Source organism: Vombatus ursinus, unplaced genomic scaffold (genome assembly GCF_900497805.2).
Source record: "Vombatus ursinus unplaced genomic scaffold, bare-nosed wombat genome assembly UNPS02014798.1, whole genome shotgun sequence".
In the NCBI taxonomy this organism is placed as follows: Eukaryota; Metazoa; Chordata; class Mammalia; order Diprotodontia; family Vombatidae; genus Vombatus; species Vombatus ursinus.
The window spans coordinates 58553471-58697649 of NW_020954576.1; the positions used below are offsets into that span (position 1 = coordinate 58553471).

Here is a 144179-nt window from a genome sequence, read left to right on the forward strand (position 1 = left end):
AAGGCAGTTTCAACTATAAGGTTGCCTTATCACCTGTCCCCTCAAGATAACATAATACTGGTGCTCTAGTGTGTATGTATCTATAAAATATATTTATGCTAAATTATATTAGTTCAAGTTAATCAATTAACTAATTAAATGAGAAAGGTTTTTTTTCTATTTTAAGTAAATTATGAAATAGTATGAGGGCTAAGTTGGTTAGGACTAAATTGTCCTATATTGCCTTTTGAACCCCAAAATATATATAAAGAATTAATAAGGTTATGAGTCAGTAGCCAGACAGAAGGCACTGATTTTTGTCCCCAGTGGCCCTAAGGAGATATTTCTCATACCTTCATTTCATACCTACATTCGGATCTATAGGATCTCTACACACATAAATATATGCATACATACAAACCCACACATTTACATATAACTTTTTTCCTTGTCATAATTACATTCTACCCAGGCCATACTTCATAGTTTTTGTCCAGAGCATACCATATGTATGTGTGTGCATAAATATGTATATGTATGTATACATGTATGTGTACATTCCATGTGAGAGTTCTCCTCCCACTAAGACCAAGCCCAGCCATTTATGACTCAAGTTGGTTGGGTTCTTCAGATGTTAATAAACACATGCACACACACAAACACACGCACATATTAAATATATACATGAGACCTTAACCAGAGAAATATGCTGCAAGGGTTTTTCTCCTAGTTAACTATTTGGGTTTTGTATATAATTTTTTAAATTTTTATATAATTTTTATATAAACTTTTAAATTTTATATAATTTTATCTTTTGTAGGTTTTTTTATCTTTTTTTTTTGGTCATGTAATGTTCCCCTATCCATATATCTGAAAAGCAATTTCTTCTCTGCTTCTCTAATTTGCTTATCATCACCTTTTTTTGTCTAGGATAACTATTTGTTTGGAGTTTGTCTTGGTATATTTTGTGAGATATTGGTCTACATCCAGTTTTCACTAAATTACATTTCCAAGTAGTTTTTGGAGTAAATTCTTACCTTAGAAGCTAGGGTCTTTGGGTTTATCAAACAGGCTACTATGCTAATCTGCTATGTGTGTTGTGTGCTTCATCTGTTCCACTGATTCACAACTCTATTTCTTAATCACTGCCAAATTGTTTTGATGATTACTACTTTGTAGTATACTTTGTGATCTGTTTAAAACTATGCTTCCTTACTTCTCACTTATTTTTTATTATTTCCCTTGGGATTTTTTTTGTTCCTTCAGATAAATTTCATTATTATTTTTTCTAGCTCTATAAAATAATACTTTTATTTGGTATGGCACTGAATAAGTAAATTAGTTTAGTTAGTTTTCTCATTTTTATTTTATTGGCTCAGCCTATCCATGAGCAATTAATATTTCTGCAGTTATTTATGTCTATTATGTCTATTTTAACTTCTGTAAAGAGTATTTTATATCTGCAGTTCCATAGTTCCTGTATATCTTGGCATATAGACTCCCAAGTATTTTATATGTTCTATAGTTTTTTTTTAATGGCATATCTCTGTCTCTTCCTGCTGCATATACAGAAATGCCAATGATTTATATGGATTTATTTGATATCCTGCAACTTTGCAGAAGTTACTAATTATTTCAATTAAATTTTAGTTGACTCAAGTTCGCTAAGTAAATCAGATGCAGATCACATTGTCTGCAAAATTGTTTCTTTGCCTAGGTTTATTTCCTTGATTTTTTCCCCTTATCTTCTTGCAATTGCTAGCATTTCCAACCCTTTCTCAAATAGTAATGGTGATGATAGGCATCCTTGCTTTGTCCTTGGTATTTTCTGTGATTTACCATTGGCAGAACTCTGCAGGAAGGGTAATGTGAAGGGCTGGTTAACTCAAGTGGTCTGAGCCATGTTAGCACTAGGATTGTGGGAGAGAATGACAGGACGCTTTGGAAGAGCAGTCCCCTTCTGGTATCATTGGCAGCTTGTGATGGAAACAAATACAAGCCAGATGAATTTTGTAGAGGGATCTAAACTCAATGATTTCTAAAGTCCCTTTCAGTTCTAGGATTCCTTTTTAACCTCTAATGAATTACCTATAATTTGTAATCCCAGTTTCTGTTCTTCTTGTGAGCCCTGTTTCAACTATAAAACATAAATCACCCATGTGGTGCATCTGCTATCACAAGTTGCCTTTTTTAGAAATCTTTATCTTTAGTTTTTATTCCAAATGACTGAACCTCCATGCATTAATAAACCTATAAATTAACTAGTGAGAAAATTACTTAATTTGTAGTAAATATCATGGAAATATATGAACTAAATTAACTAAAGGTATGCCAAATCTATCACTCCAAAATTTAATATTCAGTGTTTGAACAGGCAAGAAAAGTGCTCCTCTGTCATATTAAATAGAGTGTGGGCTTAATTTTGCTCAATGTCTACTTTGGAAGAGACTATCCAAAACTTAGCCTTACCATTTGAAGTAGAGTACGTCATTTTCAAACTATTCCCAAATGTTCTTAGAGAAATCTTCAGAGAAGAGGTCCAATCACAACATGTGGAATGATATATTTTTCAATGGCAAGACCATGTGCATTCTTGTTTTTCTTTGGATTTGTAATTGTAGTTCTTCTGTCATCGTTGTATTCCATGATTTGCTACCAGATAACATCTTTGGGAGAATAATTGTGCTTAAAGAGATGGGCTTTTGCAGTGGTCTGCAGTTTGGGATTGTTGAAAGCACTGCATAATTTCCCAAATGCAATCCAGCCCGCTCTCTCCCTCCTACTCTCCATTCTGGGTTCATTATCCATCTGCAGCACTTGTCTAAGATGTGCACGTTATTGGACAAAGATGTGTGGTGGTTGTAAACAAGTTATCAAGGATAACTTGCATGTGAGAAGTGGAATGAAAGACACCACTGAAAATATATATAACTAACAAAGGAAAGGGGTCCATCGTGTGGCAAGAAAAAAAGATAACAAATGGCCTACCAAAGAGTACACGGTGACTTTGAGATACAAGAACAAGAAGAGGAAGGCCTGCTTGTCTAGCGCAGTGGATAGATTTTTTTTTAATGGGGGCATTTATGGTAAAACATGGAAAAGAGTATAAATAGGATAAATAGCTCCCTCACCCAATGAATTAACAAACATTTATTAACCACTTACTTTACTACACTTATACTGTGCTAAGCACTAAGGATACAAAGAAAAAGCATAAACAGTCCCTGCCTTCAAGGAACTTAGATTCGTTTTTTTTGGAGGAGAGGCAATAGGGGTTAAGTGACTTGCTCAGGGTCACACAGCTAAGAAGTGTCAAGTGTCTGAGGCCAGATTTGAACTCAGATCCTCCTGACTCCAGGGCCAGTACTCTATCCACTACACTACCTAGCCGCCCCTGGAACTTACATTCTTTTTTTTTTTAAATTAATTAATTAATTAATTTTTAAAAATTCATTTATTTTGAATTATCAATAATCACTTCCATAAACTTTGAGTTTAAAATTTTTCTCCACCTCCCTCCCCAAGACGTTGCACAATCTGATGTAGGCTATACATATACATTCCTATTAAACATATTTTCACTTTAGTGATGTTGTAAGTAAGAATTAGAATAGGAGGAACCACCAGAAAGAGGAAACAAAACACAACAGAAGAAAAAAATAGCAAATAGTATGCTTCGATCTGCATTCAAAATCCATGGTTCTTTCTTTGGATGTGGATAGCATTTTCCATCATGAGACCTTTGGAGATGTCTTAGATCTTTGTATTGCTGAGAAGGGTTAAGTCTATCAATATTAGTCATTGCACAATGTGGCTGTTACTGTGCACAATGTTCTCCTGGTTCTACTCACTTCACTCAGCATCAGACCATACAAGTCTTTCAGGTTTATCTGAAGTCAGCCTCTTCATCATTTCTTATAGCACATTGTGCTCCATCACATCTATATATCACAACTTGTTCAGCCATTCCCCAATTGATGGGTATCCTCTCAATTTCCAATTCTTTGCCACCACAAAAAGCTACTATAAATATTTTTGTATATGTGAGTCCTTTTCCCAGTTGTATGATCTCTTTGGGATACAGCCCTAGAAGTGCTATTGCTGGGTCAAAGGATATGTACATTTTTATAGCCCTTTGGGCACAGTGGAACTTACATTCCAATGGAAGACAGATATGTATATATATATATAAATGGATATATACAAGAAATATACAGAGTAGATGGAAGGTAATATTAAAGGGGAAAGTACAAGCAGCTAGAGAGATCAGGAAAGGCTTCATGTAGAAGGTGATGTTTTGAGCTGTCTTGAGGGTACAAATTCTACAGGTGAAGGAAAGGAGAAAAAGTATTACAGAGTTGAGGGAAAGGCCAGTGTGAAAGCAGAGAGACAGAAAATGGAACATTGTGTTTGAGGAACAGCAAACAGGCCAGTATATCTAGACCGAAGAGTGCGTGGAAGTAAGTGATGTGTAAAAACACTGGAAAGAAATTAAGGGCCAGGTGGTGAAGAGCTCTCAATGTCAAACAGAGGAGTTTGTATTTGATTCTAGAGATAATGGGGAGCCACTGGAGTTTATTTAGATGGGGGAGGGTGGGGATGATATGGTCAGGTCTGTGCTTTATCACTTTTGTAGCGGTGTAGAGCATAGATTAGACTTGAAGCAGAGAACCCAATTAGCATGCTATTGTAAAAACCCAGGTGAGAGAAAATGAGAGCCTGCACTAGGGTTGTGGCTATGTGAACAGGGAGAAGAGGACCTTATAGAAGAAATTTAGAGGGAAAGAAATGGCAAGATTTGGCAACAGATTGGATATGTGGGATGAGTGAGAGAGTCAAGGATGGGTTACTGGAAGGATGTAGTGGTACCCTTGACAATAATAGGGTAGTTTAGAAGAGAGATGATTTGGGGGCTTAAAGATACTGAGCTCTGTTTTTGGACATGTTGAGTTTGAGATGCCTAAGGGACATAAGACTAGCAAAGTAAAGATAGAGTAGTACTGCTGGTAGTGCCATTATAAAGTGGAGGTCTCTGTAATTTAAAAACAGCCAAGAATACAACATTTATAACACTGGAATAGGAATTAGAGAGCTCTGAATGCCCACTTTTATGCATGTATAATGTTAGATATCAGCAGAGATAAACACTTTGTAAATAGACAGACAGTGGATACTATTAGGTTTACCAGTTTATCCCTAACAAATCTCCTGTTTTCTTTTCTTTCTACTTTTTCTTGTACTTTTCTTTACATAAACACAATCCATTCAACATCACTATATTTTGGGATTTATACAGATCAACAGGAAGTTGGGTGATTAGTCTCACCAATTCTTGTACTGTATTTTACTTGGAAATTTTAAGGTATACAAAATTCCTGTAACAAAGATTGACTGCATGAACGTGAGTATATGTGTATGTATTTTACACTTAAATGCTCCCTTGTTTATCTCTAGACAATATCTAAAAATATTCTTTATCATTTATTTAAGAAAATAAGGTCTCTACAACTAGAAAATCATATATTTCTATTTTTTTATGCAGGTATCCAAAGCATTTCTTTTTAAAAGTAACCTAGTAAATTTGATTTTTATTGTTTTCCACTTGTAATTTTTCATGGTTCCAGAATGTAAAGAACATTTTTTTAGGAATAATAATGATAGCTAGCATTTATATAGTGCTGTGACGTTTACAAATCACTTTACAAATGTTATCTTATTTAATCTTCACAACAACCTCATGAGGTAGGTGCTATGATTGTCCCCATTTAACAGATGAGGAAACTAAGGCCTAGAGAGATTAAGAAACTTACCCAAAGTCAGTATACCTAGTAAGCATCTGAAATAGGATTTGTACTCAGGTCTTTTTTTAATATATAAATAGTATTTATTTTTTTCCAATTACATGTAGTTTTCAACATTCATTTTTTATAAGATTTTGAATTCTAAATTTTTTCTCCCTCCCCTCTCCCACTCCTCCCAAGATAGAAAGCAGTCTTATAGAGGTAATACATGTGCAATCATATAAACATATTTCCACATTAGTCATGATATGAGAGAAGAAACAGAACAAAAGGGAAAAGCCACAAAAAACCAACAAACAACAAAAAAAGTGAAAATAGTATGCTCCTATCTGCATTCACAATCTATAGTTCTTTTCTCTGGATGTGCATAGCATTTTCTATCAGGAATCTTTTGGAATTGTCTTGGATCATTGTTTTGCTGAGAAGAGCTGAGTCAATCATAGTTGATCATCCCACAGTGCTGTGGTTACTGTGTACAATGTTCTGGTTCTGCTCACTTCACTAAGCTTTGGTTCATATAAGTCTCTCCAGATTTTTCTGAAATCTATCTGCTCACCATTTCTTATAGCACAATACTATTCCATTACATTCATATACCACAATTTGTTCAGCCATTCCCCAATTGACAAGCATTCCCTCAATTTCCAATTCTTTGCCACCACAAAAAGCTGTTATAAATATTTTTTTGTACATATAGATCCCTTTTTTATGATCTCTTTGGGATACAGACCTAGTAGTGGTATTGCTGGATCAAAGGATATGCACAGTTTGATTGCCCTTTGGGCATAGTTCCAAATTGTTCTCCAGAATGGTTGGATCAGTTCATAACTCCACCAACAATGCATTAATGTCCCAATTTTCCTGTATCTTCTCCAACATTTCTCATTTTCCTTTTCTGTATATTAGCTAGTCTGATAGGTGTGAGGTGGTACTTCTGAATTATTTTAATTTGCATTTCTCAAAACAATAGTAATTTAGAACATTTTTATATGACTATAGATAGCTTTAATTTCATCTGACCCCAGCTTCTGGGATAAGAACCCACTCTTTGAAAAAAACTGCTGGGAAAACTGGAAAAGAGTATAGCAGAAACTAGGCAGAGACCAAAATCTCACACCATATACCAAAATAAAGTAAAAATGGGTTCATGATTTAGATATAAAGGCTAATACTATAAGCAAACTGGGAGAGCAAGGAATAGTTTACCTGACAGATCTATGGAGAACAGAAGAATTCATGACAAACAGGAGATAGAGAACATTACAAAAAGCAAAATGGATCATTTTGATTACATTAAATTGAAAAGTTTTTGCACAAACAAAGCCAATGCAACTAAGATTAGAAGGAAGGTAGAAAATTGGGAAAGAATTTTTACAACCAGTCTCTCTGATAAGGGCCTCATTTCTAAAATATATAGAGAATTAAGTCAAATTTGTAAGAATACAAGTCATTCCCCAATTGATAAATGATCAAAGGATATGAACAGACAGTTCTCAGATGAAGAAATTAAAGGCATCTATAGTCATATGAAAAAATGCTCTAAATCACTATTGATTAGAGAAATGCAAATCAAGACAACTCTGAGGCCCCACATCACACCTATCAGATTGGCCAACATGACAAAACAGGAAAACGATAAATGTTGGAGAAGATGTGGGAAAATTGGAACACTAATGCATTGTTGGTGGAGTTGTGAACTGATCCAACTATTTTGGAGAGCAATTTGAAACTATGCCCAAAGGGCTATAAAAATGTGCATATCCTTTGACCCAGCAATAGCACTTCTAGGGCTGTATCCCAAAGAGATCATACAAATGAGAAAAGGACCCACCTGTACAAAAATATTCATAGCAGCTCTTTTTGTGGTGGTGAAGAATTGGAAACGGAGAGGATGCCCATCAATTGGGGAATGACTGAGCAAGTTGTGGTACATGAATGTGATGGAATACTATTGTGCTATAAGAAATGATGAACAGGCTGACTTCAGAAAAACCTGGAAAGACTTGTATGGTCTGATGCTGAGTGAAGTGAGCAGAACCAAGAGTACGTTGTACATAATAACAGCCACATTGTATGATGACTAATATTGATAAACCTAACCCTTCCCAGCAATACAAGGATCTAAGACATCTCCAGTGGCCTTGTGATGGAAAATGCTATCCATATCCAAGGAAAGAAATATGGAAGTTGAATTGCTATATTTTTTCTCTTCTGTTGAGTTTTGTTTCCTCTTTCTGATGGTTCCTCCTATTGGTTTTAATTTTTACTTACAACATCACTAATGAGAAAATATGTTTAATATGAATGTAAATGTATAGCCTATATTAGATTGTGTGCCATCTTGGGGAGGGTGGTGGGGAGGAAGGGGGAGAAAAATTTTAAACTCAAAAGCATATGGAAGTGATTATTGATAAATCAAAATAAATTTATAAAAAAAGAGAAGAAAAAAAAGAAAAAAATTTCTTCATCTGAGAACCACCTGTTCATATCCTTTGACCATTTATCAATTGGGAAATGTCTTGTAGCCTTATAAATTTGACTCAGTTCTCTATATATTTTAGAAATGAGGCCTTTACCAGAAACATTTGCTGTAAAAATTGTTTCCCATCTTTCTGCTTTCCTTCTAATCTTGGCTGCATTGGTTTTATTTGTGTAAAACTTTTTTAATTTAATGTAATCAAAATTATCCATTTTGCATTTCGTAATGTTCCATATCTCTTGTTTGGTCATAAACTCTTCCCTTCTCCATAGATCTGACAATTAAACTATTCCTTGCTCTCTTAATTTCCTCATGGTATTACCCTTTATGTCTAAATCATGTGCCCATTTTGACCTTATCTTAGTATACAGTGTGAGATGTTGGTCTATGCTTAGTTTCTGCCATAATAGTTTTCCCAGCAGTTTTTGTCAAATAGTGAGTCCTTATCCCAGAAGTTGGAGTCTTTGGATTTATCAAATAGTAGATTACTATAGCCATTTTCTACTGTCTTGTGTACCTATTCTATTCCACTGATCCACCACTCTGTATGTTAGCCAGTGCCAAATAATCTTGATGATTGATGCTTTATAATATAGTTTTAGGGGGCAGCTAGGTGGCATAGTGGATAGAGCACTGGCCCTGGATTCAGGAGGACCTGAGTTCAAATCTGGTCTCAGACACATAACATTTACTAGCTGTGTGACCCTGGGCAAGTCACTTAACCCTGTTGCCTAGCTGGGGAAAAAAATATATAGTTTTAGATCTGACATGGCTAAGCCACCTTCCTTTATATTTTTTTTCATTAATTCCCTTGCTATTCTTGACCTTGTGTTCTTCCAGATGAATTTTGCTATTAATTTTTCTAGCTCTATAAAATAATTTTGGTAGTTTGATTAGTATGGCACTGAATAAGTAAATTAATTTAAGTAGAATTGTCATTTTTATGATGTTAGCTCAGCAATTGGTATTTTTCCAATTGTTTAGATCTGACTTTATTTGTTTGAAAAGTGTTTTGTAATTGTGCTCATATAGTTCCTGGGTTCGTCTTGGCAAGTAGACTCCCAAATATTTTATATTGTCTACAGTTATTTTAAATTGAATTTCTCTTTTTATCTCTTGCTGTTGGACTTTGTTAGTAATATATAGAAATGCTGATAATTTATGTGGGTTTATTTTGTATCCTGCAACTTTGCTAAAGTTGTTGATTATTTCAAGTAGTTTTTTAGTTGATTATCTATATTCTCTAAGTATACCATCATATCATCTGCAAAGAGTGATAGTTTTGTTTCCTCTTTGTCTATTCTAATTCCTTCAATTTATTTTTCTTCTCTTGCTAAAAGCTAACATTTCTATTACAATATTGAATAATAGTGGTGATAATGAACATCCTTGTTTCACCCTGACCTTATCAAGAAGGCCTCTAGCTCATCCCCATTACAGATAATGCTTGCTGATGGCTTTAGATAGATACTACTTATCATTTTAAGGAAAGCTCCATTTATCCCTGTGCTCACTAGTGTTTTAATAGGAATGGGTGTTGTATTTTGTCAAAAGCTTTTTCTGCATCTATTGAGTTAATCATATGATTTTTGTTTACTTTGTTATTGATATGGTCAATTATGTTAACAGTTTTCCTAATATTGAACCAGCCCTGCATTCCTGGTATAAATCCCACCTGGTCATAGTATATTATCCTGGTGATAAATTGCTGTAATCTCTTTGCTAATATTTTATTTAAAATTTTTGCGTCAGTATTCATTAGAGAAATTGGTCTATAATTTTCTTTCTCTGTTTTGGCTCTTTCTGGTTTAGGTATCAGCACCATATTTGTTTCATAAAAGGAATTTTGGTAGGACTCCTCCTATTTTTCCAAATAGTTTATATAATATTTTAATTAATTGTTCTTTAAATGTTTATTTTTTCTTAAGCAGTTCATTGATGGCATGTTCAATTTCTTTTTTTTGTTTGTTTGTTTTTTTGGTTAGGCAATCTGGGTTAAGTGATTTGCCCAAGATCACACAACACAACTAGTTAAGTGTCAAATGTCTGAGGCTGGATTTGAACTCAGGTCCTCCTGACTCCAATGTCAGAGCTCTATCCACTGTGCCACCTAGCTGCCCCCAATTTCTTTTTCTAAAATGGGGTTAAGTATTTTATTTCCTGGGAAATAAATCTGGGAAATTTATATTTTTAAAAATATTTATCACTTCACTTAGATTATTAAATTTATTGGCATACAGTTGGGCAAAAGAGCTCCCAATTATTGCTTTAATTTCCTCTTCATTGGTGGTGAATTTACCCTTTTCATTTTTGATACTGGTAATTTGGTTTTTTTCCTTTCTTTTTTTTTTAAATCAAATTAACCAAAGGTTTATCTATTTTATTGTGGGTTTTTTTTTTCATGAAACCAGCTTAGTTTTATTTATTGTTCAATATTTTTCTTACTTTCAATTTTATTAATCTCTCTTTTGATTTTCAAAATTTTTAATTTGGTGTTTAACTGGGGATTTCTAATTTGTTCTTTTTCTAGCTTTTTTAATTGCAAGCCCAATTTATTGATCTGCCCTTTTTCTATTTTATTCATGTAAGCATTTAGAGATATAAGATTTCCCCTAAGTATGGCTTTGGCTGAATCCCATAAATTTGGTATGTTGTCTCATTATTGTTATTCTCTTTTTTGAAATTATTGATTGTTTCTATGATTTGTTGTTTGACCCACTCATTCTTTAGGATTAGATTATTTAGTTTTCAGTTAATTTTTAATCTCTTTCCATGGCCTTTTATCTCATCTAATTTTTATTGCATCATGATCTGAAAAAGATGCATTTAATATTTCTGCTTTTCTGCATTTGATTGTAAGGTTTTTATGCCCTATTACATGGTCAATTTTTGTGTATGTGTTATGTACCACTGAGATAAAGGTATATTCCTTTCTATCCCCATTCAATTTTCTCCAGAAGTCTATCATATCTAACTTTTCTAAAATTCTATTCACCTCTTTAACTTCTTTCTTGTTTATTTTGTGGTTAGATTTATCTAGTTCTGAGAGGGGGGGTTTAAGTTCCCCACTAGTATAGTTTTGTTGTCTTTCTTCCTATGACTCACTTAACTTCTCTTCTAAGAATTTGGATGCTATACCACTTTGTGCATATATGTTTAGTACTGATATTACTTTATTGTCTATGGTACCCTTTAGCAAGATGCAGTTTCCTTCCTTGTCTCTTTTAATTAGATCTATTTTTGCTTTTCCTTTGCCTGAGATCAGAATTGCTACCCTTGTTTTTTTTTTACTTCAGCTGAAGCATACTATATTCTGCTCCAGCCTTTTACTTTTATTCTGTGTTTGTCTCTCTGCTTCAAATGTGTTTCTTGTAAACAACATATTGTAGGATTATGGTTTTTAATCCAATCTGTTATCTGCTTCCATTTTATGTGAGAGTTCATCCCATTCACATTCACAATTATGATTACTGCATATTTCCCTCTGTCCTATTTTCCCCGTTTATACTTTTTTCTCTCTCTCACCCTGTCCCTCCTTACAAGTGTTTTGCTTCTGACTACCACCTCCCCCAATCTGCCTTCCCTTCTGTCAGCCCCCCACCCTTTCCTTTTACCCTTCCCCTCCTACTTCCCTATAGGGTAAGATAGATTTGTTAACCAGCTGAGTGTGTATGTTATTCCCTCTTTGAGCCAAATCTGTTGAGAATAAGGTTCAAACAATATTCACCCTCTCCCTTTTCTCCTTCTACTGTAATAGGTCTTTCATGCCTCTTCATGTAATATAATTTACCTCATTCTGCCTCTCCCTTTCCTCTTCTCCTAGTATAATCCATTTTTTTCACCCCTTAATTAATTTTTATCATCACATCAAAGTCAACTTACACCTAAACACTCTAAGTATACTCCTTCTAATTACCCTAATAGAGATACAGTTCTTAAAGAGTTACAAGTATCATCTTCCCAGGTAAGGATGTAAACAGTTTAACCTTTTTGAATATCATGTTTTCTTTTGTTTCTCCTGTTTATCTTTTTGTGTTTCTCTTGAGTCTTGTATGTGAAGATCAAATTTTCTGTTCAGCTCTATAAATTTTGAAAGTCTCCTGTTTCATTGAATGTCCATCTTTTCCTGTGAAAGACTGTACTCAGTTTTGCTGAATAGCTGATTCTTGGTTGTAATCCAAGTTCTTTTGCCTTTCATAATATCATATTCCAAGCCCTCCAACCTTTTAATGTAAAAAACTGCTAAATATTGTGTAATACTCACTATAATCCTTGATTATCTGAATTGTTCCTTTCTGGCTGCTTGCAATATTTTCCCTTTGATCTGATAGTTCTGAAATTTGGCTACAATATTGCTTGGAGTTTTCATATTGGAATCTCTTTCCTGAGGTGGATTCTTTCAATGACAAATTTACCCTCTGATTCTAGGGCAGTTTTCCTTGAAAATTTCTTGAAAGATATTGTCTGGGCTTTTTTTTTTTTTATCATGGCTTTCAGGTAATCCAATTTTTTTTTTTTTTAGGCAATTGGGGATAAGTGACTTGCCCAGGGTCACACAGTTAGAAAGTGTCAAGTGTTTGGTCTGAGGTCAGATTTGAACTCAGGTCTTCTGACTTCAGAGCAGGTGCTTTATCCACTGCACCACCTAACTGCCCCTAGTCCAATTATTCTTAAATTATCTCTCCTGGATCTATTTTCTAGGTCAGTTGTTTTTCTTTTTCTTTTTTCTTTTGGGGGAGTGGTGAGGTAATTGGGGTTAAGTGACTTGCCCAGAGTCACACAGCTAGTAAGTGTCAAGTGTCTGAGGTCGGATTTAAACTCAAGTTCTCCTGACTGCAAGGCTGGAGCTTTATCCACTCAGTTGTTTTTCCAATGAGGTATTTCACATTTTCTTCTATTTTTTCATTCTTTTGATTTTGTTTGACTGATTCTTGATCTCTCATAGAGTCATTAGCTTCTACTTGCCCAATTCTAATTTTTAAGGAATTATTTTCTTCAGTTAGCTTTTGTATCTCCTTTTCCATTTGGCCAATTTTGCTTTTAAGGGAGTTACTTTCTTCAATTTTTGTGCTTCTTTTCCCAAGCAGTTGACTTTTTTTTTTCATAACTCTCATTTCTTTTCCCGATTTCTCTTCTACCTCTCTTACTTGATTTTCAAAATCCTTTTTGAGTTCTTCCAAGAACACTTTTTGGGCTGGAGACCAATTCATCTTCCCTGTTGAGGTTTTGCATGTATGCATTTTGACATTGTTGTCCTTTTCTAAGTTTGTACTTTGATCTTCCCTGTTACTGTAACAGCTTTCTATGATCAGTGCTCTTATTTGTTTTTTTTGCTCATTTTTTAAAGATGAGTTCTGCTCTAGGGGTACAAGGGACACTATCCCAAGCTTCTTGCAACTGGGGATCAGGGACTGCATTGGGGCTTCTGGGGCTGGCCCTGCCTAGTCATGCCTGTTGTGTCCTGGATTCTGGGGCTGACAGTTTGCTTGCTGCGCTGGGGCTGGAGGGCTCACAGTTGGTCTGCTGTGCCACTGGCCTGCTGAGTCAGGACTTGGGGTCTCAGTTGCTGATCTGTGCTATGGCTAAGAGCCTTCTGTTGGCTTGCCTGGACACCACCTGCACTGGGCTTTGCTTCCCTTTTACCCAAGTGAAACAAACCTTTCCTGAAGTCCTTCTAAGTTATGTTGGGCTAGAAAAATTGTTTCACTCCATCTTTTTGTGGATTCTGTCACTCCAGAACTCTTTTAAAGGCTTGATTTAATGTTGTTTCCAAGGTAAACTGGGGAGAACTCAGGCAACTTCCTGGCTTCTCTCTACCATCTTGTGAACTCAGGTCTTCTTAGTTCCAAATCCAGTATGCCACCTAACTGAATAATACTTAAATAATACTTAAAATATGAAAGGTATAGCCAATAGAGCAATGACCTTAAAGTTAGGGAGACTTGGATTTAGATGATGCTTCCGACAAATGACTATGTAATCCTCGGCAAGCTACTTCACTGTTCAGTGTCCCCAATCAACTCTCTACAACTATAAGCTGCAAAACAGTTATAGATCTGCATAGTTAGAAGGAGTTTTCTCATTGGGAGCTCCCTATAGCAAGGAAATCACAGATCTGGTTCTGCCCTGCCCCTCCTTAAAAAAATACACATACTTTCAAAATACAGATTTTTTTTTTTGATGCCTGACCTACATGAAGCTCCCATCCTGGGATACAAAAATAAAAACAGTGATGTTTCATGTGTCCATATAAACAGGAATAAACTTGAATGAGGCTAATAAAAAGTGTTGTGTACATGCAGTCATTTTGTGCTTAGAAGCAAACGACATGCTGCTATCCAGGGTAATAGTACTCAGAATCATGAAATACAAGTTTGTGAAAAGACTTTCTTCCTTGCTTCCTTCCTTCCTTCATCTCTTCCTACCTTCCTTCTTTCCCTCTTTCTTTCTTTCTCACAAAGAAAAGAAAAAATCCACAGATAAGGAATTGTAGTGAGTTTTGGAGGAAAGCAATGAAAAGAAAAAAGTTTCAGAAGGAAGTATAATGTATGAAGAAATGATGGGACTGGACAACAATGTTGAAATGTAAAGAGGCAGGTGAGATATTAGCTAAAGATACAATAAGATAGACTTATGATGCAACAGAGCAATAAAAAAAGAATTCAGATCTTTAAGTCAGAAATAAAATAGAAAACTAATCAACCTACTGCCACAAGATGTGGAAGCCACAATTGTTTGTATATAATTCTTTGTTTACAAAATGCAAGCAAAAATAATAAAATCTTAAAAGAAGTAATATTGTTATTTGTAACTAATAAAAGAATCAAATCAATTCTATCACTGAGATCCTGAGAGAGATGATAAGGTCCCAATTGGGGAAAAGTCATAAAATACAGTAATAAGTGAAAAGCCATAAAAACTTAAATTTTGTGAAAGGTGGAAGCCCAAACATGATGACCTGTTAAAAATCATACCTTAGATACTGAATCAAAACTTAGATACTGTGACCTATGAAAGACATAACAAGAATATCATGACCCATATGTGCTGGGTACATGATCAATAGATAAACTTATGTATGGATATATCATCTGCTTAATGTCCAACCTCATTAATAAGCAGAAAACTAAAAATATCCACCAATCAATAGTTATGCACTCTCTAGCCCCTTGTCTGTTTTCTATAATTACCATAAGGATTTTTGGGGTTCTTTTGTGGGGATCCACTGAACTGTCTGGCAGCCACCCCAGATTGCTCCTGTTTTGTAAGTAATTATAATGACTGATTAAACTACTCTTATAATCAATCTGGAACTCCTGGCCTCTTTCTTTGGTATCAAAACTCACCCCATGGTTATGGGGGAGGTACAGGGTTCCCCAGCCAGGGGCATTCTGGATCTTACAGACAGCTTAGCCGAACTCATAAGAAGTGGAGCACTTGTCCTTCCCCTGTCCTCTACTCAGCCAGTGGAGTTTGTGGGCCAGGTTCATTCCTAGGGAAGCCTGAACTCTGATTAGGGAGATTAAGTTCTCCATCCTCAAACTCACAGTCATTAACAAACCCCATCCTAATGTGCTAAAGATGATTTTAACTATAGAAAAAGTTATTGCTCACGTATAGGCCTCCCAAAGGCAGAGGTCAATAAAAGAGGTACTCAATGTGCATTGACAATCAGGTATGAAATAGGTAATTTATTCTTATTTATAGAAAAGAAGGCTAAGCATAAAAGAATCACAGCACATAGTAATAGAACGATTAGAACAGAATTCAGTAATAATTTATAATTATTGTTACAATACTATTAATTAAGACTTTTATGTTTCACTTTGGCTGAGCACTGCCCAGTCAAATAGCCAAGCTTATTTGTGAACAAGACCAACCCTCTACCTCTAGCTCTGTCTGATCTGATGCTTCTTTATGGGTCCTAGCAGCTTCCTTGGCCTACCCTAGCACCGTAAGTGTGGCAGGACCACTGCTCACCTCACACCTCAATGGAGCCCTGCCCCAGGATCTGCTCCATTGCTAAGCTTCCCTGAGAACAAGACCTCTTCCATCTCCTGGTCCCCTGGGCTTTCTTCAAGACAAGCAAGACACATGGCTTCCCCACTTTGCTCAGGCTCCCAGTTCTCTACCTGCTCATGCCTGCTATGAAGTGGGCTTCCTTGGATCTTGTAGGACTCATTATGAGTTGAACTCATTATCTTTCCCCCAAAACCCTCCCCTTTTCCTAACTTCTTTAGTACTGTTAAAGGTACCAACATCCTCCTAATCGCTGAAGCTCATAATGAAGGTATAATTCTCAATTCCCCACTCTCTTACCCTACATGTCTAATTTGTTACCAAGTCCTATCAATTCTACCTCTGAATATCTCATATATACATACACATATATGTACGTATGTATGTATGTATTATAAATCCCCTTCTCTCCTCTGACACTGTCATCACAGTAGTACAGGCCCTCATCGCCCAACACCTGGACCATTGTACTAGCCTTCTGGTTGGCCTTCCTGCCTTAAGTCTCTCTCCACTCCAGTTTATCCTCCTTTCAGCTCTCAAAGTGATCTTCCTAAAGTTCAGGTCTGACCATGTTACTACTCTTTTCAATAAAATCTGGTGGCTACCAATTGCCTCTGGGATCAAATATAAAATCCTCTATTTGGTTTTTAAAGCCTTTCATAACTAGGTCTCTTCCGATCCAATTTTATATCTTATCCACTTTCATGTGCTTTATGATCCAATGACTCTGGCCCCTTTGTTGTTCTTTGCATAAGACACTTCATCCCCCAAATCTGTGCATTTTCACTGGCTGTCTTCCATGTCTAGGATTCTCTCCCTCATGACTTCCTATAATTCCTTCAAGTCTTAGCTAAAATTCCACCTTCTGCACTAAGCCTCACCCAGCTCTCCTTAATGTTAGTGTCTTCCCTCTGAGATTACCTCACAGTTACCCTATAAATGTCTTGTTTGTACATAGTTGTTTGCATTTTGTCACCCTCCCCATTAGATTGTGAGCTCCTTGATAGCAGGGACTGTTTTGTTTTTGTTTTTGTTTTTTTACTTTCTTTGTGACCCCAGCACTTAGCAGTGTCTGGCACATAGTAGGTGTTTAATGTTTGTTGGCTTGACTCAGTTTGAACCTTGAACTATCTAATCCCATGTTCCCATCAATAGACTTCTTTCCCAACTATTGACCCTCTACCTGGACTCAATTATTCATAGTTAATATATTCCTATCCCTTTATACTAATTTTATCCTAGCAATCCTGAACCCCTAGCAGCCAATGTACAAATTCCATTTCCCATCCTTGGCTTGCCTGTGCCTCAGATCTATCTAGCTCAAACCTACCTTTCCAATGTCCCACTCCAGATCTCCTTCTCCACTGCACAGTGCCCTCTGGAATGCCTGCTCTGAGATTAATAAACTTCCTTTCATTTTAATCCTCCTTCTTGATCACCCTTTCTGGCTTCTAGCCCTTGCTGAATCACTGCTCTTTCCTGATGACACTATTTCCCTCACTTCTCTTTCTAGCACTATCTATATTTTCTCTTACACCTTCTGACTCACTGGTCATAGTAAAGGAGTCAAAATATCACTTGTTCCCCATTGTTACTTCAAAACTTTTCCCTTTAAGGCTTGTGGTACCTAAATTTATCGCTCAAAACAGACTCTGATGGCCGTTATGTGTGGCATCACAGAGTATTCTCCTTCTTTCCTCCATAAGTTCAGTTCCTGGCTCATCGTGTTTCTTCTTTCTCCATCCTCTGCCTTCATACTTGTAGGCATCAACATACACGTTGATACAACTGCAAACTCCCCAGTTCTCTGTCTACTCAATTCCTTGGACCTGCTTTTCCAATCTACTTCAGCTACACACAGAAGTTGTCGCATCCTTGACCTTGCAATCACCCACAAGTGTTGTTCTTCCAAGTTCATAAACTCTGAAATTTCTTTATTTGATTTTAATATTTAATGATAATCTTCCATCATTCCATGTTTCTGTCTTACAGCCTTTATCCCTGTTTATCATCTCTGTGACCTCCATTTTCTCTACCCCTCAATTCTTTTCTAGGTCATCACTCACCATCATGCCTACACAGGATATACTTTCCTACCTTCCCTATCTTGACTTCTTGGTGAACCAACTCATCTCTATACCATCTTGCATCATCAATTCACTTTGCCCCTTTTTCTATCATTGATCATACCTTGCCACGCTCCGATTCTGGATTATAACCATCCACTTCCTCTACTCTTATTCACATGCTGCTGAATGAAGTTAGAGAAATTCCCAAAACTATGCTGACTGGGCCCATTACAAATGTACATTGTATAATCTCAACTGGGCCCTCACTGCATCAAGGCAAATATTCTATTACTCCCTAACTGATATGCTATTCAAGACTACTCCACACTTTCTCATCATACTTTCTCTCCTGAAGACCTCACCTTATACTTCATTTAAAAAAAATTGAGATCATTTGCCAAAACTCCCTCTTCTCCTTTCTTCCTCATCTCACATCATTCAAACATCTTCCTCTACTATCTCCTCATTCATACAAGTCTCAGATAAAGAGATGGTCTTTCTCCTTGTCAAGGCAAATTCATGTAGATGTGCCCTCTATCCCATTCCCCTCCCCCCAGCTTCTCCACTATATTGCCCACTATCACCTCCAGTATATCTCATTCTCTGTATATTAACTGTTTCTCTACTGTCTACAAATATGACCATGTCTCCCCCATTCTTTAGAACAAAACAAAACAAAACTCTCACTTGATTCAATCATCCTTGCTAGCTACTGTCCTATATCTGCCTAAGTCCTTGGGATATCCATGTAAAATCTGTCCCTCCACTTCCTCTCCTCTCACTTTCTTTCAACCCTTTGAAATTTGGTTTCTGATTTTATAATTTAACTGAAACTGTCCTCTCCAAAGTTGACAATGATCTCTTAATTGCCAAATCTAATGACTTTTTCTCAGTCATCATGACCTCTCAGCAGCATTTGACATGATTGATCAGCTTCTTCTTTATATTCTTTCTACTGTGCTATGCTACCTCCCCACTTCTTCATTATAACTCTTAGTCAATCATGTGACTGTTAAGATGTGATTTTCCATAAAAAAAGACTATGAAAGCCTAGTCATTCACTTTTAATATTTTCATCAAGAATACCCTAAATATGTGCATAGAACATTCTCAAGAAGATTTTATGGTGATGGGAAAATAGATATACAGGCCTCTAGTTGCTGAAGTTGTTTAACATACCACTTGTCTTTTTTTGGGGGGTTAGGAGAAGGTGTTAATAATACCTCTAGTACTCTTTTCTTCTTTTATAATCTTTTATTCTCTGAGATATCTTAAAAATCAATTCCCGAGTGATTTTAAAATTACCCTGCCACAAGCGCTGACATCTGTATTTTTTACCACTGTTTCTGATTTCATTTTCTTACATGCCATTTTCACTTCACAGAACCAGCTTTGGAAGGAAACCTAGAAGCCATAGAATCTAACTGGTAACTGAGAAAGGATTCTCTTCTACAACATACCTGACAAATAACACATTTAAACACCTCAAGTGAGAAGGAACACACCACCTCCTGAAACAGTGCATTTCACTTTTATATAGTGCTAATTGTTAGGAAATTTTTCCTAATTAAGCCCAAATTTGCCTTCTTATAATTTCCACCCATTCAGACCTCTAACTAATTAGCCCTTTCACCTAATTTCACCTTCTTTGGTCAAACAGAGAAAGTCTAATTCTTTTTCCACATGACAACCTTTCACATACTTGAAGACAGCAATCATGTCTTCCCTAAGTCTTTTCTGTAGGCAAAGAAACCCCAGTTCCTACAATAAATCCTCACTATAATTGAATGTGAGACAAGATCACTATAAAAATACTGGTAAATCCATTTTATTTCATGTCCATTTGTTGCCATTCATAGAGTTTCATCTACAAATCCTCTCAGGATGAGAAAATTAATGGTCATTATGACTGTAAGATCAATGATCAATAGCAATGATACTGACAACAAAAAAACAAAAACCTGGCTGCCTATTATTAGAGAAGGAGCACATGCCAAGGAGTGAGGAGACATAGGTTATAGTTCCAGCTTGGCTACTGAATAGTTGTATGATCTTGGGTAAGTCATATCAATTTCTTAGGGCCTTAGTTCCATATTTATAAAATGAATAATCAACTAGATGATTTTTTACATTTCTTTTACCTTTAAAATTCTGCTATATTTTATTTTCATATTCATGAGCTTAATACAGGCAATTAAAGCAGTTGGGAATAAATGTGTAAGAACATTTCACCGGGATAAAATACAGACCACAGGTCAAATTACCTGACCCATTTTTGTTTCTGTAAAATCTTGTGAGAAAATTATATGAATATTTAGAAATGTAGGTTTTGATGCATAATGTATAAAATGAGGTCAGTTTGACCAAATTATACCAGAATGACACCATATGCTACATGTATGATTATATAGCAGGGTGACTAAAAATAAGAATCTGAGTAAAAGTAGAAACATTCCTTATAATCACTTTTTAGGGTAAAAATTACTCAGAAATTAGCTATTGAATTGATGACCACTAGTGGAGTATACTGTAGAAAAACATTCTTTTTGAGGCACAGGGTTGAATAGATAACCTTTGCGGTCTTGGGAAGGAATTCTGAGATTCTGTGAAACAAGCATTATAAAAATCCCAAAAGAATTTCTCCCCAAAGAGAAGAGGATCTTAATAGCATGATTTTGGTTTCCTATCCCCATCTCCTAACCAACGACAATTCTCTTTTCAATACAGTTCAGTGGAAATGAAATAGGAAAATATGACAAAAACTTCTCATCTGAAAACAAATGAAACAAAAAGCATTATGGGCAATTCTGCTCAATAGCTAGGTGGTCTTTCCATATGGGTGCAGAAATTGTAGCTCTAGTTTCTCTCTGTAGTTTGGATGGCAGACAATGCTAGCATTTGCCCATGAAATTTTTTTTCATGGGAAGTAGACTAGAACCAAATCTCATAGCTCAAAGAAAGAAAACTGTTATGGATAAGTCCTGAACTAATCCTCAAACACCTGTAACACCTGCAGAGAAATACATATAACATCATAGGGACATCACAGCAGCTATAGAGGTTATTTTGGTTCCAGCAATCCAAATAGGAAAACCAAGATTTCTATGGTTTTGGTGGCAAAGATTTTCTGCACACTAGTTCACATCAAATGGCTGAAATATAACAAACAGGATAAGAATGAACAAACGCAGGCATGTTTTCAAATTCTGAGTGTTAAGGACATGGTTGAACCTCTATTTTTTTTTAAGTGAAAAGAATGATCATTGATGCTTTGTAGAATAATCCTTTGCAATTTAATAAGGATTGTCCAAAGTCCTTAATAGGACTGTAGGAAGCACAGACGGGTTAGCAACAGAAACTTCTACACCCTGGAAAGCCCAAAATAGCAATAGTTACTTATACAACTCAAATCACCATCCTGTAGCTATTGAAGACATCCATCCTATGCAATCAAGCCATCTGATATTGGTGCACCTGCTTCCACCTCAGAGGATGGAATACCACACAGGGTAACAGCAAACTTCTCCAGTGTGGAGCTTCAGACCTACCACGTCACAAATGGGCAAACACCGTATGACCTTTACAGACCTTGAAAGAATTTGCTTAAACACATATCTTCTCAGCCTTCAGTAGAAGGAGGGAAATAATCCAATCTCTGGGATATGTGTCTCCAGTTGGAATGACATTCAAGGAAATCATTAGAAACCTACAGCCACAGCTTAAAGAGCTGCCCAGCTAAGACATCTTCCTTTACCACTCATGTTATCATTTTGACAACTTGCCAATTGAAAACTGAATGTGGCATGCAGTGAATGCCCAAGAGAACTCAGAGCCAGTAAAGACGGCAGCCACTGCCACACAGTGACTGCTTTACTCAGAAATACAGCGGGCAGACTTGGCGCTTAACTCTCTAACAACATTCTGTCTCTGCGACATTTCCCCCTATCCCCATAAAAACTGTTCCAAATGTGGGTACTGTTTCCTTACATTTCTAGCAACAGAAGCTTATGCCAGCCAAAGGACGTGTTGACATATGTCATGTAAGAATGTCAAATCCAGCTGACTGCCTCCAGCTGGGGGCTCCAATCTGAATGCCAACCAAAAATAGAATACTAGTGCAGCCCTGAAAATGGGCACCCACAAACCTCAGGGACTCTAGGATTTGGGGCTGGTTTTCTACTATTTTTACTAGCAGCTATGACAATATATCTAATGAGGGTGGTGATTTAAAAATTAAAATATACAATACTTGGGCTATGAAGAATAGTGTCAAATTTTACATTTGAAAATTTACCCTGTGAGTTTGAAGTACAATGATGATGAATTTCAATGCCAAGAGTCAGTACAACTTGCCTTTCTTGACAGATTCAGGATATTCTCTTCCATAGGACGAGTGGGAAATTTTATTCACTACTTTTCTTCATCTGTATGTTGGGGGTTAATCATAGGAGTTTTCCAATGAGCTTCACGAATTTATGTGGGGACTTTCACTGCACATGGTATAACCTATAGAGGTTGTAGCCATGCCCAATGACAACTTCTTTAAGAAGACTAAGGGACATGTACTGGGACATGCCCATTATTACTTTAAAGATTACGATAACTCCTTAAGTCTCATGGGTTGGAGATGAATTGGTTGACTCTAACTGTCGTAGGTCAGAGACAACCTTTGTATTAGGCCTATAAAAAAAAAGGAGTGAGTTGCAGAATTGGTTATTTTAGCGTCCCGTTTAAGACGTTTTCCCTATATAGCAGATCCTGAGGCTGCTGAGCACAGAACAGAGTACAGCAGAGCTAAGAGAGGATCTGAATCCTGGAAAGAACAAAGCTGAGTACATATGCACTCAGGGTAACAATGTATGTCAGGTATAGGACAGCCTTTATTTCACCTCACAGATAGAATGCAGCAAACACAAAGGATTTACAGTTGCCCATAAACAATTGGTACAATTCTTCTCCCTCTTTGAGTAGTCCTACTTCATTCCCACTCCAGGGCTCACAGTGCCACCTGTGGTTTGGAGGCCTCTTAAAAGGGAAATAAACTTGGAATTGCTGGACAGGCAACCCCATCACCTCTGATATTTTGATGAGTCCCTTCTTACATCTAGAGACTCATATAGACCTCTAGCCTTAGAATAGTACCCAAACAACTGGCCACCCATTAAGAAAAGTAACCTGTAACCCTTTTTTTCCATTGGATTTATACCATCCAAATAACTCATAGTAGTAGGTAAAAGGCAAATTCCAGGTCTTTAGCTCCCCCAAATCATGGCTCAGTTCCTTGTTACCCCTTCAGCTCCTAGGTCATGTGCTAGAACCTCAGTCCAAAGACTCTTCCTAAATGATGACTTTTGTGTATAAATCACGTTTATTTCTCACCCTCTTACCCAAACTGAACCCTCCATTTTGATAAAAAAAAAAGATAAGTAAAAACATCAATTATATAGCTTATATGTGACAACATGTACAATGTCTATATTAGCAGCACCCTATCTCTCTGCTGTAGAGACAAGAGATGGTTCATGATTTCTTCTCCAGGTTCTTCACTGGTTTTTTCATGACTCAAAGTTCAACAGAAATCTGTTAGAGATTTGTTAGGAATCTATGTTATTGTGGTCATTATATTTTTTGTTCTCTTCATTCTGATTATTTTATTCTGTATCAGCTCATCAAAAGTCTTCCAACTTTTCTCTGAACTCCTCATATCAATCACTTCATACTATACAATAATATTCTTTACATTCATATACCATAGTTGGGGTTTTCCCCCCCTCAGTCATTCACTAATCAATGGGCACCTATTTTGTTCCTTGTTATTTGCTATTACAAAGAGTAACTCTATTAACATCTTAGTATACACTGGACCTTTGTTTCTGACTTTGACTTCCTAGGATTATATGCCTAGTAAGATTATTAGTTCAAAGGGCATAGACTGTTTAGTTACTTGTGTTGCATAATTCTCAATTAAAATACAGAATTAATGGAATGTATCATGGTTCCACCAATAATACATCAATATGCCTATCTTTTCACAGCATCTCTACCATTGACCATTCCCAGTTTCTAAAAATCTTTGCCAATTTACATAGTGCAATATAAAACCTCAGGATTGTTTTAATCTGTGTTTCTCTTAGTGATTTGGAACAGGTTTTCATGTGTCAGTTCAGGAACTCTTGATACTCCTCCAGGAGGGTAGGTTTTCAGGAACTCTCAATATCCCTCCAGAAAGTTGAAGTTCAGCAATTTCTACCACTTGGTCATGTGGTTCCCCTTGCTGTAGCTACATTGTCTTGGTCTGATGCATTATGTGACTGCTTCTCCACAGATGGATTCAGGAATTCAGTATTTAGGAACTCTCTTCTCAGGCTTTGTAGGTCAGAACACATTCAACTGCTATGGGGTTTTGACCAGTTGTCAGGGTAGAGGATGCACATATGCATTAGTTTTTCCTCAACAGGACCCAAGTTTACTACTAGCTCTACGACCCTCTGCTCTGTATTCAGCTCTCTCATGATCTCTCTGGAAAGGACCACCTGCAGCTACAGGACACCCCCACAGCTCCCCTCCTCTTTATAGACACAACACAAAGGACACGGCTCTAATCCACAACAATCCAAGCCAACTGATCTCCAATCCATGAGACTTGAGATATCTTTTGTCTCAGTGAAGTGTGAATAGGTATGCCCCAGTAAATATCTCTTAGTACCTGCCATGAGGCTATAAATGGCAAGTATAGCTTATCTATAGGGACATAAAAACAAAATCCCAAAGGCTTAACACCCTTTAAGCTCATTAAGCTCTATGTTGTCTTCCTATCCTAGTTAAATATTTATAGTCCCTACCAAAAAATAATCAGGGTGCCTTCAGGTATAATTGTCTATATCCTCAACTCTGGCAAATTCTAATTGGACTGCTCACTTAACACAGCAGTTAACTTCTTTCCTAAATGCCCTACATTACTCCCAAGGAGTCAGTCGATGAGCATTTATTAAGCACTATAGATGTGCCAGACATTGTGCTAAGCAAGTAATGGGGATGTGAAAAAAAAGCAAAAGACAGTCCCAGCCCTCAAGCAGCTCACAATCTAACAGGATAAACAACAAGCACACAAATGTTTACAAAGAAGCTATATACAGGATAAATAGGAAATAATTAAGAAATGGAAGGCCCTAGAATTAAGAAGAATTTGGACAGGTTTCCTATAGAAAGTGGAATGTAGGTGGGACTTGAAGTAAGCCAGGAGGCACATGAGAGGAGTGAGAGCATTCCAGTCCTAGAGAACAGTCAAGCGAAATGCTCAGTCAGGAGATGTGGTGTCTGGACTGAGGAACAACAAGGAAGCTATTGTTACTGGATTGAAGAGTAAGCAGGGGAGTGTAAAGTATAAGAAAACTGGAAAGGTAAGGTGGACAGGGAGGTTAATGAAAGGCTTTGAATGCCAAACAGAGTTTATGGTTATCTCTATGATGTACCCATAATTAACATGGAAGCAGGAAAATGAGGGATGTATTTGATGAACAGCAAGTAGCCAGGCTAGTAATATGTAAGGGAGTAGTGAGAAAGAAAAGGAAAGGCGGGTAGAGATCACATCATGAAATGCCAAGCAAAGAAGTCTAGAATCTCTCAGTAAGAAACATGTTGCCATTGGTGGTTTTTATCCAGGCAGTGGAGTCAAAGGGAGTGGGGGGGTGGGTGTTAAATTTAAGGTCTCTCTTAATCTGGATTAAATACCACACTGTCTTGTTTACTGGATTTCGGGGGGGGGGGATTAAAAACAGGAAGAATTATCTCTGCAAAAAGAGAAAAGGAAATTATAAAAGGAGGGAAAAGAAGAAAGGAGTTTTTAGAAATGTAGACTGAGGAAGAAGAAAGGAAAGAAGAAACAGAATATTATGCATCATCACAGTGGTTCTAACACCCATCACCAAATAATTGACTTTATAAAATTAAGTGTCACTGTGGAATATGAAAAATCTACTCTCTGCCCTCCCCTTCCCAAATTAGAAAGAAGGGCAAAGTCAAAACTCTCACAGACCACTCCTATCTCTACCTATTGGGCCATCTTGGAGGTGAGACTTTCTCCTCTAATTCCTTCCCTTCATCTCTTTCTCCAGGGACTGGTGGGAGGGGAAGCTCCTTAGCCTTAGGGACCCAGTACAATGCTCTCCTACTGAGCTGAGCCCATGAAATTTTAGATTCCTGGGAAGTAAACATCTCAAATCAACATGTAATCTTTTTCCTATTCCTGTGGGTTTAAAAAGATTATAAAATTAATCCATTATGACCCCAGGTAGTCTCAATGATCACCAAGGAAGGATATAGGATCTAAGTTTAAATATTTTGTAAAATACAAAACTTCTGTCCTCTCCTAATCTGCACACTCTGATCACAATCAAAGATACATCTGCACAACAGAGGTGAATAACCCTTTAATTAAATGAATCAGGCATACAACATACCATTTATTACATTGAGGAAGTAGCTTAACAGGGAAATAGGACACTGTCCAGCCTGAAAATTCCATTTCAGGAATGGGAGGGGGCAGAAAAGGGGGAGAGAAGATGGATTAGGAGCACAGTTTATATGACAACTGGGAATCACTCAGAAATGCATGGGGCTTATCTTCTGGTATGGTCACTGCTGATATTGCTGCCTCTGGTCGGTTATGAAGCGTCCAGACATGCTGTGTGCTGGCCATCCTCATTTGACTCCTCCCTTGTAGCTCCCTCTCAGCCTCTTCTCCCCAAGCACTCCCTCAATCAAATTGCTTTTCCCAGCCCAAGACCCATCTTTCAGCAAACACCATGGACTGTAGGATATCCTATTAACCAGTCTCCAAATTCCTCATGATTCTTTCATGGTGGCATCAAACTATATTTCAAAGATCTTCGTGGGGAAAGTAGAATCTGACCTTTCTCTTGACAGGACTCCTAGATAAGACTCACAAGAATCATTAGGACGTCAACTAAACAGTGCAAAAGTCTGATACACCAACAGCATCAAATTAATTTATATGGATAATTTCCTTTTTTAATACTTCAAATAATCTATGGTCCCATCAATGTGAATATTCCCTTCAATGATGCAACCCATCTATGTCTGCCCATCCTGTATAACTCTTGTCCATGTGCTTCTGTAAATCCTTCATGGGTGATCCACTCTAAGTGCCTTCCTCTGCTCTCTTAACATTTCATAAATACCAGTAAACCACATGGGCTGTCTATCAGTTATCCCTTCCTCTTGCTATAGGACAGCCTCATCTTTTTTGGGTGGGGGGAGGACTGTAAAATGTGGGCTCAGGGAAATTTTTAAAATTTTCTTTTTTATATGCATGAATACATACATATTTTCCTTATTTTTCGGAATTCCATATAAACTCATATCATTTATTAACATGAAAGATCATTCTACAGAATGGACAATGGGAGAGTAAGTGAAGAGAAAAAAAGATGGAATGATGTGCAGGGATGGAATAATATCCAAAGTCGTGAAATAGGCTGTTGTAAAAAAATCTGTTTCCTGGAATTTCTCCTTCCCTGACCCATCTCCCCTCTACTACAGCAATACATTGAGCCTTACCCTTCCCAGCAGTACCTTTAAATATTCAGTCTTACTCTCTTCTCTATAACTGTAAGAACTTAGGCATTTATTCTATGTTCCATTGTTTCAGGGCCAAGTCCACTGCTAGGACTAATCTAATAAACTAATTCAGTTAAGTTATTAATGCATATTAATGAATTAATCTTTTCCCATCTCTTAGATAATATTTTACTAAGGATTTCAATGCTTTAACCCAAACTAAGCATATATAGATTTCACATACTATGTAAGACTAATGAGAGAGTTGGTTCTGATAGTGTTGAGGGAAGGTCCTTCAAATTACATACCCAAATCATACTACTCTGCCTGCATGTAATGCTAGTCCTCTCAAACCGTTTTCTTGTCCCCAGATATTCATGCCAATCAGGGTAACTAAAAAGAACATTAAAAATACTGTCCCTTCCCGCTCCCCTCCCCCCCAATGTTTTATTTTAAACTTTGGAGGCAGCACTGTGTAATGGAAGGAGTGCAGGTCCAAGAATCAAAATACCTCAAGCCTAATCCCAGGCTCTCATTTATTGTCTGTGTGACCTTAAAGAAATCACTACTTCTGGCCCTCTGTTTCCCCACCTGTAAAATGAAGAGTTTTGATTAAATTATATTTAAAATCTTTTCCAGCTTTCCAGCTTACTGGATTCCAGTATGAATCAGCAAGCTAGAGTTAAAGAGTTTTGGAATTAATATTAAGATAGCCTACAAATGAAAATGGAAATGGTTATGAGAAATTTAGATTAGATTTCTATTACTAGGGATATGCTACAGACCATATGTATGACCAATCAAGTGAGTGCCCCTCTTTGTTTTCCCTTACATCCAAGGCAGGGACTATTAACATCACCTTTTCCTGATCTTATGCTTTTTGAGAGTGACAGAGCTTTAGACATGACCTTGCACTGCCACCATCAGGACAATTCAGGAGCTGCTACATTTTACAGCAAGATTTCCACACCAGTTAAAACACTAGCATAGTATTAGCCATTTGCCCTTTCTAACTTAAAAGAGCAAGAAAAATAAAACGAATAAAACAACTTATACGGTTAGGGTGAGTGGCTGGCCTGAATACCTGACTGGATCAGTTGGCAAGAACCTTCATTTTAATTGAAGCTGTCTAGATCCTATGACCTTGGGGAAGGTCACCTGATCTCTTCAGCTCCATTTCCCAACTGTAAAAGAAAAATACCACCATCAACTAATCTTATGCATGCTATATGACTTAAGTACAGAATAATAGCTTCCATTTATATAATTCAGTGTTACAAAGTTTTATAAAAATCACAGCATTGCATTTTATAAAACTTTTAACACATAGTTAATATTAAACAGCAGAAAATACAACTTCCATGTTAAATAGGGATATTAGAACAACTGCCATTTCCAGATACTAAGGCAAGGAAAACCACTGATCACATTCCACCTGATGCAGTTTGGAGTTGCTGGGAACCCCTAAACGTCAGGGTACCAGGCAACGATCGCCTAGAATGAACTCACAAACTCAAACCTTCTTCCAGTCAAATAACAAGGTTTATTGTAATGCCAATAGAAGCAGGCAGGGTTCCTAGAGAACCTGCAACTTAATAGGGGTGAGACTGATGCTTATATACAAAAAGGAAGGTAAAAGGATCTGGATAGGATTAAGGAGCAGTAAATAGTTTGGAGTGGGCCAGATGTAATATAGTGAAAGGAGTATTAAGTAGTCCGGGGTGGGCCAGGTGCAATAATGAAAGGAATATGAAGTAAGCTAATTAAGTTATATAGGTGGCCTGGGGTAGAGGCTCCTGTGATCTGGGCTGCTGAAATGTATGAGAAAATTCAGGGACTGGGTTGCTTTCAAAGACATGGTCTTTTCCTTTTAGGGGTCCAGGTCCCATCATCCCATCACACCTAGATTGAGTGCTGTTAAACTTTTTGGTGTCATGGAACCCTTTGGCAGTATAATGAAGTCCATGGACACCTTCTCAAAATTATGTTTTTAAATACACAAAGTAAGATTCATAGGATTATCAAGGAAACCAATTCTATTGAAATACAGTTCTCTAAAAAAAAAAAAATTAAGTTCACTGGCTCCAGATTAAGAATCTTTGATTTAGCTAAATGGAGAAAAAGGTAGAGGGAGTAGGAAAAAGATATAAAAAATTCAATCAAAGGAGCTTCCAGAGAAATTGCTGAGTGAAAGGTATTGGTTATGATATGCTTCCCTTTAGTGTGTGAAAACAGCAAGAAATTCATCAAATAACTGAAGAGAGGGAAGCCAAGAAATCTTCACAATGAAATTTCTGTAAGAAATTTAATGGAAAAGCTAAAGAAATTAATAACACACACACACACACCGCAAAAACTTCCAGTGCAATGAAGAGATAACTTGGAGTAAAACAGTGTGAGGAGAAACCCAACTTCCCCAAAGGAAAAGAATAAATATATAATAACAACAACAGGAACCTCAGAAGATAGAATGAAACAGTCTACCAGAACTCTCAGAGTAGTTGAAACACCTAATCAATTAAAAAAAAAAAAGCTTAAGAAAGGAGTGAAATTGGACCTCTTAAAAGTACAACTCAAGGACCTTTGGCTAAGTTATGTGAAAGGTTCTAATCAAATCCAGCTTCCCTGAGGACAAACTACTAAAACAATGAACAGTGCCATATTAAACAACAATCCATAAATACTTATTAAATGCTTACTATGTGCCAGGCACTGTGCTAAGTGTTGGGGATACAAAGAAAGGTAAAAGATATTCCCCTGCTAATGGAACAAAAGAAATACACCACTGAGCTCTTTCACTTCATAGAAGACTGCACAAGAAGACAGAATCTGAAACAAGGGGTTTCTCCACTTATTTCCACACTCTGTGGCTGAGGGCTCCTGATATGTAACTATATAAGGGGACAGTTTGAAGCTAGCACAAAACAGGGGTCTGGGGATGATAATCTAAGAGACTAATCTAAAGCCAGCATGTCTAGTAAGTGACTGCTCAAAGAAAAGGATAATCAATTAATAATCAATTAACAAGCATTTATTAAGTGATAATTATGTGACAGGTATTAAGCTAAGTGCTGGAAATTTAAAAAAAAATTAAATTAAAAGCAAAAATGAGTCCAGTGTGACTCTCTGAGACGCCTGTAGAAACAGAAATAAGCTGCATGCTGCAGGAGTAGGAGGGGTCTGGCCCCAGTGCAGATCTGACCTCAAAACCCAGGCCAGGCCTGGCCTCAGGCAATACCTCACCCATAGACTACAGTGGAGAGAGTGAGACCAAAACCTAGCTACCCCATCCATGACTGAAACAGGGTAGTGACTTCCATACTTCATCAGGGGCAGGACCTGGGCCTAGCCACCCCATCCGACAATGGGAGGCAGATACTTACCCTAGCACAAAGTCTTAATTCAAGAACTGAAGCTATGGACATGAACCATTGATGGGGAGGGGGGAGGTACTACAATGAAGAAATATTGTTGGGTCCCAAGAAAAAGCCTTAGAGGAAGTCAATGGCTCCAAAACAATCACAAGAAGGACCTCAGAGGATAAAGATGAATTGGCCACAAGAACTCTTAAAGTGGATGGAAGAACTGAAAGACTTTTTTTTAATGAACTAAGATGCTTGGAAAGAAAATAGATTAAAGAAAAAAAAAAGGTAGAAGGGATAAACAAGCCCCAAAAGCAAGTGAACATAATCAGTTAGGCAGTCAACAAGCATTTTTAAGCAATGAGAATTACTATGTTCCAGGCACTGTGTTAAGCCCTGAGGATACAAAGAAAGGCCAAAATGGTCCTTGCTCTCCAGGAATTCACATTCTAGTAATGATGCGGTTTAGGGGTTCAGGGGTGCAGGGACCCCAAAATCACAACACGCAGATCCTGCCTGAAAGAATTCGACCCAAGCCTTCTTTCAGCCAAAGACAAGGTTTATTAGAACATTCATCATATTGGGCAGACTCTTAAGGAGTCTGAACATGAGTAAGCAGTGACTAGATTATAAAAATCCCAACAGTAGCCAGATTTTTAGGAATCTGAGCCATGGCTAGATTATAAGAATCTAAGCAGTGGCTAGATTTTAAGAATCTGAGCATCTTAATGGAGACAAGATGGACCTTATATACAGAAAGACTGTAGGAGGGATCTAGGAGTGGCTAAGTAGTTTGGGGTGATGAGGAAGGGCCTAAGGAGATCTGGATGGGAGTGGCCAGGTGAACAGAACTCCTGAGGCCTGGACAATGGAGCCTAGCTAGGGTTAAGGGTGGGAAATAGCCTGGGGCCATAGGGAGGTAAGACAATGGAGGGGAGATTGGGTGGAGCCACATTGAAAGGCCAGTTGGTGGGATTATAGCCTCAGGCTAACCCAGAGATTTGGCCATGTGGGAAAGTCCAGGGTTTTTTCTTTCTGGGGCCCAGATCCCAACACCATCAGTAACAGACAACATGTAAATAACTAGGTACCTACAAATTTTATGTAAAGGTAATAGAAGTCATCTGAAAGGGGAAGATATGGCAGCTGGAGGAAGGGGACTAGAAAAGGCCTCCTGAGAGGGTGGGATTTGAGCAGAGCCATGAAGGAAACCAGAGAAACTAAGAGCATCCCAGGCATGAGGGAAGGCCAATACAAAGGCATGAGCAACGGAAATGGGCTTCTCTGTGTGAAGAATAGCAAGTAGGCCAATGTAGCTAGATCATGGCATGCATAGAGTGATAAGGTAGGAAGTGGCTAAATTATGAAGACCTTTAAATGCTAAATAAAGGACTTTCTAATTGATGTTGGAGGTTTAATGAAGTTTATTGAGGTGACGGCTTCTCCTCCTCTCTCCAACTCTCCATCATACCCTTACATGTGGGTGTTATGTCCAGAAGAATATAATTTTTGGTCACATTTTTTTAAGTTATCTTAGAGTTTAGAGCTAGGTTTTTTTTTTCTTTCTTTTTTTTTTTTAAAGCTGGGACAATTTGCTCTTTGTCCAGTGCAGTTTTCATTCATGATTTCTTGAAATATAGCTCTGAAATAAACAAGCTTTTAAAAAGCCCATTGTGATTCAAATAGAGCTATCTGAGTACACCTTTAAACCCAAATCACTCTGGCTTTCATTGAATGGCCAATAACAGGCCCTAGCCCAAGCCTTTGTTGCTCATTGTTTGGGTTTTGATGGTTTTAGAGTGAGTGAAAATAGCAATTGTTTTCTGTTTGGGCCAGAAACTCCCAGACTGAGACTTTTGTCTCAATTCTTACCTAGCCCTAAATCACTGAACGGGCATTGCCTCAAACTGAGACCTGGGAAAGACTTTAAGTTAAAAAGACCCAGGTCACCCACTGCATCCCAGGCTATCGTCAGTCTTCTAGACTTTTGTCTTGCCACTGGACTTGAAGGGAGAGAAGCTGATATCTTTACTCAGCTCTGCCTCACTTAAATCTAATTCATGTGCACGTCAAGACATCACTTTTGTGATATCACTGGTCCTCTTCAAGAATGAAGGACCAGCAACAACAATAATTGAGTAATGGAGTGACACGGTTGTGATGAGGTCTAGAGGTTTAGGGGCGCTGGGACCCCAAAATCATGACACACAGGTCCTGCTCGAAAGAATTCGAGCCAAGCCTTCTTTCAGTCAAAGACAAGGTTTATTAAAGATCCGCCATACTAGCCAGACTGTTAAGGAATGTGAGCACCTATGAGCTATTGGTTAGATTGTAAAAATCTGAGCAGAGGCTAGATTATAAGAATCTGAGCACCTTAATGGAGACAAGATGGACTTTACATACAGAAAGACTATGGGAGAGATCTAGGAGTGGCCAAGTAGTCTGTGGGAACTGTGAGGTAACAGAAGGCCTGGGACCTGGACCTCGTGGCCAAGGGAGAATGGAGCCTAGCTAGGATTAAGGGTGGGAAGGGGCCATAGGGAGGTAAGACAATGGAGAGCTAGGCTAGAATTGGAAGACTGGGCTTTTTAGGCAATGACAAAAGGCCAGTTGATAGGATTATAGCCTCAGGCAAATTCCAGAGATTTGGCCATGTGGGAAAGTTCAGGATTTTTCCTTTCTGGAGTCCAGATCCCAATCCCATCAGTTGAACCTATGTTTTCAAAAGTTCATTTTGGCAGTTGAGTGGAGGATAGAATGGAGTGGGGACAGAATTGAGGCAGGGAGACCATGGCAGCTATGTGGCATAAAGGCTCTAGAGTCAGGAGGACCTGAGTTCAAATCTGACCTCAGACACTTACTGATGAGGATGGGATCTAGACCCCAAAAAGGAAAAACCCTGGACTTTCCCACATGGCCAAATCTCTGGCTTTTGCCTGAGGCTATAATCCCATCAACTGGCCTTTCATTGTGGCTCCACCCAATCTCCTCTCCATAGTCTTACCTCCCTATGGCCCCTGCCCATTTCCCATACTTAATCCTAGCTAGGCTCCATTGTCCAGGTCCCAGGAGTTCTGTTCACCCCAGCTTACTGATCACTCCCATTCACAGCTTCCTTAGACCCCTCCATGAGCAATTTCAGTTGAATGATGAGACAAAAATTAGACTATAGAGAGTTTAGAAGAGAATGAGAAAAAAGGAAGCACCTATTATAATTAGCTTTCTTTTTAAATCTTATTTTCATTGGTCTGCATTCTCTCTCTTCTACTCCTTATTGATTAATCACCTACTATGTGCCAGGCACTGTGCTAAGCAGTGGGGATACAAAGAAAGGCAAAAGACTGTCCCTGTCCTCACGGAGCTCACAATCTAATGGGGGAGAAAACAAGTGAACAAATATGTACAAACAAGCTATATATACAGAATAAACAGGAAATAAGCAACAGAGGGCAGACACTAGAATTCAGAGGGTTTGGGAAAAGCCTCTTGTAGAAGGGATTTTAGTTAGGACTTGACGAAAGCCAGTAGGTGGGGTTAAGGAGTGAGAGCATTCCAAGCATGAGGGACAGCCAGTAGAAGTGCCTGGAGCCAAGATATGGAGTCTCTTGTTCAAGGAACTGTATAGAGGCCAGTGTCACTGCACTGAAAGTGTGAGTGCATAGAGCACTGGAAAGGTTGGAGAGAAAGTATGCTATGAAGAGTTTTGAATACCAACAGAGGATTTTGTATTTGATCCTGGAGGTAATAGGGAGCCACTGGAGTTTAATGAGTATGGGGATGACTTGCCTGGGGTCACAGACCTAGTAAATGTCTGAGGCAGGATTTAAAGTCATATCTTCCTGATTCCAAGTCCACTATTATCCACAGAACATAATTTCATATTTTAAAAGAAAAAGAAAAGGCAGGTGGCTGATATTTCTGAAAGGGTGAAAGAATTCTTGAAGTAGCTACCTTTCATCAATCATTGATCCAGAATTTGCTTTTTATCACACATTGTTACTGTTTGTTTCTTTGTTTTAGTGATACCATTTGTTTATTGATTGCCTACATTTCCCAATGATGGCAGCTAGGTGGCTCAGTTGACAGGGCCCTGCGCCTGGAGTCAGGAAGACTCCTGAGTTCAAAAGACATTTACTAGCTATGTGACTGTGAGTAAGTCACTTAACCTTGTTTGTCTCAGTTTCCTCATCTGTAGAATGAACTGAAGAAGGAAATGGCAAACCACTCCAGTATCTCTGCCAAGAAAACCCCAAAAGGGTTCATGCAGAGTTGAACACGACTGAAAAAAGACTCAACATTTCCCAATTTATTCCTCTCTCCTCCCTTTCCCAGAGAGCCTTTAGTTTAAAAAAAAAGAATAAAATAAGAGAATAAAAATAGTTCAGACAGACCAACCAACATATCTACCAAATCTGACATCAGATTCAGGTGTTTCTGATTTCCCCAGCTGCTAGTGCCTTTCCCTCAAATTACCTTGTATGTTTTGTATATATCTATACTACGTTCACGTTGTCTCTTTCAGATAGTTTACAAAGCCTTCAAGCCCATATTAGTCTTCGTATGTCCAGTGCCCAGGACAGTGTCTGGCACAAAGTATGCTTATTGATTGATGCTACATTTTGCAGCATCCCATCTCTGAAAGAGAGAGAGAGAGACAGAGAGACAGAGAGAGAGGTAGATGCATTTACAATTTCTTCTTTGGGGGCCAAGCTTTCTCATAATTTCACAGAATTCTGTTTGGATGATTTGTTCTTTCCATTTACATTGCTGTAGTCATTGTTTATATTTGTTTTCCTGGTCATGCTTCCTTCACATTAGCATCCGTTCAGATAAGTCTTCCCATGCATCTGAGGAGCCATCATATCCATTATTTTTTGCAGTGTACCAATATTCTATTATACTGGCATACACACATTGTTTTTCAAAGCAAATGCAAAATGTACTTTTCTTAAGTTTCTTTTGCCCACTATATTTGCATTTCAAAGACTGCTTAACTCTGTTTTCTTTTAATTTCTCATTGTTGATGAATAATTCTTGATGATTCATACTATGGTTCTTTAGTGAGCTGTCTCCTCCTGGATGCTAGCCCTTCCTCCTTTGTCTTTCCCCTTCCTTCACTTTTCCTCTCACTTGGCCTTGTCTGTCCCAGGGATGGCTGGGCAGTAGAGAGACCTACAGTCCAGTGGGAGGCCCCTCTTGCTTTGTCCTCCCCTCGTGCCCCATTTAACAATGGCCCTACTATGGGCCAGGCACTATGCTAAGTACTTTACAGATAGTACCTAATTTGTTCCTCACAACATTGTGGGGTAGGTGCTATTATTATCCTCATTTTACAGTTGAGGAAACTGAGGTAGACAGCAGTTAAATGACTTGACCAGGGTCACACAAGCTAATAAATGTCTGAAGTTGGATCTGAACTCAGATTGACTCCAGACTCAGCATTTCATCCACTGTACCACCTAGCCTAGGATCTTGGGATATTACCACCGCCCCCCCCAATAGCATCAGTTAATCATCAAGTATTTAATAACTGTCTATTATATTCCAGGCACTGTGCTCTATACTGTGAATATAAAGACAAAACTAAAATAGTCCTTGTCTTTACATCTTGTTGTGGGAAATATTAGTAGCTGAGTAGATTAGGAAAGGCCTAGTGTAGGAGAGGGCATTAAGCAGAGCTTGGAGGGAAACTAGGGATTGTAAGAATTGGAGAGGAGGTGGTGCATTCATTCCTCCTACTGTTCTTACTATAGCTTTGGCCAAAAGCACAGACATGGGAGTGCCATGTGTGAGGAACAGCAAGAACTAGGAACACAAGGCTAAGGCTGGACTAGAGTGTATAGTACGTGAAAAGTAGAAATGCATGAGGCTGAAAAGGTAGGGTGGTGCCATGTTGTAAAGGTCTTCACTCTACTTGACCTTAGAGGTAATAGAGAGCCACTGGATTTTACTGAGTAGGGGAATGACCTGGTCAGATCTGTGCTGTACGGTTATGGCTCTGGCAGCTAGATGGAGGACAGATGGGAGAGGGGAGAGACTTGAGTTAAAGAAACCAATTGAGAAGCAACTACAATTGTCTAAGTAAGAGGTGATGAGAGCCTGAACCAAGGTGTGCGTGGAGAGAAGAAGAGGTATGTAAGGAGAATCAACGAGACTTGACAACTAAGAGGATATGTGGTCAGATAGGCAGCAACTTTGGATACAAAATTTAAAATGTTCAAATATAAATTCTGATTATAATTATATTTTGGAAAAGGGGAATTGGAGAGATTGTGAAAACAACTGTATTTCACAGCATAATCGTCGCCACTGCATAATCATCATGCCCTGTTTTTTCAGTCCAAAAATTGGTTTATAATCTTTCATTGTGTAATCAATGGTCACATGGTACTGATGCGGTCTAGAGGTTAGGGGTCCTGGAATCCCAAAATCACAACACCTGGGTCCTGCCTGAAAGAATTCGACCCAAACCTTCTTACAGCCAAAAACAAGGTTTATTGAAGATTCGCCATATTAGCTAGACTCTTAAGGAATCTGAGCATTTGTGGGCTATTGGCTAGATTGTGAAAAACTGCCAGTGGCTAGATTCTAAAAATCAGAGCATCTTAATGGAGACAAGATGGACCTTACATACAGAATGACTGTGGGAGGGATCTAGGAGTGGTCAAGTAGTTTGGGGTGATGAGAGGAAGGGCCTAAGGAGATCTGGATGGGAGTGGCAAATAAGCTGGGGTGAACACAACTCCTGGGACCTGGACCCCGTGGCCAAGGGAGAATGGAGCCTAGCTAGGATTAAGGGTGGGAAATGGCTGGGGGCCATAGGGAGGTAAGACAATGGAGGGGAGATTGGGTGTAGCCACAACAAAAGGCCAGTTGATGGGATTATAGCCTCAGGCAAGCCAGAGATTTGGCCATGTGGGAAAGTCCAGGGTTTTTCCTTTCTGGGGCCCAGATTCCAACCCCATCAGTATAATTCTGTTCATCACTCTGCTTAGAAGGTAAACAGCAGCAATGTATTCACAAGTGGCATATGGATACGCATTTATCTCTAGTACATTGCAAGCCCTGAGCCTAGAATTCTCAGCCCACAGGCATTGTCAGTATTCCATTTTAACGTGCATTCACAAGTATCCTGTGCATCCTAATCTTGCACCAAAGACAGTTTAGTAATAAATGATTTTTTAAAATTAAAAAAAAAAAGCTTCACATAATGGTTGCATCCCTTTTTGCAAAAATGTTTGTCATAAAATCTGTGATTATGCAAATTTTGAATAATTTTAATAATTTTGAATAATTTTTGAAGAACATAGCAACAATTTCAACACCTTTACCCCAAAAGCATCTGGATAATGGTAATGTCCCACCACCCCTTCAGTCAGGCCATTTCTTCCAGGTGACGGACTCAAGATTCATAATGATGGGGTTGGAATCTGGGCCCCAGAAAGGAAAAATCCTGGACTTTCCCACAAGGCCAAATCTCTGGCGTTTGCCTGAGGCTATAATCCCATCAACTGGTCTTCCATTGTGACTACATCCAATCCCCCCTCCATTGTCTTGCCTCCCTATGGCCCCAGGCCACTTCCCACTCTTGGTCCCACCTAGGTTCCATTTCCCACCCTTGGTAATTCTATTACCTCATGGACTACTTGGCCACTCCTAGATCCCTCCCACAATCTTTCTGTATACAAAGTCCATCTTGTCTCCATTAAGATGCACAGATTTTCACAATCTAGCCAGTAGCCCATAGATGTTTAGATTCCTTCAGAGTCTAGTTAATATGGCAAATCTTCAATAAACCTTGTTTTTGGTTGCAAGAAGGCTTGGGTCTAATTCTTTCAGGCAGGCCCTGGGTATCATGATTTTGGGATTCCAGGACCCCTAACCTCTAGACCACATCAATAATGCATGTTGCATATTTCCAGATCAAACTGAATGTATGCTCAAATGGAAAGTAGAAAAAGTATTTCAACAATATTTTCAAGGTCAGCAAGTAACACAGAATATTTAAACATGGTGGAAGAACCTTCCTAGTAAACTTTGCACCACTGCCATTTCAAAACCGCTGCCTTCCCCCTAAAATCTCTCCCTTTCTCTTCAATTGCCACCAACTTAATCCCTAAATCCAGAGAAACTCTAAGTTGTTCTAACTTCCTAGGAGAGAGAACTAAAATCTCCTTTTAATTCAATTAAACAAGGTTGAGGTTAAAAGCTTTACTACTGAATCCTACCTCCCCACCAATAATCTTTCATTTATTTTGTGTATGTGCACATGTGTATGTATACGTATGTATATATGCATATATATGCACAGAAACACACATTTGCCTCTCCTTGAATGTAAGATCCTTGAAGGCAAGAACTGTCTCATTTTTGGCTTTATATTCCCAGTGCCCAGAACATAGTAGGTGCTTAATAAATGCTTGTTGAAGACTAAGAAAAAAGAGAAACATGCAACAAAATAAGGCACAATGCTCAAGATGATAAGTTACGTAGAAACAGAAAGGTTTCTCTGTTTAACCCTATCTCAGAGCTTTGACCAAATCTCTCTTCAGTCATATCCCAGACTGGGATAGAGAAGAGAGAGAGAAGGGGTAAGATAAGTGTCCAGTGAAGTCCCATCCCAAAATATTCCATTCATCATTGTCTTAAGCCAGGTATAAAGTAGCACCAAATACAAGAAGACCATGATCAGGAAAAACTGGATAAAAGAGGCCAAAAAAAAAATGTTAACCCTTTTACTAAATTCAAAATTCAACAAGGATACACAGGTGCAGCTCTCCAGGCCATCTGCTCAGTGGACATACCCAGGGCAATAACAACAGCCCCCAAAGACAAGCAATTCCTCAAATCCAGAGTTATTCTCCCTCCTTGATATCAGCTGTTATGATTGCCCCAAAGGCATCTAGTTTATCCCCCCTTCCAGGTCTCTAACACTAAGGCCTAAGAAAGTATTTGGAATCATTAATGCCAAATCAGATCCTTAGGTCCCAAGGTTTGAACAAAACAATGGCAAGGGCAGTCACAAAGATGCTTCCTGGTGGACAACCTATCATAGTGAAAATTCTCACAGGAGAAAAAACAAACCTCACTCAAGAATCACATGTGAAAATGAGACTGAGTGCATGGAATGCTTTTTTATTGCGATAACAATGTTTTATATCCTATTTCCAAGATTCTTGGCTTTAGAATTAGTAGTAAAACTAAGTATATAAAAATATAATACAAAAGTAACATATAGCTATATATACAGTAAGACATTGTATATAAAACCAATGAGATTTTCCATCTATTCATTTAAATTATAAAACTTAAAATTTTTTCTATCCTTTAAATAGAAGCTGCACTTAAATTCAGAAGCTCAATATAATTTTAAAATATCAGTAATAGCAATTTTATAAGGCTATTACAAAAATGCATTAAGCAGTATATTTTTCCTCCCCTCTGTTTTTATTCTTGTGATATTTGATATAGTCATTGTACAGTTCCTTAAACACTTCTCTTACACCAGGCTGTAACGAGGCCCTTAGGAAATGGACGTCCCGTTCAATGCAGAGGTCCAGTATGAGGTAAATTCCCTCCTTCAGCAGGTTCTTCACAGCTGGATACAGAGTCACCTAGAAAGAGAAAAACTTTTTATTTTTCAAAGTAGAAAACCATGGGGAAAGTCAATGCAAAATAAAACCCATGTTTTAAAAAAAACCATTATCTTCCCACAAATTGAGAAAATTTACTAAAGACAATATAATATAAGGGCAGTTTTGCATACAGCTTAAATTGCTGAATTTTTTTTAAAGGGGATGTGGATATGTTTAGAGATTTAGGCATTTTAAAAAAAGAACAAATAGAACAACCATCTGGAATTAATTTTCAGAGGACTTGAACTGAGATCACAAAATGATTCTTAAATATTCACCAGTGGCAAAAATTATCATAATTCCTAACAGCCAGAAGCACACTCATCTAAAATTTTCCACTTTGCCAATCACTACATAAGTTGTACTCTTTAGTCAACTATGGTACCATTTAATAAGCAATGGTACAAAATAATTAGTAATAAATTGCAAGGCAACTGCTGATTTGAGTAGTACTTAACAGCCCAAGGGCTATTGGTATATACACACAAAGTCAGGCTGAGAAGGGGTGTGCATAATTAGGGTTACTTCTTTGGTCCCACTGTGAAAAACGGGAGCTCAGAAACAGGCCCTTTGAATCCTAAATCAGAGCATTATAATTTATAAGCCTGGTATAATGACTAACCTACTATAAAAGAAAGGAACTTATGACATTTCATGCCATAAATGAAACTAGAAGACAAAAGGCAGGTGAAGCTAAATGGAAGGACAGCTCATAGGTTCACCCTGGAGAAGTGAAAATAAGGACACTAGTAGAGTTGATCTTATTTGGTGTTTTCAAGTAATAAATGCCATTTCCTAGGAAACTTATTCATCTTGAATTGCAGCATTCATGATGAGCAAAAGGACACCATGAAGATAATGATAGTTTAGATATCTATATCTAGGATTAAGAAGTAAAGAAAGTCTATGAACTACTCAAAAAGACCCTTCAAAGTAAATCAACATATATTTTTATACCTGAGGACTACAATACAAAGGACCAAAGGACAGTGAAAAAAAGTTAGAAAACAAGCTGCAAGATAAAGAAAAGGAAGAAACCGAAGTTTTATAGATTATATGGATATTTTACACCTACATATAATATGTTTTCTTCAAGAAGAGAGCTTGGAAGTGCTGCATAAAGTAAGCACCAAATTGCATCTGAAAAACTACATCTTATATAGGAAACAACTAGCTCCTGATTAGATTTCTATCAAATCAGCTGTGTGCAGTAAGATAATCAATTTGTTAGAAAAAAGGTCAAAATCAATACCAACCTAGAATAATAAAAACAAGAAGCTACAAAAGCAATTTTAACAGCTCCAACCTGCCCTACAATACAAACAAGCTATTCATACAAAAAAAAAATGGATAAAGAAATAGAAATCAAAACAGACTGTCGCTATTTCCTAAGGAAGTTTAAATCACTATTATCAGACAAAAAGAGCATAGAAATTGCTTCAGTCAGCAAATGCTTGGTCTTCTTGACAGATATATGACAGCTAAGAGTAATACTAGTTTAGAATATAAACTTATCTGTAAAATTATCACAACAGAATGAGAACTGGTAGATGATTGAAAAGGAGAGCAAGTTACATCAGATTACACCATAAACAGTTAAGAATGAAAGTGGAAAAATAACAGATGAGAAATAAAAAATATCTTCCAAGATTTCTACAACAAATCATTTTTTTCCATCACTGACAGTGGGACCACCACATTTGATTTCTTAACATTATAGTCCTCGATGTATAGAACCTAAAAGGACCAGTCAAGAAGGCAGAGTAGGAGGAAGTGGCATAGCCCAGTTCCTTTCCTCCACTTACCACCATACACAGCTACTCCAAGAAAGATCTAAAAAGAACACTGAGTAGTGATAAGGAAATCTAAGAAAAGTCATAGTGAGCTATCTTTTGAGCCCAAAATCACAAATTTGACCCACAGATAAGTGAACATGGCAGAAACTGTGGAACAGAGGTGGGCAAGGATTGGGTTGTGATGTAAAAGCAAACTACATCAATAAATTTTTTTAAAATAACCTACACACTTATCAAGGCATATCCACAATGAAGTCAGGCTCTTGTAAATTATATTCTACAGTGGGCTTTCAGTTGCATGACTGAAAAGAGTGAAGAATAACACATCCCACTGTGGTTGTTAGCAAAATGCAAAAAATTTAAAAAAAAATCATTTGGTAGCACAAAATGATACCTTCCTTTAAAGGGCTCCCTGAACAAAATACTTCTCATGCATATGTTATTAAAGTCAAACAAGATTACTTTAAATAACAGAGGAAACTTTGATTAATAACCCTCTGTTTAATAATATCAAATGAGGCATAAAACAATTGCTAGCTATTATTTCCCTTTTTTCCCACCAGCTATACTACTTTTGGACTTTTTTGTTTTTTTTTTTTGTTTTTTTTTTTTTCAAATTTCTCCATCATGTCTTCCTTCCCCAGGAAATTAATCATTAGGAAATCTCATTATCCTATAAGACTGAATCGGCCTTTGTACTCACACCTCCTCAGTACCCTCTGCCCCTCTGACTGGACCCTCTAACTGAAGGGCAGGTCCAGAGGCCCCAAGGTCTCCATTTAAGGAAGAGGCTGATAAGCACAGTCTTCTCTCCATTTCCTATCTGCTACACTGCTTCTGGACTTCTCTTTCACCCTCCCAAGCCAGGTACCTTTCCCCTGCTCCCCACAACACACCTTAAAGATTCCTTTTGTATGTTGTCTTTTCCCATTGAACTGTAAGCTCCTTGAGGGAAAGGATTATCTTTTTATTTGTATTTGTATCTACAGTACTTAGCACAGTGCTTAATAAATGTTTATTGACTGTTGACTAATTTGCAAAGTGCTATATAAATATGATGTCCTTTAGTCCTCACAACAACCCTATGAGATAAATTAAATTATTGTCCCCTTTTTACAGATAAGGAAACTGGACTTGAAAGAGGTTAAATGACTTGCTCAGAGTCCCAAAGCTAGTCAGTGCCGAAGGCAGGATTTAAATCTAAGTCTTTCTGACTTCAAGTCAACACTTAAATGTGTACAAGACGTATTTATGTTGTTTGCCACTGTCAGAGAGAGGTGTCCAGTGTAGAGTTCAAATACAGAGGGGCTCCCCTGTAGCCGTTCCCTGTGGCTGATCAGGTCCTCAAGATGCTCCTATATGTGGACGACATTGTGCTGACTGCATTAATGCCCAGAACACTGCAACAGTTACAAATTAATTCCATAATCACTGAAGAATTCAGCCGAACCACCCATATAAAAAAAACAAGTGGATGCAGAACGCCTGTTGTCCAGACTATGATATTCAGTTGGGAAGAAAGCCCACAGAGTCAGTCAATTAATAGATGTATCATGAGCAGAAAGAAACATGTTCAACATGGAAAAAGAACTGGGCTTAGAACTGATTATAAGGAGGCTAGACTGCCTCTGGGAAATTGTGCAAAGCTTCTGATGACACCAAGCCTCTTCCTTCAAAAGTAGCCTATCTTTTTTAAAACAGGGGCAATGCAAAGACTCAGTATTATCAAAGAAGAATTATACATTAAGCATTAAGTATATCACTAGAGTGTTTAATGACTAGATGGGTGGCCACTCACATATCAAGAATTAGGGATAACTGACGGCAGTTCACATGCTGCACTGATACCCACTGTCAAGAAACTTAAACAAAGGTCTCTAATAAGTTGGGTGAATCAGCTATATTGGATTTATGGGAGGATATGGATAAAAAGATATATGATCTGTAGTTCTGGCAGGGACTACTCTTATCAGGGAGAGTATATAAGCCATTGAAATACCACATTATGCTACATTCCATAAAAAATTTATAACATAAGCAGATCATATACCTTTTATAGTTACGGATAGGAGATGAATTCTCAACCAAAGGACAGGGGCAATTATATATATAAAAAAATTGATTAAATTAAATTGAAAAGTATGCATCAAAGGTAATCTTATGTTGATATCAGGTCATAGCTGCAAACATATCTTCAGACTCCCAGTTTACGCTGCCCTGGAAATTCTAAATCAGAAGCAATAGGAAGCCATGCCCAACTCCATCTCAGTTCTGCCTAAAACTGTCTAAATTCACTGTCTAGAGATGGGACAAAGATGCGGCCTGGTTTAGAGATGAAGCCTAATTACAAATATCAAGAAGCTGACACACACTGGTCCTAGTTCACCAGGTTTTTCCATTTCTCCACCAACTTTCACCTGAACATGAAATAATAATGAATATCACTTTTAAAAAGTGCTTTTACATACATTATCTCATTTGACCCTGATAATAGTGAGGTAGGCAGTACAAGAATTATTATACTCATTTCACAAGGGAACTGATGTTAAGTGACATGCCTCTAGCTAAAACTCTGGGCTTCTAGCTTCCAGTGCAGTGTTCTTTCCACTACACTATACTGAGATTTAACCGAAAGTTTAACTCCACAGTAGCCCAGTCCAAAAATGAAGTGGAGCTGACGAAAAATGCCTGAAATTTTGCTTCAAAATTAGAAAATGCTGTCTGTCATTTTTTTTTTTTACCTTTGCATAACTGCAGTGCAGGTGAGTGCCCTGCACAGAATAGTTTAAAAATTGGTTTGAATTGTTGTTGAATCACTGGACAAGTAATGAAAAATCCATAAATAGCTTGGAAATCCTTAGATTAAAAGAACTGTATAAATTATTTATTCTGTAGACTAATAATCTATAGCAAAAGCTATAAAGCTGAACTAGAGGGAAAAGAGTTGAAAGTGGCAATAATTTCACTATCTTGCCAACATTATTGCATGGAAGGATCATTAACATTTTAATATTCTGTATGTCATGCATTGCTGCTTCTCTGGACTGCGCAGAGTGCTGATTGATTCTCCCACCCCTACCAACTCTCCACCCTGAAAAAAATTTAAAGGAAAATTAAAGGAAAGATTTAAACAGCTGCAACTGCTGTCTTGTTTTTAATTACACTTATAAATGTTTTATGGTCTACATACATAGCAACACTCATCTGGAAAGATTTATGGTTCTCAAGCAGAAGACTCTAATGCATATGGAATTTTCTTCATTACTAAATTAAACAACAAATTAAAGCCCAAATGCGAAATGTGCTGCCAAGGGGGTCTGGGAGCCTGAAGGCTTTGATAACTCCCAAGGCATTCTGACAGCCTAGATAAAAAATTGAGGAGTGCAAGTCAGAAATGAAGAATGAAGCCAAGAAACTGTAGGCTTCTCATGCAAAATATATCCCAGAATAACAGTTAGCAACTCTGAAGTTCAAAATTTTGCTTTTCTTCATTAAATTATCTAAGATAACTAGGTTTCATCATCTATAAAAAAGGAAGAAAAAATAGTAGCTTTCCTAGTAAAAGACGCTTGAGCATTAATGACTCAAGTACTTAAAAATATTTAGGGCTAAATAAATGCTAAAAAATAATTCTTGGTAAACTTTACTATGTCCCCAGACCTTGTTGAAACAATAATTTTAAGGAATTGCTTTGTGCTACTGCCACATTTCCCTGCCTGTTTTATAAGATGTAAAAATACAGTTTCAGTCATCATCTACAGCTGCCATTTCAATCCCCCTCAAACCTCGCTCAAACATTCATACTGCAGTCATCCCATTTGCAAGGATGTATGGGGAGCCAGAAAATTGGGAATTAGGCAGAAGTTAGATATTTTTAAAACAAGTTTTTATTTATATTTTCTGTTTCTTTCATCATCATAGTATTCCATATGTCCTTTCACCTCTCCTTCCCCAAAAGCCATCCCATATGACAAATGCTATCTTCTATGGATGGGGGAAAAAGTCAGCACAACTGATCAACACACTGAAAAAGTCTGAAACTATGTGCAATGTGTAACATTTGTGGAACTCCCACCTCCAAGAAGGGGCAGGTTAGTGATGTCTTCTCATACTTCTTCATTCCAGTCCTGCTTGATCTTTATAATTTTGTTACAATTGTTTTTGATTGTTCAGTGGGTCACTGTTCTTTCCATTTATATTGTTGTAGTTACATATTGTCTTCTTGGCTCTGCTTCCTTCACTCTGCATCAGTTCAGATATATCTTTCCATGCTTCATTGTATTCATCTCACATAGTTCTTAAAGCATATTAATATCCCATTACATTCATGTACTAGTTTGTTTAGCCATCCCCTAAACATTGAGCATCTACTTTGTTTTCTGTTTAACATTTTTGAGAAATTGTTCTTGAATGATATTGGCTGATGGTTTTTTTCTGTGTTTTATTTTTGCCCTGATTGAGGTATTAGGACTACATTTGTCCCATAAAATGATTCTGGTGGGGTGCTTCCTTTTTCAAATTTTGACAATGATTTGTGAAGTACATGTACAAACTCCTCTTTAAAAGCTGAACAGAATTCTACCATGAATTCATCAGGATCAGGAGCTCTTTTTTTTTGGTAGTTTTATTTGCTTTTCTGATTCTGGGTAACTTAAGATTTTTATCTGTTCTTCTGAAAGTCCGGATATTTTATGTTTTAGAAAGTTTTCCTCTATTTCTTTTTGTTAGTATTTAACTGTGCATAATATGTTCTGATTATTCATTTTTTTTCTTCTGGTTTTGCTATGACTTCATCTTGCTCATTTACTATTTTATTGATTTAATTTTCTGCTCTCTTCTTTTTAAACAAGTTAGCTAAAGGTTTATCATTTTTATTAGTTCTTTCAAAGAACTGGCTTTTAGTTTTATTTGTCATTTCAATGGGGTTTTTGTTTTCAGTTTGTCTAGTTCCCCTCTAATTTTTAACATCTCTTTTGTACTTATTTTAGATTTCTTGGCTTTCTAATTTTTTAAAATATACATTTAGTATAATCTTTTCTTTTTCTATTTTGTTAATATGTTTATACATGTAAGATTTTCTCCAAGAGTACTGCTTTAGCTGCATCCCAGAAATTTTGGCATGTTGCTTCATCATTATCATTTTCTTTTACATAGTTGTTAACTGTTTCCATGATTTGTTCTTTGATCCACTCATTATTTAGGATTTCATTGCCAAGTCTCCATTAGAGTCTTTTGTTTGTGGTCCCTGAACCAATTAATTTTTTTTTTTTTGGCTTTTAAGCAATATTTCATTTCCCCCCAAGAATACATAAAGATGATTTTTAACATTCATTTTTTTAAATTTTGAGTTCCAAATTTTCTCCCTCCCTTTCTCACCTCCCCCCTTGCTGAGATGGTAAATTATTTGATATAGGTTATACATGTTTAATCATTGCCTTATGGTTTGTAAAAGATGTATTACTATTTCTGCCTTTTTACATGTTTGTGATATCTCTGTACCCTAGTACATAGACACTTTTTGTAAAAGTTCCATATGATGCTAAGAAGTATGTATGTTCTTTTGCTGTCCCATTTAGAAGATGCCATATGTTTTTTTAACTCTGGTTTCTCCAAAATTTGTCCAGTTCCATATTTTTCCTTTTTCAGTTAGATATTTATATAGGAACAGGGTGATAGTGAATTCAAAGTTAGTCCTTTGATAAGGAGGTAAGTGCCCATTCAGCAAGTCATTTCTCTAGTGATAAATTCTCCAATGAGTATACTGCTACTCTGATCAGGTTTACTAAAGCAAACAGGTGCACATACAGACATACAAACACACACACACAAAATGTATCTATTTACATAAATACCACCTAATATCTGTAGAGCAATTCTCAGTTTATTAAAAGTGTAGTCACATGTATTAACTTATTTGATACAACTAGCTAATTAAGAATAGGAAGGGCAGTAGTCATTGTCTTCATGCCTTTTGGTATGACCTATGATTTCCTTTGCATAAAGAACTCCCAGGGAGGAAATTCCCTCTATTAATGCAGCTCAGTAGCTTCACTACAGCTTAGTCTTAGAGAGTTGTCTCAAGCATTGAGAGGTTTAATAAGGTCACACAGCCACCACGTGACAGAGGCAGGACTTGAACTGAGCTCTTTCTGATTCAAAGGCCAGGTCTCTCTCTACTATGCTATTTTAAAAAAATAAACACTTCTCTACATTTTCCAAAGCCCTTCCCCTCTCCAGAAAGCTATCTTGAATTTAAAAGTAGAAAAACATAGTTCAACAAAACTAACAAACATGTTGAAAAAAAATCTGACTTTGTATGTGTTTCATATCTACAGACTCTACAAAGAATCAAAGGGAAGAGTATTCTCATATCTCTTATTTGGGGTCAAAGTTGGTCATTATAATTATGTAGCATTCAGTTTCAATTCTTTTGTTGTTGCCCTTTCCATTTATTGTATGTTGTTGTAGTCGTTGTGTATAGTGTTTTCCTGGTTCTGTTTGCTTCATTTTGAATTAGTTCATATAAGTTATAATAAGAAAGACAGTTCCTGCCCTTAAGGCACATACGTTCTACCAGAGAAAGACAACACATAAAAGGAAGCTGAAGTGGGGAGGGTCTGAGTGCTCTCCTTAAATGTAGGTTCTGGGAAGCACCATCTAAACAAAAGGAGAGGCTACAGGGGCAGAGGGTACTTCCAATGTGCAGATTCGAGGGCTAGACTGAGCTTCAGGAAGATGAGCTGGGGTGTAACAGAGGAAGTGTGAAGTACAGCCAACTGTCAGCTCCTTCCACCTGACACAGGCATGTTCTCAGTTCTTAGTTTCATCTCTTCCTATGATTCAGATGTAGCTCTTCCCGTCTCTGAGGTTAGCTTTCCAACCATGATGCCACACTGCCTCTCTGCTTCTCATCCTGGCTCTCATCACCTCACTTCATTCAGCAAACACTTATGAAGTACCTTCTTTGGAAAGAATAATGGGCTCAGAATATAGGAGACATACAATTTGAGTGAGACACAGTGCCTTCATTGAATGTATGGTCTAGTCTGGGGATTATGAGGTCCATAAAAAACTACAACACAAAATAATACATCAAAAGTGCATGGGATTACCAACAAAGCCCAACAGAGCAAGAGATAGAAAGAGAAATTCCATTTAAAGTTACTGTAGATATTATAAAATATTTAGGAGTCTACCTGCCGAAACAAACCCAGGAACTATATAAACACAATTACAAAACACTTTTCACACAAAGTCAGATCTAAATAACTGGAAAAACATCAGTTGCTCATGAGTAGGCTGAGCTAATATAATAAAAGTGACAATTCCACCTAAGTTAATTTACTTATTCAGTGCCATACCAAACTACCAAAAAAATTATTTTATAGAGCTAGAAAAAATAACAAGAAGATTCACTTGGAAGAACAAAAGGTCCAGAATATCAAGGGAACTAATGAAAAGAAATGTTAGGGAAGGTGGCCTAGCCGTCCCAGACCTTAAATTGTATTACAAAGCAGCAATCATCAAAACTACTTGGTACTGGCTAAGAAATAGAGTGGCGGATCAGTGGAATATGGTAGGTACACAAGATACAGTAGTCAATGACTATAGTAATCTATACTGTTTGATAAACCCAAAGACCCCAGCTTCTGGGATAAGAACTCACTATTTAACAAAAACTGTTAGGAAAACTGGAAAAATGTATGGCAGAAACTAGCCACAGATCACACCATATACCAAAATAAAATCAAAATGGGTCCATGATTTAGATATAAAGGCTGATACTATAAGCAAACTAGGAGAGCAAGGAATAGTTTGCCTGTCAGATTTGTGGTGAACAGAAGAATTTATGACAAAACAAGAGATAGAGAACTTTATGAAATGCAAAATGGACAATTTTGATTACATTAAATTGAAAAGTTTTTGCACAAATAAAGCCTATGCAACCAAGATTAGGAGGGAAGCAGAAAACTGGGAAAGAACTTTTATAACCATTATCTCTGATAAGGACCTCATTTCTAAAATATATAGAGAACTAAGTAAAATTTGTAAGAATACAAGTCATTTCCCAATTGATAAATAGTCAAAGGACATGAACATCAGATGAAGAAATTAAAGCTATGTATAGTTATGTGAAAAAATGCTCTAATTCACTATTGATTAGAGAAATACAAATCAAAACAACTCTGAGGTACCATATCACACCTATGAGATTGGCCAACATGACAAAACAGGAAAATGATAATTGTTGGAGAAGATGTGGGAAAATTGGAACACTAATGCATTGCTGGTGAAGTTGTGAACTGATCCAACCATTTTAGAGAGCAATTTGGAACTATGCCCAACGGGCTATAAAAATGTGCATATCCTTTGGCCCAGCAACAGTACGTCTAGAGCTGTATCCCAAAGCGATCATAAAAATGGGAAAAGGACCCACATGTACAAAAATATTTATAGCAGCTCTTTTTGTGGTGGCCAAGAATTGGAAATTGGGGGATGGCCATCAAATGGGGAATGGCTGAACAAGTTGTGGTATATGAATGTAATGGAATACTATTGTGCTATAAGAAATGATGAGCAGGCAGACTTTGGAAAACCTGGAAAGACTTGTATGGACTGATACTGAGTGAAGTGAGCAGAACCAGGAGAATGGGGCAGCTAGGTAGCACAGTGGATAGAGCACTGGCCCTGGAATCAAGAAGACCTGAGTTCAAATCCAGCCTCAGACCAAACACATGACACTTACTAGCTGTGTGACCCTGGGCAAGTCACTTAACCCCAAATGCCCCCCCCCACAAAGAACCAGGAGAACATTGTACACAGTAACAGCCATGTTGTACAATGACTAAGTTTGACAGACTTAGCCCTTCTCAGCAATGCAAGGATCTAAGAAATCTCCAAAAGTCTTATGATGGAAAATGCTTTCCAAAGAAAGAACTAGGAGTTTGAATGTAGATGGAAGCATACTATTTGCCATTTTTTCCTTCTGTTTTGTTTTTGTTTCTTCTTTCTTGTGGTTCCTCCCCTTGGTTCTAATTCTTCCTTACAACATGACTAATGTGAAAATATGTTTAATAGGAATGTATATGTAGAGCCTATTTCAGATTGCGCGCTGTCTTGGGGAGGGAGGAGGGAAAGGAAGGGGAGAAAAATTTAAAACTCAAAAGCTTATGGAAGTGATTGTTGGTAAATCAAAATAAATTAATAAAAAAATTATAAAAGAAATGATGAGCAAGTAGACTTCAGAAAAATCTGGGAAGACTTGTATGGACTGATGCTGAGCAAAGGAAGCAGAACCAGGAGAATGTTGTACACAGTAACAGCCACGTTGTACGATGACTAACTTTGATAGACTTAGCTCTTCTCAGTAATGCAAGAATCTAAGACATCTCCAAAAGTCTCATCATGGAAAATGCTATCCACATCCAGAGAAAGAACTATGGAGTTTGAGGGCAGATCGAAGCATACTATTTGCTCTTTTTTTTTCTCCTCCGTTTTGTTTCCTCTTTTTTGTGGTTCCTCCTGTTGAGTCTAATTCTTCTTTACAACAAGACTAATGTGAATATATGTTTAATAGGAATGTATATGTAGAGCCTATATCATATTGCACACCATCCTGGGAGGGAGGTGGAGAAAATTTAAAACTCAAAAGCTTAAGAAAGTGTTTGTTAAAAAACTAAAAATAAATAAATAATTTTTTTGAAAAAGTGCATGGGAAGCATAAGCAAAAAACACTTTTCAACTTGACTCCTGCAATCACTTATTAATTATTCTCCCTGGCTCTCCATTCTTGTCTTTCTAAGTCTATCCTATACAATGCTCACAGATTAATTTTCCTAAAGCACCCTTCTGATTTTGTCCTTCTCTATTCAAAAACCTTCTATGACTAACTACATTAATGAATCATATAATCTCATTAGTGTGAAAACTCTTGCTATTGGTACAGATTGCAACCCATATATGGCTTCTGATTCTGTATTATTCCAGGTCATGTTTTTCCACATAACTTCCACAAAAGATGTGCCAAATGTGCTAGAGGCATTCCTCAAATTCTTTAATATTTCACAGATTCCAAAGCAACTATTTGGGTTCTCCATACACGGGGTATCGCATAAGTATTAGTGCAGTTTTAAACTATTAAAACTTAAAACTGCACTAAGACTTTTGGAATGCCCTCTATTATCTCCTTTACTGCCTACATGACAGCCCCCTACCTCATTTTCCAGTCATACATTTCCTTATTGATGTCTTTGTCCCACTTAGTATGTACAAGTCCTTCTTCACAACATGCTGCTTCCTACTTATATTTGCCAGGCATCTCTTCATTACCTCTTGAGTGTTCTAAGAGTGTAAATTCCATAAGTTGGAGTCATTTAGCATCATCAAGAGAATGCTAATATTAAAAGAGTCAACTTTCATTATAGGGAACAGACTGAGATCATTATAAGCTATGTGTAATTCCTGAAATGCACCTCACTCCCCCATTGTTAGTGCTTTTCCCTGAGTTACAGACTGATACAGACTGATGGGCTGGCCATTCAACTGCATGTTAAACCTGGGCAATATTCATTCTTCATTCCCTTGGTATTTCCTCTGTGGATTACTACTCTAGTCTCTTTAGCATAACCATGGACCTCCCTGAGAAGGTCCTATAGTGTTACCCAGGCAAGCCAATGCAACCTGCATGATGTCGTCTTCAAATAATATGTAAGGAGAACCTAACCCTCTACAAAAAATTACACTTCCATTTGGACTTTGCTCAAGATTTCTTCTTTGTCATTGGAGAATACCTTTAATGAACATGTTTCCATGCTTTATCTCTTGCTCTATACTAATAAAGAATTGTTAAACTTATCTCTGTTAAATATTTGTCACCATTTATTGAAGTTATCAACATTTCCTCCCAGCTGCCTTCCTGGCCTTCAATCTGAAAGATAAAATCAACTCTCTGAAACTCACGCAGAACTTCATCATGCCCCCTGGACCGGATAGCCTTTCTCTCCCCATCCCCACCATTTTTTAGCACCTTTAGACATGATGTTTTACCCCATTAGATTATAAGCTCCTTGAGGGCAGGAACTATTTTATGCCTTTCTCTGTATCCCCAGTGCTTAGCACAGTGCCTGGCACAGAGTAGGAGCTTAGTAAATATTTATTCATTCTGATTCTGATTGCATCTATCCTGAAATCTCATATGATTTTAACATACATACAGCAGATACCTTATTGGAAAAAAGCCTTTAGGGTTAAGTTTTGCTCTGCTGAATTAAGTTCTTCTTTATAATTAACAACAAACACTGTTGGGTCTTACCTTTTCTATATTTTTCCTAACTCCTCTATACCTCTTTTCTCTTCTGTGACTGCAAAGATACAGTCTGCTACAGGAAATCACCCAAGAAAGCCTGTTCCTGTCTCATATTTTCATCTAGGATGCTCTTAATGTACAATATGTACAGATATTATCCTAATATTCTCTGGCAATAAAAAGCAGTTATGGGATGGTCATAGTTGATATCTTTTCAGATGTCTTTTTTTAAAAAAATAACAATATAGTCTATACAATCTTTTCTAGCCTCTTAGAATTTTCCCCTCTGTGACATCTTGAAAAGTGATTTCTGAAGAATTTCAAAATTTTGTGACCTGCAGTACAGATTTCTTTTTTTTTTAAATACCTAGTCAGATACAGCTACGCTACTTGGCTTCATCTTTGCAAAGGTTATTTCCATTTCCCTACATTGCATATTAATAATGAAAGATACAAATATGGTGGCTTTCATTTTTGATGATTAAAAAAGATCACTACATAATCAGTGGTAGCTCAGTTCAATTTAACATCTTTTTGTTATCCTCCTTCCACTTTCCTCTATAAATGTTCTAAGGATGATTAATCAGGTCCTTCAGCCAAGTTATTTGTATCTTTGTTTTCTCCTCCACTGCTTTTAGCTATTTTGTGAGTTGATATTGCTCATGTAATATTTGTAACATGTAACATTTGTAACTGTAATATTTTGCAAATAAGCTTATGTTCTAAACTGCTATTGTCTTTGGCTACCACAACTTATGTCTTGACAGAGGTCAAGTGTGCACTGGCTAATATATTTCCTGAGATCTTTTCACCTTCTCATGGCAATTGTTTTACACAGATTATTGGTCTCATCAAATGATGATAATCAGGGACACTGTCATTCCTTTCACATATTTCACATTTTCCAGTCAACATCTTGCTTCAATAGGTCATGTTGGAGTTGTTGTAATTGTACATAGCATCTTCTCATCTTTTCATCCTTTCTTCTCCTTTGTTCTAACTAGATGATAAGCTGACAGAAGAGTGACAGTTGATCCTCTTCCTTCCTCTCTGGGAGTGGTCCTAACTCTACAAACATTCTCTACCATGCCCTACAAACTTCTTCAACCCAGAAGCTCCCTCTGCCCTTGGCCTTCACAACTGCAAGCACCTTCTGACTCTGTTGACTTCTCCCTTTAATTGGCTGGTTTCTCCAAAAACCTCCATTTTAAGGAGAATGTTCAAGTCAGTGTTTTCATTCCTTTCTCACATCCACACCTGATTCTCATGACTTTGCCAGGTACTATCTCTCTTCCCTCCTGTTTTTCAGCTTCCTTTTATGTTATTTTCACCTATTAGAATGTAAGGTACTTGAAGGCAGGGACTGTCTTTCCTACTGTTAACATTCCATTCATAGCACTTAGTATAGTGCTTGCTACATAATAAGCACTTAATTCATGCTTGTTGATGTGACTTCTCAAACGACTTCTATATAGACTTTTCTATTACAACAATTGCATTTATCATCCTGTTGTTTGAGATAATGCTGTACCGGGCCTCTTGCCTCTCCCTGATGTACAGTGATGGTATACAGATGAGAAGTTTGTAAATCATTTATAAAACTTTGGCTTTTTCTTTCATTTCTTAATTTTGAAGTATATTTTCTAAAACATTTCACTTCCTTCCCCATGTCCACCTTCAAGTAGCAAAGCACATATTGACTTGCTTTGGAGGATCTAAATGAGTTTTTGGTAAAAATTTCTCTAATTTTTCATCTTCTATACTAGATAGTGGCACAAAAACTACAACTGCTGTCATGGTGTCCCATGAAATGACATTTGTTGTCCTTGAGCACTATTTAGCTGTAACTTTTTTTTTTTCTAGTTTCATAGGTTGCTGTGAGAATAAAATAAGATAATATATGTAAAGTGCTTCAACAAACCCATAAAGGTCAATATAAATGTTAGTTAATACTATCACTATTACTACTCATTTCAACATAGACTGTCAATATGGATGTGGTTTAATTAGGTTGTTGGACAAAGTTCATATTTAGAACAGCAGCAGTTAAATTAATGTTTATACACACCATAAAATACTAGCACCCTTTTTTAACACTCTTCCACCAGCATCAAGGAAGCAAAAAAGGAATGCATAGGACAGAAGGAATATTTTGTATTTTTATCTATTTCGTGGCTTGACACAGTAAAGGAATGTGTCATCTAGGGCCAATCTGATGGTGATGATCTCCAAAATGAGCTTGTCTAGTCCTCAGATAGCAGGAAGAAGCTATCATTAGGACTATACCTGAAGCCTTTCCAAATTGGTACAATCCTTCAAATCTATGCTTTGCTGGTACAGCCCTGGAAAACATAGGGTCACCTCCAAGCCATGATGCAGTATTAGAAAAAGACTGGTAGAAATTTGCCCTTATCTACTAATAACGGCCAGGCTGTTTAGCTCAGCATTAAATACCCTAACCCACTTTTTCAGCATTTTCTTCCACTATCTCCCTTCATAGAACCTGTATCTCATATAAGACAGACTGTTGTGTTAATCAAACCATATCTCGGGTATTCCTGCCTCCATCCATGCCTTTGCTCACATTCTTAGCTCTGCTTAGAATAATGCTTGTTCATATCCCTGGAGATAAGAAAAGGTATCTCTCTCCAGTGTGTGAAGAAGAAAGGGGCTCCGGGTATGGAACACTGCATATACTGTCACACAAGGTTAATGGGTTGGTTTGTTTTGCCAAATTGCTTTTTTTTGGGGGGGTTACCATTGAGGGAAAGGATAAATTCTGAATTCAAGGTGATGCAAAGCAAAATAATAATAATGATAATAATAAAATAAAAAAGCAAAACAAAAAGAATAAATACTTGTTAATTGACAAAATATCTTTTTCCCCATCCCCATCCCCTAGTTCCACCTCCTCAAGCTCTACCTCTCCTTGAAGACCCAGATGAGATCAAGTCTTCTGTGATCTGCCCAACCAGAATAATGCCCAACTAACAATAAAGATGATGTTAATGATGACGATACATTCACATTTATATAGTTCTTTAAAGGTTTGCAAAGCTCTTTTCTCAGCACAACCCTGGGAGGCAAGTAATGTAAGAAGTGTTATCCACATTTTACAGATGAGGAAAATGAGGCTCAATAAATTTAAGTGACTTGCCCATGGATACATAGCAACTGACAAAGGTGGGAATGATTTTAACTTCAAGTCTAATCCTCTATCTACTACACCATAATACCTTTCTTAAAGCAGATTAATCAGCATTAGCTTTTTTCGTTGTCACATCATATCACATTGTTGCTCCACATTGAGCCAACAAGCCAATAAAACACTAGATCTTTTTCAGACAAACTACTGTCTAGTCCCATTTCCTCATCATGTATTCGTGAAGTTGATTTTTAGAAACCAATTTAAGGATTTACAATTATCTCTATTAAATTTCATCTTATCACATCTGACTCCATATTCTAACCCATCAGGATCTCTTGGTGATTCTCTCTGCTTTTTGTAATTTGCAGATTTAATAAGGATGCCATCAATACTTTTATCTAAGTTATTGATTAGCATGTTAAACAGAATAGGCCCAAACACAGATTCTTTGGCTACTTCACTAGAGACCTCCTTCCATGTTAGACATTAAAACATTAATGGCTACTCTTTGGGCATAGCCATTATGCAGTTCCAAATCCACTTTGTTACATCACTGTCTAGCCTATATCTTCCCATTTGGACCAAAAGAATAGCAGGAGGGCTTGTGTCAAATGCACCGCAAAAATTCACAACATTCCCAATACACTAAGACTGTCCAAAAAGGAAATGAGTCAGTCTGGAATGGCCTATTCTTGGTGAAGTTCTGTTGGCTCTTTATGATTACCATTTCCTTTTCGAGATGTTCACTATCATTTTACTTTAATAATACAGTCTAATATTTTGCCAGGAATATAAGTCAAGTTTACTGGCATTAATTTGAAACACTAATCTTGTCTTTAAAAAAAAGGGGGGTATATTTGCCTTTTTCCAATCCTATAACATTTCTCCCATTTTCTGTGATCTTTCAAAGATCACTGACTGTGGTTTAGCAATCTCACTTGCCAACCCTTTTAGTTTCCCTATGCCTAGTGACCTGAACTTATCAAAGACAGCTAGATGACTCTCTTACTATTCTATTCAATCAGTATAAATCTCAAAGCAAAATATGTATAGATATCTCCTTGAGCCAGAGTTTCAAGCTCAAATAAAACTGTCATGTTTCTTACAAGCTGGAATTTGGAGTATAGGCTTAATGATGGAATGCCTGAGTGGAGGGGTGAGCGGAAAATAAAGAAGGGAGGGAGAGTGAACAGATACTAGCACTAGGCGCTGGTAGAAAAAAAAGGGTGGATCCCAGGCTGCTTTTCATTCTAATGAAGCCAAATAAATGGTTTCCTTCAATCCAGAGACTATTATGCTGTTCCTCAACTGTCTTCTCATCATTATATGACCAAAACATACCTTTATTCCTCTAAAGACACAGATACTGACTGACGATATGAAAGGGGGCTACTGACAACCAGTTATACAAGATACGAAAGTAAAATGGAAACCTGTGTTTATCTGTTTGTTTATACCTCTCTGAAACCTAGTGTCTATTGGCGAAAAATCCCAAGGATGCTAAAGAATTGCAATTCTAAAAATATACACTCCAGGAGTTTCTCTAAAAAAGGGGGTCAAGCTTTGATCCACTGACAAGAATAAGCAATGTTCTTTAAATCTATCAAACTTCTACTTTCCCTCCTCTATAATCTGATCTTTGTTCCACTGAGAGGTAGTTTTAGTACAGCAGAAGCCTAACTGATATATCTATTAGTAATATGACTATGAACAAGTCCCTTAACTTCTCTGGGCCTCAGTTTCCTCATATGTAAAAAAGAGAGTAATCCTTGTAGTACTTGTAGTACCTACCTCATTCACTTGGTCATCATCTGGGTTTTGATGGCTCAGAGTGAGTATAAATTGCAATTGTTTCTGTTCTGGCCAGAAACCCTGAGGGTCTTGCCCTCCCAGTTTGATTTTTTTTTCTTTTTTAGTAGGCAAACTAGGCCATCTTTTGTCTCATTTCTCATCTAGCCTTAAATCACTGAACAGGTGTTGTCTCAGAGAAACTGAGACCTGGGAAAGACCTTAATTTAAAAAGGCCCGGGTCTCCCACTGCATGGGGGGAGGGGGCGCATCTCCAGTCTTCCTGACCTCTGTCTTGCCAATGGACTCAGATGACCCTGGAGAAGAGAGTGAGGCTGGGGACTTTGCACAACCCTGCCTCACTGAAATCCAACTCACTTGCAAGTCATCACTCTCCTGATGTCATTGGTCGTCTCCAAGAACAAAGGACAAACAACAACAACCACCTACCTCATAGGGCTGTTGTAAGCACTTTTCAAACCTTAAAGTACTCTATAAAGGCTATTATTGTTGCTCTTTTACAAAATAAAGGCTTTGGTTCACCTTCTTGTGGTCTACAAATGAATTCAATGGAAGGCTACAGAAAAAATCTCTGGTTGGATATCTGGTCTTACCTTTTGCAGTTCATTCACATACTGGGCTACCATGAAAGAAGAAAACATTGTAAAGTCTTCAGACTTTGCAGCTATGTGGCTGTACATTCTTTCTACCAAGCGTGCACATTCCAGTACTATGGTCAGGTCTTCTGTATTCCCTAGAAACATTAAAACATCACGAAACTGATTAGGGCAAAATTCTGCATGTATCAGTGCATTCCCATTGTCTACTTTTATACACTCACTAATTAACACTAACGTACTTTTTAGACTGATTTTACCCAGCCCACTTCCTGCTAGGAAGGTAAGAAAGAATAAAGAAAAGTAAAATGCTCAAAAGAACATGAGTTTTATTTGGAAGTGACTAATTGGGATGAAGTAATAATTCTTTAGAAGGCTACATCTATAAGACTATGGCCTAGTTTCCTAAGAAAAAGTACAAATCTCCATTAGAAATATTCTTTGAATGTTAGCATGTAAAGCAATGGGGGAAGGGGAGGAGAAGAAAATAGACATTTATATAGCACCTACTATGTACCAGTTTTTTGATCTTCATTATTTTGTGCAAGTCTATCCATGTTATTCTAAGATCATCAAGCTCATCACTTCTTATAGAAGAGTAGTATTCCATCACAATCATATACCACAACTTGTTCAGGCATTCCCCAACTGACAAGCATCCCTGCAATTTCCAGTTTTTTGCCACCACAAAGAGAGCTGTTGTAAATATTTTAGAAAATATAGTCTCTTGTCCTCTTTCCCTAATCATCATAGAAATGCTTTTTAAGTCTAAGTCTGGTGAAGAACTGTTTAGCTGACATTCAAAAACCAGCCTAGCCAAGTTTAGAGGCTCATCACTAGAAGACTGGCCACTAGGTGGTAGCTTTTGCAGCCACAGCAATTCACGAAGATCATCTCCTAAGGCAGAGAATTTATATATGATGAATTTATAGATACATGACGTGAAGCAAGTAGGACAACTCCATTCCACATCTATATAAGCCACATTCTTATTTCAGATGCCATGACAAATTTTAAGAGCCTACACTAAATAAGAAGTAAACAGTACTATGCTAGCAGAACTGAAGTCTATATCAGCAGTAAGAAGATTCAATTTGCTCATAAATTGTTTTCATCACATTTACAATCTAAGTTATTCTGTATTTTGAATTATCTTCTGAGGACTTCACATATGCACATACAGAAATGCATAAACTATAACAAAACATCAAATGCTTTAAAAAATGAAAATTAGGTAGCAATGCTAGATTTTCTAAGTATGACAAAAAAATGGTTAGAATGGATAAAGTAAATGGGTAAATAAGAAAAGATGAGAAAGGAATGATAGAGGCTGGTCAAGGAGCATGGCATCCAGAGGATATAGAATTAATATAGTTTTTTTAGGCCCATCTAATTTGGGTAGAGTAAATATCTAAATTCTTAAAGTTGTATTTGGATATTTCTAACAGCCTTTAGTTCCAAGTTCTAATAACTCACTTACCTAATATTTCTCCTCTTAACTTCTGAAGTATATCAATGTGTACACATATGGCTATAATGCTAGCATGTGACATATATTAATAAAATAAATGCATACATTTGAACAAGACTCATATAGCTAAAAATTCACCCAATACAATAATTTAGAAAAAAAACTAGAAAAATTTAGAATACTAAATTGGTGAATCCATGGTAATTAGACTACAGCAAAACATACAGTGAGCAACAAGCCACAGTCTAATACTATACCTAGCATGCTACAGAATACACCATAACACAGAAGTTGAAAACTGTGTGTGAGGAAAGCTTCTACGGTTAATTCTTCATTATCTATGATGTCCCAAGTAATGGTTTCCTATTTCTCACAACAACTAACAAGACCCCAGGTTTCAAAGAGTAATATCAAGCTAGAACGGGGTCAGGAATAGTCACGGAAGAGTGAGCTGTTGACAATAAAAACATCATAGTGTTTGGTAACATTGACATATGTTATCCATACCTCTTCTCGCTTTCAATGGCAGAGATAATCAAGACTTAAGTATGTCAATAATCAGTTGTTTAAAATAACATCTTAAATAAGGAAAACTACCAAAATGGGAAATAGCTAGGCTCCACATGAATTTGTCAGAATTCTTGTCAACCAAGAATTAGTCTCACTAAGAGATACAAGCTCCATTTAGTAATGGCCCTGATGAAATTGTGATGTTTTAATGAACAACCTTATTTTGAGAATTCATTCTACAGGTCTACATTTTCTATAAGTTACCTAGAGGATTAAAAAAAATCCCAAGTATTCTGTCATGGGACACTTAGTATTTCAGTACATTCTTTCTTGAAATTATAGAAGAATGCTTCACTTTTCCCACTTAGATATATTAAACCACAATGCCTTCAAAAGAAAAAAAAATACTCATAGCAAGTATCACTTGGTACAGGCAGCAATGGGAACCTGCCTGAGATTTCCTCTGATTTATGAGCTATCAAACATGCTCCAGTTTGGAATTATGCTCTGTTCCCCTTGATCCTGCCACAGGGAGGGGAAGGGAACAGTCTTGGCAAGGGAAGAGGCCACCAGCATTTTGGCTTCACCCTTCCTCATACTGCCCAGACACTTCCCCTGGCTGTATCTTGCAACATTCCCAATGAATCCTTCAAGTCCTTCAATGGATCCTCTCTACATCAGTCTCCATCTAGCTAAAGCTCTAGAGTAACACTGTCTTTCCCGCCCCCCACCCAAGCTTTCACTACTTCCCCATTCCCCAAAGCTGAAAAGTTCCTTTGGTTCCTGAATTTAAGGACTGACTCTTAGATACAAATAAAATTTGATGAGCACTGATTTAGACTCACTTGGGGAGCTTTCCTTTTAACATTTCATACATTAAAAAAAGCCACATCTTTATACAAAACAGTACACCCAATACGATATATGTGAAATACCTTTGTCCTTCTGACGGCCTTCATGCATAACAGAAAACACCAGTCTGTAAAAACTGTTCAGAAAAGAGGGCAAGGCTTTTAGCATCACCTGCAAAATAACAGTTAAAAGACTATAAGTCAACTAACTCTTATTTGATTTTCAAAATATCTTTTAAATGAATAGTATATACCCATTCAAAAGTACAATGCATGTAAGAGTCAAGTGGTATTACCCCCACCTAGAAACAGAGAATTACAGAATTTTATAGTATTTTTAATTCCTAAAAGTATTTACACTCAAGTAGGGCTGGAAGTATTTTGTTACCAAACTGGATATCCTAATTAATGGAAAATAAGAATAAAAACTTTTGATTCTATTTTGAGTTGGAAGGGACTTTGTAAAGAGATTACCTAATTCAAAAACTGTTTCACTTTTTTTTTTAAATGAGGAAACTGAAGCACAGAGATGAAATGACCTACCCAAAGTCACACAAATAGCTAATGGCAAAACCAAGACTATGCCTTAGGTCTCCCAACTTCTGGTCTTGTGCTCTTTTTACTACATCTTGATGTCTTATCATGAGAATCAGACAACTGGAATGATGACAATGTTCAACAGGTTTGCTATAGCAATAATGAATTTGTTCAAATAACAAACACATGAACAATAACATGTCATCTAAAGCAGCAAGGTACTCCTGAGGGAATGTGCCAAGAATTCAAACCACCACCACCGCCACCATCTCTCAGACCCAGATGGAAGTAGTCCAGACCCTGAACCCAAGAGCCTGGAGAAGAGAAGCATTCCCTATATTACTAGCCTTGCTTCCAGCCTGAGTTCCACAGCTATCATTAAGGGGAGAAATCAACATGGAAAAGGTCCTACCATCAACACCAACTGCTGACTAACTGTCTCCAACTAGCAAAGGCCAAGAGTCCTGGCATTAGCGGCACACCTCAGACCACTGGTCCTGTTTTTAGACCAATCTCCAAAGCCAACATCCTGAGAATAATCCCCCTGGAAAGGTGTGGCAACTGCTTTTTCAAATGATGCAGCCATAGTTGCTGAAAACTCAGAAAGGAAGATTCTCTTCAACAAAGTACATGGCATCGTCTAACAGTTGAATATCAGAGATTGCTAAGCAGCTAGACAATACAATGGATAGTGCACTGGGCCTGGAATCGGGAAGACATGAGTTCAAATCTAGCGTCAGATGCTCCATGGCTGTGTGAGCCTGGGCAAGTCTCTTAATCTCTATTTCAGTTTCCTCAACTGTAAAATGGGGATTATAACAGCACCTACTTCCCAGGATTGTTGTGAGGATCAAATGAGATAATAGTTGTCCAGTACTCGGCATAATGCCTGGCACATCTGTCGTTGTTTAGTCATTTTTCAGTCATGTCCAACTCTTTGCTGGGTTTTCTTGGCAAAGAGACTGAAGTGTTTTGCCATTCCCTTCTCCAGCCCATTTTATAGATGAAGAAACTGAGGTAAACAGGGTTAAGTGACTTGCCCAGGGTCATACAGCTGGTAAGTGTCTGAGGCAGATTTGAACTCAGGTTTTCCGGCCTCCAAGCCCAGCACTCTATCAACACTATGTCACCTAGCTGTCCCAACCTGGCACACAGGAGGTGTTTAATAAATACTTGTTCCCTTTTCCTTCCCTGATATGAAACTATCAATGAAAATAGCACTAAATATGCAGAATAAGACACGTATATGAGAATTTGGTTTGCTTCATTATGCACATTTATTACAAGGTTTGTTCCCACCCTCCACACCCTTGGGAGAAGGGAGGCAGAAGGGAGAAGAAAAACTATTTGTCAACTGGAAAAAAAAAAGTAATTTTTTAAAAAAGAATGAATAGAAAAGAAGCATTAACATCAGCTCTGCCACTGCACCCTAAAGACCAAGGGACCTTTCCATATGACTTGCAGCTAAAGCCTGATGTGTAATATCCCTTACTAGAATATGAGTTCCTTGAAAGGAGGGACTGTCTTACTTGTTTATTCAAATTCTTAGCCTTCTTGACCTCCATGAAGCCTCCGACACAGTCAATCACCTTTTCCTCCTTGATACTCTCTTCTCTCTGGGTTTGTAGGATACCACTCTCTCCTGGTTTTCCCCTGTCTGAATATTCTTTCTCAGTCCCCTTTGCTGGATCTTCTTTCAGATCACACCTTCTGGCTGTAGGTGTTCTCAGGGTTCTGTCTTATACCCTCTTGTCTTCTCCCCCTATACTTCCCTTGGTAATATCATCAGTTCCCATGGATTTAAGTATTATCTCTATGTTGATGATTCTCAAATCTACTTAGCCAGCCCTGAACTCTCGGCTGAATTCCAGTCTTGTGTCTCTAACTGCCTACTAGACATCTTGAACTGAGTGTCCTATAGATTTCTCAAACTGAATATGCCCAAAACTGAACTCATTATCTTATCCCTAAGCTCTCTCTCCCATTCCAAAATTTCCTGTTACTGTCAAAGATACCACCATCCTCTTAGTCCCCCAGGCTTGTAACCTAGGCATCATCCTCAATTCTTCGCTATCTCTCACTCCCCACATCCAATCTGTGGCCATCGCCTATTGATTTCACCTTGAATATGCCCCCTTTCCTCCTCAGACACTGCTGCTACCCTGACACAGGCCCTTATCACCTCACACCTTGGTCTACTGCAATAGCCCTGTAGATGGGTCTGCTACCTCAAGGCTCTCTCTACTCCAATCCATCCTCCATTCAGCTGCCAAAGTGAAGATCCAACCATGACATCCTCCTACTCAATAAATTTCAGTGGCTCCCTATCACTTCCAGAATCAAATATAAAATCCCTGGTTTGGCACTCAAAGCCCTTCATAACCTAGCCCTCCCCATACCTTTCCAGTGTTATGAAAACACACCCTCCCAGTATGTATTTATTCTTCATTTCAGTGACACTGACCTCCTTGCTGTTCTCCAAACAAGACACTTTATCTCCCAGTCCATGGCATTTTTGCTGCCTATCCTCCCTCCTCATCTGTGCTTTCTGATTTCTTTCAAGGCCCAGCTAAAATCCTACCTTCTCAGTAAATTTGTCCCAAAACCTCTTAATTCCAGTGCATTCCCTCTGTTGATTATTTCCAATTCATAGCTCATTTGTACATAGTTGTTTGCACATTTTCTATGATGTTGAGATGGTGAGCTTCTTATGGGAAGGGATTCTCTTTTGCCTTTCTTAAATTCCCAGTGAAAAAGGCCAAGGTCTCCCACTGCGTCCAGGGTCATCTTGCCACTGAACCCAGATGGCTCTAGAGGAAAAAGTGAGGCTGCTGACTTTGCACAGCCCCCACTTAAATCCAATTCACTTGCAAGTCACGGCATCATCACCTTCCTCATGCCATGGTCCTCTTTGAAGATGAAGGACAAACAACAACAATAACAACATACCCAGCACTTAGCACACTGTCTGGAACATAGTAGATACTTAATGATCATTTACTGACTGACTTTGTACATTTCAAGTACTTAAATGCTTTTTCATTTATTCACTCACAATTTGTTATCTACCTAACCTAACCAGATCTTATACTAGTACCTATTCTAAATTCCAGCTAAACTAGCCATTGTCTACTTCTTGCTATCCTAACTACTCAATTTCTATAGCTTTGCCCACACCGCCCCTGATGTTTAGAAGATTTCTGCTGAAGGACGTCCATTCCCTTAAGACCCACACTTAGATACCATCTCATTCATTAACTCCAAACCCTCAGGTGAAAGTAATCCCTGACTCCTCACTTTTCTCAGGGCTACTCTTTGCCCCTACAGCATTCTACTTTTTCTCATAGTTATCTGTATGCATGTCATACCCACCCTTGTTCCACTAGGTAGACTATCTACATCATTTTTAAATCTGTGTTATCTAGCACAACACACTGCAAGCAGAAAGTACTTAATGAATATCAAACTGAAACAAAATGAAATTCACTTGAAAACCACTTCAACCCAGGACCACAACCCCTTCAATTCTTCAGCTTTGAGTTGATTTTTGAGACCATGTATTCATGTTGTATAAAGTAAGCAACACTGCAGGGAAAAGTCCTGACTACAATCTCAAAATGTTTAATAGCACATCTTATACATACCAGTTTCATTTGTAACAGTCACATATACTTCACTTGTTCTCAATTTTATTTCTCACTATAAGGCTAAAACTCAGCATCAATTATTTCTACACTTACATCAAGAATTCAAAGAGTACATCTACATGAGATGCTTTAGTTATTTCTGTATATTTTTTTTTTCCAAACTGGGCAATTATCTAGAGGTGTCAAAAAGCTTGCGATGGCATAATTTTATTATTTGTTAAAGTTTCTTGTTAATTTTAAGTAAATATGGCATAGAGGCAGTTGGTGTCCAGTGGATAGCGCACTGGGCCTGGAGTCACAAAGACCTGAGTTTAAATCCAGCTTCAGAAACATCCTAGCTATGTGACCGTAGGCAAGTCACTTAACTTCTGATTGCCTAACAAAATGGATCCACTGGAAAAGGAAGTGGAAACTTATGTATCTTTTCCAAGATAAGCCCAAATGGTACCACAAAGGGTGGGACATGCCTAAAATGACTGAACAACAACAACAAAAAAGTCTAGCATATGGGAAATATCCCTGGACTGGGAGTCAGAAGAAGCGAGCCATAGTCCTGAATCCAGCACTTTGTGACCATGCGCCAGCTACTATATGTATCTGGGCTTTAGTTCCCTTGTATGTAAAATGAAGAGTAGATTAAATGATGTTTGGTCTCTTCCAGTTCTAAAACTCTGTGACTTTAAAATAATAATGCTAGGAAAAGTAACCTGGGACTTGTCCTCTCCTTACCTTTGAATGACACTGCAGGATGGAAAAGAGTACTTCATGTATCCCTAAGAAGATGCTACTGTATTCCTGGGGCTTCAGGTGATCCAAAGGGACTGCCAAAAGAATACTGAAAGCCAGGCTGACATGATGTGGATTTTTAATTATGCTTTCTCCTTGGCGAAGCAAAGAAGCCACTGTATCTAAAATGGGCACAACGACAGTGAGAAGCAAGGACTGGTCCTGACAAGCCTCTTTGTTTTGAAACTGAAAAGACAAGCAGAAAGAAAGAAAATAAAACCCCATTTCAAAAAGCAAAGAGCAAAAGATAAAAATTTAAATAGTAAAGATAAAAATAAAAACCAATATAACAAATTAGAGTAGGTTAAAAGGCAATTAAGAAAAGTAGAGGAGACTGGTAAATAAACTTTAAGGTCCTATAATGTATACCTCGCCCTCTTTGCTATCAACATGCACTGTGTTCATCCACCTTGGAGAGAAGGCCTTTGTTAGGAAAAGAGTTAGCTCATCAACTTCTCAAAACATGAAACCTAAAAGTTTGTCTCAGTGCACGTAAAACATTGACAACAAACAAAAAAAAATGACAGTGTTTAAGCTTACTTTTTACATTTCTCAGAGATGAATGGAAGGTGAGAGACAGTGAATTAATATCTTTGGAAATCAGGTCATGTGTCGGAAGGCCCAGGCACTGCCTGACAAGTCATGGCTTAGAATTGCTTCCAACCCAGTACTAGGCAGAGCAGTTCTTATGGTTGAAATGCAAGTTCAATATCTGTGGCATAATATGATTTTGAGAATAACTTCCAAAAATGATCAGGACTAAAAAATTATACTGTATATTTATTGTGAAATCCATCAGTGCCATTCCTTTATACCACTTGAAGAGTCTAAGGTCTCCATAGGTTTCCAGAGACAGGTAAACTTAAAATTGCACCAGTAATTCATATTCTAATGGAAATTCAATAGAAAGAGACTAGGACAGCCTGAGAAAATATATTAAATTTCTTAGTCCCGCTATTTAAATCTCCTTCTACCTTTTTTTTTTTCATGACTGGGGTAATCATTTTTTTGTGCATTAAAGAACTTAAGTGAGGGCCAATGAAGGTGTTAATTCTTATTATGCTCAATAAACTTGGGCTTGAAATTATTAATTTCAGGATCTTTAGAAAACAGGAACATTACTCATTCCCAAACTAAACCACAGTAATTTTGCTGTAAAATAAGCTGTGAACCATTATGAATTTCTTCAGGCTTCCTAAGTGTACTCAAGGGTGCCAAACTATGACATTTTCCTAAGAATTTAACAATAACTCCCCATCTGAAGCATCCAAGTCCATTAAATAAATCTACTTTCTTACTACACACTAAATTTTACTAGTTCAACCACTATCAATTCCAGTAAAATTTTCTACAGTGGCAGAGTTCCCCAAATCCTTTCTCAGTTATCCCAAGTTGGCAACATCAGAAGACATACTGTCTCCATTTTTTGCTATACTGAGTTCACTACTCCAGCCACTTTCTTTCATAGACAGAACTGTGATTTCATTGATGTTAAGTAATTCACAATATGGAAATGCCTTCTACTGATGGCAGACCAGCAACTCATCTACATTTAAAGTTTTAGAATGTTGTCTGGGAAACTAAGAAGTTAAATGATTAAAGGCATAGTTTCACACCTAATATCTATCCAAGGTCTTCCTAATTCCAAGACCAGAGCACTATACCACACTGCCTATCTTTCAGGTCATTTAATGCTACCTAATAAAGACCAAGATTTTTTCCCCTGCCTTCTTTATCCACTAATGCTATGGATTCAACCCAATACATCCTAGCAGATGGATATAACAGCACTTTACACTGTCAGAACACTGCATATACATAACAAGGATTTCCTCTTACGCCAATCTCCTCCATATCATGGTTTCTAGGAATAAATATTATCCAAAAGACAAAGACTATATATTTTCTCTTCTGTTTTAACTCATAGAAGTAATTACAAAAAGGGAAAAGCATTATCTAAGGAAGGAGTTCTTAACCTTTTCTGTATCCTTTCTCAGAACAATGTTTTTAAATGTATAAAATAAAATACATATGATTACAAAGGAAAATAATTATATAGAAATATAAATGCCAAAATATTAAAAATAAAAAACATAAAACCACCAACCCAATGTACTCCCAGGTTAAGAACCCCTGGTTAAGGACTAAATAACTGTGATAAACCACAAGATACTTACAGTTAAAGCTGAGATTATCTGAGGGCAGACCACCCAAAAAGATCTTATTTTCTCTCCATCCGAAGGGCATTTGAGCAGCAATTTGATCAATTTAATAGCTGACAAAATGTCCTAAGAGGCAAAAAAGCAGCAAGAAGAAGGAAATGAATCCATCTTAAGAAAAAAACATTACTAGAATGTCATTAACAGAATCCAATAGAATACTGATATCAAAGGACATGGATAACACATAGTTTCTGTGTATTGATAAATGAGTTACCCATTCTATCACTAAGTAGGTAGGGGCCACGACATAACCAAACATTATAACCAAAACTTACTATAACAAATACAGTGCCATGAGCATCCCTTTGAGGCTTACATATACTGATGAAGAATACCAGGAAATAGAGAGAATAGTAAAGATTACAGGATAATGTAAGAAAGAATCAATTTTGTCCCAAAATTATAAGAGATTATGTCAACCATCAGTATCCTCATGTAAGTTAGCATCAGTGACTACTATCTGCAACAGAATATTCAGCAACTCTAACAAAACAGTTTTCAGAAATAAAGAAAATCAGGTACCTTAAGAGGCATTCAGTGTTCATGCTTTGGCCATTCCAATATAACAAAAGTGACAATACTATCAAAGTTAATTTATAGATTTATGCTATACCAATTTAACTACCAAAGGGAGACTTTATAGAGCTAGGCCTAACAACAAAATTCATTTAGGAAAACAAAAGATCTAGAATATCAAGTGAAATAACAAAAAAAAAAAAAAAAAAAGGTAAGAGGGGAAATAGTACAACCAGACTTCAAATTACATTAGAAAGAAGCAATCATCAAACCATTTTTTAATAATTAAAAGAGAGAAAAGTAGCTCAATGGAACATACTAAGTAAGGAAGAAAGAGAAATCACAACTCAACATAACTAAGTGTTTGAAAAACCTAAAAAAAATCTAGAAAAGAACTCCCTATTTGAAAAGAATTGTTAAGAAAACTTGAAAGCAGTCTGGTAGAAATTAGGTTTAGACCAACACTTTAAACCACATTCCACAATAAATTTAAAATGGATATGGATCCTAAATATTAAAGGGAATACTATTTTTTTTTAAATAGAAAAAAAGACAAGATTAGATACTTTTCATAGCTAAAGGTTGGGGGTAAATTCTTAACTGGACAAAGGAAAAGAGGAACTTATAAAACATAAATAGGTAATTTTGATTTTATGAAATTAAAAAGCTTTTGCCTGAAGAAAATAATGCAACTAAGAAAAAGGAAGACGTCATACTGGGGAAAAAAAGCTTTGTATCTAATATCTGATTAAGGGTCTGATATCCACTATATATAAATAACAGAAACATTTAAGACCAAAAGCTATTTCCCCATAGACAAGTGGTCAAAGGATATAAATAAACAGGTTTCAAAAGAGGAACTGCAAACTATTAACGACCATATGAATGTTCTAAATCACTAATAATAAAGAGAAATGCAAGTCAAAACAATACTGAGATTCCACCTCACAACCAGTAAATTGGCAAGAATGATAAAAGATAGGAACAGTCAATGTTGGAGGGCCTATGGAAAGATGGGAACATTAATTCATTTTTAGTAAAGCTAGGAATGAACACAGTTTGGAAAGAAATTTGGAATTACGCAAAATAAGTAACTGAATTTCTATTCTTTGACCCAGAGAGTGCACTAATAGGCATATGTCCCAAGGAGGTCAACAGTTTTTTAAATGGTGACATATACATTAAACTATTTACAGCAGCACTTTTTGTGGTAGAAAAGAACTGAAAACAAAGTAGATGCATCAACTGAAGAATGAATGGCTAAACAAATTATGGCATATGAATATAACTGTGTTATAAGAAACAATGAACATGATTAACACAAAGAATGGAAAGACACAAATTGATGCGGAATGAAGTAAGTGGAACAAGGAAATCAACATATACAATGACTACAATAACGTGAATAGAAGCTATAATTAAAAAAAAAATCAAAACTGAATGCTAGCCCCTGCAAAAGATATATAAATGTGAAGATATTTCCCACTATTTCTTTGCAGAAGTGGGGAACTGGGTGTGGAAAATCATATATAATGTAAGACTTTTCGATATGTTGGTTAGTTTGTAGAATTTTTACTTCTTTTTTCTTCTTTTTTTTTTTTTACTCATTCATATAAGGAATGATTCTCTGGGTAGTTGGGAGAGAGAGATACCATGGGAAACGTAAGTGATGTGAAAAGAAATTAGTACTGGCCAAAAAACTATAAAAATCATTATAAGAAAGTAGATTAGCAGGATCCAAAAGCAATTAAACATAGTAGCCTGGTGTTTGGTAAGTCCAAGAATATAAAATGTTGGGGGAAAGACCCTATGAGAACTGTTAGGAAAATCAGAAAGCAATATGTACCTTTCAGATCAGTTGTTTGAGAAGACTTCATAACCAGAAAAAAGGGATAGAGATCACAAAAGATAAAACAGACAAGTTTCATTATCTTTTTTTTAATAATTAATTAATTTTTAGTTTTAACATTCATTTCCATAAGCTTTTGAGTTTTCAATTTTCTCCCCCTCCCTCCCCAAGACAGCATATAATCTGATATAGGCTCTACATATACATTCCTATTAAACATGTTTTCACATTAGTCATGTTGTAAAGAATTAGAACCAACAGGAGAAACCACAAGAAAGAAGAAACTAAACAGAAGGAAATAAAAGAGCAAACAGTATGCTTCGATCTGCATTTTAATTATTTTTTTTAATTGAATCTGTGATTTCATCATTACAGTGAGCTCTCAAAGATGAACTTCTTCAACCAACAAAGATCTACATTTGCTCTAAAACGTGTAGTTAAGAGAGTTGCTTGAAGCATTGAGAGGTTAAGTGGCTTACTCAGGATAATGTAGCCAATACGTGTCAAAGGCAGGACATGAATCCAGGGATATAACATCTCAAAAGTTTTTCCATTTGCATAAAGATCAGGTAATAAATAAAACTTCAGAAAAGACAAACAAGCCAAACACCTTAGAAACAGATAAGAGAATCACTCACGTTTATATCTGGTCTCCAAATGTTACTGATCTCTAGTCCCTGGAGTATATGCTGCATTATCATCTGGAACTCCTCAGTGGTGCTTTCAACCAGCAGCTGGTTAAACAGCACCACCATAAGAGGTTCCACATCTTCATTGACCTGTATTCCAGGATCTGTGAACAGAGAAAGAAAAATCCATCACTTATCAGGTTGATTCAGAAGAAAAACTATCCTAGCTTTAAAGTTTATCTGATTTCGTTTATTTTCTATCTGGGGAAAAAAAAAAACTCAACTTTTTTTTCTCTCTAAAACTATTAATATGTTCAGGATAAACCTAAACAAAACTATGAAGCAGTCAGGTGATCTTAAGAGATGCTCTTTTTATACCACCCACACTGTCCCTTCAGAGGTGCAGTCCCCTATTGCTCTCGCCTCCCTCCCCCATTACTCCCTCACAACAACGTGAATTTAAATGTCGCCTCTCCGTGGGATATTTTTCACTTTAACCTTGTCTCTAATAGTTGGATTAAAAGCTCATTCTCTATGAAGGAATTTCAAAGGTCAATAAGCAGGTGAAGAAAACATACTTTGGAGCAGGTGACCCTACAGGGGCTCCTAAAATCACTGGATAGGGACTGCCCCATCTTGAAAGGCCTAGCTCTACACATATTAAAATCCCAATTTTAAAGCCAGAATGACCATAAGAGATCCATACTCCATAGTCCTCATTTCACATTAGGAAACTGAACACAATGAGATCAAGTCACTTGCCTAAGACCATGTGACCAGACAGTGACATATCTTCTGACCCACAGACAGGGATCTTTCCAAAACCTATTTGGGCTCTCCAACCTTCAGAAGTGAGGAGAGCAAGCTTAAGTTAAAAGGGGGGAAAGCTGACAAAACACAGGGCCTGAGTGCTAGATGGCACAATGACTAGAGTGCTGGGCCTGGAGTTAGAAGACATTAGTTCAAAACTGGACTCAGACATTTATTACCTGTGTGACCCTGAGCAAGTCATTTAATCTCTGTTTGCCTCAATTTCCTTACCTGTTAAATGGGAATAATAATACCATCTACCTCTCAGGGTTGCTGTGGAGAAATAAATGGCTTTTTTACTCTATGTTTTTGGGTAGCTAGGTGGTACAGTGGACAGAATGTCAGATCTGGAGTCAGGAAAAACTGAGTTCAAATAGGGCCTCTGACACTTGCTAGCTGTGTGATCCTGAGCAAGTCACTTGACCCTCAGTTTGCCTCAGTTTCCTCATCTGTTAAATGAACTGGAGAAGAAAATGGCAAACCCCTCCAGTATCTTTGCTAAGAAAATCCCAAAAGGGGTCACAAAGAGTCAGACACAACTCAAACAACACAACAATAACAAAAAATGCTATGCTTTGTCTGACACAGAGAATCCTCTCTAGAGCAGGGTTGGGGAGAGGTTCCAGAGTAAGTTGGACCTATTAGACCTTTGGTTTAAAGAACTAATGCCAGTCTAAAGAAGCCTAAGGAGACAACATTGGTTCAGATTCACATGACAATTCTCCCCTGGACCTACAGGCTCAGTCGTCTCAGGAACATTTGGGGGACTAGATCAGAAATGTACTGAATACCAGAAACAGGGCAGGGAAATTAAAGCTGTTTGCCTTAAGGTATTCTCTTGTCACTCCATACATGGGCACTGGAAAGAAACAAATTAGACTTCTACTTAGACAGGACCTTTAAGATTATTTTGCCCATTCCCTCCTTCCCTTCATTTTGCAGATGAGAAAACTGCGGTGTAGATGGTTAAGTGCTTCGCTCAAGGTTATACAACTAATCTAGTCAACTAGGACCAGAACACAGAAGTGATACTTGATCTACAATGAGGATACAATCCACTGGATTTTTTTTTTTTGAAGAACCCTACTGGTTCATTTTTTTTCATAGTATATCTGAATCAACTTTGCAGAAAGTTCAAAAGACAAAACATCCTTCACATTTTCACATATTGAGAAGACATCTACATTACTAATACTTATAAACTCAATAACTCTCAACCACATCCAGAAACTCCAACTGCTCCTCAAATCATAAGCTAAGAACGCTCTTGCTTGTGGTGTATGCATGTGCACTTGCACAGGCATGTACACATACACACATACATATACACAGAGGCAACATCCAAATATTTCCTCTATTAAAAAAAAAGAGAAAAACAAAAGTAAAGATACAGCATTTTTAATTATCTGAAAACTCATGTATGACTTCTTTTTTTATACTAGGTAGGATCTGGGGATATGTACCACCTTTTAAGGAATAGCTATGATTGTCTTCTGGACACATGAACTAATTTAAGACGTTAAAAGCTGAGCTGATAGTGTCAAAATGCAAAAATAATTCTAGAAACTTCACATTGGAAGGGAATTAAGGGGTTACTAAGTCCAACTGCCCAACAAACACATGAATGAATCTACTCTAGAACATCCCTAACAGGGAGCCACTGAGCTGAGTACTTCCAGTAATGAAGAATTCTCACAAGTCAATTCACTCCATTTTTAACTGTCCTAAATGCTTTTCAAAGTTCTTTCTTCGACCAAACTGAAATCAGCCTCCTGTTAGTTTACAATCTAAAGAGGCATAGTACCGTGGGAAGATCACTGACTCAGGAGTCACTCACTTCTAACACTCCCCGTGTGGCTGTGGGCAAGCCACTTAATGTGCCTGAGCCTCGGTTTCCTTATCTATAAAATAAGGGTGTTGGACTAGCCGGCTTTGCTGGCTTCTGAGGCCCTTTCGAGCTCAAGGTCTATGTTCATATGGTCCAACTCTCAAGCTGCACAAGACTCTCTCTTTCAGATCATGGCCCTCTAAATTTTTGCCGATAGTCATCACATTTCAGTTCTACTCTAGTCTCCTCCTGACACGATTTTCAGGCCCACCACTCTCCTGACCATATTCCTTTTCCAGTTTGTCAATATTCCACTTAAATATGGTACCCAGAACTAAATGAAATACTCCACATGCGATTTAAATGGCAGACAGTTCCCTGAAACAATAATCTCCCTTGATCTAAACACACTAATGGAGCTTAAGATCACATTAACTTTTTCAGCAACTGAATCAAGAGTTTTGAGTACCATTGAGTCCAGGGTACTATGAGGTTAAGGCAGAAAAAATGGCAAGGATAAGGTTCTGTATTTAACAAAGCGGAGAGGAAGCAGTACTTCAGATACTATTCTAACAGGCAATCCATTTCAGATCCCTATCATTGGCCTGAACAAATCACCAAATTTTAGCTCTATTAGAAGATGAATGTCTTCCTTACAGTAGCTGATATAAAAGGACACAGCAAAGAGATAGCAAAGCCTTTTTAAATTAACTTACAACTGAATTAGAGATATAGAGAGGCTTTTGAAGACTGGGACAATACTAGTGCTATTCAGGCCATAACACTCAAACTCTGGCTTTGGTCCCAGACAGTCCAGGTGGCTTCACTTTCTAGACTGCAACATTCACTTGTTAATACAGTCCTGCCTTGAACTGGAAACAAAGCTTTGTAGCCATCAACAGATAAATCAGAAAATATGTCATCTCCTCACAAGCTATGAGCTTGTCAACTGGGAGAAAGAAATCTGTACCTTTATTGTAAGGGGTATATTAGATTAATGAACTGATCTACCCCACCCTCTACTTAAAAAGATCAAGGACTCTAAGTGATGGTGTAACTAGCTAAATACAAGTTACTGTTTATTCTTCATCTGTAGGTAAATTATTTCCTATCAACAATTATAAACTATAAGACAGCCTAATAAATCACTACAGAACATGATGGCTAAAAACCTTAACAATCCCTTATGAGGTTCCTCTATCCTATAAGATGTTACTTTTTTTTAACAGCACAGTAGCTCTAAAACAAAAACAAATGATAATGCTGGCATCTTACTTAATACTTAATACTGTGAAACAAAGCTTGGGACACCTGTCTAATTGTGATAGATTATTAACCTGGGGTTCATTAACTTTTAAAAAAAAACGTTTTCAACATTGCATTTCAATAATTAGTTTCCTTTATAATTCTATGTACTTTATTTTATGCATTTAAAAGCATTATTTTGAGAATAGGGGAAGGTCATTCCCCAGGAATAACATTAAAATTAGGTGATTGGTCAAATGATATTACAGTAGAGTTTCATGACTACGGTTAGATTTTGTTAGAAGTAATAAGAGTTTACGTTTATATAGTTTGTAGGTTTAAAAAAAAACACTTGTTTCACATGGAGGATGCAAAGTAGATAATACAAGCATCAACAGACCACTTTTCCAAACAAGAAAACTGAAGCTAAGAGAAGCTAAACCTGGCTCAGGGTCACATATCTAGGAAGTGTCAGGCCCTCATGTGGAACCGTAGTCTCCTGATCCCAATTCAAAAGTTCTCTCTACCGCATAATTGTGTCTCTCTACAAAAAAGGTCATTGGTCAGTGCAACCTTATACAAAGTATGCCTATATTAAGAAAGATTAGACACAGACTAGTCTTTTCTCAGATGATTCCGAGAAAAGAAAGAGCCATTATCACTAGTGAAACGGAACAACTGGAACTGTTCCATCTAGTTTAATCAATGGGTGGCTGGCCATTAAGAAAAAAAGAGAGTACTAGACTTCAAAATTGTATGTAGTTAAATTCCAAATAAGCAACAGCCCCAGAAGCATTTTTCCCAATAATTCATAGTAGATAATACAAAATTAGCTGAAGATAAAGCAACATACCAGCAAGGACTCTTTTTATGGAATGAAATATGTTAACAAAAACTGTATCCTCACTGGGATGCAACTCTAGCGTCGAAGAGAACAGTGTCAAGAACTGCAAGGCTAACTTGAATGACTGGTCATCTGCCGCCAGACTCGGCAATTCTGTCAATATCCAGGAATAAACTTTCCTATACAAAGGAGTATGGGAAAGCAGCATGCTGTCTTTGGCTTCTGAACATGTTGCATCTCTGGCCCGGGACTGATGGCTCAGTTCAACTTTAAGGAGCGTGGTAATGGATGAAATGAAAACTGAAGGAAGGAGCCAGTCTTTGTTCTCTGAGCAAAGCTGGACAAATACTCCGGTGTGGAGGATGGCTTGCTGCAACAAATCAAGCAGCCTACTTGAGAACTTCTTCTGCTCAACGTAACAATTCAAAATTTGGCACAATTTAGTTAAAGACACCAAAAGAAGTTGTCTGCTTAGGGAGCCTCGGTTTTCCAACTGCTTGCCTGAAGTTGTTTCCTTGTATATTGTGCAATTTGAGATAAATGATAAGATTTTCTCAAAATTGAGGACCAGACTCAGCTTCAACTGGATGGTCACCTCAAAAAAATGTTCTAAGAAAGTCCCTACTACCTGGAGGAATTCCAACCAGGAAGGTGTGTCCACATCAACGAGAAATCTCTTGCTCACATTAAACAGTGAAGTCAATATGACCTCAAATATATCACTAGCATACATGATTTTAAACATCAAGCGGGCATTTTTGCCCTTTTGCAAATAATCAAGAAGCTGGTAAGAAGTCATTAGAAATTTGAGACTCCCTGTTGATACGCAAGAGCTATCGGCTTTGGTGTTGGTTGCCGTGGATAGCAACAGAAGAAAACAATGTACGTGGTATGACGGCAAGAGAGAGTCCAATTTTAAAACAGAAAAAAATTCCAGTATGCCCATGATTTTTTCTAGTTGGTCTCCCTTCAAAATAATGGGGATGTCTGTCTTTGCTAACCTCAGCAAGTTCTGAGCAACTTCTTCCTTTGATTCCAAAGGCTCAGGACCATCTTTTTCAGATTTGATTTCCCACTGTGTTAAAATTATGTGATCCTTTTCAAAAAGCCAGGGTAATTGTTGACTTAGGAGTTTCTTGTCATTATGGTTGCCAGAAAACAGAATCCTAGTGCATCTCTCAATAATACAGCTTAAGAAAGCAGAGTGGAGGGATTGCATTTCTGGAAAAAGGGGACTGTGAAACAAAGCTTGGGACACCTGTCTAATTGTGATAGATGATTCTTCTTCTGCTAAGCTTTCCTGGATTTCAGTGGTGGGCAAAGTCCTAAGAAGTACATTGGCTATATAGGTCACATCATCTGAAGACAGATAGGAAAGAAGAATTGTAAGATTTGACACAATCAAGTGCCAATGTGCCACTGGGTAAGAGGAAGAACTCAATGTCCCTATTTGGTGATTCCACATGGTTAAAATAACCCCTTGTCTCAAGCTTTTTTTGCCAGAACGGAGAATGAAGGCAGCATCATCCTTTAAAGTCTGAAGGTCTATATCAGACTGGAAGCTCATTCGCATTAAAGTTCTTTTCATTTTCTGCATATATAGCAGTTCTAAGCAATACTTGCTAGTGAAGGCAAAATGATTTGTAAGTTCTTGTACCTTTTCCCACTGTTTCATATTGATACCTGCAAGGAATGAAGAGAGGCTCAAGTGCTCAGAGGAAATGTCTGCAACAGCTCCCACTACAGGGACATATTGCCTGCAGTTCAAACTAAGCATAGTGTCAATTTCTGCCCATGTATAGGACAGCAGGACTGCAGAATCCCTGACCTTCTCTAGCCACAGATCAAGCTTTGAAGTCCGGGACTGGTAATTGCTTAGAAGGTCAAGCATAGGTTGAATGACCTCTTGAAGCATTTTCTCCATCACCTGCTGAGTGCACTTGACAACAGGCAGTGGAGTGCCACTATCCAAACATCGCATGCTAAACAAGATACCATGCAGCAATAAACTCAGGGACAGCAACTTGAGGGCCATGTCAGAATCACCCTTCACATAAGGCAGCACAAACGTCTGGCACTTCTCTAGCAGAAGGGACCATGTGTCCAAGATCTGATTTGGAGGCAACTCTATGAGACAATCCCGAAGCACTACTGTCAGGTTCAAAGTCAAAACAGGTTGCCTCAGATGCTCAGCAGCTGGCCGACAAATCACCCCCAAAACATCCTCAAATAACCGAGGCACCTGTCTGAGTTTGGCATAAGTCTGGAACAGCGCATTGATGAGGGCTTCCTGAGACTTCTTGGTTCGAGGCTCGGTTACATCGGCATCAATCCAGGCTGAAGCAACCAGGTCATCCAGATCTGGCTCCACAATCAGATGGTTCAAGGAGATCAAAGTCTTGAGACATCGGAACCATGCTGGCACAAAGGCCTGTGAATGTTTTATCAGGAGCTCAGCAAGTTGGCGATAAAACTGGAATTGTATCTCCTTGTGCCGGATCCGGTCAGCAGCCACGTTGTAGATATTGTTGTTAGCCACCAAGTTCAGGAGTTGTTCTACAACCAAAAGTTCATTAGTCCAGTCTGATAGGGAAAGGGCCTCTACCTGCTCGTCTGGGAGGCACGAAATCCTTAGGCAGCCAAAAAGCTTGGGGAGTAAATGGAAACAAACGAGTTGATTTTCTTCCTTAGAGTAAGAATCCAGAAAGAGTTTATATAGCAAAGACACTGAGTTAGCCACAACAGTTAAATGGAGAGATGGTTCGCAGGAGCCTACATCAACTAGTTTGTTGATCATGGTGTTGGTTGGTGTCAGGATACTTTTAATAGCCTCTTTCTTCTTGTCCTTTGACTGCTCTTTCAATAGGAGCTCCTCTTTGTAAGAGGATAACAATTCTGGCTGAAAGATTCCACCTTGAATGACCAACTCAATCTGATTCCGAACTTCCCTGCTCAAGTACTGCCGCACACGACCTTGGTCACATTGTGTCCACGTACCAACGGAAAGCAAGTGCCTTAAGACAAGGCATGGCTGGAATAGGTGCCCAATCACTTCCCCAAACACACGGTTTGGATTGACCTGCTGACGCTGGATCAGGAGGTACTGACTAAAAGCCAAGTGGAGAACTTCAAACAAGTGGGATATAAAAGTTCCTTCGGGATGTCGACATGCCAGACAGCACAGCTTGCTTAATAATTCCAGTATCAGCTCATGCTTGGCTGTATAAATGATGGCAAGAGCAGGCGTTGATAGAATGCCTTGGCAGCAGCTCAGCACAGCACACACATTTCTTTGAGCATCAGAAGCAGAGAACTCAGCTATTCTTTCATTTATGATCTGCAGATGAAAAATAAAAATAATGATAATAATAAAACACCGGCACTGCCCCCAGTGGCATGGAAATACAACATGAGGATAGTGTAAAGCCATCCTGATGACCACCTAACACATGTTACACTAGGGACTAGACTTTTACTTCAAAACATTTTTTAAGATCACATCTAAACTAAACATAACGTAAGCCAAAGTATAAAGCATCGGTGGGGAACTTATTATCATCACAATATCCAAAAATCACTCCAAGGATGCCCCATAAGGCAATTTGTGCTTCTGATGTTAGTAAAACTACATCTTATTTTGCATTTGTTTTGACCAGCATGCAAAAAGATCATGTTTGGTTCACAAAAGGGCCCTCAGCTTACACATCCCCCAATTTTGGAAAATGAATCCATCACATCTTCCCATATCCAGGTTTCAGCCAATTATTTACAAAAATCAATTAAAAATTACATAATGAAATATATTTCCATTCCAAATTGCACCTGGAAATACTGAATAACTTTTGACACTAGGTACATAGGTCCCTAAATTGGTGGGAATGGTGGAGTTAGCAGGAGACAGCAAGGTCCAATCATGACCACCACTATGCAGCTCAACATAGGACTTTAACTTCTAGGAAGCAGCTAGAGTCTGACAAAGAAGTAATTCCTACACTCTCTGCACTTCAGATTTCTAATCTTTAGCATACATTCCATCAACTTTGAACTCTGATGGGCAACTCATTCATTCATTCATCTCAGGCCCTGTGTCACCCCACTGTCTCTACATTAATAGACCAATCAGGCCTTTGCCAACTTCTCTTTTCCTTGAGTCTTAGGATTTGATATACTTTCCTTCCATCTTGAGCCTCTACTGTACCCTGCCCACCTATCTACAGATTTCCCTAATTATTGGCAAATAGTGGTCCAATCTCCGGCAGAGCCCAACAACAGAAAGGATTTGGTTCTTTATGAAACAAACTAGTGGTATACAGGAGTAGGTGGGGAATAGGATCTGACTGAATACATCTGAGACCTAAATGGATCTCTAATCATCTGAAAAGGTTTAGACCTATTCTCAGTGTGTCTGGCAATAGTGTATAGAGGTATCACGCTCATTATACAGGTAGAAAGAAGTGAAATATTCAAGCTTGAAGCTGAATGAGTCAAAAGGAGGGAAGCATGGTGGTGCAGACAAAGTACTGGATATGCAGTCAAGAGAGATGGGTTATAGTCCCAGCTTTCCATTAAGTAGTTGAGTTTCTTAACAACAAGTAGCATTTCCTTTAGTACTTTAAGGTTTGCAAAATGTTTCACAATTATCTCAGTTTATTCTCACAACAACCCTGGAAAGTGGGTGTTATTATTATCCCCATTTTACAGATGAGGAAACTGAAGCAGGCAGCAGTTATATGACTTGCCCAGAGTCACACAGCTAGTAAGTATCTGAGGCTGGATTTGAACTCAAGTTATCCTGACTCCACGCCTGGCATTCTGTGCACTAGTGGCAACCTCATTCCATCTCTACGAACTTCAGTTTCCTTCTCTGTAAAAGGAGGTGACTAGATGGCTAAACTTCCTTCAATTTTAACAGCCTATGAAGATCACAATCCAGTAGGTCTTGCTCTCAAACTTAATCTTTGATCTTCTATCTACTCTGTATCTTGTATGTATCTATTTCTTTTACAGCCCCATTAAAATGTAAACTCCTTGTGGGCAAGGGCTGTTTTCCCCTTTCTTTATAACCCCAGAGCTTAGCTTAGCACAGTGTCTGACATTTTAAATACTTAATAAAGGCTTCCTGATTGAGTTTCAAACAGAAACGTATTTCATACTACTTTGAGAAGTAAGATACTAACAACTGGGTGTGAGGGAAAACAGAAATCATTTGTGGGATACCATGAGTAAGCGTTACCTTGGCTAGTGAAAAATGAAGGTTTACTGTCTTTCCATTCTTGATGAGATTCTGTAATTTTCTGCTGTGCAGGATGTTATCCAAGTAGATCCAAAGTCTTTCAACAATGTCCTCCTTCAGTTCAAGTTTTTTCTTGTAATATGTAACCAAACTGTGTCTTGCCCAGTCAAGTAATACCTACATTTGAAGGGAGTTAATATTGTGAAAAGAATGTCATTTCATTAGAAAAAAATGACATGTAGTATTTATAACAAAAATTTAAGAAATGGGGGTTTTTTAAAACAGACTTTTGGGGCAGCTAGGCGGTGCAGCAGAAAGAGCACCGGCCTTGGAATCAGGAGGACCTGAGTTCAAATCTGACCTTAGAAACACAACACTCACTAGCTGTGTGATGCTGGGCAAGTCACTTAACCCCAATTGCCTCACAAAAAAACCCCCAAAATACTTCTATTTAAGCTCAAATATCTGTTATAGAAAATCCACCTTTCATAATTCAACTTTGACAATAAGAGCATTGAGAGATAATTACATGCTTTAATTTATTTTTCTAAAATAGTAAAAATCAAAAGAAAAAAATCCCTTTGAACTTTTTTCTCCTTCATTGAAAGCTGAGGGGAAAAAACACCGTTGAAGTCCTTACATTTTTCATCTTTTAAGTTATATTTCATTTCAAATGCACAACAGTAGTTGCAGGGAACTGTCATGTTGAAAAGCAGATTCAGACAAAACAAATTTCACCTACAAAATCAGATTTATTGATCGCTAACAGAAAGCTGTAGGAACATTACTAATGAGGTTATAAATGTTAGGAATAGGATGAATTGAGGTAAGTGCTGTGGAAGATCATTGCTGGAATAGGGTACAGTTCTCTGTGTGTCCTTTTATTTCAATGTTACTTGAGGGAAAGGAATAAGAGATTGTAATCATCATATGGTGGCTACTGAGGACATATATATATAATATTACTCAAGATCAGGGGATCTCTCCAGCAGCAAGGTGGTGCAGTGAGCACCTGCCCAGGAGTCAGAAGGACCTGAGTTCAAATCTGGTCTCAGACACTTAACACTAGCTGTGGGACCCTGGGCAAGTCACTTAACCCCGGTTGCCTCACCAAAAACAAACAAACAAAAAAAGAAAGAAAGAAAGAAAAAAAAAAGATCAAGGGATCTCAAAGGGTGTCCATCCATGACATCAAAACTATTTGGATAATAATACTAAGATGTTATTTGTCTATTATATGCCTTCTTTTCCAACTATATATCTGTGTGAGGTCAGGTTTTCTTCATATAAAGGAACACTGCAACAGATTGGATGCAGAAGCAGATATAGGAATCTTGCTGGCTTTTATTATGTCAGATATTACAGGGATTTGCAAAAATCAGTAAAACATTGCCTCTCTTCATATTATTTTTTTGTTTTAGAAAAGACTTCTTTTGTATAAAATGTTAATTATATTAACATGTAATGGGTTTATCATTGTCATTTTAAATGAATTCATAAAAATTTATCACTTTTAATTTCTAAAACAGTAAACACTGACAGATATAACACACAAGAGTTCTTTGGGGTCCTCAATAATTTTTAAGCCCTGAGACCAAAAAGATTGAGAACAGCTACTCCAGAATATAGATGCTCCAGAAACAGAATACTGGCAAATAGTAAATGCTCAATGAAAACTTGGAGGGAATCTAATCTGTGGCTAAATATATCAGTTTACTAGTGGTATTTAAAGAACACAAAGTCTTCAAATCCAATGGACCAAAGTCCTGCTTTATTCCATAGCCTTGGACCACACACTTAGCGCTAGCTCTTGACCTTTGTAATTACAAGGGGTACCAGGAGATCACAAGGGGGACCAGAAGAAACAGTATAGTTAGTTCATAGCAAAACCATCACCATTTCTATAAAATAAATCAATATGTGTCCAAATGATAGTGGATAAGGAGTATCATTTATATATTAATGCTATCATTTTTATTAGTAAGTAGAAGATATGGCCCCTGGCTTGAAGCAACTTAAAACTTCAAAAAACATAGCTGATCATCATAAATATTTTTGTCCTCTTGGTAAAACTATTTTTTGATCAACCTTTCCAAGTTGTTACACATGGTATAACTTCTTAACCTGAAGACCTTCAGTGTTTCCTACGAACCTAATGATAGACATAACTTCCTAAATGAGATATATAAAAACCAGAAAGAGAAATGCTCTTGTTCTATATCAATAATCAACTCAAATACAGAAGACTGGGAAAAAAATTAAAATTTTCTATCCTAATGCACAGTATTTATCTATATAGTATTTTAAGGTTTGCAAAGCACTTTGCATGTATTATCTCTTTTGATCTTAACAACAACCCCGGGAGGCAGGTGCTATCATTATCCCCATTTTACAGATGAGGAAACTTAGGCCCAGGGAAGTTAAGTCACTTTCCAAGATCATATAGCAATTAAGTGTCTGATGCCATTCCATCTTCTATAGCAACTCACAACTTCTCTGTGCCTCAGTTTCCACATCTTTACAACAGTCACAACAATAACTAGTAAGATTATTCAAAAGGTTGTTGTGAGCATAAAAGTGGGGATGAAATATATTTAAATATTTTGTAAACTTTTAAGTACTATACAAACAAGCTATTGTCATTACTATTACTAAGGATGTACAATGAAGAGCAGAAAAAGTTCCTGAACAGAAGTAACCTAGATTCTATTATCATATTCTCTATGTGACCTTAAGGAAATGCCTTCTATATCCAGTTTATCTACATCTTAATTAACATAAGTGTCAATAGGACAAAGTAGATAAGAAAACTGGTTGCTGAGTCAGGAAGATCTGGGTTCAAGTTCTCTCTCTAATGGATAATGTGACTCCTGGCAAGTCATTTAACTTTTCAGCGTTTCAGGCAATTCTAAAACTCTATATTGCAGACAAAGTTTTTGATCTGCAACAATTCAAAATTAAGGTATAACATACACGTTATATTATAATATCAAAACATAAGTACATAACATTACTCAAGAAAAGGGGCTCTCAAAGTATGTCTACTACACCAAAACTATTTTCATAATAATACTAATACTAAAAAAAAAATCTTGTGAAAGACCTAAGCTTAGACTTACTTGTTCTTTATTTGGAAGAAAACACTGATGGGAAATCCATGCAAAGTGAGCCAATTTCAGTTTGTCTTCCCAGGCAGTTTTGCTACTTTTCAATTTAAGGGATATACCAGAATAAATAGCAGCCATTATGACAAGTACTCTCTCTGTAATAAGAAATGTTAGGGGAAAAAATATTAAGAGCAAACCTCACAAGCATTAAAAAGACAATAAGAGATAATGTTATCAATTGTGTTTACATGAAATAGCCTATCTAGGTTAATGTCTAGAAAAAGTAGATTAAAATCATCAACAAACATAAATATAAAAATATTGTAATTCTGTTAACAAAGCTCCGTGAACTACAGGAAAATCCTGACAAAAATTCACTACACTACACTATATGTACAAACATAAACATTCTGCTTCGGTGAGCTTCAAGATTTACTCTCATTTGCCAACTTCTCTTCTTCTCTAGCCTCAGGATTGGACCTATTTTCGTTCGAAATAAATGTTGAATGAACTGACATAAAGTCCCCCATAAACCAAAACACTCAATTTTGTTTTCACATTTCTTTTTTAGATTAGAAGAAAATTAAGTGATGAATTTCTGTACACATCTTCTATGAAAACAGTACATTCGTCACATTCCTGAAAGGAAAGATTCATTGGAAAAAGCAATTGTTTCTTTTGTTCACACCTGTTATTCAAAGCACCCTAAATCGACTTTTTGCAAATTTACAAAACAAAAATTTCCAGTATTATTCAGTTAGGCTGACTGGTTGCTTAAGTCATTGTCCCCAGCGACATCCCCAGTGACTGTAACGGAGATTACAGAGCGGGGATAAAGGGACAGTCGGTAGAAATTAAGATGCAACAAAGTACGCCCGCGGACCGAAAGGCACAGAGACTAAGGTACCAAGGGCACAGTTGGGATTCAACTAATGCTTTATTGATATAACTAATTCGAGTCCCGCAAAGCGAGGAGGGGGCGGGGTCAGGAAGGAGAGTTCCTAGGAAGGACAGCGACCACCTCCAGACTCCTCACCCTAACGGGGTCTACACTTACCCAGACGGGGTGTCCCCGCGGAAGAGGAACGAAGAAGGAAGATGGGCTGACTGCCAGTCCCACCGAGCGGTCAGTTTCAGCACGCTTCCACGGCGGCAGAAGCGCAGATTCCCACGTTGCTAACCACGTGGGTAGGTTCCCAGGACCTCCGCCTACGTTCCTTCCGCCTAGGCGCCGCCGGCCGGCTGAGGAGGGGTGGGGAGTCACGCACGCCAGGCATTTCCAGCCAATCGCCGAGGCCGCTCGCCTATTGGTGGAGGGGATTGCGCGTTAGAGGGTCTGAGCGGCCCAGCCCCGCCGGCCCGCTCCGTGTCAGTCAGTCATGGAGCGGTCGCCTCGAGCCGCAGTGGCGGCTGCGGGGACCGGGAGCCGCGGGCCGGGCTGAATCGGCAGTCCGAGTGGGAACGTGTCGCAGAGGCGAGGGAGGCAGAGGCGGCGGGTTCCGGGTGGCTGCGGCGGCAGGAGGAGCCGGAGCCGCCTGGGATGTTCAGTGAGTGTGGGACGGGCGGGCGGGCGGGCGGGAAGGAGGGGGGTCGCGAGCCTGAGCGCGCGCAGGCCGAGAGCGGGGCAGCGCCGCCGCCGCCGCCCGCCTCTCTCTGGAGCCGGCGCGCGGGGGTGAGGCCTAGCGCGGGGCACGCGCTGCGGCTGCTGCTCCCGGCCGCGTGGGGGGTGGGGGAGGCGGCGGCGGCCCCCGGAGCTCGCCCAGCGCCGGGCAGCTGCTTGGGGCACCGCGCGCCGCCGGCGCCCGGCCTGGTTCGGGAGGAAAGAAGGCGGACGGCGCTCTGGCTGCCCCTGCCCTGTCTCATCTGCCTGCCGCGGCCGCCTCCATCTCCTTCCCCGGCGGACACCGACACATCCTCCACGCCGGAGGAGCGGGAGGGACCGCGGAGGGGGGATCCAGAGCCGGCCGGGAAGGAGGGGTATTCGCTTTAAGTCGTGATGGGGACGGAGTTGGGTAAAGGACAGCTCCCAAGAGACGAACGTGGTGGAGCCCGGAATAAACTTTAAGAAAACACTTCCCCCCGGTTCCATTTAACCACATTCAAGGTCAAACTCAACAGCTCTTCAGCGTGGGTACATCAGCAAACCTTTCTAAGCAGCCAGTGACACAAGGCGTCCAGAGGTGTATCAACTAGATTCCTAGACATTTGGCTCCTTCTGGCAAAATGAGTTTCTATGTTATGGAGCAGATTCTACTGCTAAAAACTTGTAGGTTCTAGGGGGACGTGCCTCCCCCTCAATATTCTATTAAAAGCATTTTTTTTACGTAAAACAAATCTATGAAGAGAGTGGATTTCGAAAATTGCTATCATTTTAAAGTTAGCGGAAGTCAGTGCAGTAAAGCTTTGTGCAGTTTGCTTCCTTTAACTGGTTGTAGCGTTGCTTTTATAATCTAGATCTCCTAATTTGTATTTTGTACCTATGACCCAAAGAGAACTCTTCTCTACTCATCATCTTACGTTAAGTTACTTAGACGTCTAAGTTATAGTCTCTGACCTCATCATGATAATCCTAGTTGGGACTTTTAGTTGGGATACAGTGTTAATAGTGTAATTTCCCCTAAGCTGGATACTTTACAGAGCTAGATGATACCAGTCTAAGGGGTGACTGGGTGGGGTCAGGGAGCTAATTAATGCAGACTCTAGAGTGAACCCAGCTTCTAAGGAAAATAAAACTGGGGAGCCAAGTTGACTGAATTAGTCAGATCACATGCAGCTTAAACTGTTCTGTGGTGGTCAATTTTTTTCTTCCTAGGTTGGAACCTTTTTTGATTTTGTTTTCAGTTGTGATGGCACAGTAAAATGTAAGCTCCTTGAGGACAGATTACCTGCTTTTTCGATTTGTAACTCCAGTGCTTCACATATAGTAAGCACTTAATCTATGGTTTTTTATTCATTCCTTCTATTTTGTATTTGTATCCCCAGCACTTAGCTCAGTGCCTAGCTAAGATAGAGACTTAATAAATGCTGGTTGATTGATGAATTAGTATAATAACTTTTGGTTTTCAATTTAGCTTCCTTTATTAATCGTTAGCACTTTTTAAGATCTTCTTTTAGATTGCTGGTAAGAACATGAGTTTATTTTCTCCTCTTGAAGAATCAGCTCACAAGTAAATGTGTGACTTTTAATCATTGTTTTGCCTTTTTTATTTTTTTTTGTAAAGTAGTCTTTGCATTGCTTCCCTGGGGTTTCTTGACATTGCTTGTTCTTCCTTCTCCTTCCTCCTGGAGTACTCCTCAAACTTTGCTGGCTCTTCATCCAGGTCACACTTAACTTCGAGTGTGCCGCCAAGCCTGTCCTGGGCCCTTTTCTTGCTCTATACTGTCTGTTATCTCCTCTGCTCCCATGGGTTCAATTATCCCTATGGAGATTATTTCAGATCTGTATTTCCTACTATAGTTTCTTATCTGAGCTCTGGTCCTATATGTTCAATCTGGATGTATCATTGGCATCTAAAACTCAACATGTCCAAAATAGAACTTATTATCTTTTCCCCAAAACTCTCCCCTCTCATTCTACTAGATTCTCAACTTCAGGGTTCACTTCTACTCCTCACTCTCACTCTACATAAACAATCAATTGCTAAATCTTGTCATTTCTAACTTAGTAATATCATTCCTGTGTGATCTCTAGTCTACACTGGACTATTGCAGTAACCTTCTGGTTGATCTGCTTTATGTCTCTTCCCACTCTGGTTCATCCACCGTGCATCTGCCAAAGGGATTTTCACATAGGTCTGACCATGTCACTCCTTAAGCATTGATGGCCCCTTTCTACTTCCAGGATCAAATATTAATTAAGTCTTTGGTTTGGCACTAAGATCTTCATAAACTGGCCCCTTCCTACTATTTATTTCAATCTTACTCCTCTCTATTCACTCTATGGTCCAGTGACACCACTTCCTTGCTGTTTTTTGCACATGATGACTTTCCCCGGCTGTCCCCATTCCTAGAATGTTTTCCCTCTTCACCTCCACCTCTTGACATCTCTGACTTCTTTCAAAATTCAGTTCAAATGCTACCCTCTTCAGGAGGCCTTACCAGTCCCCGCTATCATTGAAGCCATCTCCTCTAAAATTACCTCTTTTCTACTCTGTACATATTGTATGTGTACCTATTCATTAACAGATTGTCTCCCCCATTAGTGTATATGTTTCTTAAGGGCAAGGACTGTGTTTATACTTTTGCTTCGGTTTTATCTCAGTACTTAGCCAAATGTCTGGCATATAATAAATGATTAATAATCAGATATCAGGTATTGATTGATTGATAGTGCCTCACATATGGTGGCTCAAAAGTTTGCTTTTATGATGCTTTTCTTCCCCCATTGATTTTTGTAGATAACATTGCCACTGCTTAAGACCTTACAGTCAACTTTGATTCTATTTCCCTTTCCACCCGTCTATTTGGCAAGTCCTTTCGGGGTTGGCAGTCTCTCTCTAATATGTCCCCTACTTTCCACTCTCACTGCAACAGCTCTGGTTCTCACCTAAATTATTGCCTACCAATCTCTTTGCCCTCATTCAATCTGCCTTTCATTCCACTAACACAGTAATCCTCCTGTGAGAGCACGGAACATTGAAGCTTAAAAGAACCTTAGAGATCATGTAGTCTAACAAATGTGGAAAACTTAACCCTAATCACATCACTGCTCTGGGCCCAGCTCTTTCCTGGCACTCCATTGCCTACTCCCAATAAAATATAAACTCCTTGTCCTGGTTTTCAGGGTTCTCCACAATCTACCCTCTATAGCCTTAGTTCATACTATTTCCCTTCACATACTTTATTTATGTCCTGACTAAATTAAAATTACTCTTTCTCCGGTTATTTTGCCATTTCATTCAACCAGCATTTATTAGGCTATTGCTATGTAGCAGGAACTGCAAGGCACTGGAGACAGACAGAAAAGAAAAAAAAGAAACAGTCCCTTCTTCAAGGAGCTAACATTATATCAATCAGTAAACATTCATAAAGCACCTACTATGTGCCGGGCATTGTGCTAAGCAGGGATACAAAAGGAGGTAAAAGATAATGTCTGCCCTCAAGAAACTTACAGGACACAACCTGCAAACAAATAGATACAAATCAAGCTATATATATAGGATAAAAAAGGCACTAGAATTAAGAGGAGTTAGGGAAGGCTTCCTGTAGCAGGTGGGATTGGAGTTGGGATTAAATGAAGGCAAGATGTCAATAGTTGGAGGAGAGGAGAGAGAATATTCCAAACATGGAAGACAAATGCTTAGAGATGGATTGACTTGTTCATGGAACAACCAACCAGGAGGCCAATGTCACTGTATCACATAGTATGTGTGAGGAAGTAAGGTAGAAAAAGATTGGAAAGGTAGGAGGTGAGCCTTTTTTATTTGATCCTGGAGGCAATAGGGAGCCACTGGAGTATGAGTGTGAGATGATTAGACCTGTATTTTAGGAAAATCACTTTAGTGGTGGAATAGAGGATGGATTGGAGTAGAGACTTCAAACAGGCAAACCCACCAGCAGGCTATTGCAATAGTCCAGGAGTGAGGTGATAAGGTCCAACACTAGAGATGTGTTCAGGAGATGTTGCATAGGTGAAGAATGGGTATGCAGATAAGTAAATATAAATTATATACAAATTCATTTTATTGAGATTTCCCCCAGTAACCAAGGAAGTGAGGATAGAATAGCAATTGAGCTGAACCTTGAGAAAACCTAGTGTGAAAAGGAACGTTCTAGGGTTCTATGGTCAGGGAAAATCTGTACAAATCTTTTCCCAGCTCTATTACCTTTGTTTATGTTATCCATAGTACTTGGATACTCTATTTAAACCTTCTTCGCCTTTCCTGAAGCTCTAAATCAGGTGCCATATCTTGAACAAAGCCTTCTGTAATCCACGATACTCCTCACCTCCAGCTGAAAGTCATTCTTCTTTCTCATGTCTTTTGTGTGTATGTTATTGAGTTCTTTCAGTCATGTCTGACTCTTGGTGACCCCATTTGGGGTTTTCATGGCAAAGATACTGGAGTGGTTTGCCATTTCCTTCTCCAGCTCATTTTACAGATGAGGAAACTGAGGCAAACAGGGTTAAGTGCCTTACCCAGAGTCACGCAGCTAGTGTCTGAAGTCAGATTTGAACTCAGGAAGAGTCTTCTGACACCAGGCTCTATACTCTATTTATTGTGCCCCCTAGCGCCCTATATATTTCCATGACTATTTTGCAAGTATTAAAGAGCTGAAACTTTGTTGTAACAATAGACACTTCCCAACAAACCTTACAAAGTAAATTATCCAGAACATTTAAGTAAAACCTGCTAATAATTGCTCATTTGTAACTAATAGCACATGTCACTTTCTACTTTTGTAGTTTATTGTTAACATAATGGAAGAATGTGTCTCTTTTGAGCCTCCTTAAGTTTCTTATGTCATTTTGTCTCCATTTGCCCTCTACACTTCATTTCTTCCTTATATACTTCCCTTTTCTTCCCTCCCTCCCCCCAATAAATTATAAATTCCTTGGGAGTGAGATTATCATCTCTATCTGTATATCCCCCGTATCTGGCACGAAGCCTTGCACACATTAGACTTTTAATGGATTTTTTAAAAACTGGATGATATATCAGCATCTCTCGGAGCCATCTGTGCTAAAAGCCCTTTAGGTAGAGTTTGTTTTAAACTAGAATAAACTGTGAACCTTATTATTTGTCTCCTCATTTTATTGATGAGAAAACATGAGGTCAGGGACTTACTTAAGGTCACATAACTAGTTAACAACAAGATTGGGACTCAAGACTAACTCTCATTTCAATAATACTCTTTCAGCCAAACTTCTTTGGTATAATAATGGGTACTCTAAAAACAGGTAGCATATGGCTCCAAAAGATGGTTACTAAGGGATGCCATATATAATGCCTTAGGAAGCAAGGTGATGTTAATTTGTCAGCATAATCTCTGTTCCTATGCAGAAAAAGACATTTAATAATAGAATCAAAGAGTATGAGGAAACCAAGAAGTTGTTTTTGTATATATTCAGATAGAAGATTTATCTTATTCTATACTGAAAGCAGTTTAATATTAAGATGAATAGATAAAATACTGAACCCAAATTAAGTTGAATTTTTAGCTTAACTATTTGACTTAAGTTGCCTCCTCTCTCCTCCAGCCCCTATCAGTTGACTAGAAAATAAACCAATATACAATTCTCAGACCCTTGGTCCCATAGTAAAACTTGTCTCAATTTAAAAAAAAAACCTTCTTAGTTATTTTTTCTGGTGGTATTAGTGGATTGGTACTGCCCCATGCACACTTTTATCCTGTGTCCTTTCTAATCAACTGTATGGATGCTCATTCTAAAGGTGCAGAGAGAGCAGGGAAGTATTGGTTGAATTCTATGTAACTCCTGTCTGTTTCCTCCCATAATTTAACCACAGGGGATTCGTCCAGTATGTAAAAGATCTTTATTTTCCTTTGACATCATGTAGATACCACTGGAAAGCTCTCCAACAATTATCCTTCACCTTCACCATATGAGCAGCCCATTTTAAAAATATGTATTACTCTGATGGCATCCTTTTCTCCAGTTCTTTGCCATTCCTTATTTGTTGTGTTACAACTTGCTTACACTCATCTTGAGCCCATCTTTAACTTTCTGTATGATAATCAATGTGAATTTTTCAGAGACTGAAATGTTATATGACTTGCAGGCATGTAATAACAGTAGAATATTGGTGTATTTTAAAAAAATAGACCTTCTACCCTCACTTCTTTGTAAAGGTAGTTGTGGAATACTGCAGATAATATCGGACTTTTTTGATGTTTTGATTTGTTTTGCTGAACTTTTTTCCTACTTTTTATTATAAAAGATGGCTCTTTGGTAGATATAAGGGAAAGAATTGGAATAAAAGCAAAAGATATCAGTAAAAATTATTTTAAAACAACAAAAAGAGAGGCCTTCATCTCAGGGAGAAATTTGGAGTCATTAATGGAGTTCTTCAATTTTCTCTAGGCAGTCTAACCTGTATTCTTAATTCTAAATACAACTCATTTTCCATTTACAGTGTTTGTCCAAGATAAATAGATAAGCTCTATAGGTTGTCCATCCAACTGCATGGCATAGTCTATACGATAGTCATTTTTTATCCTCTTGGTTTTTCCTGAGTGGCTTGTTAGGACAAACTCTTCTCAGTGGTTATGGATCTTGTCCAGGAGACTGTGCAGTGTTTTGGGGCTTGCTCTAACTAGCACAATATCATCTGTAGACAAGTATCTGGAGGACTTCATCTGTAGAGAATCCCTTTTCAACTTTGACTCTTCACTGGAACTCCCACATGACACTGGTAAATACCTTTGGCAAACATGCTTCCATTTTTATGCCTTACTTGATAATCAGATCATCAGACAATCTTATTTCTGTTATATCTTCCATTGAGTCTTGTAATTTTGAAATACCTGCCAGGAACCTTTTGGAAGAAAACCTTCAAGGCTTCATCTTTACTGAAGCAAAAGTTTTTTAGTCAACAAACAATGGAATCTTGTCTTCTGTAGAGCTTTTGGTCAGTTGTATAATAGTAGAGACGTGGTTTACTGTGGACTTTCACTTGCAAAAAGTCTGCTTGTTCCTATTAATGCCCTCTTCTAGGATGTGTTTGCGTCAGGGTCTGACTGTGGGTGCTTTCCTTGTTTTTCCACATCAGTGACTCAGCTGAGCTCCTCCTTTACCCCACAAGGGGAGGCAGGCACTGATTCTCCCCATTCACTCAAAGGAAAGAGAGAGCAACAGAAGTCAGAAGAAGATATGGACAGCTCAGTATTGTGGCAGAAAGAACTAGAGGGAGGAAAACTTCCATTTCTGAGGAAAAGGGGACTGGGAATGCAGCTGGGTTTATTCTGGTCAGGCATCCAGCCCCCTTCTCATGCCCCTGCAAACCTCCTCCCTCCACTCAGGTTAAAGGAGAGTAGGGATCTGTGCAAGCGGTAAAAGGGGGAAGACCTAAGAGTAAAGAAGAAAATCAGAGATTGGTGCCTGGAAACACAAAAAGAAGGCAAAAATACCAAAGGGTCACAGTAGAGAAAGCTGAAGTAAATTGATCATAAGCTGATAAGCCAATGGAAAGGCGCATAAGGACAGAATGAGAATGAATAAAAATGTGAAAAAGAGACCAAAACACTTTAAACAAGTATACTATGAAAGGAAGGGAACCGTAATTCCCCAGTCAAAATGAGAATCCTGTAGTTTTTCCAGAGATCATGGAACAACAGGAAGAAGTTCCAGAATAGGTCACAAGAGAAAGCGAATTTCTTTTAAAACAAGATATTAGGAAGGAAATTTGATTGGAAATCATAGCTCTGAATGCAGAATTTTTAAAACAAACAGCAGGACAGAAAAAAATGAAAACATGATGAGTTGAAATTCAGGGAAAGAAAATAAAATTTGGCCCACAAAAATACTACAAAAATTTGGCAGAAGAAAAGCAAAGGGCAACATTTAAAAAACAAAACAAAACACCATGAATTCCATATAAGCGAAAGCAACTCACCTTGAAGACTTGATGTGCAGAATTAACCTAAGGGTCATAGCTCTTCTCTAGAAGAACATAAAAGAACCTATATATACTGTAGAAAATAACACAAGGTTGTTCAGAACTTTTAAATAGAAGCTGCAAAATAATGATCTTTTGGGTCCACAGATCCAACAGAAGAAAAATTCCATGCTGAAACACTAAAAAATGTAGTGGTTAAGTTTGACAATCCCAGTAACATAAGAGGATTTAAGCAACCGGGAGAACTTTAAATGTGAAAGAACCTAAATTTGATTAACGCAATATCACTCCATAGTCATGAGAAATCAGAGGAAGAATGGAATAAGATAGCCTAAAAATGAAAAGAGTGCATGCTGCAATCCATAATATATCCTGAAAAACTGATCCCTAATCATCTATGTAAAATGGACCATTAACTTAAAAAAGCCTTTTGAAATATTCCTGTAAAAATAAACCCAGAAGTAAACAGAATGTTCCAATTGCACACATATTCCAAAGAGAAGTAAGAGAAAGGTAAATTAGAGGAGTGAAAAAATAAAGACACTGTTCATCAACAAACAAAAAGGACCTACAGGACTAAGGAATCAGGAGTTCGGAAGTAAAAAAGTGCGACTCCATAGACTAAATCCTACAAATTTTATGCCTTATGGAGGAGGCAAAAGTATAAATTACATGTTTTAGGAAGGTGGAATGGGAGTTGCAGTCCTCCTCCCTCCAAGTCCATAGTGAAGAAATTAATATTTCTTTAATCTTTCAACTGGTGTAGGAAGGTACAGAACAATTAAATAAAAGCAATAAAGAGGATGAGTTGGACTAGGGGAAAGAAAGATAAGTATGCCCCTAAACTGTATCATTGGGAAAGAAACCAAAAGCTTATAATGAGTTTCATCTGAGGGAAAATAGGCATGCTAAGAGAGATGTATGAGTCTCCAAGAGCAACCAGTACAGTAGGGAGTATATAGAACCAGAGAGAAGATAATCAGACCTTAGGAGTAGAGTGCACGTTTCAAGGGTAAGCGTCAAAACCAGGCCTTATAATTTAGGATACAGAATGATTCTTACCATGCCACATTGTTTCTTTCATGAACTAATGTTTCTAAGAGTGAGACAGCAAAAAATAGAGAGGATATGAGGTAAGCTCTACAAATGGAATAGAGGGAGGTTAAACTTGATACTTCAGAAACTCTACCTACATGAGAAACACAATAAAAAAAAAAGAATAAGTAAAGGTATGTAGCACATGCAACAGAATAGAATTCAGGGTAGATTAGAAGGGAAAAGAAATAAGGAAGGTAAAGCAAAGGAAAACTTCTTAGAAAAGGATATAGCAAAAGAATGGTAGTTAAAATAAGAGGAGAAAAAGGAAAGGCTTTGAAACTCATATTTAAATGGGTCAAAAAGAAAATTTTAAAAGGGGAAGAAATAAATAAAAGAGAAAAATAACAATTTAAGTAAATTCAAGGAACTTAGGATGGGGCAGAACTTTGTAAGAATTTATGGAAATAGAATAGCATCAAAGAAGTATGAGCAAAAATTAATCCCAGAGAAAAATTATTAACTTAAAAGAAGAGCATGCTTTTAAAAAATAAAAAGAAAATGAAGTAAAATACAAAGTTAATAACCTTAAGTATTTTATTGGGTTAAGCAAGCCAATAAAATAAGCTTTGTGGAATTAACAAGAAACTCTCCCCCCGCCACAAATTGCTACATACAAGAAAAAATGCAGAAAGAAATGAAAATAAGAGGCTTTAACAGAATTTACTATGCATTAGGTAACTAAAAAAACTTAAATTAACTTATGCAGAGTGATGTAAAGAGAATCAGGAAAACAATATATGCAATGTATAGCAATATAAATGGAAAGAAGAAAAAAGAAAATGTATTAAAATCTAAAATATGGCTAAACTTGGCCTAGGGAAAAAAAAACAAACATGTACCACCACCACTATTCCCCCTTCTTTGCAAGAGAGGGGAACTTTGGATGTGGAATACCATATATACCATCATGCATTGCCAATTTGTTACTGAACTGATTTTTTTCTTCTCTTTAATTTAAAGCTTTGTTACAAAGGATGTCTCAATGGAGATGAATGTATTTGGGAATAAATGTCATATCAAAAGATAAAATTTTAAAAAGAAAAATGAGCATTTTTGTTGTTGGGACTAAGTATTTTCATGAAACAAAGTCTCTTTCAAGATACATACACATTCATCTGTGGATCTTACTTTTCTCTGGGATTAAGCCTTGAGGGGAAAATTTGTTTTGCTAGACATTGAAACTAAGAGTGTGCATGTGTGTGTATACACTCGCATGTGTCTGCAGGTGTCTGCATCCACGTGTGTTTAATTCAGTTGAAATAGGTGTGCATGGAAACAACTACAAGTAAATGGATTGTCTCTTGTTTGTGGTATTTTATTTGTCAGGTTAGTTAGAGCAACAGACTAATTGCTAGAATTTTCTAATTAAGTGCTACAGTTGGTTTACTGCCTGATCTTGAAAAAAAAAGGTCATAATTTACAGGAATTGATTTTACAGAGAATACTATTTATAATTAATTTAGGGAGAAAATCTTATCCTCTACAAATTAGCTTCCAATGGATGCAAATAGTTTTTGTTCTTGCCATTATTATTTGCACATGCCCAGTCTCTCCTGCCTACCCTGCATTTCTCTTCTGCCTCTTCTTTCACACAGGTGTCTAGTCAACTACCATTTATTAAGCACCTGCTATAGCTAGGCAGGGCAGCTAGATGAAACAGTGGACAGAGCGCTGGACCTGGAGTCAGGAAAACCTGCTTACAAATCTGGCTTCGGACACTTACTAGCTGTGTGGCTCTGGACAAGTCACTTAACCCTATTTGTCTCAGTTCTTCATCTGTAAAATGAGCTAGAGAAGGAAAAGTCAAACCACTCCAGTATCTTTGCCAGGAAAACCCCAAATGGGGTCACAACTGAACAACAACATAACTAGGAACTTTCTAAACACTAGAGATATAAAAAGGGACCAATAAAATAAAATAAAGTGCTATACTCAAGGAGTTCGCCATCTAATGGAAGAGACAATTTTCAAACAACTAAGATATATACAGGATAAATTGGGGGTAGACTCAAAGGAAGAACCCTCAGATTAAGGAGGACTGAGAAAGGTTTTTTGTGGAAGGTAGGACTTTAACTGAGACTTGAAGAAAGCCAAAAGGCAGGGTTGAGGAGGGAGAGCATCCCAGGTATGGGAGATAGCCAGTGAAAATGCTCATTTGAGAGGGGAAGTATCTTGTACAAGAAACAGTAAGGAGACCAAGGTTACTGGATTAGAGAATGTATGGAGAGGAATAAAGTGTAAGAAGACTGGAAAGTTAGGAACAAGCCAGGTTATAAAGGGCTTTAAAAGCCAAACAGAGGATTTTATATTTGATCTGGGAGGTAACATGGAACCACTGAAGTTTGTTGAATGGGTGGGAAGGTGATATAGTCAATCCTATGCTTTAGGGAGATTAATTGGACAGCTGAGTGGAAGATAGATTAGAATATGCAAAAATGAGGCAGGGATAGCAACCAGCAGGCTATTACAGCAGTCCAGGCACAAAGTGATGAGGCCTGCACCAGAGTGATTAAAGTATCAGGGGAGAGAAGAGGGCATATACAAGAGATGCTTTAGAGGTAGAAATTGACAAGACCTGAGAATTTATTGAGGAGAGCGGGGGAACTGGGGAGGTGGTGAGAGAAAATGAGATACTGAAGACACCTAGGTTGACAGCCCAAGTGACTGGGAAGATAATAGTACCATCAACAGTAATAGGGAATTTAGGAAGAGGGGAGGGTTTAGGTAGAAAGACAATGAGTTGAGTTCAATATATCTATAGGACGTAGAGTTTCAGAAATTTAATAGGCCGTTGGAGATGCAAGGCTGAAGGTCCAAGACAGAGGTTATGGGGAAGGACAAGAAGGTGATGAAAGTCATCTGCGTAGAGATGATAGTTGAAACCATGGAAGCTAATGAGATCATCAGATGAAATACAGTATAGAAAGAAAAAGGAGAGGGCCTAGTACAGAGCCTTGGAGGATACCCACAATTATTGGACACAATCTGGATGAAGGTTCAGCAAAGGATTCAGAGAAGAAACAATCAAGATAGGACGAGAACCAGAAGAAAGCAGCAGTGTTACAAAAACCTAGAGAGAAGAGAGTATGCAGGAAATGAGGGTGATTGACAGTGTCAAAGCTGCAGAGAGGTCAAAAAGGATGAGGATTGAAATCATTAATGCCTTTGGAGTGAAGTGTTTTAGTGGAATGATGCAGTTGGAAATCAGACTGCAAAGAGATAAAAGAGTGAGAAGAAAGTGGAGACTTCAGTTGTAGATGGCCTTCTGAAGGAGTTTAGCCACAAAGAGGAGAAATATAGAATTATAATTATTAGGGATGGGTAGATCAAGAGAGGAATTTTTGAGGAGGAGGAATGAGAATTGGGCATGTTTGTAAGTAACAAGGAAACAGCCAGTAGGGAGGAAATGATTGATTAGTGAGGTAGTAGGGATGATAGAGAGGACCATCTGCTGGAGAAGATTGTGGGCGTATACAGTGTCTCCTTGTATACTTACACTCATGTTTAAGAAAAAAAAAAGAATTGCATAAGTACATGGTGGGGAGGCAAAACTAGACAACAGTTCATGTGAAAAAAGATCTAGGAGTTTTAATGAACTACAAGCGCTATAAGATAAGACTAAACCACAAAAGCTAAGGTGATTTTTACTTTTATTAATATAAACATAATGAGATTATGGGGCCATTGTACTCTTGGTATAGTCAGTTTACATTTGGAATATTATATTCAGTTCTTGGTACCACATTTTATTTTTGTTTATTTTATTTTTTATTTTTTTTTTTTTTGGTGAGGCAATTGGGGTTAAGTGACTTGCCCAGGGTCATACAGCTAGTAAGTGTTATGTGTCTGAGGCCGGATTTGAACTCAGGTACTCCTGACTTCAGGGCTGGTGCTCTATCCACTGTGCCACCTAGCTGCCCCGTGGTACCACACTTTAGAAAGAATGTTGTTTAGCTGGACCAGTTTCAGAAGAAAATGAGGGAGTGAAGAAGTATTTATTAAATGTTTGCTATATTCCAGGCACTGTGCACTTTACAAATATCTCATTTAATACTCACAACAACCCTGAAAGGTAGGTGTTTTTATGATCTCCATTTTACAATTGAGAAAATTGAGGCAGTTAGAGATTAAGTGACTTGACCAGAGTCATACAGCTAGTATGTGTCTGAGGCTGTAAGCAGGTCTTCCTGACTCTGCGCCCAGTACTCTATCAACTGTGCTACCAACTGTCTCTAAGGTGACTAGATGGGTGACGAGACTTGAAGCCATGCCATGAAACCACTGAAAGGAACTATAGTCAGTCTGGAGAAAAGAAGATTTAGTGTATCACGATAGCTATCTTCATATATTCGCAGGTCTGTTAGTTAGGAGAAGTATTAGATCTGTTTGCTTGACTCCAAAGGGCAGAACTTTGAACAATGGGTAGAAGTTGTAGAGTAGTAGATTTTAGCTTGACATATTTTAGCTCCTTATGTGGTTTAAAGGAAAAAAAAAACTACATTTAAAGCTGTAAATCTTAGTTTCCCATCATTGGAGGTTTTCAAGTAGATACTAAACATTGGGCATAGGGATGGTGAGGAGTGCTGCAGATAGAAATCCTGTTCCATATAGGAGTTAGACAAAATGACTTCTGAGGTCCCTCCCTACTAAGATCCTCATCATATCTGTGTCTAGCACCACCACCACCACCACACCCCCATCCACTACTCCTTGAGTACACTAATGTTTGTCATTCTAAATCCAGCATGAGGTTGGACCTTAATTAGCAAGAGAAACTGGAAAAGTTTGTAAGCAAAGCTGAGGTAGTGCGTGAGAGGGATTATTATACATGCTTGAAAGTATTGGTTACGAGAAGGGCTTAAGATGTGTACCTTTCAGAAGAACTTGAGAAGTGTTGGTAGCAGACGGGGAGATTTGGAATTATGCCTAACTAGGAAGTTGCAGGGCTGTACTTCTTTTCAAAAATGTAGCAAGGCTTAGTTCCTGCAATGGAAAAAGCACTGTCCCTGGAGTCAAAGGGACCAAGCTTTAAATCCCAGCTCTGGGGCTTACTACTATGTGGCATTGGACAAGTCACTCAGGGGTTGGGCTGAAGCGCCTTCTAGCTCTAGATACATGATTTTGTGAATCAGTCATCATAATTCTCCACAAATTAATTCTAAGAGCAAGGATTTTCAAACAATAGCAGAAAGATCTTCTGGTTCATCTGGAAGAAGTCCGTTGTTATTTATCACTGCTACTGAGGACTACTTCCTTTTCCTCTAGCCCTCCCTTGCCAGGATTTCCAGAATGAGAAGGAGAGGAGGGAGTATGGCAGCTCTTTTCTGTTCTACTCAGAGTCTTGACTCTTAGCCTCTACCTTCCCCCTCTGCAAAACTTAGGGGATTTGAAGAGTAGCTCCTCACAAAAAGATTGCGTCCCTTCTCGTTTGTTTTTTTTTAAATAGTGATTAGCATGTACACTTAGGAAAATGACATGTATTCTAAATTCAACTATCATTAACTATAATCCTGCTCTGGGCCCTTTCTTCACTTCTAACTAGATGATGTGTGCTAGATATTCTTATCATTGTCCAATAATTAGATGTGAAAAACATTTTTACTTTTTTGAAGATGGAAAATTAACTCTACCTTTTTTTTTTTTAAAGAGACTGCTTTTTCTAAGCCTAAATCCAATACATACCAGTACTTTGCTACTATGTTAATGTTTTTACATAAATAGTACTTAATAATAAGAGAAGAAAAAGGATATTCAAGCAGTGTTTTCAGAGTAATATAATGTTGGCAGTCTTTTCCTTTTGATTTGAAATACATTTGATAGTCTGCCAAATTACTTTTTCTCTTACTTAGAGTCTAAGGAACCAGTTTTTATTTTTTCTAGATTTTTTTCCCCCCATAACCTCCTGTCTACTTTTAGGTTTTTGGAGGGATTTTGTGTGTATGTGATTTGAGTGCTAATTAGAATCTGTTCCAATCAGGAGAAATAAAAGGACTTAAAATTCAAACCACTCATATTTATTCCTTGTAAACAGTTCTAATGAAAACTTTGATGAGCAAGACTGACATTTTTGCCTAAATGGAATTTGATGGTTATCTTGCTGTGCTATCCATGGTCTTCATAATTGATATTAAAAAACAACAAAAAAAGTTAAAATGGAGATTTGTGCTGTATATGGTTTATTACCTTTCTTCTCCTTTTGGAGGTCATGAAACGAGTACGCACAGAACAGATTCAGATGGCAGTGTCCTGCTACCTCAAACGACGCCAATATGTAGATTCAGAAGGCCCCTTAAAACAAGGATTGCGGCTGTCTCAGACTCCTGAAGAGATGGCAGCTAATCTCACAGGTAATAAATAGTCTAATGGTCCAGTCTGGCTACTTTTCCCATCTTTGTCCTCTTTAATGCCATTTCTACTACTCCTAAAAGCACGTGGGGAACTGTGATGTTTCAGTACAAATTAGATTGTTCCCCTGCCCTTAGTGATGAAAACAGTTTGTTAAAGTAATTTTCATGGATCTTTTCCATTTTCCTTCTGTTGGTCATTGTTCCATTTCTGCACTTAAATGCTGTTGGGATAACTTTGCTTAATTGGATCTCTTGCCTAGCTTTCTTTAAATTGATCATATCTTACACTACTTCTCTCCATCTTATGAAATAACCTATTAGACTGAGCTCCTTAAGAGCTCCTCAGTACTTAACACAGTGCCTCAAACATAGTAGGCACTTAATACTTGTTGGCTTAATTGTCCATCGGTCTCTTCAGCACATAATAGGAGCTTATTAAATGCTTGTTGACTTAATAGTCTTGTCATCTGTTCCAAAGTGTTTTTGACCACCATTTCCTGCCACTTAGCAAATAAGCTAAATATTTGCTAGTTAAGGCACTTTCTGAGCTTATTTGGTCTTCTTGTTTTGACAATAACTTTACATTGGTTATACTTTTGTATAGTTATTATGATTAGTGTGAATTTCATTCAGTTATCTACTTCTCATTTTTTGTTGTCAGCCTATTTGTTTAAATAGTTCAGGACTGAGTTATTTCAATTGTATACCATGTCTGTCATTAGTCTCACAAAGTACTCCTCTGGTATTTCATTGTGGCTTGGAGGTGACCCTGGATTCTTAAAGTATATGTCAGTGAAACATAAGCTTTACCAGGTTCTAGCCTCTTCTGTAAAGGCATCAGATTTGGCTCAACAGTCTGAGCTTTCTGAGGACCAGCTAAGTGTGAAGAGACTCTTCACCAGAAGGCAGGCCACTTGGTAATATACCATAACAACCCATGAAAAAAGAATACAAAATGGCCTTTATTCTTGTACTGCCTCTTTTGCTTTTGCAGAAGGAAAAAAAATCTGGCAAAGGTTGCTGAGAATCGTGCAAATTTTAGAGACCATGTATAAATTTACTTCATTGTTGCTCAATCATTCAACCATGTCCAGCTCTTCGTGACCCTTTTTTGGGTTTTCTTAGCAAAGACACTAGAGTGGTTTGCAATTTCTTTCTCCAGTGGATTAAGGCAAATAGAAGTTAAGTGACTTGCCCAGGGTTACACAGATAGTGATGTCAGAGGCAGGATTTGAACTTAGGTCTTCCCAACTCTCTATCCACTGAGCCATCTAGCTGCCTAAAAAATCTACTTTGACTAGTATGCTAAATGTGAGATTCTTGAACCATGATCAAATGGACATATTATTGAAGGAGCTGAATTATGTCAGTCTTGACATTATTTCTATAAATGAAACTAGAAGAAAGAAACACTGCAGCTAAATGGAAGAAATATCTCCAAGATACTGCTCAAAGAGGCCAAAGAAAGGAGTTGATGGAATTTTATCATACTTTAAAAGGAAAAGAAACAATATTTCATGAGCTATTTAGTCATCTTATTGTTGTAGTACTGATAAGTATTTGCAAAAAGACCATTATTAAAATAATTGCAGTTTATGTACCAACAGTGGTTGCTGAGGATGAAAAGGTAGAACAGTTCTAAAAGGAATACAACCTTTCTTCCTCCCCTTCTCTCAGATTAAATCCACATACATTCTCATATTCTGGTGACTTCTGTGCAAAGGTGGAAAAGGGTAAGGATGATGAGAGGTGCATGGTTTAGGAGGAATAAGTGAGAGAAAGACTTGCAGACAAGACAAAATCTTACACCTTTATATCATGAACACTTTTTTGAGAAAAAATAATTTAACAGACAGGAGAAGACTTGTTAATGATATGACAGTTTTCCCAGAATCAGCTGTCTGTGTAGAAGACAGAATAATCATTTTATACACGTGTAAAGCAAGGGATGCCTACTGATGTAAATTCACCAGTGACTTAGAAGTAGATTCCTACTTTTTAGTACTTCCTACAGACTCAGATGCTTGTTTACTAAATTATATCAGCACCAAAACTTAGATTCTGGGACTTAATTCCTTATGTGTATCCTCATGTTAGACATTTTCATATTTAGAAGAATAATCATATTCCAAAGGAAATTTGGTTTTAGCTAAGTAACTCCTTTTGCCCTTTGAAATTTGGAAATATTTAAACTAAAGTTAATAATATATTGGTATTCAGGTGACAATCTATAGTTTTATTGTACCTTTTAGAAAGGGATAGATTCACTTCAGATGAACAAGTAGAGTAGGAAAACATTGCTCTTATTGACATAGTTTTGTTTTTGTTTAAAGTATTGTCTTAAAATACAGCACGACTGAAAACGTTCTCAAGGCAGGTGGAACATCAGGCACATAACTGTAAATATCTTCAAATATTTGAAATGCTAATAGCAGATGAATTAATAAACTAGACATGTTACTATTCTTGGAAGAGAGTCATTATCTTTTTAAAACATTATTTTATTTTATTTACCTTGATTGTTTTGTTTTATTGTAGAGTAATAGAGAAACTCTTAGGAACAAATCTGTAATAGAAAGATCGTGAAATGGTACGTGGTTTCACAGGTTCCTGCAGGTATTAGAAAAACGTATTATAAACGTATAATATGTTGACCTTTTTGATGTTTCCAGTTTGGTCTTGTGGTTAATTTTAACACTGCCCAGTGCTTAGATGGTTAGTAATTGTAATTCTTTGATTATTTTTGATGGATGTTTGTCTTCTTCCCTAGTCCAGTCAGAGTCTGGTTGTGCCAACATAGTGTCTGCAGCCCCCTGCCAGGCTGAGCCTCAGCAATATGAAGTACAGTTTGGAAGATTACGGAATTTTCTCACTGGTGAGTACTTGTCTGGAATCACTTCTTTTTATGCAAATTTGAACCATGTTTTTGATACTTCAAAATAAATCCACCGATTTGACAAAAAGACATGGGAAAATAAAGAACAAAGGACTGGGAAGTCTAGCAGCCTGTACTTTAGTCCTGGCTTTACCACTCTCTAGCTTTGTGGCCTTGTATTAGTCGTCTGACTTCCCTAAACCCTTTGTTTTCCCAGGTATAAAATGAGGATAGAGGGCAAGGTGATGGTGATTAGACGAAGATCCTGCCAAACTCTATGATTCTCAACTTAAATTTAATTGAAAAGAAATTATATGGGAAATCTTGGGATCCTACTTATCAAAGTAGTCAAAGAAGTGTAAAGCGAGGTTCCTATCAGCGAAGAGGTTATATTATAGTTGGTTGGAGATTACATATTCCCTAAGATACTTGGGAGACAAGATGGGAATATTTCATGTTTTGGCCTCATGGTGTTAATTAGTTTCTTATTTGAATAATATCTGACTAAAATGTGTGTGGGTATATTTAAATTGCAAGTGAATGTGAGGGACCACAAGTTATATAACCACGTTACCATAATTTTAATTTTTAATTCATATGTGACCTCATAATAGAAAAGGTAGTTGGTAACTTAAAGACAGTGTAGTACAATGGAAAGATGCTGGATTTGGAGCCAAGGGATCTGCATTCAGATCCCAGTTCTGCCACCTGTATGACCTGGGGCAAGTCACTCAACTCTCTAGGAGTCAGTTTTCTCATCTGTAAAATGGTCTAGACCAGCCATTTAAGGTCCCTTCCAGTTTTAAATCAGTGATCCTTTGGATAGGAATAAATGATTTAAAAAAAAAAACCAACATAGAAAGTGAATGTCATAAGAAAAAATATCAAGAGATTCAGAGTGAGTTACATACTGTAAATGTGGCATGTTACTGAAAAGCAGGATACTGGGATTCATTAGTAGAAGTGTGACAGGTCCAAGTTATGAGCTAATTCTTCATTATGCTTACTGTTGTCCAGATCATTTACAGAATACCATCCTTATTCAAACAGTATCATAATGTTAGCATTGGAAGGTACTTTAATAATGACCATCTAACCCCTTTGTCTTACTGATGAAGGAACTGAGCCTCAGAAAGGTCAAGGGACTTGGCCCAAGGTCACACCCAAACCGTTTCTTGAACCCAGCTGCCCCTAAATCCTAGTCCTGTGCACCCATACCCCAAAGACTCAGGGGACATAGTAATATTAGAGAAGTTTTGCAAAGAATTTTGTTTGCCACAGAAAGTTTTGAAAAACAGCGCTTTTTATATTTTGTGGGAAGAAAAATATACTATTAAAATATTTAACTATATAAATGGTAGGTGCTTAGGAATGATGATAAACTGCTTTCTACCTCAGCTGAGAACAGAAAAGGATGAAATTGGTTTTTATTTAAGAATTTGCCTAGCTGCTTGCTTTGGTTTATAAAGATGATTGTGCTGCCTCTTTCCTTAAAAGAGAGAAATATTTATCTCTCCCACATAATATAGATGTAGTTGTAGTCTTCCCTAATATGGGGGTAGGTGTAAAGGATAAGGGACAAAAGAATGCTTCTTCCCAACCCAGATTAGATGATCTCCCACCACTCTGCCCTCAGCTATACCGAGGTTGCAGTGTTCATGCAGAAACTGAAAAACAGAAGGAGGTGGCCAGGGATGGTAAGGAACAGGATCTAAGGAGAAGGATGTCAGTTATTTAAATGTGTAGGTCTTAAGAAATAAGGACTTTTTAAAAGTAATCCTATCACAGACAAACTAGAACTTTTTAAGTACCTTTCATCATGTTCAACTACATCTTTAATATTTTAAATATGAATTTAATTGTAATAATGTATACTTTTTTGGTGGTGGGGGGAGCTAATGTACTCATGACCATGGGGAGGCTCTTGGTAGGTCAGCATGGTTTGTTTCCCATTATTACTGAAACTTAGATGTGATTAAGTGCTATTATATACTAGACTTTCATAGCTTTATTTTTTGTTGAGGATTTTTTCAGCTGACACCTGCTTTTTCCTGAACATTGTACTCTACTTTAAAGTCACCAAATAGCTAATAGTAGCCAAATCAAAAGTTTAAATGAATTTGCTATTCCTCTACATGTCTTCTCACTTTCACATTCCTAGAAAAAAAAATTGGCTACTACCTCTGCTGCCTAACCACCCACTTATTTCTCAGTCCCTGAAATTTGGCTTCTGATTCTGTGAATCAAACTGAAATTGCCCTCTTCAAGGTTATAAGCAGCCTCTTAAGTCCTAAGTTTTATGGCCTTTTTTCAGTCAGTGTTCTCCTTGACTTCTCTGCAGCTTTTGATACTGTTGGCCACATCTCATTCCTAGGTATTCTCCCCTGTCCTGGCTTCTGTGATGCTGCACTCCCCTAGTTCTTCAAACTGTCTGTTAATTCTGTGTCCTTTGCTGGATCATAATCCATCTCCTAAACCTTAGCATAGGAGTTTGCTGGCATTATCCTGAGTCTTCTCCTCTTCTCTGCATGTGCTATCTTAGAGACCTGATCCAGGTTTACTAGTATACTAGCAAACTCCCACAGACTTAGTATTATCTCTATTCAGATAACTTCCAAATCTGTATATTCATCTGTAATCTCTCCTAAATTCCAGTCCTTTATCATCACCTCTCTGTGGGTTTTCTCCCCTTTTATGTCCTGTAGGCATCTAGAACTCAACATATCTAAAACATATCTTCCTCTCTAAACCTACTCTTCCTTAAAAACTTCCTTATTTTTCTTAAAGGTACCACCATTCTCCCAGTCACCTAAGTTCATTTTCATCCTTAATCATTGGCTATGGGTGGTCAGGGAAAGAGGGAAGAGTCATTTGTCACCATGGCTCATCTCTTCTACCTCCACAGCATCATTTGCATCCATCTCTTTACTCTCACAGCCACTATACTCATTCAGCTCCTCATTACTTACAACTTGAACTATTTTAATAGCTTTATGGTTGACCTTCCTATTTCCAATCTCACCTCTCTCCATTTCATTCTCTATCTAGCTTCTAAAATAATCTTCCTAAGTCTAACTGTCTCACCCCATTGTCTCCAGGATAAAATGCAAACTCTTTAGCCTGGTATTTAAAGTCCCCTGTAGTATGCTTCCCATTTGCCTTTTTAGCATTATTTCATAGTACTCCCTTTCATAAGCTGTACATTTTAGCCAAACTAGACTAGTAGCTGCTGCCCAAATTCAATATTCCATCTTCCATCTTTGTGCATTAGATGAATGCCTTGCCTGGAAAACCGTCCCTTCTCATCTTTACCTTTCAGAATCCTTATACTATATTAGACTGGACTTGCATGCTGTTCCCATCAAGCCTTTTCTTGTCCTTCGAATTGTTAATGCTCTCTCCTCAATCATCCTTAAACTAGAGAGATCTATATCTGTACTGGTAGATATAGAGGGATAAAGATATTATAGATGTAGATGACTTTTCTAGGCCTTAGTTTTTATCTTCTGTAAAGCTGGAAATTTAGACTTGAAGGGTTGAAAATTCCTTCAAGCTGGAAGATTCTGTCATTCTTAAATGGATTCAAATAAACATATATTAGGGCAATTGGGTGGCGCAATGGATAGAGTGTCAGGCCCAGAGTTAGGAAGACTCATCTTTCTGAGTTTAAACCTGGCCTCAGACACATCCTAGCTGTGTGACCCTGGACAAGTCACTTAACCCTGTTTGCCTCAGTTTCCTGAGCTGGAGAAGGAAATGGCAAACCACTCCAGTATCTTTGCCAAGAAAAGCCCAAATTGGGTCATGGAGAGTCAGACACGACTGAAAAATGACTTAACAAAATGCATATATTAGCATGTACAAAAAGTTGTATTGTAGCCTGCCAAGTTGTTGTTTTTGGTTTGGTTTTTTACAATGATGATGATATTGCTTTTATGAAAAGATTTGCTTTTGTTTTCATTGTAGATTCTGATTCCCAGCACAGCCATGAAGTGATGCCTCTCCTATATCCTCTCTTTGTCTACCTCCATCTTAACATGGTCCAGAATGGCCTGAAGAGCACAGTGGACAGTTTTTATAGTCGCTTCCATGGAATGTTTTTGCAGAACGCCAGCCAGAAGGATGTCATAGAGCAGCTACAGACTACTCTGACCATTCAAGACATCCTGTCCAACTTCAAGCTCCGGGCATTCCTGGATAACAAGTATGTGGTCCGCCTCCAAGAGGACAGCTACAATTACCTTATCCGCTACCTCCAAAGTGACAACAACAGTGCCCTGTGCAAAGTTCTCACCTTACACATTCATCTTGATGTGCAGCCTGCCAAGAGAACAGACTACCAGCTATATGCCAGTGGCAGCTCCTCACGAAGTGAGAGCAATGGCCTGGAGCCAGCAGATATGCCCACATCTATTTTGCAGAATGAGGCTGCTCTGGATGTCCTGCAAGAGAGCATTAAGCGAGTCAAGGATGGACCCCCTTCACTTACCACAATTTGTTTCTATGCCTTCTATAACACTGAGCAATTGCTGAATACTGCAGAAATCTCCCCAGATAACAAGCTGCTAGCTGCTGGGTTTGATAATTCCTGTGTAAAACTTTGGAGCTTGAGGTCCAAGAAGTTAAAATCAGAGCCCCATCAGGTGGATGTGTCCCGCATCCGCTTGGCTTGTGATGTTCTGGATGAAGAGGTCTGAGTAACATTTATTTTTACTTTTGCTTCTCTCAATACATTTTGGGGAATATTTAGCTAATTATAATCAGCTCTAACAACCTAGCCAAATTTTGTAGACATAGAGCTGCATTATTTGAGTTGAGTTTTGGGATAGCCGTATAATTATTGATATCAACAAAACTCTCTACTCTCTTTAGTTTTATTCATAGTCTCAGAAGTTGCTATTAAAAGTAAAAATCTTGTTTTAGGTAATATTCATATTTGCTAGAAATATCTGGTTAAATCAAATAAGATAACACATGTAAAGTGCTTTGCAAACCCTAAGGTACTATTTAAATACTATTTTTAGCTATTGTTATTAGTGTTGAAAGTGAGGGGTAGAGAAAAATTTTTTCATTAAACACATATGATAAGAAAGTTATTGTTAACATCCATTCTTACTAAATTAGCACAATTAAAGACCAATAATTATTAACAGTTGGCATGTGGGTAACATCTAAGGTTAATACAATCCTCTATCATTTGAGGTGTGAGCTTGAAATAGATCATGGTTTATTGAAATGGAAATTCTCCTACAGAAAACAGTAGGCATCAGCTCCCAGAAAAATCTTGTCACAAAGGGACCTACATTTTACTTCCTAGCAGCTCTTAAAACTAGGGCTCTTGTAGATTCAGCTAGTTTCCCCAGGAAATGCCAGGTCATAAAAGGGAGATGGTTTAATTCCTTTAATTTATAAATAAATACAACATTTCCATATTTTAAAATCTTCTGTAATCAGTAAACTTAAAATATCCACTAGTCTTGAGTCACTCTGCTTTTGGCTGTAATTTTTTTTTCTTCCCCTAGGATGAATGACCATACCACTACATCTAGTGTATGTAGTATTGGAGTATAAGTGCTAAGAGAACCTGGAAGCTCTAGCTTGGAAATGGGGGCGGGGGAATCAGACTCAAAATTATGGTGATTGTTATGCCCAATAATACAGTTTATGGTCATTAACCAGTGGCAGATGTATAGCATCCAATGGCCAAAGTTCCCAAGCAAAGAGAATACTACTTTCAGGCCATTCCTCCACAGGGACACTTTAGGGTATGAGTTTGGACTGGAGGAGCCTAGGAGATCAAATTGATTTGAGGATGAGGAAGGAGATGAACTTCTCATTGCTGGTCTCGCCCAGGAGTATACTACTTAGGTTTCTCGGGAATCCGTGATATAAGGTTTCTATGGATCCCCTCCTACATCAGCAGGAGCTTTGGCACAATAGTGTAGACTGGTACAGGAGGCCTTCACTCAGTCTTAAAAGACCACGGCTTTTTAGACTATGGTGTATTAATACTTCAACCCTGCAGCCTGATGTTTCCTATAGGATTGGATGGACTTGCAGTAGTCAAATAGAACTAAGTTAGTTTAAGCTGTGGCCCAACGGATAGCTTGTAGTGGTACCTGAAAGCTAGTGGGAAAGTTCTCATCTTTCCATTTCTTTGACTGCTAAAATCAATTCAACTTTATTCATAGGAATGAGGTGTTATTCATTTTAATCTAACATTTCACTGCTAAGTTTACCTACTCTTAACAAAATCTTTATCTACCCCTCACTGTTTTTTAGGTCCCCACAAAGGAGATCAGGTACTCATGTTGATACCAAAGAGCAATTAAACTATAAAGATCAGATTTAATGTAACCTAGTTCACAATTAACTTTAAACAAATCTTTGTAGGATTGGAATTGGGTCTTTTTAAAAACAGTTCTTGCATAAACTCTCAAGTTCATGAAGAAATGAGTCATTCATGAAATTCACAACTGTTATTATAGTCTCCTTTGGGAAGGAAAATTACTGATATTAATAGTAGCACTCAATAGAACACTGAATCGAGAGAAGACACATTTTTAATACCGAATATCTAGAGTATATTTTGAAAAAAATCAATAATGAATGTCAATTCTTTTCCTGGTAACTCTTAACCTTCAATGCATCACACTTATTAAGGGCAGATATAGTAACTAAAGTTTGCATTGAATATGTACCTAAACAGAAACAAAGACATAATGGGTTCTTGCCTATCCACATTTCATCTCTTTTCCACTTTCTTCTTTATTTACCTTAAATCCACTGTAGCCAGTTAGTGCCACAAGAGACTTTGCTGTGGTCTTGAATGCTGTTCTGAGGTGGTCCCTGAATAAGTGAGGGGAAAATGAGGATTTTTTGTATGAAGAGGACTCTCTAGAGCAGGGGTGCCATACTCAGAATTGAGAGTCATTAACTATACATAAGGAGCCTTACCTGCTGCATATTGACTTAGAAAATCCATACATTAACATATTCTTTTGTATTTTTATTAATTTTGTTAATTATTTTCCAATTATGTTTCAGTCTGGTTCAGGTCTCCAGTGTGTTTGACACCTCTACTCTACACAGTAAAAAATGTTATTTGTATTTTTGACTGTAGAAAATTGTGGCCAAAAATCACACGTTACTAAGACTTTATTTAAAGTAGCCCTGAGTTTAATTATTATCCTGTTGTTTTTCAGGGAATCTTTGACACTTGAATAATGATAAATCATGTTCTTATTTGGGACTTTACCTTCATCTTTTCTTGTTCCTCTTCAGTTTATGGCAGCCTATGACATTGTACCGAAAACTCTATCTGTCAAGTTAGTAGCAAAATCGTACCATCCTTGCATTTATATTTTTTGTCTAAAACATCAAGGATATTTCCATATTAACCTTAGAATAATGCTACTTCAAATACTTCTGTCTTTAGCATTGAACCCAAATAGGAAATGCTAAATTTTTTGTCTTAAGGTTTTTTTTAATATAATGGACTTAAACCTCCCCCCCCCAAAAAAAACCATTTCCATATGCACAGCAGAATGCAAAAAGAATATTCTTTATGAAACAATGATCCTCCAGTCCTTATCACTTTTTTTTTAAAAAGCATGTAATAAATTCCACATGTTACTTTCAAAACTGTCCTGCTTGTTTGAGCTTCCTCTTGAAATTTCTTCTGTGTATTTTTGAAAATGTTTCAATGGTCCTCTTTTTTTCAAACATCACTATTGCCAACCTCCCCTTTCCCCCTCGATTGCCTCCAAACTAAATACTGAGACAACTTTAAAAAATAAAACCTTGTAACAAGGAAACATAAGCAAAGTTAATCCATACAGTGACCATGTCCGAAAATCAATGTCTCTTTCTAAACCTTGAGAACTTCACCTCTCTGTCAAGATGTATAGGTAATATACTCCCTCGTAGATCCTCTAGAGATGAGGTTAGTTACTGAATAAATGAAGGGACAGCCAGTGGCCTAATGAAAACGCTCTGGGCCTACAGTCAGGAAAGCACTGTGTTAAATGTTGGGGAAATGGAATAGTAAGACAGACAGATAGAAAAATGAAATAGGCCCTGCTCTCAAGGAGCTCACACTCTAACCCGGGAGACAACACATATGGAAAGTTTTAGCTACAAGATAGTTGGAAAAGTCCCATTGTCCTTATAGTACATCAGCAAAACAGATGATACTTTTTATGTGATATAAATTTCTCTGGTAAAATCATCAGTTTTTTTATGTTGAACCAGGACTTTAGTGGCAAGAACTTTCTCTTCTGGGACTTCAGTAGCTTTGGCTGTAGCACCTGGAGAAGCAGTTGCCAGGCTGCATCTCAGGGGGGCTTCCTTCCTTGAATGATGGCCAGACACTGTGCTAGGAGCATTATTATTCCCAAAGCTCCTGGGTTCAGGAGGGTCTGAGAGGAGATGGTAATCAAGATGGTGCTTGTGGTTTGATTTGCCTGGCATGTGCTGCCTCCTGCCTCCTGTCTCTCCTTTAAGGTGCCCCACTGCTTCAGCAAGGCTGGCTTGCCTGCCTTGGCTGCCCTCTTCTGCACAGGAGTTGCTTCCCAAATGATGGCTGTAAGAGTTGGGCTGGAAGCAGGACTGGGAGTCTTGGGGGAGTGCTGCCACTTTTGGGGCTCTTTTGCTTATCTGCTTGTTGGTAGCAGTTGGTCAGCTGTTGTTGCTGCTGCTAGTGAGGAAGGTGGGCCCCTTCTTCACAATGATCACTACATTGATCAGTTAAGTTTTTCAGAGTTGTTTTTCTTTAGAGTTGTCCTTATTCTCTGAAATTGTCTTATTTGTAATTTTTTACAGAGCAGTATTATCCCATTACATTCATATACCACAGTTTATTCATCTATTTCCCAATTGATGGGCACCTCCCCACCCTTAGATTCTATTTTATTTTTCTTTTTTCCTTTTAATACTCCCTTCTGGATCAAGCAGTTTGTTTTACTTACTATTCCCTCCCTAGTGTTATCCTCCCCTTGTTTGTTTCCGTGTTAAATTTGATACATTCCTACAACATACCCTTTGTGTGTACGTAAGTTTAATCTTCATTCTTCTTTATCTAATTAAGATGGATGAGGTTCGGGTCAGCTAGGTGGCACAGTGGAAATATCCACCCTGAAGTCAGGAGGACCTGAGTTCAAATCCAGCCTTAGACCAAACACTTGACACTTACTTGACACTTACACTTGAAACTTGTGACCCTGGGCAATTCACTTAACCCCAATTGCCTTTTAAAAAAAGAGAGAGATGAATGAGGTTCATCTGACACCTTTCCCCCCCCACACACACATACCCTTTTCTCCATGTTTGTATACTTTTCTTTTCCCATAGCCCAGTTATAAGAAATAACAAGTTCTTCTTTTCCTCATTAGTATATTCCTTTTACCCTCTCTTTCCCTTTCCCCCAGAATAGAACCAGTCTACCCCCCCTCCCCATCATCCTCTGTTTTTCTTTAATTTCTTAAACATTTTGAACACATTAAGGTTCTGAAGGGACACTTGTGTCTTCTACTAGAATGGTAACACGACAGTATTATAGTCTTTTCATCAGAAATGCCTGAAAGTCTTTTGTTTTCCCCCTATAAGATCATAGTTAGCTTTTCTGGGTAAGTTTTTCTTGTTTGTAAGCTAAGCCTATCTCTTTTGCAATATTATATTCCAAGATACAATTTAAATATCTTTTAGAGTAGACGCTGCCAGGTCTTATGTGATCCTGACTGTGGTTCAGACTTCTTTCTGGATCCTTGCCATATTTTTCTTAGGCATGAAAGCTCTGGATTTTGGCTATGACATTCCTGGAACTTTTCCTTTGGGAGTGAAGGGATCTTTCGTGAGGTGACTGGTGTATTCTTTCTTTACTTCCCCTTTTGGGTCTAATAAATCTGGGCAGTTTTAATTATGAATTCTTGAAATATAGTGTCCAGGCTATTTTTTTTTTAATCATGGTTTTCAGGGAGTCCATTGATTTTTAGATTATCTCTCCCTGGCCTATTTTCCAGGTCAGTTGTTTTTTATATTAAATAGCTTACATTTTCTTCTATTTTAAAAAATCTGTTGATTTTTGTTGTATTATTTCTGCTTTTTTGTGGAATCATTGATTTCTATTTGGTCTATTCTAGTTTTCAGGAAGTCCATTTCTTGGGTAAGTTTTGCCTCTTTCTTTTTGAAGCTATTTATTCCCCATCTAATTCTTTCTTCCAGAGCTTTTATTTATTTATTTTTCCTTCCTGCTTCGTTTCTTCTAGCTATTCATGTAGTCCTTGTGGAATATCTGGCGTTTTTCTCCTTTGAGTCTCTGCTTGAAGTTGCTGTAGCATTACTTTCTCCTAAGCAGATTGATACCCTATTTTTTGTTTACTCATCTCTTCAAACTTAGTTCCTGAACTAGGATTTTATGCAATTTTATGCTCAGCCCTCCTGCTGCAGTTTTGGATGGAGTGGTCTGCCATGTGTGGTCTCACTCTGGATCACATGGGTTGCTGTGCAGTCCTCCACCTCCCACGTTTAGGCCCCACTGAATCTTTCAGATTTAGAACCCTGAATCTTCAGGACCCTTGATTTTTCCTTAGGACAGAGTGCTAGAAGCCTGAGGGTCTCTGTACCGGGGGTTTCTTGGTCTAGGGGTTGCCATAACATACTTGTCACAACCACTTCTGGCTATTTCTAAAGCCCCAACCTAAGGATTTCTCAGAGGAGCCCTCTGCTCCAGATAGAGAACCTTGCAGGCTGCAAGTATCTCTAGCCCATTTCAGAACTCATTAGGCAACTGCCAACTTGTTGGCCTGAGCTGTTGCTGGCTTTGGTGATAGCCCCCTTTCTTATTGGCCATGGTCTTCTGGACTACTTTTTATGCAGTTCTGGAGAGGAAGAAGTCACTTATGGTAGTGTCTTAATAGATTGCTTGATCATTACTTGATCTGGTTTTTGGTGGAGTCATGTTTTGGAAAAGACAACACTGTAGTGTCTCATTGGATTGCTTGATCATTATTTGGTCTGGTGTAGTTTTTAGTTTTTTGCTGGAATAAGTTTGTGGGATCTGGGCAGTCTGCTTCCATTCAGGTAACCATCTTGTCTGGCAATGCTAAATTTGTGTCAAAAGTGTATCTGGTCTTCCTTGTCGATTAGAAACTGGCAGATTAAGACAGGCAACAGGAATATGAACATTAAGTTTTAATATAAATTCTCTTTTAGAACACCACGTAATGCCAAAATTAGCAATGAGACTCTCAATTTGGTCCATTACCTAATCTAGAGCACTTAGTAAACTTTCTATTAATACTCTAAAGCAGTTATGTATTTCTTCAGTTTTTGAGGTTCTAATAACTATTTCGTATAGCTCAGGCTGTACTCAAGAGACAGGCAGTCACTATTTACAGGATACCTTCTTTCCTTTTCATAAGCAGATTTCTTTCCCTCCATAAAACACTAAGCTTTTTAATATTGTTGCACCACTAAACAATTTTTCCTTTTGTGTGATTTTCTTTTTCTCTTTATCTGCTCTTTTTCTAGGAAGATGATGATGACAACGTGGGCACAGAAATGAAGATCTTAAGAGGGCATTGTGGGCCCGTGTACAGTACGAGGTTCCTATCAGACAGCTCAGGGTTGCTATCTTGCTCCGAAGATATGTCTATTAGATACTGGGACCTTGGAAGTTTTACCAATACTGTATTGTACCAAGGACATGCCTATCCTGTCTGGGATCTGGATATTAGTCCATGCAGCCTGTACTTCGCAAGTGGTTCCCATGACCGCACTGCAAGACTCTGGTCATTTGATCGGACGTACCCATTGCGAATATATGCAGGACATCTAGCAGATGTGGACTGTGTAAAATTCCACCCCAATTCAAACTACTTAGCTACAGGTTCAACTGATAAGACTGTTCGCCTGTGGAGTACTCAGCAAGGAAATTCTGTGAGGCTCTTCACAGGTCACCGAGGCCCTGTGCTTTCTCTTGCATTTTCTCCTAATGGTAAGTACTTGGCATCTGCCGGTGAGGACCAGCGGTTGAAGCTGTGGGACTTGGCATCTGGTACCCTCTACAAAGAATTGAGAGGCCACACGGACAATATCACCAGCCTTACTTTCAGCCCAGATAGTAGCTTGATTGCCTCTGCATCCATGGATAACTCTGTTCGGGTTTGGGATATTCGGAACACTTATTGCAATGCTCCTGCAGATGGTTCTTCCAGTGAACTTGTTGGTGTATATACTGGGCAGATGAGTAATGTACTGAGTGTTCAGTTTATGGCCTGTAACCTTCTTCTAGTGACTGGAATTACACAAGAAAATCAGGAACATTAATTTTTTTTTTCTTTTTAATGAATTGGGATAGTGGTGGAAGGCTTTGCAATGACAAGAGTCTTACTACAAACTGAGATTAAATCACTGACTGTGAAAGACACTTCCTCCCCTTTTCTTTTTCCTTTCTCCCATTGGCAGGTATTTGGTATTGCAAATACCATATTGTTGTTCTGCCCAAAAAATGTCCTAAAACACTGAGGTTGGAGAAGGAGGGGCTGAAGAAAGATGGGTGTGTAGGCTTGAGGCAAGGAGTTAAGGTGCTTCTGAGGTCAGATGGAATTTCATAGAGATCTTGTTGTGACCTTGAACAAGTACCTTAATTTCTGTCTCACTTTTCCCATTCATAAAATTGGGATAATAATAATATTCCCTCACCTCAGGGTGTAGGGATTTTTGATTGGATGATATTTGCAAAGCACTTTGAAGATAAGCAGTGCTAAAAGTGTTAAGTGTTATCATTCATTTTGGTTGAAGGGAAATCCTTTTGGCTTAGGAATGCAAGGGTGGGAGTTGGGGTTGGGGGGGGGAGGATGGGTAATCCTGGCAGAAAGTCTTTCATTTTCTGCAATTGCAAAGAACCAGGATTTTTTTTTTATTATTGTTATAATTATTATTATTATTATTATTATTGAGAAGAGGAAATCTAGCACTGGCAGAGGGTTCCATCTCTGCTTTTATCTTTCAGGTTTGACTCCTGGCACTGGCTGTGATACTTGGAATTTTGAGGTTCAGGGACTTAGAGAATTTGGTCGCACAGTGTGTTGGGAGAAAAGGGCAATTTCTGGGTGGTGCTTAAATCACCCTGGATGAGGTGTTATGGGTGGGTGGGTTTGATTGAGAAAGTTTTGGGCTCCTGCAGTGATGGTGGGAAGGGAGGATTCTCTTCCTAGTTGCACCTCTCCATAAAAGAACATTTGTTGCATGGGGATACAAGTAATTTGCAATGGTAAGTCATAAATTGAAATTGGAAAAATTGGATTCCCTTATTATCATATGTTCAGGGGTGTAGCTTTTTTGCAAATGTTTTTTCCTTCCCGAATCTCCTTGCTCCCACCTCCTGCATTGCAATACCAGTTTTATGAACACTTTGTGAAACAAGTCTTAGATATATAAAACCATGCTTTGAGGATAAAGCAAGTTCTAATTTGTTTGTGGAGAAAAGGATTAAATATTTCTGTTTTCTGAAAAGAGTTATTTTGTATTTTGTTTTCTATTAAAAAAGCATTTAGTTTAAAAAAAGTGTTGATACCTTTTTTGGGCATTGAGGAAAGGAGGATGTGTGGTTTTGTTTAGAGAGCAAGATGGGGGCGCTATTTGGTCATCGGTCTGGGCTGGCAGCTGAACAGATTGTTTTCAGTAAGGCAACTTGTCCCTCATCAAAGTAATAACCAATTAAGAAGGCTAGACTGGCCCCAATAGGTTTATTTGGTTCAGTTCGTTATTTTTATCTCCTATTATATGTTCTTCAGCACAGTTTGCATCAGGATTACAGATAGCATTCAACTTGGCAGTTGAGAGCATTTATACTATAAGCCCATTCAGATTTACCAGCTGTTGACAAATGGTATAAGCTTAAGTTTGTTATACATCTTTTACTTTTTGGAATTTTTAGTTAGGTCTGCCATTCATAAAGAGTTATATTTGCTAGTGGACATATTCTAGCTTCTCTGTTAATAAACCTGCTTTGTAGAAAATAATGGGGATTTTAAAGAATAATTTCTCCATCACACAGTATTTCAAATGCACTGAAAATAATGACTTAGAAAAATTGTTTGCCTTTCCAAAGTCATGAAAATATGGAGCTTGAGGAGTTCCTCTGATTTGTAAGTTAACTTAGAACAAAGCATCTGCACCTTCTAGGTATTCTATATTAAAGTCTTAAACTGGGATGTGCTCTTAATTTTTTCCTCTTGAACTGTCAGATTTTGAAGAACAGTACTAGGAATGTTGAAGATTCCCAACTTAAACTATATCCTTTCAGAAATGGATAGCATAGGTACTCCTCAGAATTATTTTTGTGATCCCAGATCACTTGCCAGAGCTAAAGAAGATGAGAAGAATTCTCTTAAACTATTTTACCAAGTAGAATAAAAAACTAACTAGCTTGTAAATCTCCACCAATCCTACTTATCTGTTTAGATTTGGCAATACATATCAGTGGTCTAAAAATTATATCACAAGCAACATTCATCTTTGGTGCATTTGGCCAAATTCCTACTGGCCTGTGTTTTTATTGGAGGTGAATACAGTAAGGTCTCATCTTTTTTTTTTTTTGCTTTTTTTGCTTTTTTGGTGAGGCAGGTTTAAGTGACTTGCCCAGGGTCACACAGCTAGGAAGTGTCAAGTGTCTGAGTTCACATTTGAACTCAGGTACTCCTGACTCCAAGGCCAGCGTTCTGTCCACTACGCCACCTAGCTGCCTCAATAATATCTCATCTTAAAGTGCCTGAGGATTTTTTTTTTTACTTCTGGCCTCATATTTGACTATAATATACATATACAAGTAATATCTTATATATAAAAAAATACTTTTATAAAGGATCTTTTGCCATTATCCCCAAAGAGTGGGGAGTAATAGAAAATATAGGTAAGACTTGTGTGTATATGATGTGGCTAGTATAGTATTTTTTTGGATTGCTGTAACATCAGCTATATATTTTTAACCTTACAACCTTGTGAAGCAATTAGGGTAAATATTATTTAACTATTTTATAAATGAGAAAACTGAGTCTTCAAAAGGCTGTGCTGCTTGTCCAAATGGATCATGAGGTGTGCATTTATGTGAGGAGGCAGAAATGGAGACTCAGTATCCCCAAGGTATAGAATCATGGATTTAAAACTGGAAAGGCACTTAAGCAGTCATGTGTTCTTTTTTTTTTTTTTTTTTTTTTGGTGAGGGCAATTGGGATTAAGTGACTTGCCCAGGGTCACACAGCTAGTGTGTGTTATGTGTCTGAGGCCGCATTTGAACTCCAGTCCTCCCGACTCCAGGGCCAGTGCTCTATCCACTGCACCACCTAGCTGCCCTTTTGTTTTTTTTAATTTTTTTTTTCAGTTACGTGTTCAAGCCCATAATTTTACATTTAAAATGAGGCACAGAGAGGTTAGTTGATTTACTCAAGGTCCTATAGGGACTTGGTGGTAAAACTCTGTGATACTTTTAAAGGATCCTAAAAGATCAAATAATTTCTCCCTCTGATCGTAAGAAAATATCTTTAAAGTAGTAGATGCAGAACTGACAGGAGCCAGATATACTTAGAAACATTAGTGAGACTCCTCGTTAGCATTTGCAAATAAATTAATATCAGGGCAAAACATAAAAGAAAAAGACTGAAGAAAAGTAAAAATATACTGCAGTTGAAATTATAACCAACAATGATAATCTTTACTTCTTTTTAAAAATTATTATTATTTATTTCATTAAATATTTCTCAATTGCATGTAAAAAATTTAGCAATCTTTTTTTTTTTTTAATTTTAACTGTCAAATTCTCACTTGCCCCTCCTTAAGAAGGCCAGCACTTTGATTTCAGTCATACATGTGAGGTCATGTCAAATTTTCCACATTAGTCATGTTGCAAAAGAAAACAAAATAAAATAATAAAAATAAAGGATTTTTTTCTTTTAAATAAAGAAAGTTTTTTAAAAGTATGCTTCAATCTGCATACAGAGTTCATCAGTTCTCTCTCTGGAGGTAGCATTTTTCATCATGGGTCCTTTGGAATTATCTTGATCAGGGTAGCATCTTTCAACTCTTTACTTCTCTAGAATGTTGGTAACTTACTGCATCCACAGCATCACTCTTATGATATTCGTTAGCCTGGGAAAGGCTAAAAATGTATTTTTCCACAGAAAATTCCATCTGCTAAAATTGGCTTAGTAAGAAAATAGCAGAGATGAGAAGGAGGAAGGAACATAATCAGGTTACAGGAATATCACTGATGAGAGTGAAATAAAAGATAGAAAAAGGAGAAAAGGCATCAAATTGTTTATTTCTACTTTTATAGTAATCTTTAAATAGATTTATAAATGAACACAAGTATTTTTAATATCATTAAATTATATTAAACCTATTTAAATTTGGAGTTGGAAAAGATCTTTGGGGTCAACAGGACTTGTCCTGATTGTTGCCCCAAGTCAATGTGTATATATGTGGATTAAAAGATTCTTTCTCTCTCTCAGATTTCACTTTTCAAGTAGAACATTGCAGAATAAACTGTAGTTACATTATGTCTCAATATGTACATCCAGTTCTTATTTATTGCTACATTGTCTCAGGAGCATGCAGAAGCTCAGTTGCATTTTTTAAGGAATGCAAATGTTTGCTTTTTGGCTTCCTGCCCTTGACCTGTTCTATAAACCTAGTCACCACCTACCTGTGAGTGACAGAATACTGAAGAAGTTAACTTCAGTGAGTGAGAGTAATAAGCATAAAAGACAATTATGTCAAAACTGACTTTTTCCTTAGTGGTTTTGCATTTATTTCAGGGAAGAGCTGACTTTGATTTTCCTTTTTGGAAATTGTGTTCAGGGTTTGTAGTCCCGACAGTTAAGAGTACTAAAGTTAATGATACTGAGCAAATTGCTTCATCCTTTTAAAAAAATAAGGTACTTCTTAGGCACATCTCAACTAATGCTCAAGAAGTTACCTGGACAAATTCATAGTAATTCTGAACCTTCTAGGAACTTAGTGGCAAAACTCTGTGATACTTTTAAAAGATCCTAAAAGATCAAATAATTTCTCCCTGCAGTCTTAGTGAACAGGCCACACCTTTTCAGTAGTAGAGAATCCCCAAACTATTTCAGATGTTATCAATGACTAATCTTCTTTCTTTACATTTAAATTACCTTGTTCATCCTTGGGGAGGGAGGAACAGAAGGAGATAGTGGACTTCAGCCTAACTGTAGTATGTAACACTTAGGGAGCTTTGTCCAGACTTGTGATTTCATCAATGTAGAGAAGGCCTGGTACGTAAACTCCTTTCACCAATCTCAGCAGCTCTTCTGTAATGTACAAGTCTGAGAGAGTTACCTGGGGCTACTGATAGGTTCTATATCTGGCCTTCTCATAGTCATATAGCTAATGTGAGTTAGAGGTATGACCTGAACCCATGTCTTCCCGACTCTGAGGCCAGCCCTCTATCCACAGCATCCCATGTACTAATGATAATAATAATAGTAAAGTTCTATAAAATATTATTAGGATTGATGTGAGGATTTTCATCTGAGGGGAAAGAAGATCTTTTTATCAGTTGAAATGAGGAGAAAGAACAAATCAACAATGATTCCATCGTCATACACTTGTAAAATATCAATTTAAAAAATGTAAAGCAGGGGCAGCTAGGTGGTACAGTGGATAGAGCACTGACCCTGGAGTCAGGAGGACCCGAGTTCAAATTCGGCCTGACACATAACACTCACTAGCTGTGTGACTCTAGGCAAGTCACTTAACCCCAATTGCCTCACCAAAAAAAAAAAAAAAAAAAAAAGTAAAGCAACCGAGCAGACTGCTGAAAACCAGTGGAGTTAGAATCTGGATCCTCAAATGTAAAGCAATCAATCGTTTGACAAAGTTTTTTTCTCCAGTTGACTGTCTTATAGCACACATGTGACATATGTGAAGTCCACAGGTGGACTTCAAGAGCTATCTGGATAATTTCCAAGATAGACTGACTACTGTTCTTAGTAAAATACATTCAAGTTTGTTTTAAATATCCTTTTCCTAAAGTTTTCTTTTTTGATATTTGAAAATGTTTTTTTTTTCTTTCCTGGAAGAACCTAGAGGGAGTCAGAAATGCTATTTTTAACTGCCATTTGTTACTTGGATTGTCAGTATTTCTAGGATTGGCTCCTCATCTGTAAAACATTTAAAATCTCTTCACTTCTGAGGGGTGTCTAAACTTTTGAGTTAATAATGTCTATAAAGTGCTCTGGATTTACAAAGGAGAAGTACTGGGCAAATACATAAAGTAAAATATGTAAATTAACAGGATAATTGGGTTCCAATATGAACAAGGAAAGGGAATTCTTTTGAGATCCGTCAGCAGTAGCAATAGTCTCTCACTTACAAGAACACCATTGATCTATTCCACTATAATCTTCTTAACCTAAATGATTAGGAGGGCTATATTAAGACATAACAGAATCCAAAATTAGTTTGTACATGTGATAAACTATTAAAGTATGGAAAAATAAGTTTCAATCCATTTTTATTATTGGAAGATTTAAATCAGTTACCATTTTAGTTACACAATAAACTTTTTTCCCAGAAAGGGAGTATAATCATCAAATTTTTAGTGCTCTGGTGAACTTAAGTCTTTAATCTTAGTACGTAGAGTCTCTACTTTCAATCTTTATCTCCCATTCTTTCCTAGCCAGGCCACAAATCCTACCTCCTATATATGAGCTGAAAATCATTTATTGAATTTGGCAGAAATACGCCTATCAGACACTTCTGACCTCAGACAAAATAAAACTAGGTTATGGGCTTCCAGGAGCCAAGATGACAGAGTAAGCAGTAAATCACCATAGCTCTCCTATCACCTTCAAAGAATCATAAAATAGTGCCCCCAAACAAATCCTAGAAGAGCAGAACCAGCAAAAAGATGGGGTGAAACAAACCCAAAAAACTTGGATGATTGGCAAGAAAGATCTTTCTCAGGTAAGGGGGAACACAGTCCAGGACAGGAAATGTTCCAGCAAACCTCACCTCATCAAACCAGCAGGTGATCCTGAGCCTCAGTGCAGTGAAGCAGGCAAATGCCAACACCAGGATCCCACTATGTGCCTCAGCATAGCCAGGGTGACAGGCAGACTCCAGCTCCAAGAACCACCATGTGCTTCAGCATAGCCCTGGGCAAACAGGCAGTCTCCAGTGGCCAGATCTCCCAAGTGCTTCAGCATTAACCCTGGGGAAATGCAAAAACACCCCACCAGCTTCAGCACATGCTAGACACAGCACTAGGACCCCAGCTGAGCACCAGGTAAGTGCCAGACCCCTAGGCTTCCAGAAACACCAGCCACCCCCACCCCACATCCTCAGTGCAGCACCAGACACAAGGGTCCCCATGGGCCTCAGGGCAGCACCAGGTAAATAGCCATGCCCTGCAGCCACACAAGAAGCCTGAGACAGTGCCACTTTCACCCTAAGAGCAGAGCTCAAATTTAAAAGAAAGGAAAAAGGACAAAAGGATGAGCAAAAAAACATCAACAAAGAATCTGACCATAAAAAGTTATTGTATTGACAGAAGAAGGTCAAGACATAAACTCAGAAGAGGACAACAATGTCAAAACTCCTATGGGCAAAAACCTAACGGAAAACAGGAAGTAGTCTCAAGCCCAGAAAGAACTCATGGAAGAGCTTAAAAATCATATAAGAGGTAGAAGAAAAATTGGGAAAAGAAATGAGAGTGATGCAAGAGAATTATGGGGAAAAAAAGTCAACAGTTTGGAAAAAGAAAACAACTGCTTAAAAAGTAGAATTGGTCCAATGAAAAAGGAGATACAAAAATCCACTGAAGAAAACAACTCCTTAAAAAGCACAATTGACCAAATCAAAAAGGAAGTACAAAAGCAAAAGAATGAAAAAAAAATAGAAGAAAATGTAAAATACTTTATTGGAAAAACAACTGACCTAGAAATTAGATCTAGGAGAGACAGAATCATTGGGCTACCTGAATGCCTTAATCAAAAAGAGGACCTGGACAGCATCTTTCAAGAAATTATCGAGGAAAACTGCCCTGATATCCTGGAACCAGAGGGCAAAACAGACATTGAATGAATCCACCAAACACCTCAGGAAAGAGATCCCAAAATAAAAACTCCAAGGAACATTATAACCAAATTACAGAACCATCAGGTCAAGGAAAAAATAATGCAAGTGGCCAGAAAGAAACAATTCACACATCAGGAAGCTACAATCAGAATTACACAGGACGCAGCAGCTGCGACACTGAAGAATCAGAGGGTCATGGAGCATGATATTCCAGGAGGTAAAGGGGCTAGGACTAAGACCAAGATCACCTACCCAGCAAAATTAAGCATAATACTTCAAGGGGAAAAAATGGTCATTCAATGGAATAGAAGGATTTCAAGCTTTCATAGGACGACCAGGATTGAAAAAGAAAAATTGATCTCCAATATCAAGACCCTAGGGAAGCCTAAAAAGGGAAAATAAAACATAAGGAATTCAATAGAGCTGAACTGTTTACATCCCTACATGGGAAGATACTTGTAATTCTTAAAAATTGTACCACTGGGGCAGCTAGGTGGCGCAGTGGATAGAGCTCTGGCCTTGGAATCAGGAGGACCTGAGTTCAAATTTGGCCTCAGACCAAACATTTGACACTTACTAGCTGTGTGACCCTGGGCAAGTCACTTAACCCAATTGCCTGATATACATAGAGGGAACAGGTATAAGGTGAATTTGAGAGAATGACATAAAAAAAAATTAATGGATGAGAAAGAGGAGTACATTGGATACAGAAGGAAGGTTGAGGTAGAATGAGGTAAATTATTTCACTTGAAGAGATGCAAAAAACCTATTACAGTGATGGGCATTGCTTGAACCTTACTGTCATCAGTATTGGCTCACAGAGGGAATAATATACACAATCAGTTGAATATAGAAATCTGTCTTACCCAACAAGAAAGTAGGAGGGAAGGAGATTAAGTAAAGGGTGGGGGCAGGGATTGACAGAAGAAAGGGCAACTGGGAGAGGTGGTAGACAGAAGCAGAACACTGTCAAGGAGAGAAGGGTGAAAGGAGAGAGAACAAACAGAAAGAAAAATAGAATGGAGGGGAATACACAGTAATCATAACTGTGAATGTAAAGGGGAGGTACTCTCCTATAAAACAGAAGCAGATAGCAAAGTGGATCAAAAAATAGGATCCTAATAATATGCTGTTTACAAGAAACACACTTGAAGCAGGGACACAGAGTAAAGGTAAGGGGCTGGAACTGTGTTATGCTTCAGCTGAAGTAAGAAAAAGCAGATGAGACAATCCTGATCTCAGACAAAGTAAAACCAAAAATAGACCGAATTCAAAGAGATAAGGAAGGAAACTACAGCTTACTAAAAGGTACCATACACAATGAAGTAATATCAATACTAAATATATATGCACCAAGTGGTATAGCATCCAGATTCTTAAAGGAGAAGTTAAGTGAATTGCAGGTCCGTGACCAAACAAGAGATAGAGAACATTATGAAATGTGAAATAGATAATTTTATTATATTAAATTTAAAAGCTTTTGCACAAACAAAACCAAAGCAACCACAATTAGAAAAGCTAGGAAACAATCTTTATAGCAATATCTCTGATAAAGGCCTATATCTCAAATGTATAGAGAACTTAGTCAAATTTATAAGAATACAAGCCATTCCCCAGTTGATAAATGGTCAGGATATATAAATGGACAACTTTCATTTGAGCTATCTACAGGCACATGGAGAAGTGCACTAAATTATTTTTGATTAGAGAAATTCAAATTAAAACAACTCTGAGGTACCATCTCACACCTTTCAGATTGGCTAATATGATAAAAAAGGAATGATAAATGTTGGGGAGGATGTGGGAAAATTGAGACACTGTTGGTGGAGTTATGAACCTATCCAACCATTCTGGAGAGCAATTTGGAGCTATGCCCAAAGGGCAACCAAATTGCATACTCTTTGATCCAGTAATAAATACCACCACTAGGTCTGTATTCCAAAGAGATCATAAAGCGAAAAGGACTTACATGGGCAAAAATATTTATAGCAGCCCTTTTTATGGTGGCAAAATATTGGAAATTGAGGGGATGCCCATCAATTGGGGAATGGCTAAACGGCTTATGGCATATGAATGTAATGGAATGCTACTGTGCAATAAGAAATGATGAACAGACATTTCAGAAAAAACCCAAAAAGACTTGTACGAACTGATGCAAAGTGAAATGAGCAGAACCAGGAAAACATTTTACACAGTATCAGCAACACTGTGTGATGATCAGCTCTTCTCAGCAACACAGGGATCCAAGATAAGTACAAAGGACTCATGAAGGAAAATGATATCCATATCCAGATAAAGAACTGATGGACTCTGAATGTAGATCGAAACGTACTTTTTTCACTTACTTTGTTCTTTTTCATGGTTTTTTTTTTTATTTTGGTCTTTTCCATTCACAACTGTGACCAATATATTACATGGTAGCACATGTATAACCTATATCAAATTTCCTGTCATTTTAGGAAAAGGGGAGGGAGAGAGAAAAAATTTAGAACTCAAAATCTTATAAAAATGAATGTTAAAAATCATGTTGACATGTAATTGGGAGAAAGATAAAATGCTATTTAAAAAAAAAGGCCAGGTTACACTGATTGATCTTCATTGGTTTGCATTAGGGCTGCCTGTAGTAGGGTACTTGGTGTTTCAGACTGCAATCTGTATGCAACTCTTAGTGTGTGCCCTAAAGACACCTTCTTTTCCATGGCAAAATGCCAAAGAACTGAGTGCTCCATGAATTCTATTAATGGTTATCCTGTGAACAATAAAGGGACAGAGAGGCTGTTGTAGGGCAGTGTTAATGACTGTAGGCTTTCCTCCAGCTGCAGCCTGAAATCTCGCAGATGCCAAAGCATACACAGGGTTTGCTGACTGCAGCTGGAAAGTCCTGAAATGGCCTTCTATTTGTTTGGAGAGCCTTTCTTTGAGCTGGAATCTAAAACTGACTCATACAGGGACACCTGTGATACTGTAATTAACAGCAGCAATGCCTCCTTCCAAGGTCTGTCTTATCATGCTTTGCTATGCTCTAGATCAGTTTAAAGTAAATTGGAAACATTCCAGGAATGATTCCTTTCTCCATTCTTCCAAGTATTCTCCCAAGGAATTATGTCCTTATGACAGGTTCTTACAGCTAATAGTAAATACATCCTCTTTATTTTGCTTTCTTATGTCTTAAACTATGTAATTCCCCACAGGTGAATCACTGAGAGGGAAGGAGGAAACAATTATATATTCTCCCAGTTTTATCTCATTCATGGAGTCCCATAAATATAAACTTCCCACATCAGCTTTGCATTAGTATTAGCAATTACATTGAAATCCTGTTAACATTTTAGCAGAACTATTTCCTAGTCCAAAGGAATCTTTCACCATTTTATTTGTCTATCCATAACAACTTTCTTATCCTGTACTCTTCACAGTCAGCAGGAGGAAGAGCAATAATAACTGGCATTTATATGGGGTTTTAAGGTTCACAAAGCACTTTTATATATATTATTCCATTTGATAGTATTATTGCAAGTGTTAAATTCAAAAATGTTAGCTTAATGCCCACCATCCACTGAGGGAGGGATGAAAAGTAAACTTTGTTTAAGTGTTTCCTGATTGAGTATAGTATAACCTGATTTCTTGAATTAGATCACAAAAGCCCTAGAATTAGCAAATCTCCAAAATTCTGTAAGCCGACATTTAGCAATTTACCTAACTTTATACTAAACATGCTACCAAAAAAGTCACCTATTACATCATATCAATATCCACAGAAAATTATGCACCAGGCAAGGCAATCAATAGGAAATGTAGGTTAAGACAAATCGCTGGTAATCACACAAAGTTTATATTTGTTTTCAATAAATGCAAAGGACTGCCCTTTGTTTAAAAAAATTACAAAATTTACAAAAAGACAACATGTAGTTTTGTGAGGTTTGCTCCATGGTGATATTCAGGGACTGGCTCTGTGTATGTGTGTGTGTGTGTGTGTGTGTGTGTGTGTGTGTGTGTGTGTGATGTGTCTGATGTGAAAGCACAGTAAAGTAGCTACTTACCTCATCCAGTGACCTTTTTGAATCACTGCCCAGGGCCTCCAAAGAAGGGAGATTTTCTCTATTGGACAGACCCTAGAATTAGCTCTGTGTATGGCAGTTACCCACAGTTTAGTTCTTAAGGCTTAAAAGGAGGGCAGGGGAAAGGTAGCAAACCCATTCCACAACATTTTGGCACTTTTGGTGGAGCTTTTTGTATTGGATGAAGCAGGACCACTCCTAGCTCTTGATATTAAGCTGGCAGAAAAAATATAGCTCTGTATTGTGGTTTTTTTTTTTAGATCCAGCAAAAATTGGCATATAGAGCATGTTTCTTCATTGTCTCTATTGAGTACCCACCAGTATCATACTAAACATGATCATAGAACTCAATTGCCCTTCATTTATATTCTCATTTCTTATTAAAAAATATTAACTCTATTATCCTCATGATATATGAGGGAAAAGAGTCAAATGGAAATTAGATCTTGTTTAGGGTCACAATGGCAGAGCCAGAACTAGCATCTAGAACTATTGATTTCATAGCTCTATCCAAAATCAATGGTGACAAACTCAAATAGAAACAGATCCTTGTGGGCTGCATATTGACATAGGAAACTACAAATTAACATCTACAAATTAACATCAATATTTTTATTTATTTTGTTAAACATTTCCAAATTGCATTTCAATCTGGTTCGGACTATTGCTGCTGGATGGCATCCCTACCCCAGATTACCCCAGAGCCTCACTTGACTCATAGAAAAACATCTGCAAAGCTTGAAAGCAATAAGATTTGTGAAAACATAGTAACATCCACCTGTATAACTAATCATTAGCAATAAAGCTGGGATCTTTTATCAGGGAGGACCTCTTGTGTAAAGTAAGAAAACTTGCATATAAGAGTGGCCTTATCACTTAGTTGTCACAGTATCTATGCATTTGGATATATATGTCATCCTTCTCCCGGACCTCTTTTTTTGTTGTTGTTCCGAACACACACACACCCCCACCCAGTTTCTTATGTAATTTTAAGTCCTACCTATAACTCAAGCTTGGACATTCATGGCTTGGGGCCTAGATGTTGATGGCACCCCAAAAGATCAATCTGTCAGACAGTATGGCAGCGGGGGGGGACTTATGCCTACTAATTCAAAGTTCTACAAATTCAACAACGAAGGGCTACAAATAGAGATAGCATAGCATTGTGTATAGGGAACCAGCCTTCAAAGAAAGACCTGGGTTCAAGTCCTGCCACTATCCCTTTGATTGGAGGATAGAGCCATGAACTAACTACAAAACCTCCATTTAAAGAGGGCACTCAGCTCAGAACTTCTCTTTATTTCTTACATGGCTGTTCTACTTTGGGACTTTTCTGTCCTAGGAAGCTCATTACTAAGAAAACCTCATCATCCTGTAAGATCCCATCAGCCTCATTGGTGCTCCACCTCTCCACCACCCTCTGATAGGATGGTGGAGCCACGAATTCCAAAGCCTTCATTGAAGGTGGGACTTCAACTCAGAGATGTCTATCTCTGAATTTCTCACCTGGCTACCCTACTTTGGGACTTATTTGTCATCTTCCCCAATTACACTGTATACTCCTTCAGAGAAATAATGTCTTCCTTTTTTTTTCTTTTCATATTTGTATCCCCAGCACTTAGCATCATACCTGGAACACAGTAAGCCCTTAATAAATGTGTGACTGATACATGCAAGCCGTAAGACTCAAGGAAAGTCACTTTAACTACTCAGTGTTCCAGGCAACTTTTTAAGAGTGAGTTACAACTTATCTATACAAGGTATTGGTAGTCTATGCAATTACAGGTCCAGATGGGGGCGGGGGGAGAGGGAGGGAAGGTATTGGACTTCCAAAGGTGTACTAAGATTCATATAACATTCACTTCAGCTAGTTCCTATCATTATACAGCACTTTTAAGGTCAAAGAGCTTTCCTTAGAATATGAGAGACAGACAGACAGACAATTTTACCATTTCCATTTCACAGTTAAGGAAACAGAGAATTGAAGCAATTTGCCCTAGCTCACCTATAGCAAGGGGTAGAGCTGTTTGGACTCAAACCTCATTCTTCTAAGAGCAGTACTCTTTTGCAGTTATACCACAGTCTAATAGATTCTCTCAACTTGGAGGAAGTACCCACTTGCTAAGAAACAAATGCCAGGCTCATCTTGAAAGTCTTAAATGTGGCTCAGTGAATTGCTGCTATGTTAGAAGAGCTGTTTTTCGCTTAACAAAGGGGCCTGTCTCTGAAGTTTAATCTTACAGGGCCAAAGTTTTTAGCTGGGTATCCTCCGTGTGTGTCCAAACTGGAGGGCAAGTTCACTGTGAAATAAAAGAGGCTTATGTTTTATGTGATGATTTATTTTGCTTAATGAGGCAGTGGTTCAACTGCCAAAGTCATTTCAATAGACAGTTCAATGAATCAGCACCTAGGAAGACTGAGCTCCACTTCCTGTGGATTTGTATACTTATTTCTTCTCTCTCCAAGTCAAGACCCACTTAAAGTGATATTGCGAGTTAGGTTTTATGAAAAACATCCTCAAATGGAAAAAAGAAAGCTGGCGAATTGGTGTGGTGTGATTTACTCTAATTGTGCTCTTCCCATTAATAAATGTTTATTGAAGTTGAGTGTTTCACATACTGCTTTCAGTTCATGAATATTTTATCCTGAAGATTTTGCTGATTTTCTCTGCTTCTTTATGGACCTTTTGCAGCAATGGCAATGTAACACACTCCTTATCTTTAAAGGTAAGAGGTATATGAGATGCCTCAACCATGGGCCCATTTACAAAATTACAGATAAAATCTGTTTCACAGCTGAAAGTCAGCGCATCAGCTGAGATTAGGACAACCCATTCCAAGCTATGATGCTAAAGAACTCTGTGGTGAGTGTGTGTGAGAGAAAGACCTTGGGCAAGTCACTTCTCTAGGCCTGTTTCCTCATCTATAAAAATAAACATTACACAGGGTAGCTAGGTGGTGCAGTGGATAGAGCACCGGCCCTGGAGTCAGGAGGACCTGAGTTCAAATCCAGCCTCAGACACATAACACTTACTAGCCATGTGACTCTAGGCAAGTCATTTAACCCCAATTGCCTCACCTGCCCCCCCCAAAAAATATGAACATTACACTATGGTCCCCTGTAGTTCTGTATTTGCAGTTCTATGACTAAATGATGCCTGAAGTTCCTTCTCCACAGAAGCTCTGATACCCATGTGATCGTGAAGAAACCACTTCTTTGAGCCCCAGTTTCTTTATCTGCAAAATGGCAATAAGAGCACTTACACTACTTACCTTGTATACAAGAAGGAATCCAAAATGGAGCCATGTAGTAAAAGCAAGGGATACCAAATGGGATTGCCCAAATGTTGCAATGGCACTGACTTAATGTTACAAGACCTTCAGGATGATTTCCTGCATGTTGAATGAATCTCCTGTGGAGGATTTCTGGGAAGAAGAGTCACAGAAGATGAAAAGAGATGGATGGATTGCACCCTGTATCTTTGGAAGGAGTGCCATTGTGAATAAGATTGTAGAATTTACCCCATAAACTTGTGGGGAACACATGTATAAGCTTTGAAGTGCAACATAAGAGTAAGTTACTGAAATTTAGGACCATACTTTATTAGAAATTACAATCTCAAGTCTGCAGGAACTGAAGATGAAAATGTTTTTAATGTTCAGCTTCTCTATAGTGAGTTAGCTTATGAAAAGAAGTACCCTAAACTCATGCAGGAAGGTGTTTTGTACATGCATTCATTTCTTGCCCTGTTCCACATTATAACAAAATTCTTCAATACAAAAGCGCTCTATAGAATTTTTTATAATAGGATTTCATTTTTACCACCATTCAAAGGCCAAGCATACTCTCAAAATGCATAAACAAGAGTTCAGCTAAGCTGCTCTGGAGAATGTTTCTGTTCACTCATTGCAGCTTTGAAAGAGGCCTGAACTTCATGGTCTTTGGTTAGGATTATTTCCTAAAATTCAACAATTCATTTATTGGGAAACTGCTTTTAATTTTTTCAAAAAATCTTCCTGGTTTGAACTTTTGTAAAAGATTTTGTTCTTTTTCAGATGTCTTTTGTCCCTCTCCCCTGACTTCATCCAGTCATTCCATACACTCTCCATTTGCTTCACTTCCAGTTTTCTACCAAAAGGTGGAGGAATAGGACTCCTTATGTTCTGCTGTGTTTCAAACCTTATCCACTCAAATTGTAAATTTACCAGTGTCGATATCTACCTTCTTGGGGGATATTCTTGTGAACAAACAACCCCCCCCTCATATTTTTAGTAGAAACTATGTTAACACTGGTAATTTGTCAGATATCTCTGTTGTTAGTCTATAGTGAAAGGTGATCAAAGATGAATTACATGGAGAGCAATTTGGAACTATGCCCAGAGAGCAACCAAACCATGCATACCCTTTGATCCAGCAATGCCACTACTAGGTCTGTAACCCAAAGAGATCATAAAAAAGGGAAGAGGACATACATGGGCAAAAATATTTATAGCAGCCCTTTTTGTGGTGGCAAAATATTGGAAATTGAGGGGATGCCCATCAATTGGGGAATGGCTGAACAACTTATGGTATATGAATATAACGGAATACTACTGTGCAATAAGAAATGATGAACAGGCAGATTTCAGAAAAACCCAAAAAGACTTGTACGAACTGATGCAAAGTGAAATGAGCAGAACCAGGAAAACATTGTACACAGTATCAGCAACATTGTGTGATGATCAACTGTGAATGACTCAGCTCTTCTCAGCAACACAGGGATCCAAGATAAATACAAAGGACTCATGAAGGAAAATGCTATCCATATCCAGAGAAATAACTGATGGATTCTGAATGCAGATCAAAGTTTTTTTTTCACATATTTTATTCTTTCTTGTTTATAAACTATATCAAATTTCCTACCATTTTAGGCAGAGGGGAGGGAAGGGAGGAAAAAAATTTGGAACTCAAAATCTTGTAAAAATGAATGTTAAAATTTTTTCTTGATAAGCAACTTAGGAAAAAAATAAAATGCTATTCAAAGATAAAATTTGAGTTAGCAAAGACCTCAGCAGCCTTCTGAAAACAACCCTTGCCTGAAAACAATCCCACCTATAACCTACTTTCCATTGTTCAAGCATCCTGTGCTTGAAGACCACTAAGGGGTCTGAACCCATTGTCCCTCTGAGAGCCTATTCCACTTTTGGACAGCTCTGTGTTAGGAAATTATTCTTAATGCCAAATCTAAATTGCTTCTTTGCAATTTTTATCCATACTTCTGGCTTGGCCCTCAGGGGCCAACCAGGACAAACAAATCTGATGCCTCGTCCATATGATAGCTTTTCAAATACTTCAAGACAGCTATCATGTTCTGTCTTAATCCATCAACAAGCATTTATTAGGCACTTTTGGGTACTGTGTTAAGTGTTGAGCCTACACAGAAAGAGCAAAAATAGTCCCTGCCTTCAAAAAACTTACATTCTAATGGGAGATACAACATGTACGTGAAGACATTCATACAAGCTACATACAAAGTAGAGTAGATGGAAGGAACCCTTAGGGGGCAGACATTGGTAGCTAGCGAGGACCCAGAAAGGGTTTCCTTCAGGAGATAGTGCTTGATATTCCATTACATTCATATTCCAGAACTTGTGCTATAAGAAATGATGAACAGGTAGATTTCAGAAAAACTTGGAAAGACTTGCATGAACTGATGCTGAGTGAAGTGAGCAGAACCAGGAGAACATTGTATGTAGTAACAGTAACACTGTGTGATGGTCAATTATGATTGACTTAGCTCTTCTCAGCAATCCAATGACCCAAGACAGTTCCCAAAGACTCATGATGAAAAATGCTACCCACATTCAGAGAAAGAACTGATGGAGTCAATTCTCCAAATACCTGTAAAAAATGACTCTAAACAAATTCTAGAGCAGCAGAACCCACAAAAAGACAGTGAAACAAATGTCCAGCCCAAGACAACCTGGATGGTTGATGGGAAAGGTCTATTGCACTGGGCCAGGAGAGGAGCACAGTTCAACCTGGGCCATGCAGGCAAAGACCAGGCCTCATCAAACCCAGAACAGGCCTCAAGAGACTGAATCAGTGGCAGCTGTAGAGGTTTCCAGACTTCTCAACCCACAAACACCAAAGACAACTTAGAAGGTCAGTAGGAAAGGTCTGTCAGACCTGGGTGAGAGTGTGGTCTAGCCCCAGTCCTGGCACAGCCCTGGGGAGGCGGCTGCTTCCTGAGTTCTTGGCCCACAGATGGTGGGGGATCAAGCTGATGATCAGAGCAGGACTGCAGGGATCTCTTTGCTGGTGCTGAGGCAGGATTCTCTTGCTTTGCCCATGCTTGGATCTTGGGTTGCAGTCCCAGGTGGTGGTCCTGGGGCAAGGAGGAGCACTGGTGTGGCAGAGCTTGTGGTAGTGGTAGAGAGGGAATCCTTCTCATAGTTCAAAGAAAGAAAAGAGTGTTTTTGGTCACTCATAGACCAGAGCCCAGGTCAGGAAAGGAGTGAACACCTCACCCTTGATCATACCACCTTGGAAGAACTGAAAATTTACAGGTCCCTAGAAGTATCTCTGAAAACAGCTACACAAAACCCCTGAAGCTTGGGACAGTATACCCTCCACACTGGAAGGAGACCCCTACCTTAACAAAGAGTTCATAACTCAAGTAATTGGCTAGGAACATGAGCAAACAGTGCAAAAAAAACTCAGACTATAGAATCTTACTTTGGTGACAAAGAAGATCAAAACATACAACCAGAAGAAGACAAAGTCAAAGCTACTACATCCAAAGCCTCCAAGAAAAATATGAATTGGTCCCAGGCCATGGAAGAGTTCAAAAAGGATTTTGAGAAGCAAGTAAGAGAAGTAGAGGAAAAACTAGGAAGAGAAATGAGAGTGTTACAAGAAAATCATGAAAAACAAGTCAATAGCTAGCTGAAGGAGACCCAAAAAAATACTGAAGAAAATAACACCTTAAAAAATAGCCTAACCCAAATGGCAAAAGAGATCCAAAAAGCCAATGAGGAGAAGAATGCCTTAAAAAACAGAATTGGACAAATGGAAAAGGAGGTCCAAAAGCTCACTGAGGAACATAATTCCTTAAAAATTAAAATGGAACAAATGGAATCTAATTACTATGAGAAACCAAGAAATTATAAAAACAAAACCAAAAGAATGAAAAAGTAGAAGACCGTGTGAAATATCTCATTGGAAAAACAACTGACCTGGAAAATAGATGCAGGAGAGATCATTTAAAAATTATTGGACTACCTGAAAGCCATGATCAAAAAAATAACCTAGACATTATCTTTCAAGAAATTATTAAGGAAAACTTCCCTGATATCCTTGAACCATAGAGCAAAATAGAAATTGAAAGAATCCACCAATCGCCTCCTGATAGAGATCCCAAAAAGAAAACTCCCACAATATTATAGCCAAATTCCAGAGTTCCCAGGTCAAGGAGAAAATATTGCAAACAGCCAGAAAGAAACAATTCAAGTATTGTGGAAACACAATCAGGATAACACAAGATTTAGCAGCTTCTACATTAAGGGACTAGAGGACTTGGAATATGATATTCTGGAGGTCAAAGGAGCTAGGATTAAAACCAAGAATCACCTACCCAGCAAAACTGAGTGTGATCACTGAGGGGAAATTGTTGGAATGACTAGGGCAAGACAGGCATTTTAATACATTGTTGGTATAGTATGAATTTATCTAACTATTTTGGAAAATAATTTGTGATGATACTGAAAGTCATTAAACTTTAATATCCTTTGACACTGTGATACTTCTACGAGGCATATAGCCAAAGAAGGTGAAAGACAGAGGAAAAGATCCCATATTGATTAACAACATTTTTAAGTACCTACTTACTATGTTCCAGAACCTATGGTAAGCGCAAGGGATAAAAAAGACAAAAACTAAACTGTCTAACCTCAAGGAGATATATACAAACATATATATTGTAGCACCACTCTTTGTGGTAGCAAAGAACTGGAAGCAAAGTGAGTGCTCATTGATTGGGGAAATGGGTGAATAAATTGTGACATGATGATTTGGGGATATAATTATGCTATAAGAAATGACAATAATTCAGGAAAACTTGAAGGCATATATAAACTAGTGCATAGATACCTTTTTCTTTTTGTATGCTGAAATTCTCAAATTAATGGTAGTTTAAATAGAGTAAGTTAGCTATAAACTACTTATTAAGCATCTATTACATACCAGGGACTGTGCTAAGTGCTGGGGATACACAGAAAGGCAAAAGACAATTCCTGCTCTCAAAGACCTCATAGTCCAATGGGGGAGACAACATGCAAACAACTGTGTACAAGCAAGGTATGTGTAGGATCAATTGAAGATAATCCACAAAGAGAAGGCACTAGAATTAAGGGGGAATCGGGAAAGACTTCCTGTGGAAGCTGAAATTATATCTGGGACTTGAAGAAACCCAGAAGACAGAGATGAGGAACAAAAGCATTCCAGGCATGGGGGAATGTACAGAACTAGCAGAAATGTCCAGATTCAAGAAATGGAGTTTCTTGTTCAAGGAACAGCAAGGAGGCCAGTGTCACTGGGTGGCAGGGTGTATGGTGGGCTGTGAGGTATTAGAAGACCAGAAAGGTAATAGAGGAAGACAGCTTATAAAGGGTTTTGAATGCCAAACAGAAGGTTTTATATTCAATGCTAGAGGTGATAGGAAGCTGCTGGAGTTTATTGGGGGATGGGGGAGAGGGGTATTACAGGAAATATGATTAGACCTGACTTTAGGAAGATCACTTTGTCAGTTGAATGGAAGATGGGCTGGAATGGGGAGAGCCTTGTGGCAGGCAGACCAATTAGATTATTGCAATAGTTAGGTATGAGTTGATGAGGGCCTGCACCAGAGTGGTAGCAGTATCAGAGGAGAGAAGGGGGCCATATGTTAGAGGTGTTATGAAGTGAAAATTGACAGGCATTGGCCAATGATTAGATATGGGGGTGAGAAGTTGTCAAACCATGGATAGATGATGTGTTGATTTGTTTGGCTTAACTAATACTCATTTTTAGAAATGAGTATTGGGTGGACAGAAGGTATCTTTGGGAAACAGAACTGATTTTTTAAAGCACTAATAAAATGTCCATTTAAAATTCTTTTTAAACAGGGAAGAAAAAAAGAAAGGAAAGAAACAGGAGGGCCTTATCAAAAAATGCATAGAGACAGTAAAAGGAGTCTAGAGGGTATTAGGGCATATCAGTTATCTCTGCTCTGCAGATGGGCTGAGGTGTGGCAGTGTACTGGGAAATAGGAACTTAGAAGCCCAATTGTGGAGGGAGAATGGGAAAGGAATTTTTAAACAGAAATTGATAGGACTCTAATCCTGAGGATTGAAGGGAGCCTATGCTATGGGTAGAGGTCATACTAGAGAGACTAGGCCCAGGTGATAGCTCAGAGCTAGATGTATAGATAGAGGAAGAAGCCAAGAAAAGAACCAGCCAAAACAACCAAATAGTGAATATGCTTCAGAGTCACTGAACAGGACAGACCAATCACTCAACAAATAAGCACTTATTATGTGCCTACTATAGACCTGTGCTAGGTATACAAATACAAAAATGAAACAGCCCATTGCCTTCCAGAAGTTTGCATTCTATGGGGGAAACAGCTGTAACCCCCTCATACACACTTTGGGCTCACAATGGCACTAGCAGGTTTGGTCCCGAAAGGAGTAGCTGCTGTTACTTTCAAGATTCTAGGAGCAAGCCTGTAGGTGGTTGTCCTAACACTAGTTCATGAACCCCCACTGGGGTGCTTCCTTTTAACAATTAGTAGACTCTATTTTTTTTTTTAAGCAAAGGCATTTACCCAAGTAGTATAACAAGAATAATAGTTCCAAAGCATTTCCCCCAATCAGGGACACACTCTCCCACCAACACAGAGCCTTTGTGTGGCCCCGCACCACACAGTAAGGAGAAGCAAATGTGGGACTAAGCTGGAATGGGCTTCAGCCACTGGACAGCTTCATTTTAAAGGAAAACACAAAAGCCAGCCACATCTTCATTCTTCTCCAGGCTATACTCCTGGCTTTCCTAACTTTTCCAGGTATGTTGTCTCCCTCCCTCCCCCACTTTCCCTCACTTACCCCCCTTTCCAGCTGTCTTTTATGTGTAATTTTCCCTCATTAGAATATCAGCTCTTTTGAGAACAGGAATTTTATCTTTGTGCTGGCATTTATATTCTCAACACTTAGCACAGTGCCTGGCATGTAGTAAGTACTTAATAAATGCTTGTTGACTTGACACGTAGGAAGTCATGGAATAATGTCACAACTCCTTTATATGCTGTTTCAGGACCAGGGTGGTCCCTGCCTTCCCTGAAGGCAAATTACGCACTACTGTCTAAGTTACACATTTCATTTCAAGCTCATTTTCAGCTTGGGGATGGGAAGAGGGGGAAAATGTTTACATAAGAAGAAACTAGAAAGGGATTAGCAAATAGTATAGGGTAGATTTTTTAGTAAGTCTGGGTTTAACCTCTGGTTCTTTTCAAGTCAAAAAAGAAAAAAAAGTGATATTTGCCTAGGCAAAGAATGTTGGATTAGACCCAATTGTCTGTTTTCACTCCCATAGCTTTCGGTAGAACATTCCTGAGCTGTATTTCCAGCTACACAAGCTACTATTATGGACAGAACTATAGTTCTGTTTGTATTTCCAGCTACACTGCATATATGTTCAAATCTAGACAAGCACTGGAATTGAGTGAAGCCAGACAGAAAAGAGGTAGTATCCCAGATAGGATCAGCAAGATCAATAGTTGTAGTTGATTGAATAACCCAGTTGTTCATGTTGGTCATTCTAAGGTTAAACATCTGTCAATCAAATGCACCTTCTTTATGCACCTAGTGCCTGAAAGGTATTGCATTAACCAGTGGAATCTCTCTGGAATCTCTTTGGAGAAGACAAAAATGGCACCTCAAATTTTCCCATATTGTGCAAGAGTCTGCACCAAACACTGAGGCTATCGAAGTCAAAGGGGGTGGAGTTTTTTATATGCAATACTTCCAGCCTGAAGGAACAATATTGTAAAAGAGATCAAATTACACACTTAGCACCAGCAAAAAGGACACAACCCAAATGATTAAAGAGCTCTAATCCTACCCTCTTCTGAGGATGTTGTAGCATCACTGCCCCCACCGCAGTGGAAGTCTTTCCCCCTGCATGCTTCACTGACCAAGCTGCATACCCCACCTTCGGGGTTCATCCCACTACCCTGCCCTTTACAGAATGAGCTGCACGCTTCAGTTACAAGGAAAAGAAATAGTCTAACTGGAGTCAAATTACCACCCATCAGATCACAGACTGTGCCAACTGAAAGGTTTTTGTTTTGCTTTCTTTGGCTACCTATTTTACCCCTGGGTGTCATAGCTCCTGCTGCCTCAATTGGTCCCCTGACCATCCCTTTTGAAAGGTACAATAAATAGTAGGTGGAGTATGCCTTTAAAACAAACCCAACCAAGTTCAAGTTTCTGTCAAATAAAGTCCTCTCTGGAATTCAACACCTGTTTGCAACTAAATTTATTGAGTCCATTCATGAAAGGCTAATAGATCCTGCCCTTTTGATGTATCCCTACCTCTAGCAAGAGGGCATCTTGTAACACAGGGGAAGATTTAATCTTGTACTCTGCATTGTCTGAATTAAGCCCTAGTTTGGGTGTCTCTAATTTCTAATTCTCTAATTTTCACATTTGATCTCCTTTTCACCAACACCCTTAACGGCTCTTGCTGCCTTTTTCAGAGGAAGTTGGAGAACTTTATCCTGATCTGTAGACTGCAAGGTAGGCAGAAGCTAATTTAGAGCCTTATTTAGAGCCGGAGAAAGAAAATCCCAGAGATGTCAAGGGGACAGTTTAAGGTCCATATCTACTTCCCAACCCTGACTACATGATACTGCTTTGTGGAAGAGTTTTATGGACAGAACTATAGTTCTGTTTGTACTTCCTTTCACTATCCCATTGACCTCCCCATCAAACCACAATTGTCAGTCTTTTAAAAGCTAAGGCCCCCAAATATTAGGTGGTGTGGTAAGTAGAATGTCAGCTCTGGAGTGAAAAGGAACTGAGTTCAAATCTGGCCTCAGACACTTGCTAGTTGTGTGACCCTGGGCAAGTCACTTTACCCTGTCTGCCTCAGTTTCCTCAGCTGTCAAATGGGCTGGAGAAGCAAATGGTAAACTGCTCAAATACCTTTGCCAAGAAAACCCCAAATGGAGTCAGGAAGAGTCAGACATGACTAATAAACAAAACAACCGTATGGCCAAAATATTCATATTAGCACTTTTTTTGCTGTTACAAAGAACTGGTAACAAAGTATATGCCCATTAATTGGGGAATAGCTAAACAAATATCCATACCTTAATATAGTGGAATATTACTGTGCTATAAGAAATGATAAATATGGAGAATTAAATGAAGCATGGGAAGATACAAACTAAAAAGAGAAGAATAAACAGAAACAGGAAAACAATATTCATAGTGACTACAACAACATAAATAGAACAAAAACCAAAACTGAACACGGTATGATTTTAATGACAAGGCTTGGCCTGTCTTGGTTAATTTTGCTGAACTGCCCCTTCTTTTTCCTTCTTTTTCCTTTGTTGCAGGGGATGATTTGCTGAGGAAAGGAAGGGGAAAGAATATATTAGGAATTAAACGTGACATAAAAATGAAAACTTACAATAATTTTTTAAAATAGCTAATATTTGTATAGCACTTGCTATAGGCACCATGCCAAGTGTTTTACAATTATTATCTCCTTTGATCCTCACAACAACCCTGGGAGATAAATACTATTTTTTTTAAAAAAATAAATACTATTCTTATCTCCATTGATGGAGATGAGGAAACTGAGACCGACAGAGGTGAAGTGACTTGCCCAAAGTCACATAGGTAGTAAGTGTGAACTCAGGTCTTCTCGACTCCAGGCCCAGTATTCTACCCACTGAGCCACCAAAATTTTCATAGCAGCACCTTTTATGATTGCAAAGAACTGGAAGATACTCAATACATGAGAAGTAGCTAAGCAAATTATAATAAATTAATGTGTAATACCCCTTTGGGGTTCACTCCTCCAATATTCAAGGGGTAGATTGAGTCTCCAGAGCAACAACTACTACTTCAGAAGTTATAGGGGTAACCCTGTAACTGCCCTCCTAATACTCATGAGTTTCCCTCTTCATGCTGCCCTTGACAATCAACCAGTAGACTTGATTAGCTTTTATAAAAGTGATTTACTGAGAATGTATAGTGAGAATAGTTCCTCCCAATTTGGGGGTGCACTTTTCCCTTGCATAGACAAGGAGAAAGTGAGCTCAGACTTAACATTTAATGGTAATGAGGAATGTACATATAGAACTCGGGGTGGTAATAAAAATGACAAAGGGGATGGTTTCAGAAAAACCTGGGAAGACTTCTATGGGCTGATGCAAAGTGCAGTGAGCAGAACTGGGAAAATATTGTACATAGTAGCAGCAATATTGTAATGACAATCAACTATGAAAGAATTACCTACTCTGATCAATACAATGATCCACCACAATCCCAAAGGATTCATGATGAAAAATTCTAAACCCCTCCAGAGAGAACTGAACTCTGAGTACAGACTGAAGCATATTTTCTTTCACTTTATTTTTCTTGCTTCTCCCCCACTTCACAACATGGCCAGAGTGGAAATATATTTTGTATGACTTCATATATATAGTAGGTGTCATATTTCTTGCCTACTCAATGCATGGGAGAGGGGTCGGGGGAAGGAGAGAATTCAGAATTGAAAAATAATTGTTTATAATTTTTTTCAAAGAGAAAAAATAGAAGGTTATTGATTACGGTAATTTCAATGGTTGCATCAATTAAGGAAATTTGTATGATCTTAACAAATGCATGAAGGATTATGTGTTAAACTGAGCCATTAAGACTGAATTTTGCAAATGATTTGGTTTGGTAATTGACAAACAAGAAATACCATTAGTTTTTGTATTCTTTTTACTTTTCAGTAAATTTCATGATTGTAAAGAAAAAAATGTAATAGAATAGGATCGTGTTGTAAGAAACAATACATTAAAAAAAAAGAAAAAAGAAACAATACATTTGAAGAATTAAGAAAAGTTATCACACATAGTTATTAATATCATTAATAAATTCCTGTTACACATAGAAGTATGCGATATGATGCAAGTAAAAGAAGCAGAAGCAGGAAAATACGCATGATTTTAAGAATGTAAATAGATGAGAGTACTTTGGAAAAAGTAGGTGATATAAAAACAAAAATATATCAATAAAATTTATTATTTGAGAAAAGAATTTAAATGGAAAGAATTAAAAAAATTAAATTACACAATTAAAACTGTGTAATTATAATAATCAAGCCAGGCCTGAAAGAGCTGGAGAAAAAGATGTACCTCTCTCCCTTCTTTGCAGAGATGAATTGA

General features: G+C 37.9%; 2 protein-coding genes across 3 annotated transcripts; one reads left to right on the forward strand and one right to left on the reverse strand.

Annotated features, from left to right (window-relative positions):
* Nucleotides 1–40577: 40577 nt before the first annotated feature.
* Nucleotides 40578–86856, reverse strand: LOC114049788 (unhealthy ribosome biogenesis protein 2 homolog). Its single transcript, XM_027871197.1, has 10 exons — nt 86720–86856; nt 85675–85817; nt 82556–82732; nt 77332–80659; nt 72605–72759; nt 69557–69667; nt 67323–67565; nt 62494–62581; nt 59575–59714; nt 40578–40902 (listed from the first exon to the last, which is right to left on the reverse strand). Exons 2-10 carry the CDS (start codon nt 85798–85800, stop codon nt 40705–40707), a joined length of 4566 nt encoding a protein of 1521 aa, XP_027726998.1. The 5' UTR covers nt 85801–85817; nt 86720–86856; the 3' UTR covers nt 40578–40704.
* Nucleotides 86857–87107: 251 nt separating this feature from the next.
* On the forward strand, nt 87108–119074 carry LOC114049488 (TAF5-like RNA polymerase II p300/CBP-associated factor-associated factor 65 kDa subunit 5L). 2 transcript variants are annotated; one of them, XM_027870726.1, is made up of 5 exons: nt 87108–87209; nt 102538–102682; nt 105453–105557; nt 109524–110248; nt 117087–119074. In XM_027870726.1, exons 2-5 carry the CDS (start codon nt 102541–102543, stop codon nt 117882–117884), a joined length of 1770 nt encoding a protein of 589 aa, XP_027726527.1. In that variant the 5' UTR covers nt 87108–87209; nt 102538–102540; the 3' UTR covers nt 117885–119074. The 2 variants fall into 2 exon arrangements, with proteins under 2 accessions (XP_027726527.1, XP_027726528.1); XM_027870727.1 differs by lacking the exon at nt 87108–87209 and having other exon boundaries at nt 102600–102682; nt 105458–105557.
* The last annotated feature ends 25105 nt before the right edge of the window (nt 119075–144179 follow it).

Excerpts from the sequence above, each read along its gene's own strand:
- LOC114049488 (XM_027870726.1), top strand. The coding sequence starts at position 102,541 with ATGAAACGAGTACGCACAGAACAGATTCAGATGGCAGTGTCCTGCTAC. Across the intron at positions 102,683-105,452 it reads GATGGCAGCTAATCTCACAG|TCCAGTCAGAGTCTGGTTGT; the intron begins GTAATAAATAGT and ends CTTCTTCCCTAG. Across the intron at positions 105,558-109,523 it reads ATTACGGAATTTTCTCACTG|ATTCTGATTCCCAGCACAGC; the intron begins GTGAGTACTTGT and ends TTTTCATTGTAG.
- LOC114049788 (XM_027871197.1), bottom strand. The coding sequence starts at position 85,800 with ATGGCTGCTATTTATTCTGGTATATCCCTTAAATTGAAAAGTAGCAAA. Across the intron at positions 82,733-85,674 it reads TTCTTCCAAATAAAGAACAA|GTATTACTTGACTGGGCAAG; the intron begins GTAAGTCTAAGC and ends CTTCAAATGTAG. Across the intron at positions 69,668-72,604 it reads TTTGGAGACCAGATATAAAC|GACATTTTGTCAGCTATTAA; the intron begins GTGAGTGATTCT and ends TTTGCCTCTTAG.